The sequence below is a fragment of the Bos indicus x Bos taurus genome, chromosome 8 (genome assembly GCF_003369695.1).
Source record: "Bos indicus x Bos taurus breed Angus x Brahman F1 hybrid chromosome 8, Bos_hybrid_MaternalHap_v2.0, whole genome shotgun sequence".
Taxonomy (NCBI): Eukaryota; Metazoa; Chordata; class Mammalia; order Artiodactyla; family Bovidae; genus Bos; species Bos indicus x Bos taurus.
Window position 1 is genome coordinate 76,908,677 of NC_040083.1, and position 126,171 is coordinate 77,034,847.

Consider the following 126,171-nt stretch of genomic DNA (forward strand, 5'->3'; position numbering starts at 1 on the left):
AATCCAATCATGAGGAAATATGTAAACCCAAATTGAGAGATATTTTATTAAATAACCGGTCTGTAATACTCAAAGAGGGTCAAAGTTATCAAAATCAAGCAGAGCTATGGAACTGTTCCACACTGGAGACGAGGAAGAAGACAGGCCAACGAAATGCAACCTATGGTTCTGAGCTGAGTGCTTTTGCTCTAGAGGATATTGTTTGGTCAGTTTCAGAAACTTAAACGGGGGCTAAGAATTGAATGGTAGTAATATAGCAGTGTTGATTTCGTTATTTTGATGGTTGTATTGTGGTTATATAAGAGACTGTTCTTGTTTTTACAAAACAGACAAAGTATTCTGGACTATCTCAAATGATCATGGGCAAAGAAATTTTTTTGTATGTATAGATTATGTATTAGGTTGTAACTTTTCCCTCCAAATTTTTTTAACCATTAAAATTAGACAAAATTAAATAGTGTGCAGGTGGCTCAGTGGTAAAGAATCCACCTGCAATGCAGGAGACACAGGAGACATAGGTTTGATCCCTGGGTTGGGAAGATCCCCTGGAGTAGGGGACGGCAACCCACTCCAGTATTCTTGCCTGGAGAATCCCATGGACTGAGAGCCTGGCGGGCTACATAGGGTCACAAAGAGTTGGACATGACTAAAACAACGGAGCATGCGTGCACTAGAAGGCAAAATGAGTTTTGTGAGAAGATTGTGCCACAGTAACTTTATTGATAGGTTTTGATAGCATTACTGGGATGATAATCAGGCATAATAACCCTAACTTCAGCAAGATATTTTGACAAAAACCTTAAACAACATCTCTGTAAATAAAATGGGGAAATGTGTGCTGGAAAATAGAAAAGTTAAGTGGGTTCAAAGCTTGTCTAATATTTATACCCCAAAAATGCCTTAAAAAAATGTCCACCTGAAAGAAAGTTTCCAGCAGCTTGCCACAGGACTGTGGCTCATATTCTCAGTCATGTCTGACTCTTTGCACTTCCATGGACTGTAGTCCACAGGCTCCTCTGTCCGTGGAATTTTGCAGGCAAGAATATTGGAGTGAGTTGCCATTTTCTACTCCGGGGGATCTTCCCGACCCAGGGATTGAACCTGTGTCTCTTTTGTCTACTGCATTGGAGGTGGATTCTTTACCACTGAGCCACCTGGGAGTCCACAGGACTCTGTACTTGGTCCTATTCTGTTCAACATTTTTGTCATCATGGGAGACAAGAGTCATCTTTAGCGAATGTACAGAAGATAGTACTTAGGAGACTAGCAAAACAATGAATGACAGAATCATTAAAAATATCTGCAATGACAGGTGAGGAGAGTTTAAAAATATATAATAGGTACATGTATAAAAACCTTGAAAACCCTGGAAAAGTTCTACCTGGGTGAGAAAAAAGTTTCAGTGTGAGCATGATAGCTGTTTTCAAATAGATGTTAAGCAGTCATGTGGTCCATGCACAAAATTAAGACCAGTAAGGAGAAATGAAAAGGAGGTGGATTCAGTACATCCTAAAGGAAGAGTCTTTAATAATTAGAGGAGAAAAAAGTTTCAGTGTGAGCATGATAGCTGTTTCAAATAAATGTTAAGCAGTCATGTGGTCTGTGCATAAAATTAAGACCAGTAAGGAGAAATGAAAAGGAGGCAGATTCAGTACATCCTAAAGGAAGAGTCTTTAATAAGTAGAGGTGCTTAGAGTTCACCACTGGAGAAGGCAATGGCACCCCACTCCAGTACTCTTGCCTGGCAAATCCCATGGATGGAGGAGCCTGGTAGGCTGTAGTCCATGGGTCTCTAAGAGTCGGACACGACTGAGCGACTTCCCTTTCACTTTTCACTTTCATGCATTGGAGAAGGAAATGGCAACCCACTCCAGTCTTCTTGCCTGGAGAATCCCAAGGACAGGGGAGCCTGGTGGGCTTCCGACTATGGGGTCGCACAGAGTCGGACACGACTGAAGCGACGCAGCAGCAGCAGCAGCAGCAGAGTTGACCAAAATTGACTTGTGAATGTTCGTGTAGAGGGCAAGAGAAAACCTGGTATCACAGATGTTACAGAAGGAGTCCTGCTTTGGCTGGGCTAGGTAACCAGCCAAAGTAATATACTTTTCACTTTAAAATTCAGTGGAGGAAAAAACAGCTAAGAATTTTCAGTACAAATACTGATTTTCAACTTCCAAAGAGGCTGAGTTGTGCCCTAGTGTCTGCGTAGTATCTATTCCTAGTATCTGGAAGTTTTTGTGAATTAAAAAAAAGAAAGACAGTGTAAAAATATATCTAAAGAAACAACGTAATTAGATTTTTATTGTACATACAAGCTGAATTTGATAATTAAATTTTACAGGATAGGTAGATTGAATCTAGACCTATTTTTGTAGGAGTTTAGAGTCTATAAAATATGTAATACCTGGCTGCTTTTGAGGATGCTATGTTTATTTTAAAATTTTATTTTATTGAAGTATAGCTGATTTACAATGTTGTGTTAATTTCTGCTATACACCAAAGTGGTTCAGTTATACATATATAATACATTCTTTTTCACATTCTTTTCCATTGTGGCTTATCGCAGGACACTGAATCCAGTTCCCTGTGCTATGCAGGAGGATCTTGCTGTTTGTCCATCATATAAATAACAGTTTGCCTCTGTTCATCCCAAACTCCCAGTCCTTCTCTCCCACCCTTCCACTGGTAACCACAAGTCTGTTCTATTTCTGTTTTGTACCTAAGCTCATTTGTGTTATATTTTAGATTCCACATATATGTGATTCATGTGATATTTGTCTTTCTCTTTTGGACTTACTTCACTTGATATGATAATTTCTAGGTTCATCTATGTTGCTGCAAATGGCATTATTTCATCCTATTGTGTGTGTATATATATCACATTATATACAATGTATTCATATACAACTGTATACAATTAGACAATTCATATACAGTTGTATACAATGTACAGTGTATATGTATTCCATTGTATATATATACCACATCTTTTTTATCCATTCATTTATTGATGGACAGTTAGTTTTTTTCCATGTCTTGGCTGTTGTGAATAGTGCTACTGTGAATATAATTGTACATGTATCTTTTCAAATTATAGTTTTGTCCAGGTATATGCCCAGGAATGGGATTGCTGGATCATATGGCAACTCTTATTTTTATTTTTTTGAGGAGCCTCCATACTGTTTTCCATAGTGGCTGCACCAATTAACTTTCCCACCAACAATGTAGGAGGGTTCCCTTTTCTCCACACACTGTCCAGCATTTGTTATCTGAAGATTTTTTTAAATGATGGCCTAGAATGCTATAACTTTAAAATCACCTATACAAACTAGTACAAGGAGGGAGGAAGCATTAGAGAGAGGGAGGGGAAAGGGAAGGAGAGGTAAAGGGAGAGAGGGAGAAAGGGAGGGAAGGAGGGACTGGAGGGAGAGAGGGTATGGAAGGAGAGAGAGAGATGGAGGAGGGGAAGCGTGCTTTGTAGGCTGCTGTGCTGTGCTGTGTGCTTAGTTGCTCAGTCGTGTCCCACTCTTTGCGATCCATGAACTGTAGCCCACCTGCCAGGCTCTTCTGTCCATGGGGATTCTCCAGGCAGGAATACTGTAGTGGGTTGCCATGCCCTCCTCCAGGGAATCTTCCCAACCCAGGGGTCGAACCCAGGTCTCCTGCATTGCAGGTGGATTCCTTACCATCTGAGCCACCAGGGGAGCCCTTGTAGGCTGCTGACTATGGGGGAAAAAACTAGTATTTCAAAAGGAGTAGCTTCTCTTCAAAGTAGAAACTGAATCTATTGGATCTAGTGTACTAACTGCACAAGAAAAGAAATGGGTTATAATTGCAGTAAAAAGGAAGAGAATATAGGCTTTGCTGAAAACTAAAAGGTATTCTTTTTGTTTACAGTTGGACTATTACATCTGTTTTACCACTTTATTTTTCAACATTGTCTTTATTCCAGAATACTCCAAAGGATAAATTCCAACCCTTATGAATTATATGACCAATATTTAAAATCTAAGACTTAGAAAGGAGAGACTAAGGCAATGAACAACTAAACAATTATCATCAGGTAAACGGTCAACGCAGACAAAGTGCACAGTCTGGTTTTCTTGGTTCTCATCACAGGTGCCTTCTTATTAAACACTTGCTTACTGAAGGGTGCTGCATCTCACCAGTATCTACATCTCACCTTAGAAAAGTTACTGTTTTCCATCTAGTAGAAAGGCTGAATAAATGATGCTTCTCACTCTCTGCTTAATATAAGAGCAATAAACTTTTAGGGGGCTTTATTAAACAGTTTGAGGGTACCAAGACAAAGCGAAATGTCCAAATGTCAAAGCTTTGCAAGATAATGCTAAAATGTTGTCCAAAATGGTTGTAACACTTTATACTCCATCAATTCTATAAGAGAATTTTGATTAACTCAAAATTTTACCAACTTTTGGTCTCATTGCTGCTGCTGCTGCTGCTAAGTCGCTAAATTTTTGCTATTTTGGTTACAGGGATATTTTCTCATTGTGGTTTGAATTTAAATGAGACAACCCATTTTCATATTTTTATTGGCCATTTTGGATTTCTCTTTTTGTAAAGAGCCTGATATGGGAGTTTCTGTATGATTTTAACAGTCTGCTGGGTGTGTAATGGTATTTTGTTTTGGTCTCAATGTTTATTTCCTTTATTAATAAAGCTGATCACCTTTATTTATGTTTACCAGCCATTTGGATTTCCTCCTTTGTAAAATGTCTGTTCAAGTTTTTTGCCCTTTTTTCAGCTTTGTTCTTTTGTCAGCTATATATTCAAAAAGATTTCCCCCCTCTGTTGCTTGCCTTTTTATTCTTTCATAGAATATGTTCATGAAAAGAGGTTCTTTTAGTTTTAAGATAGTTAATCTTTTCCTTTATAGTTAGTGCTTTTTCAGGAAGATATTCTCTTATGTTATTAGTTCCTAGAGCTGCCACAACAAGTTACCACAGACCTCATGGCTTAAAACAACAGAAATGTATTCCGCTACCATTCTTGGGGCCAGCAGTCTGAAATTGAGGTATCAGGAGTGTCACTTCCTTCTGGAGGCTCTGCCTCTCCTGCTAAGGGTTCTGCTGGCTGCCAGCAACTCTGGGCCTTCCTGGGCTGTAGTTGCATGACCCCAGTCTCCGTCTCTAGTCACATGGCCTTCTCTCTTTGTTTCTCCTGTATGTCTTGTTTGTTTGTTTTCTGTTATGAAGATACTCATCATTGGATTTCAGACCCACCTAATCCAGGATAATCTCATCTCAAGAGCTTTATTTTAAAAACATCTACAAAGACTTTTTCAAAGTAAATTTACATTGTGGGGTTTCAGATGAATATATCCTTTGGAGGGCCACTATGCAACTCATGACTGTTATTTCCTAAAAGCTTTAGGGTTTGCTGTTCACAAGTAGCTCTTCAGTCTGTCTGTAATTAATTTTTTGCATGGTATGAGGTAAACATTTTTTGTACAATTGTACCAGGACAACATACTGAAAAGATAGTCCTTTCCCAACTGAGCCATAGTGCCACTCTTCCCCTAAACCAAGTATTGATACAAGTGTCCTCTAAATAAACTTTTCATTCTATCAGTTTACCTGTCTGTCTACTTCTGAGGCAGTGTCATTGTTATAGTTATGTAATGTTGTAAGAGTTCTTGGTAGCTGCAAGAACAAATCTTCCAAAATAACTTTTCATCTTCAAGAGTGTCTTGGCTTTTCTTGGCCCTTTCCTTCAGCTGGTCAAGTACCACAGAACAAAGTAAATATTCTGTTGAGGATAACTGAGGTTGCTTTAAATCTATAAGTCCATTTGGAGAGAATTAAAATATTTAAAACATTAGACCTCCTACTCCAGGAACATTGCTTATCTATTTAGATCATTACTGTCTCTCAGTAAACTTTTATACTTTTCTCGTTAACAATAGTATTGCACACCTGTTTTGGGATTAGTGCTATATTATCTTAAATTATATTTTTAAAGTTTTTATGTTATCTTATGCACTATCTTTTAAATTTTAATTATTTAATGGGATGTATAAGAATAAAATACAAATTGTTTTATGTTTGACTAAAGATGACTTTTAGTTTCTTTGCTTGACTCGATCTTTTTATAACATGGAATATGTATGGAAGGGCAATGCCAAAGAATGTTCAAACTACCATACAATTGCACTTATTTCACATGCTAGCAGGATTATACTCAAAATCCTAGGCTTCAGCAGTACATGAACCAGATGCACAATCTGTGTTTAGAAAAGGCAGAGAAACCAGAGATCAAATTGCCAACATTGATTAGATGATGGAGAAAGAGAGTTCCAGAAAAACATCTACTTCTACTTCATCGACTACACTAAAGCCTTTGACTGTGTGGATCGCGACAAACTGGAAAATTCTTAAAGAGAAAGAATACCAGACCACCCTACCTGTCTCCTGAGAAACTTGTATGTGGGTCAAGAAGCAACAATTAGAACTGGTCATGGAACAACTGATTGGTTCTAAATTGGGAAAGGAGTATGGCAAGGCTGTGATTGTCACCCTGCTTATTTTTCTTTGCAGAATAAGTACATCATGCAAAATGCTGGGCTGGATGAATCACAAGCTGGAATCAAGATTTCCAAGAGAAATATCAACAACCTCAGATATGCAGCTGATACCACTCTAATGGCAGAAAATGAAGGGAACTAAAGAATCTCCTGATGAGGGTCAAAAAGGAGAGTAAAAAAGATGTCTTGAAATTCAACATGAAAAAAAACCCTAAGATCATGGCATCCAGCCCATCACTTCATGGCAAATAAAAGGAGAAAAAGTGGAAGCAGTAACAGATTGTATTTTCTTGGGCTCCAAAATCACTGTGGATGGTGATTGTCGCCATGAAATTGAAAGATGCTTGTTCCTTGGAAGGAAAGCTATGACAAACCTAGACAGCATGTCAAAAAAGCAGAGACATCAGTTTGCTCACAAAGGTCCATGTAGTCAAAGCTATCTATGGTTTTCCCAGTAGTCATGTACAGATGTGAGAGTTGGACCATAAAGAAGGCTGGGTGCTAAAGAACTGATACTTTCAAATTGTGATGCTGGAGAAGACTCTTGAGAGTCACTTGGAATCAACGAGGTCAAACCAGTCAATCCTAAAGGAAATCAACAATGAGTATTCATTGGAAGGATTGATGCTGAAGCTGAAGCTCCAGTAATTTGGCCACCTGATGCGAAGAGCCAACTCAATGGAAAAGACCCTGATGCTGGGAAAGATTGAAGGCAAAAGAAGGGGGCAGCAGAGGATGAGATAGTTAGATGGCGTCATTGACTCAATGGACATGAATTTAAGCAAACTCCAGTAACGGAGGACGGAGAGCCTGGCATGCTGCAGTCTACGGCATCGCAAAGAGTTGGACATGACTTAGTGACTAAACAAAATGTGTGGCAAGAATTTTTTAAATCCATTTTTTGGAGATATAATTACACATTTATAAAGCACGCTCTATTTTAAGTGCACAATTCCATGAACCGTAATAATGTATTCATCTATGTTACCACTATCACAATCAAGATACAAAGCATTCTAGCGGTCTGAAAATTCCCTTTTATCATTTTCCAGTCAATCCATACCTCCAACCATGGCCCCAGGAAAATACTGATGTCTTGATTGTCATTATAAGATTAATCTTTTCTAGAATTTCGTATAAATTGAATCAGTGTGTATTCTTTTGTGTCTGGTTTGTTTTATTCAGGAAAATTATTTTATAGTTCTTCTGTATTGTACATATTAGTGGTTTCTTTCAGTATTCCATCGTATGGATATACTCCAATTTGTGTTTCCATTCAACTCTTGATAGACTTTTATGTATTGTAGCTTCCGGCCTGTGGCTATTCTGAATAAAGCTGCTATGAACTTATGTACATATCTTTGTGTTGGCAAGTTTTTCTACCTAGGAGTAGATAGAATGGATATGACTGCATCATATATGTTACTATTAGGTGTTTAAGCTTTATTAGGATGATTGTTTACATATTATATCTTACTCTGTTCTTTTAGTTTATCTGTGTCTTTAAAGTGAGAGTTCTTGTAGCTAGAGTGTTTTTTTAAACATGCTATTGCTATTGCTTTTTTCAATCTAGTCTGACAATCTCTGCCTGTCATTTGGAGTATTTAATATTTGCATTTAATGCACTTATCAATGTTTAGAGTTTAGTTTTTTTTTTGGTTGGTTGGTTTAGGTTTTAAATCTTCCATTTTATATTGTTTTCTGTTTGTTTCATCTGTTCTTTGTTGCTTTTATCCTCTTTTCCTGCCTTCTTTTGGAGTATTTTTTAGTATCTATTTGATCTCCACCTTGGCTTCATATATGTATAATTTTCCCCTCTTTTTGTGGTTGCTATAAGGCATTGTTTTTTCAACCTCAGGGGTGATTTTTGCCCCTCAGGGGACATTTGGGCAATGTCCAAAGATGTTTTTGGTTATTACAATTGGGGTGTGGATGGGGGTAGGGCTGCTATTAGCAGCTAATAATTAGAGGCCAAGGATGCTGCTGAAACTCCTACCATGCATGGGATAGTGCTCCTCTCCCCCAAGAAGAAATGATTATCCAGTCTCCAAAGTAAGTAGTGTCAAGATTAAGAAACCCTGAATTTTAATTTATCATGGTCTAACTTCAAATATATGCCACTTCATACAGGATGTAGGAACCTTGGGAGTGTTTACTGCATTCTCCTCTCTTGTCCTTTGTGCCAGGCAATGCTGTTCTATGTTATATGTATAATAAGCCCTACAATGCTTTATCAGATTTATACTTAGTGAATTATCTTTTTTAAAAAACCAGAACATGAAGAAAAATATTTTTTTATTTACCCAATATTTCCATTTTGGTGCTGCTCATCATTCCTTTGTGTACCAGGTTTCTATCTGGTGGTATTTTCTTTCTGCAGAGGGGATTTTGTTCACATTACTTTGTAGTGCACACCTGTTGGTGATGAATTACCTGAGCTTTTGTTCCTGTATCTCAACTATCTTTGAATGATATTTCATTGGTTGTAGAATTCTGGATTGACAGTTTCTTTTCTCCTTTCACATTTCAAAGATATCATGCTATTGTCTTCTGGCTTGTATATTTCTGACAAGAAGTCTGTGTAAATTCTTAACTTTACTCAGCTGTTAAGTAATTTCTTTTACCCTGCAACTACTATTAAGATGTTTCTCTTTTATCTTATTTATCATAGCTTTTTTTAACATCCTTGTTGCCATTAACTCTGCAATTCTGAATCTGCTTCTGTTGACTGATTTTCCACTTAATTATGGGTAACATTTTGCTGCTTCCTAAGCATGACTAGTGATTTTTTATTGGATGTTGGATGTTGTTAATGCTGATTAGTTCACATGAGTTTTGAATTACAACTGTTACTTAGAAGTGAGAAGAAAAAATTTTCATGATCTAATATATATTTATCATTAAATAAACTGACAGGTTTGTAGGACATTTAAAAGAACTGACAGATTATATCCAGCTTTGTTCTCCTTGCTGTAGGAGGTTAAATTTGCTTGAAAATTAGTACAAATACTCCTGCACTTGAATTTCATTTTGCTCTTTTGATCTAGATCAACCACACTTTTCTGTTTTGAGTTGCTGTGACTGCTGGAAATTCAGTACCCGATGTTCTCTCAGATAATCTTGGTGACATTAGTAAAGTGCTTTATTTTTATGTGATAAATATCACTTTTAAAAAGTCAGACTAGAGCTACTTGACAGTTTTTCCCACAAGGTACAATAGGTCAATTTCTGAAAGCAAAAAAAAAAAAAAAAAAAAGGCAGTTATTACAAGACAGTATTTGTGATAACTTATTTTTGAAATATTTCCTTTATATAATTTTAAATCTTTCTTCTCCTTTGTATATTAGGAATGTCGTTCTTCAGTTGGAGTTCATCTTATTCACAGTGCCCCATCCCATTGACAGCAATTCTAGCTCAAATGAGAGTCCTTTGAAATAGGTTCTACATGAAGTTCATTACTCCAGAGGTGTTACAACAAATGGTGCTATTTGTGACAGTAGTTTACTTCATCCAAGGAAGTGTTATGTGAAGCTGATACATCTGCAGACAGCTGACAGTTTTGTAAATAGTTTATTCTTTAAACTTTGACATGACTTTCAATCATGTGATGATGGTAATTCCAATCATTTAATATAAGTAAATCTCGATAGTCATTGTTTGAATACTAAATGTGCATTCTGTAGTTTCCAGAGTTCTGGGAAGAACAACATTTAACCTTAGAACTTAAAACATGATCTAATAAAACTTTTAATTTAAAGATAAAGAAATCAAGGTGAATTTTACAGGGGAAATTGAAGTTTTGTGAACTTAATGATACTTGAGAAGTACTTTGAAAACTGCCAATGGAAGTGATTATTTTAATGTAGATATCATAAAAAACAGTAGTAGTGTAGTGATTATCACATTTTAACATGCATAAACATTTCTCAAGGAAGTTTTTAAAATGTTTAGATATCCAGACCCGAAAGTGTTGGTTCATCATGGTTGGAGTAAAGATCAAAATGACACATTTTACAAGTACCACCGATTAAGTCTAATGCAGCTGATCTGCAAACCAGTTTGAGAAAGATATAATGGAATGGAACTGCATTCAGAATTCTAGTACCTAGCTCCATTATTTGGTCACTGAAAGATCTTCTGTAAGTCACAGTTTATTCTAATTAAAAACTAATAATATTGTTGTTCCACAGATGATAGCAGATCCTTTTCATTCTTCTGGTGAGTCATTTCATAGAGAATATAAACTTATCCATAAGCAACAAACTTGTATTCTGTCTTCTCAGTGGGGAGTCAAGATGAAGGTCCCTAGCCCAGGGTAAAGGGAAGGAAAGCTCTCACCACTCTAGGCAGATATAGTACACTCTGATGGTGGGATATGCTGGAGGAAAGGTAATATTCCATCAACTTAGGGGTAAGGAAGGAGTATCTGAGGAAGTCAAGGAGGGACAGTTTAATCACTGAGTTAGAGCATATTTAATATGTACCAAACTATGTGACTTTATTCAAGTCGCCCAGAAGAGGGCCATAGACTCCTCTATTTCAGGCTAACTGGATGTACTGTATTAAGAACTCATAGTGAGAGCCACTGTATTTATGGGCTTGACCGTGTCTGTGTAGTTGGCCACTCAAACTTTTATGCACCTAAGACAGCATGTTTCCTGAATTCAAACCACTTTTAATTTAAGCATTTTCTTGCTTATTAAATTATTAAAGCATACAGCATTTTGGGGGCTAACATAGTGAGCAAAGCAACAAATTGTTGTTTTTTGGTCGCTAAGTCATGTCCAACTCTTCTGCAACCCCATAGACTGTAGCCTACCATGTTCCTCTGTCCATGGGATTCTTCCAGGCAAGCATACTGGAGTGGGTTGCCATTTCCTTCTCCAAGGGATCTTCCTGACCCAGGGATGGAACCCACATCTCCTGCATTGGCAGGCAGGTTCTTTGTCACTGAGTTACCAGGTAAGCCCAGAGGGAAAGACAGTCTTTGTTAAAAGTGGCATTTGTTTGCACAGAAAGAGGTCCTCCAAAGGGGGAATATTCCAGATATTTATATCAATACACATGATATAACTTTGGGTCTCAATTTCCTCAGCTGTAAATTGAGTAGATTGCATATATTCTTAAGATTTATTCACCCTTTAATATTCTCTGGTTCCACTGGATGCTAGACTATGAACACTTGGCTATGACGGTTTCTTTTTTAAATGACAAAGATTTTAAATTAGCCTCAAAGTTCACTCATTTCTCACTGTGAAAATCTAGAACGTTTCATGGCCTAAAGATTTGCTGGATTCATTCATCATTTATTAAGGTATTTCCATCAAGAATCCACAACATGCCACATGCAAAGTACTGTGCATACAGTATTACCAAAAGACATGATCTTAGCTCTCATAGAACTTACATTCTAGTAACACAATTAAGAACCTATAAATAATTTTAAATAAGTGCCAAAATTTCTTTAGTGAAGATGTAGTAGAGAGTAACTAATAAGTAACTTAGAACAGAATAGTGAAGAAAAGCCCCCTCGAAGGAGATGACATTTGAACTGAGACCTGAAGTATGAGAAGGAGTTATCTATTAAGAATTGAGGAAAGAGTATTGTAAGGAGAGAGAGCGTCAAGTGTGTCTTAGTCTATTTGGGCTGTTACGAGAAAAATATCATAGATTGGGTGACTTAACAATAGAAATTTATTTCTTATAGTACTAGAGACTAAGAAGTCCAAGATTAATGTGCTGGTAGATTCAGCATCTGGTGAAGACTTTCTGGGTCAAAGACAGCCTTCTCACTGTGTCCTACATGGCAGCACAGAGGGGAAGCAAACTCTCTTGTGACTCTTTAAAGGGCACTAATCCTATTCATGAGGGCTCCAACCTTATGACCTAATCACTACCCAAAGGTCCCACCCCCAAATACCATCACACTGGGGATTAGGTTTCAAAATATAAATCTGGCAGGATGGGAGAGACACAAACTTTCGGTCCACGGTAAAGTGCAAAGGCCTGCCTGAAGTACCGAAGAGCTTAGTGTGTTCAGGCATCAAAAAAAAAAAAGAAAAAGAAGCCAGTGTAGCTGGAGCATTATAGTCCAAGAAGATGGGAGTAGATGGAGGGCAGCCCATGCATACAGGATCTTACATGCCACAGAGGTAGGTTTGAATTTTATTTTCCAGGCAATGCACAGTCAATGAATGACTTTATGCAGAGTGACATGGCCTGATTTATATTTTTTTAAAAATTTGCCCTGGTTGTATGTAAATGAATAGTGTGGGTAATGAGCAAAAGCAAGAAGACCAATTAGAAGGATAACCCTAGCCCAACATAGAGATAACAATGACTTGGAACAGGATGTTGGCAATGGAGCTGGAGATATACGAGCAAACCCGAGATACATTTGGAGGGAAACTTGAGAGGACTTCCTAAGGGATGGAATGACAGAGAGGGAAAGATCCAGTGATGATAGATTTTTGACTTAAGCAGCTGCATGGGGATATTAGTATCATTTATTAAGAGAGGAAAAGTTGGGAGGGGAGGGAATAAGATGAGTTTTGAGATGTCTCTTAAATATCCAAGTGAGGATAAAGCAGTTGGATATGTAATCTATATCAACCTGGGGGAAATCAGGTTTGGAAATATAAATTTGAGAGATTATCAACATATTGCTAGTATTTTAAGCATGGTAATGGGAGGCCTGGCGTGCTGCAACTCATGGGGTTGCAAAGAGTCAGACACGACTGAGCGACTGAACTGAAGTGAATGGATTAACTTGGGGCTTCCCAGGTGACTCAGTGGTAAAGAATCCACCTGCCAATGCAGGATACACAGGTTCAATCCCTGGGTCAGGAAGATCCCCTGGAGAAGGAAATGGCAACCCACTCCAGCATTCTTGCCTGGAATATCCCATGGACAGAGGAGCTTGGGGGGCTACAATCCATGGGCTCACAAAAGAGTTGGACACAATTTAATGACTAAACAACAGTGGATGAACTCACCTAGGGTGATAATGTAGAGTGAGAGAGGCAGACAGCCAGAACTAAGTCATGGAGCACTACAATATTTACAGGTCAGAAAGGAAGATCCTACAAAGGAGACCATAGGAGTAGCAAATAAAGTAGGAAGAAAATTAGGAGTTTGATGATGTAGAAGCTGATGTATTAATTTCCTAAGGCTGTCATAACAAGTTGCTACAAATTGGTGGCTTAAAGTAACATACATGTATTCTCTCACAGTTCTGGATGCTAGAAGTCTGAAATCAAAGTGTTGGTGGAGTCATGCTTCCATGGAGGCTCTTGGGAAGAATCTTTCTTTGCCTCTTCCAGCTTCTGGTGTTTTCCTGGCAATCCTTGGTGTTCCCTGGCTTATACCTGGCATCATCCCAATCTCTTGTCTCTATTGCCATGTGGCCTTCTTCCCTATATGTTCATTTCCCTCTGTTTTCTCTCATAAACGTATCAGTCATTGGATTTAGGGCCCACTCTAATCTAGTATGAGTCATCTTAATTTGATCACATCTGCAAAGATCCTTACTCCAAATAAGGCCACATTCACAAGTATTGGGGGTTACGACTTGAAAATATCTTTAGGAAGGACACAAGTCAACCTGCTACAGCATATTGTCAGTTTGTGATCAGCATCTATTCTCAAGCCCCTCTATGCTCAAATATGTTACTCAGAAGATGGAAACTAGAGATCATGTATTCAAGAGGCCCTTTCTACAAGGGTTCTGGGTATAATTTAGGTTCCTCCATTGTGAGACTCAGGCTTGCATGGAGGCTTGAAAAGCACAGACTATGTTTCCTACAATTGTGTTTGTTAGTGTATGATTCACATTTGGGCTATGAAACAGATGTAACTTTGGTAGGGATTTCCTGTAGCTTTGTGAGACCTGGGGTAGTAGCTTTCAGAACTGAAGGTATACCACTAGCTCCCTGAAGTCCACTCTTTAATCATTTCAATGATTTTCTAAGTACCCAATTCCTGTATTTCTTTCCATTTGAAATCCTAGAATGGTTTCTGTTTTCTCTGTTGATCTCTGATAAGTAGAAAGTGTTTCAATAAGAAAGGTTATCGGTACTAAAAACCCACTAAGCGGGTAATAAAAGGTAGTTAAAATGCCCATGGAGTTTGTATTCTTTAATTTCAATTTCCATTTGTTCACTGCTAGTACAAAGTACTAGCACTAGTACAAAATACTTTGTACTACAAAGTAGTACCATTTCTCTTTGTATCTTTTTAAGTACGTTTCTTATAGGAAGCATATAGCTGGATTTTGCCTTTTGAAAGAATTAAATATGATCCGTCTTTTCATTGTGGTATTTAGGTCATTTGCATGTGATTGCCTATATTGTTAGGTTTAAGTCTGCCATCTTTTTCTATTTTTTAAAAAAAACTTTGTCCCATCTGTCCTTTGTTTCCTTTTTTTGCTTTATTTTGGATAAACTGAATATTTTTAGGATTTTATCTCTTGTGTTGATTGTATTAGCCACATCTTTTTTTGTTATTTTATTAGTTGCTTTGGGGATATAGTATTTATCACAGTTTATCTTCAAATGGTTTCATATGTTAATATAAAGTATAAGAAACTTATAAAAGTGTATTTCCATTTATCCATTGCTAACTTTTGTTGTCATACTTTTTAATAAGTTCCACAAATTACTTACTAATGTGATTTATAGAGATTTATATAAAAAAGAAAAAAATCAGATATATTTACCCATGGAGTTTATTACTCTATGCTTTTAATTCCTTTATATATATCCATATTTCTATTGGCTATCATTTTCTTTCTGCATAAAAGAACTTCCTTCAGCATTTCTTGTAGTATGTCTTCTAGTGATGAATTGTTTCACCCTTTTTCTCTCTGAAATGTCGTTTTTTCTTCAGTTTTAAAAGTAATTTTTGCTAAGTATAGAATTCTAGATTGACAATTCATTTTGTTCTTTCAGTTAAGATGTAGCTCTACTGTCTTCTTACGTCTTTTGTTTATAATGAGACATCTGCTTTCAACCTCATCTTATTTTCTCTGTAAGCAATGAGTCAGTTTTTTTTTCTGGCTGCTTATAAAATTTTCTGGCACTAGATTAGACTAACTTGAGTATGATGTGCTTTGGTGTAATTTCCTTCATTTTCTTAGGCTTGAGCTTTGTTGAGCTCTTAGATAAGTGAGTTTTAATTTTTTTAATTTTTGGAAAAATTATACTTATGGTATAAGCTTCAAAAGAGCTTTGGCTTACAAAGGTTAGGAAAAAATTGCTTGGGCAGCAAAGAATAAGAAAGTCACCTCCAAATTCTGAGATCCATGGGATGTGTAAGACGAAATATCTGCTATTCAACAAGATGTCAAGGGTTACCTGTGTTCTTGGGATATCCAAGCTTCAAGTAAGATGAGATTTGTGGTAGAGTGCGGCTTATGTATACTAAACTTATATCACAGTAAGTACTACAGCAGAAAAACGGGCTTGTACCAGCATTTGAAAGATAAAAATCATATTATGCCATAAATCTTCTTGCCCTATGTAGAAGTAGCCCTCTTTTTCAATGTTTCATTTATAAAACTGTCATGAATGTCATTCATGTAGAAATAAAGTGAAAGGTCAGCTAGTCCAAAGAATCAACAATTCAAAAAATCCTAAACAACAAAAACCCAGATATTAACTATCTGAATTTAAGAACCTTGCAATTTAACATCATCCTAAATTAGGGAAATGTTTTTTCCATATAGCACAGGTCAAGAAAGTGGTTTAAAAAGTACTATAGCCATAGTGTTACTGCAATTTCAAGACATTCATTGATTATTTATAAGTCAGCAGTTGATGACAAAATGGAAATTAAGGCTAAAGCAGTTTTAAGTATTGGAATATTGTTTCTTTTTGAACTGTGATACTGGAGAAGACTCAGGAGAGTCCCTTGGATAGCAAGATCAAACCAGTCAATCCTAAAGGAAATCAATGTTCATTGGAAGGACTGATGCTGAAGCTGAAACTCCAATATTTTGGCCACCTGATGCAAAGGGCTGATCCACTGGAAAAGACCCTGATGCTGGGAAAGATTGAGGGCAGGAGGAGAAGAGGGCAAGAGAGGATGAGATGGTTGGATAGCATCATTGACTCTTAAGAATTTGAGTAAACTCCAGGAGATAGTGAAGGACAGGGAAGCCTGATGTACTGTAGTCTACAGGGCCACAAAGAGTAAGACTTGACTGAGAGACTGAACAATAACAGGTCCATCCATGTTGCTATAAATAGCATTACTTCATTTTTTATGGAAGAATAATAGTTCATACTGTATATATGTGTGTGTGTGTGTGTACACATCTTTATCCATTCATGTGAATGACACTTAAAAGTTGCTTCCATGTCTTGACTATTATGAATATCAGGGTGCATGTTCCTTTTCACATTAGAGTTTTCACCTTTTCGGAGTATGTCTCTAAGATTGAGATTGTTGGTCTATATAATAGCTCTATTTTTAGTTTTCTTGAGAAATCTCCATATTGTTCTCCATAATGGCCACACCAATTTACATTCCCACCAACAGTATAAGAGGGTTCCCTTTTCTCCATACCTTCTCCAGTATTTATTATTTGTTGACTTTTTTATGGTGGCCCTTTGTCACTGGTGTGAGGTGATACCTCATTGCAGTTTTGATTTTCAATTCTCTAATAATTAGTGATGTTGAACATCTGTTCATGTGCCTGGTGGCCATCTGTATGTCTTCTTTGGGAAAATGTATTTAGGTCTTCTGACCATTTTTGTTTGAGGTAGATGTCCTTTTCATTATAGGGGACTGGAATGCAAAAAAAAAAAAAAAGAAGTCAAGAGATACCTGGAGTTACAGGCAAATTTCACCTTGTAATACAAAACAAAGTAGGTCAAAGGCTAAGAGTTTTGCCCAAGAAATGCACTGGTCATAGCAAACACCCTCTTCCATCAACACAAGAGAAGACTCTACATATGGACATCACCAGATGGTCAATACCAAAATCAGAGTGATTATATTCTTTGCAGCCAAAGATGGAGAAGCTCTATACAGTCAGCAAAAACAAGACTGGGAGCTGACTGTGGCTCAGATCATGAACTCCTTATTGCCAAATTCAGACTTAAATTGAAGAAAGTAGGGAAAACCACTAGACCATTCAGATGTGACCTAAATCAAATCCCTTACGATTATACAGCAGAAGTGACAAATAGATTCAAAGGATTAGATCTGATAGTGTGCCTGAAGAACTATGGATGCAAGTGTGTGACACTGTACAGGAGACCATCCATCAAGACCATCCCCAAGAAAAATGCAAAAAGGCAAAATGGCTGTTTGAGGAGGCCTTACAAATACCTGAGAAAAGAAAATGCAAAAGGCAAAGGAGAAAAGGAAAGATATACCCATTTGAACGGACACTTCCAAAGAACAGCAAAGGGAGATAAGAAAGCCTTTCTCAGTGATCAGTGCAAAGAAATAGAGGAAAACAACAGAATGGGAAAGACTAGAGATCTCTTTGAGAAAATCAGAGATACCAAGGGAACATTTCCTGCAAAGATGGGCACAATAAAAAACAGAAATGGTATGGACCTAACAGACACAGGAGATATTAAGACGACATGGCAAGAATACACAGAAGAACTATACAAAAAAGATCTTCATGACCCAGATGATCACGATGGTGTGATCACTCACCTAGAGCCAGACATCCTGGAATGTGAAGTCAAGTGGGCCTTACGAAGCATCACTACCAACAAAGCTAGTGGAGGTGATAGATTCCAGTTGAGCTATTTCAAATCCTAAGAGATGATGTTGTGAATGTGCTGCACTCAATATGCCAGCAAATTTGGAAAACTCAGCAGTGGCCACGCGACTGGAAAAGGTCAGTGTTCATTCCAATCTCAAAGAAAGGCAATGCCAAAGAATGTTCAAACTACCACACAATTGCACTCATCTCACACGCTAGTAAAGTAATGCTCAAATTCTCCAAGCCAGGCTTCAGAAGTACATGAACCGTGAGCTTCCAGATGTTCAAGCTGGATTTAGAAAAAGCAGAGGAGCCAGTAATCAAACTGCCAACATCCGTTGGATCATCAAAAGAGCAAGAGAGTTTCAGAAAAACATCTACTTCACTTTAGTGACTATGCCAAAGCCTTTGACTGTGTGGATCACAATAAACTGTGGAAAATTCTTAAAGAGAAGGGAATACCAGACCATCTGACCTGCCTCCTGAGAAATCTGTACACAGGTCAAAAAGCAACAGTTAGAACTGGACATGGAACAACAGACTGGTTCCAAATCGGGAAAGGAGGATGTCAAGGCTGTATATTGTCACCCTCCTTATTTAACATATGCAGAGTACATTATGAGAAACGCTGGAATGGATGAAGCACAAGCTGGAATCAAGATTGCTGGGAGAAATATCAGTAACGTCAGATATGCAGATTACACCACCCTTAGGGCAGAAAGCGAAGAACTAAAGAGACTCTTAATGAAAATAAAGAGGAGAGTGAAAAAGTTGGCTTAAAGCTCAACATTCAGAAAACTAAGATCATGGCATCTGGTCCCATCACTTCATGGCAAATAGATGGGGAAACAATGGAAACAGTGACAAACTTTATTTTGGGGGGCTCCAAAATCACTGCAGATGGTGATTGAAGTCATGAAATTAAAAGACGCTTGCTCCTTGGAAGAAAAGTTACGACCAACCTAGACAGCATATTAAAAAGCAGAGACATTACTTTGCCAACAAAAGTCCATCTAGTCAAAGCTATGGTTTTTCCAGTAGTCATGTATAGATGTGAGAGTTGGACTATAAAGAAAGCTTGAGCACAGAGGAATTGATGCTTTTGAACTGTGTGTTGGAGAAGACTCTTGAGAGTCCCTTGGACTGCAAGGAGATCCAACCAGTCCATTCTAAAGGAAATCAGTCCTGAATATTCATTGGAAGGACTGATGCTAAAGCTGAAACCCAATACTTTGGCCACCTGATGCAAAGAACTGACTCATTGGAAAAGACCCTGATGCTGGGAAAGATTGAAAGCGGGAGAAAGGGACGATAAAGGATGAGTTGGTTGGATGGCATCACTGACTCAGTGGACATGAGTTTGAGTAAGCTTCAGGAGTTGGTGATGGACAGGTAAGCCTGGAGTGCTGCAGTCCATGGGGTCACAAAAAGTCGGATACGACTGAGCAACTGAACTGATATGAGCTGTCCATATGTTTTTGAAATTAATCCTTTGTTGGCTGCATCATTCACAAATATTTTCTCCCAGTTCATAGGTTATCTTTTCATTTCCCTACTTTATTTTTTTTGCTGTACAAAAGCTTATGTTTGATTAGGTCTCATTTTTAATTTTTACTTCTATTTCTTTTGACTTGGGAGACTGTAGATACAACTTCTTGATAAAAGATAGAGCACAGACTTCATGGGCAAATTAGAGGAAGGGGCTGCTAAGAATATTTGTGTGTGATGATTACACACACACACACACACACACACACACACACACACACACACACACTCTTCCCCTAAGTCTGTTTTTGTTCTGCTTTTTAGCCGAATAGTGAACATGACTGGCTGCAGTTCTCAAGTCATTGGAGAACTGACTCACCATAATATCCCATGGTAATATTGTTTGTTATCATATAGGCATAAAAGGCTGATACTATAACATTTAGAAATAAGCAGGAAAAAAACCTATTCTGACCAAACAATATTAACAAAAATCCCTTTTCTCTTACATAAGTCTAGATGTTAAATAGTATAAGTAGCACAATTCTTCATAGAAACCAAAGATGTCTCAATATCAGGCAACTAGACAACATTATGTTTGGTAACATTATAATCACCGGCTCAAAACGAACCACACTGTTAAAGAAGACTAACCTCAACTATATTTGTTGGCTATTTTTTTCTCCAGCAATACCTGCTTTAATGACAGGCCCTTAAATGAGTTATTTAAAAATGTCAACTTACATACAGGTGGTCAATAAACACATGAGGAGATGCTTCAGTTCAGTTGCTCAGTCGTGTCCGACTCTTTGCAACCTGATGAATCGCAGCTTAACATTGCTCATTATTCAGTTCAGTTCAGTCACTCAGTCGACTCTTTACGACCCCTTGCATCACAGCACGCTAGGCCTCCCTGTCCATCACCAACTCTCGGAGTTTACTCAAACTCATGTCTATCGAGCTGGTGATGCCATCCAGCCATCTCATCCTCTGTCGTCCCCTTCTCCTCCTGCCCCCAATCCCTTCCAGCATCAGAGTCTCTTCCAATGAGTCAACTCTTTGCATGAGGTGGCCAAAGTGTTGGAGTTTAAGCTTTAGTATCAGTCCTTAGAGAAATGCAAATCAAACCTACAGTGAGGCATGACCTCACACCAATCAGAATGGCCATCATCAAAAAATATACAAATAATAAATGCTGGAGAGGATGCAGAGAGAAGGGAAACCTCCTGCACTGTTAGTGGGAATGTAAACTGATATAGCCATTATGGAAAACAGTATGGAGATTCCTTTAAAAACTAGGAATAAATCTACCATATGACCCAGCAATCCCACTACTCAGCACATACACTGAGAAAAACCACAATTCTGAAAGACACATGTACCCCAAAGTTCACTGCAGCAGTATTTACAATAGCCAGGACATGGAAGCAACCTAGATGCCATCAACAGATGAATGGATAAAGAAGTTGTGGTACATTTATACAATGGAATATTACTCAGCCATAAAAAGGAACGAATTTGAGTCAGTGGTAGTGAGGTAGATGAACCTAGAGCCTCTTCAACAGTGAAGTAAGTCAGAAAGAGAAAACAAGTATCGTGTATTAAGCCATATATATGCAGTCAAGAAAAATGTTACTGATGAACTAGTAGAGAAGGGACTTGTGAACACAGTAGGGAAGCTGAGGATGGGACAGATTGAGAAAGTAGCAATGACATATATACACTATCATGCGTAAAATAGCTACTGAGAAGTTGCTAAATAACACAGGGAGCCCAGCCTGGTGCTCTGTGATGACCTAGAGGGATGGGATGGGGGGAGTGGAGGCGGCTCAGGAGGGAAGGGATACATATAATCATGAGTGATTAGTGTTGTAGAGCAGCGTGCATGCTCAGCCCTGTCCGATTCCTTGCAGCCACATGGACTATAGGCCACCAGGCTCATCTGTCCATGGGATATTCCAGGAAAGAAGACTGGAGTGGGTTGCCATTTCCTTCTCCAGGGGATCTTCCTGACCCAGGGATTGAACCCACACTTCCCTAATATCTCACCTGGTAAGGAATCCACCCGCAATGCAAGAGACCCCGGTTTGATTCCTGGGTAGGAAAGATCCCCTGGAGGAGGGATAGGCTACGCACTCCAGTATTCTTGTACTTCCCTTGTGGCTCAGCTGGTAAAGAATCCGCCTGCAATGGGGGAGTTCAGTTCAGTTCAGTCGCTCAGTTGTGTCCAGCTCTTTGCAACCCCAAGAATCGCAGCACGCCAGGCCTCCCTGTCCATCACCAACTGCCAGAGTCTACCCAAACCCAAGTCCATTGAGTCGGTGATGCCATCCAACCATCTCATCCTCTGTCATCTCCTTCTCCTCCTGCCCTCAATCTTTCCTAGCATCAGGGTCTTTTCCAATGAGTCAGCTCTTCACATCAGGTGGCCAAAGTACTGGAGTTTCAGCTTCAACATCAGTCCTTCCAATGAACACCCAGGACTGATCTGCTTTAGGATGGACTGGCTGGATCTCCTTGCAGTCCAAGGGACTCTCAAGAGTCTTCTCTAACACCACAGTTCAAAAGCACTGGGGGAGACCTGGGTTCAATCCCTGGGTTGGGAAGATCCCCTGGAGAAGGGAAAGGCTATCGACTCCAGTATTCTGGCCTGGAGTATTCCATGGAGTCCATGGGGTGGGCAAAGAGTCAGACACAACTGAGCAACTTTCACACTTCACACTCCTGCATTAGCAGGCAGATACTGAGCAATTGGGGAAGCCCCACTGTACAGCAGAAACCAACACAAAATTGGAAAGAAATTTTTCACCAATTAAAAACAAATTTTTTTAAAGAACAAATTTTACTAACAAATTGGAAAAAGAAATTTTAAAAAATAGCAACTCTGTATCTGAAATCAACTTTTTGTACTATAAACAGTAATTATAAGTCCATTAAGGAAATAGAAAAAATAGAATTTTTATTTTTCCTTTTCCAGGGATATGATAAACCAGCTTATTTAGACAAACTTTTCTGTTTGAAAAGCTAAAAGGTTGACGGACTTCTTAAAAGCACTGAAGGCCAAACAAAGGAAGAGGTCAGGAAGTCAGTCACTGAAAGAAAATGAGAAAAATCATCCGAAATAAAGTTTGTCAGACTGGGATTTTTAAAAACAGCGTACTATGCTGTTTAGAAAACATCTATTTAAAAACTAATGTGGATATAATACTGGATGAAATACTTTTAAGGCAAAAAAACATATTAGTGACAGTCACTTTGTAAAAATAAAATCACCAAGAATAGAAAGCAATTTTAAATTTGTATGTACCTCAAAAGTAGAACTGACAAACATTTTTAAAAAGTAGACAAATCCACAATCACTGTTAGATTTCAGCATATGTGTCTCAATAACTGATAGAAAAAAGCACAGAGAATAATTAAGGATATAGAAGATTTGAAGAAAGTCAATCTAATTGTACATTGTAGAATACTGCACCCAACAACTGCATAATACATATCCTTTTTGAGCCCACAAATAACATATACTAGTTAGATGATATATTGGTGCGTGAAGCATATCTTAACAAATTTCAAAGTACTAAAATCAGATTATGTTTACTTATTCCATATATCATGTGCAGTTGTATGCTAATTGTACCTCAATAAAGTTATAAAAATTAATTTTATATAAAATTGTATAATCACTACGTATTACGTACAGTGAGGTATCAAGGAGAAAATTATGTCTTCCTTAACCAGTTCAGAGTAGGGAGCATACCATAATTTATACAATAAAATAATTCACATTTTAGTTTTTAATACGCATATCAAAAAACTAATTTTTGAATAGATGTCACTAATAAACTTCTAAAGTTCTGAAATTTTTTGAATGAGAAGTATAACAAGGGAAACATCAAGCTAGGAAAATCATCAAAAGGAAAGGAAATCATCAAGCAAGGAAAAATCATCAAAATTGATTACAATTTTACAAGTTTTGTTGCAGCCTCACAGTCATTTTGATTCACAAAGCCGCCTTCCCTGGTTCAGTTCTATTATAGTGAAGAGTCCTAGATTAAAAAACAAAACCTCCATGTCCAGGAGATGTTGTATATTAACACAATTCAGTTGAACATGTCAAAAAAATAAATGTTATTATAACCTACTTCCATAACAGGAAATTATTTAACACAAATCCAAGCAGTAGTATTTTTTCCTTTTTTTAATTATAAAAAAATGGTATGTTAGATAAAATTTAGGGGGAAAACCCATCCATACTTCTCCATATTCCCCCATCCCAACACAAGCAGTTTTATTTGGGAATTACTACTTTCTAATTTATCCATATACATATATATATTTTCACATTAGCTATAATGAGTGTACAAATTTTTATTTTGTCTTTGTACTTAAACTTTGTTCAAGATATTCAATGTTTTTACAGTTATTCAAATTATACCTTTTTAAAAGGCTACATAGTAATCCCATTGATGTGTTATCATTAATTTATATTAGGCACTGAAACTATGCATCTGGGTTACTCCATGGTTCCCTGTTATACTTACTGTTCTACCTGTATAGATCTTTTAAAGTTTATTCTTCTCTCAAACTGTTTTCTTAGGATCAATTATCCAATATTGGGAAGCAGTGGGTATAAACATTTTTCTGGCTCCTGAAACATATTACTATAGTGCTTTTCCAAAAGGCAGAAATCTAAGTACAAGGTTGCTAGTAGTACATATGGGCATCTACTTCATAAAAACCATACTCGAAGTGTTAACTTTAAGTAAATAACATTTTAAATTCAATTAAAAATTTACCCCAGGACAATCCCTCAGTAATTTACAGACTTTGGAGGATCGTTCACTTTCTGTCTGTTGCTTCAGGAATTATTTCTTCATTGAAGTTTACTAATGTCTGATCACAAAATCATTTTATATTTCTTTTTTAAGCCCTTGAGTTCTGCTTAACCATTCTTAAACTGTTATATGGAAAAGGCAATAACTCCATTAATAGAAACCAGCTTAATTTAGAATTAAACTATGAATCAAACAGTGTTGATAAGGAAACCAAATTACACAATGGCAAATAAATACCTAGAGCTTCCCAAGTGGCTTAGTGGTAAAGAATCTGCCTGCAATGCAAATTTATCTTATAAAATGTAATTATTGAATGTTTTTATCTTTTATTAAAAGTTACAAAAATAATGTTTATTGTAAAATAGTACAGAAGTATACACTATCACTTGTGATAAATTTAATGATGGAAACACTCCATAACTGATAGCAATCCTGCAAAAATTTTGCCAGAATGTTGTCTTAAAGACAAATTGCCGTGTACTTTATAAAATGTCCCACTCAAAACAACCAAAATGCATTTGTTTGACGTATGTATTGAGTTTCTCTGCTCAAGTGGTAGTTGGTATCCCAGTTGGATGCTACACAATTAGCATCACCTTGGGAGTTTAAGAAATATTTATTTCTGGACCCCACTTTTCACCGATTCTGATGAATTAGTATTGGATGAGGCACAGGTGTTGGTACTTTTTCTTTTATAAATCTCCCAGGTGATTTTAGGGCTTCTCTGGTGGCTCAGTGGTAAAGAATCCACCTGCAATGCAGGAGATGTGGGTTGTATCCTTGGGTTGGGAAGATCCCCTGGAGAAGGAGATGGCAACCCACTCCAGAATTCTTTCCTGGGAAAGCTCATGGACGGAGGAGCCTGGCAGGCTACAGGGTATGGGGATGCAAAAGAGTCAGACACAACTTAGCGACTAAACAACAACAACAACAAAGTAAATACTTAATTGATGAGCTCTGAAGCAAGCCCACTATTCCCCTGCTGCTGCTGCTGCTAAGTCGTGTCTGACTCTGTGCGACCCCACAGACGGCAGCCCACCAGGCTCCCCCGTCCCTGGGATTCTCCAGGCAAGAACACTGGAGTAGGTTGCCATTTCCTTCTCCAATGCATGAAAGTGAAAAGTGAAAGTGAAGTCGCTTAGTCGTGTCCAACTTGTAGCGACCCCATGGACTGCAGCTCACCAGGCTCCTCCGCCCATGGGATTTTCCAGGCAAGAGTACTGGACTGGGTTGCCATTGCCTTCTCTGACCATTCCCCTAGTCTCATTCTTTTCTTAACTGGCTCCTTTTGTTTCATGAACATATTGTCGTAAAAGTCTACTCAGTCTTAAATTTAAACTGACCAACCCTCACTCAATTCTGTAGTCCCTTCAAAGCACCTTGGAGCCCCTGTCTTGTAACTGCCAAAAAGTGTTACAGTTTTTTCCCTCAATGCCTTGCTCTGTGCCACTGAAAAAGCTATTCTGAAGGTCATATTCTTTAGTTGTTAAATTGAATAGTTATCCTCAGTCATAACTTGAGACCTCTATGCAACATTCATTACCACATGTCCCACCCTTCTCACCTGTTTCCTTCCAGTCTGCTCTCAGCAGTATTTCTCTTCAAAACCTTCTTCCTTTGGGCGTATCAACTATTTATACAACTTAATTGTAGATGGATCCCAAATCTGTAACTCCAGCCTTCCTTCAAAGGACCAGATCTGTATTTCCAACTTCTTGGACTCTCTACTTTCAGATACTCTGTAGGCAAAGCCAGCCAACAGTGTACCCTATTAATGGCACTCGCACTCTTACTCTCATTTAGGCTTGAGGTCTTGTTTTCACCTCTGATGCCCTTGTTCTTTTCCTCTACCCCAGTTTGTTAGATTCCACCCTGAGAATGTTTTTTATCTCATTTTCTGAATCCCACCGCCACCTCCCTAGATCAGATCCTCTTTACCTCCTGTTTCTACTATTATAAAAGCTTCCTTGATATTTCCAAATTTATTCTTCAATAATTCCTATTACATCATTGCCTTTTCAATCTTCTTAAAGGACAACTTTGATTACATCACTTCGCTGTATATAAACTTTTAATGGTTTCCACATGCCTACCAAATTATGCATAGATTTCTTAATCTAAAATTTCAGATGAAGGGTAGCTATCCCCAAACAACCTTTCTGGCTATCTCATTACTTTCCTATGCTCCAGGGAAAATGAAGACACTCAATTTTCTCAACCCATGCCTTGCTATCTTTCTATTCCCTCAACACATACATTGCTTTTCCTTTACCCCACTTTTAAATTTTTCCTTTCTCATCAAACAACCTCTGCCCTTTAAAACTCTTTGGGAAAGCTACCTATTAACCAGTTAAAACATTATTGTTTTAATAAGAATATAAAATACACTGAACAAAGATACTCTCTTACTTCCATATAATTGTTATGCAATCTACTGTATTCTATCTTGAATTTTAGTTATTTATGTGCTATGCTTTTATTCATATTAGACAGAAAATAATTTGAAGGTAAAAATGACATCTTACACAGTTTTTACCCAATACTTTCACTAGCTGTTCTCAATTGATACCAAATTTCATGCTGCAATTTCATGCATATTTAGTATGAGCCAAGGCCATACAGCTATACAGGAACTTGAACACAGCTGTAGTTCATGAGTGTTGGCTATTACTAACACACTATAGAAAATGTAAAAGATCCCATAGAAGGTATCTAAAATATTTAAAATAATAACATGTATTTTCTTCTGTACCCCAATAACAATTTGAATATATCATTATTTACTGGAGTATTTTATGAATATTTCTTCATATTTCTATTTTCTTCCAATTCATTGTGGACATATTTATATCTCTAGTACTTAGCACAGTGCCTAGCACATAATAAGCTATCAATAATTTCACTGAACATTCAGAAAATAGAAAAGAATCTGAGGAATGGTATTTAATTACACAGAATGCCTGATAAATCAAACAGAATAATTCATTAACCGATCACTGACTGTCTTTTCTATCTCTTACTAGATAAAGCTTTTTCTGTTGATACACTGGCCTGGAAGTAATAGATTATCCATAGGAGTGGATACATAAATCAAGGAAAAAAAATTCAGGGGGGAAAACAAAGTCATGAATGCAGTTCTCCTGAGAATAAATGAAATTTTCTACGTGCCCAGGTGATTTTAAACTATATACACACTAGTTGTCGTCTTTTAGTCGCCAAGTCATGTCCGACTCTTTGCAAATCCATGGATGGTAGCCAGGCTCCTCTGACCATGGAATCCAGGTAAGAATACTGGAGTGGGTTGCCATTTCTTTCTCCAGGGCATCTTCCCAACCCAGAGACTGAACCCACATCTCACGTTGCAGGCAGATTCTTTACTGTTGAGCCACCAGTGAAGTCTGATATTCACACTAGTAGAAAACGGCATATTTATTGAAATATGTGCCAGGCACTGTGCTAGATGTTAGATAATGTGCCAAATGGATAGTGTACAGGTAGATAATCAAAAGCAGACGAGAATATGATGGGCACTGGTAATTCAATTATAATGGAAACTATTCAAGTTCTATTGAATAGCTTGTTTATATAAGTCAACATGAGAAATTTGATTTTATTCATCACTGGGTAGAAAAATATGGTATCATGGATTACCAAATATAATTAATTAATTAGGTTGTGATGGTACCTATTCTTAATCAAAGGTAAATTAGAGGGAAATTATCTTCGAAATCTTTACTACTTTACCAATTAATTAAATAAATAATTATTTAACATCTACTCTGTGCCACATTGAGAACAGTAAGTCACAGTTCTTTGCAAGGTTCATGTAACCTGATGGAAGAAGCCAGACATGTAAGTAATGATGACATAAAGTATTTTTCCTGAAGACTGTCATGAAGTGGAGTCTTTCTTATAATGCTGGTTTTGGAGGCCAGTACCAATATTTACATGTTTATCTTTGTTATAAAACAAAAAAACTCTCTATATTTTAATGAATCATATTTGTATTTCACTGACTACACTAAAAAAAAGTTCAATCCCATAAACTACTAATTGATTATACTAATGAAAAGTCTATCTTCACTCCCCCCCAATCAACACCCTTCCTATTCTCAGTGTGTCACATTTTGGTCCTCAAGTCAGACTATTCTTTACATAAATATTTCTGCCCAGATTTTGCTTCTTCTGCCTGGGATGCTTCTCAAAAAATTTACAGAAAAGGTATCCACCCTCCAAAAACCATCTCATGCAAGTTTTCTCAATTTCCAAACAATGTGAAATCACACTCTAATATGTATGGTAATTATTTTTGGTAATCATTCCTACCCCCATCTTCTGTTTTGCCTGAACATAGGCCATTTGGCAATATATTGTATGTCCTATTGGAGAAGGCAATGGCACCCCACTCCAGTACTCTTGCCTGGAAAATCCCATGGACAGAGGAGCCTGGTAGGCTGCAGTCCATGGGGTCGCTACGAGTTGGACATAACTGAGCGACTTCACTTTCACTTTTCACTTTCATGCATTGGAGAAGGAAATGGCAACCCACTCCAGTGTTCTTGCCTGGAGAATCCCAGGGACGGGAGAGCCTGGTGGGCTGCTGTCTATGGGGTCGCACAGAGTCGGACATGACTGAAGTGACTTAGCTTAGCTTAGCTTATAAGGTTCAGGATGGACAAAGTGCCAAGCAAATATTCAGTGAAATCCAAGTAACTGATTGTGCTATGAACAAAAACCACACTTTCACATTGTTTCTGAAATTTAAAAAACCAAACATATTAATGGAAGAGTAAATTTTATTGACTGATGAAAAACTAAAGTGATAAGAAGTATGAATAGTATACAATAATCAGTTTTTGCTGGAATTCTATTTTTATTATTTTCACTTTAAGCCAAAAGGACATAAAATTATAGACTGTTAGTGAGCTAATCATTTTAAATTTCAACAAAAACTGCATAGTTCAGCAGTTGCACAGCATTAAATATATACATTTTTGCAAAACCCTGAAAGTTTTCCTTTTGTGTTGACCTCAAAGGCTAATGGAATCACCTACACTGGTCGGATTCAGAGTTTCTTTTCCCTTTTCTGCCACCCTGCAAAGAGAAATAGGGTAAATTATTTAGAAAGTAACATTTTGGAGGGAATTTTCCTTTTAAGAATAAATGAGATCAAAGGCATTTTTGACTATGAAAAGAAAGGAACTTCTTTTTGAGTTTGTTGCAAATTTGAATTATCAGATATCAATGGTTAAAGTAGGTGGTAGAAAACAGCTATCTATTTGAATTAGTCTGGATTTACTATGATTACCAGTATCTTGTCTTTTAGAGTTCATCTGTACTGTCCAAGATCTTTTTAAAAAATAAAAATTTTGATCAATGCTAAAATAAACAACTTGCTCCACATGGTCAGCAAATTTGGGGAATTGCTTCTGGTAATTCAATTTCCAATCCAAGTGTTGTATAGTTCTGTTCATGTAAGACAGCATTAGAAATCTGATTTTGTTCATCAATGGCTTGAAAAGATATTACACTTTTCATATTGTTCAGTGACATATAAAAATCTATTTAATTTGCCCCAAATGAAACTCTATCAATGGTACTTAACTTGAGCCAAAGAAAGAGAAAGGTAGCTTAAAAGACAGAAAGTAATTTTTCATTAATTACTTTTAATGTAACATTTTCTGCCTTACTCTGATTCAAAAAGCAAATATTTATTTTAAAAATATGAAAAGCACAAAGGTACAAAAAAGAGAATTTAATCATCCATAACTATTCTACCCTCCATTTTAACCATAAATAATGCTTTGATGGGGGCTTCCCTGGTGGCTCAGTTGGTAAAGAATCTGCCTGAAGTGGGAGATCTGGGTTTGATCCCTGTGTTGGGAAGAACCCCTGGAGAAGGGAATGGCTACCCACTCTAGTATTCTTGCCTGGAGAATTCCATGGACAGAGGAGCCTGGCAGGCTACAGTCCATGGGCTCACAAAGAATCAGACATGACTGAGTGACTAACACTAATAGTAAAGGTATTTATAATAATTTAATAATTTTTCATTTTTATAAACTATGGCAAAGATACCTAAACTTAATCACTAGAATCACCTAAGTAGTAATATTTTAAAAATTCTGATGCCCAGACTTTGTCCCAACCTATTTATTTATGATAATTAGGAGTGGGCTGAACAATCTGTAATTCAAAAAGTTCCCAAGAGATTCTGATGATCAGCCAAATTTGGGAATGATTTGCCTGTGAAAGTACATTTCTCAGAGTGGTGGTTATATGAGGGGCACAAGGAACCCAGACCCATTTAATAATGTTGGCAGCTTCTCTTGTTCCATCCTTTTTCTGCCTATAACTTCCCTCCCAGAGTTCAAAAACATATCTATACCAACCTTCTTTTAAAAAAAAAAATCAAATAAACAATTCTATTATTCACTCCTAAACAAATAAAAGTTTTGAAAAGATTTATCCACAGGAAAAAATCTGAAGAGATTATGTAAAACTTGAGATGTATAATGACAGGTATTAAGAACAAGATTTATTTCCTGACAGCAGGGAAATAAAAAATAAAGTTACTAAAAAACTTTCTACAAGGTAGATATTCACTATATATATTTACCAATGTTATACAGCTTAAAACTCTAACTTCACTTCTAAACAAGAGTTTTTTAAAAATAATAATAATTCAACAATCCTTTTCAGAGCTTCCCAGACAAAGGGAATCTTCCTTCCTGGACTGATGAGATGTCAAAAGCTGGAGCTAAACAACTTTTATGTTCTCTAGTCCACCAGTAGTGGCTTTCAAACTTTTTTGACTATGACTCCACACTAATTAACTCATTTTATATCATGACATAGACACACATACATATGTATACACAAATATATATATGTTTGTATATATTCACACATGTACACATATACTGAAAGAAAGCCATGACATTATTTATGGCTTCATCCAGAAAAAAAATACTCAATGCCAGCTTGTAAATGCAGAAGAAACGATAGAATTAGAAAAATCACTCTTTTGCAACTACCAAAATAATAACTGTTATAAATATCATCAATGGATGCTAAAACCATTGAGTAAAAAGAAAAGAATATTCACACAATCTCAAACTATAATATCACATTTTATTGATTACAAAGGGGGAAGATATCTTTATCATAAGATATCTAAAAGATATTGCTGTACCCAAGTGGTCAAACTTACAATGTAACGGGATAAACATCATTATGTACCTTCCCTCAATAGGATGCACTGGCACATACACCACATCATCTATGTAGCACCAAAGACCATGTTGAACTACTTTAGATATTACTGTATATACCAATATCTAGAATTAACATTTTCTAATATGTAAACTAGATAACCAGTAATAACAAATTTGGTGAATAAATTATGGCCTAAGAATAAAATAGTACATTTATCCTCATATGTATATACCTATTCTAAATGTATTATTTGTGATGAAAACACTTATAAAAGCATACCTGATATTTGGCTAATTCTGCTTGTAACACTTTCACTTTAGATCTTTCTTGTTCTAATGCAGCATGAAGTGAAGTTACCTATAACCAAATATTCAATTAAAAGAGACTTTTTTGATCAATACTCTTTATTTCTTAACACTTACTCGCAATGATGATTTTTGATTACTAGATTAATGAGTATCAGAAGAGAACCTCTCTCCCCACATACAACTTCAATTAGGCATTTTGCTCAGCTGTATATTATAAAGACAGGCAGGACCAGTTCACTGTTCTAAGACAAGACCACAGGATAAGGATGGGAAGGGGAGAAAATCAAGTATATGAACACGGTAAATTCTACCTGCCCTTTCTATGTCTATATTCATAGTCCACATCAACTAAAATACAACCTTATCTTCCCCTATTCTTTAGGACACATACACCTCTCTTAGCACAGTAAACAGAATCTTCATTCATTTGTTACAGCATGGCACAGTGATAATGAAGTATGGTTTAAAACATTTTTTTGCAGTGCTGAAGGGCTGTATTTTTGTTTAGTCAAGTTTCCTAATTCAGGACAAAAGAATAAATAGTTTTCCTTACCTGTATTGTTAGCTCATTCTTGATACTTTGTGATTCATCAACTTGCAGAAGTATTTCTGCTTTATCTTTCACTGACAAAAAAGGAAAAACAGCAGTATAATCTTTCCAATCACTCAGATACTTTAATAATACTTTCGGTGAACCAAGATAGCAGCGCAGTCAGGCAAAGATTAAATTGTCCTCATACTTAATGACTGTATTCCTGAACCTATATATACCTCTTTATTTCCACTGGTAAATTCTGATCATTATTATCACCACAGCAGTTTTCATTGGAAAATTTACATTTTCTGTGGTGGTAAAATATTAATTGTGCAGATATGATAAAAGATTGATTTTTTCCATCTATACTAAAAGGATAAGGACGGAGTAAATAAAACATTTCACGTAGAGAAAAAAACTTTTAAATACCTAGACTAGTCAAACTTAAAAACAACATACTGTGTTTTTTGTTGTTGTTGTTAAAATTGTCAATTGTGCATACTCTAAGGCCCACAAAAATTATTTCCATCTGACTTTTCATACCATTAAAGTGAAGTGAGTAAAGTTGCTCAGTCGTGTCCAACTCTTTGTGACCCCGTGGACTGTAGGCTACCAGGCTCCTCTGTCCATGGGATTCTCCAGGCAAGAATACTGGAGTGGATTGCCATTTCCTTCTCCAGGGGGATCTTCCTAACCCAAAGACTGAACCCGGGCCTCCCGCATTGCAGGCACTTTAACCTCTGAGCCACCACCCAATTCATACCATTAAAGCACTATCAAATAAATGTAGCTCATATGAGCACAGTCAATCATGTAATATCTATAGTTTCAGAACTATTCACTTGTCTAAAGGTTTTTCCCTCTTTAGGAAAGCAAGAAATCTCTATCACCACAGCTCTTCCAATGTAACACTGTCATTCAAATTTTTCCCAGTTTGATATGCACTAAGGTGAGATGCTGTGTTAAGAAACAAATCACAGTCTCTCAAAACTCAAACTGGGAACTTTTACAAATTACACTTTCTACTCCTTCATCCTCAGAATTAAGCATACTCATTGAGAAATAAGTGATTTTTAACAATCATGTCATATATTAACTACCGTTTTTCTGTAATGCTGTTTTGTGTTTCAAAGAGACTGATACATCAGAGAACAACATGAACTGTATACTTGTTTTAAGCACAATTCCATGAACACAGAAAACTGCAGCCATGCACACACCTGAAATTAACTACCAGCTATTTCAGTTCACTATGTCAAGAACCACACCTACTTTCCATCATTCCATCACTTAATAGTAACAAACACAAGCTGCAACCCTTCTGAAACCAACTTCTACAGCAAACTTTAGGGTGTCTTCAAAGTAAAGTGCCATATTTATTATAGTATTTATGTGTTTAACCATTTTAACATGAATAAAACTGTTACCTTTTTAATTAAGTTCGCAATTTTTTTCATGTGTCACCAACGAAACCTTTAAATGTTGTATGCTAATTCCATTTTCTCTATAAATTTTGTGGTCTTTAACTATGATTTCGTAAAGGTTACTGATTTTTAGGAACACATATTGTATTATAATAGAACTGACTATATTTACATTTATATTTATATTATAAATGCTAATGTCTGTATACTCTAATATACTGTATTTTTCGTGTAGTAGTTCTATATAAAATTATTCTACTTGGATGACTTACAGTATGGAGTATGGACACCAGTATTACTATGGTAGCCATTTTAGTCTATTTTTGAGAATAAGTTTTTATCAGTTAACCTTCTCATTTTTCACAACTTTTTCCCTAAGGAATATTACTTTATTTTTACATATTTAAAAATCATACATCCAGTATTCAATGATATCCTTAATTTCTTCAATTAGAAATGTATCTTGTAAACATTATTTTATATTCATAACGTTATTCATTAAATGATCCACATGGAGCTCAGTGACATGCATAAATTTAAATTCATCTCAGGATGTTGATAACTGTTCAAATAATGTCATTTCCCATTATTATTTAACTTCTATTTTATCACAGTTAAGCTGTGTAACAGTTAAGTTACATTATAAAAATAGTAAAATTATAAAAAATGTTTGACTCTACTTTAAGACTATTCTATTCAATTCATGGGAAATAGATGGGGAAACAGTGTCAGACTTTATTTTTTGGGGCTCCAAAATCACTGCAGATGGTGACCGCAGCAATGAAATTAAAAGACGCTTACTCCTTGGAAGAAAAGTTATGACCAACCTAGATAGCATATTGAAAAGCAGAGATATTACTTTGCCAACAAAGGTCTGTCTAGTAAAGGCTATGGTTTTTCCAGTGGTCATGTATGGATGTGAGAGTTGGACTGTGAAGAAGGCTGAGCGCCGAAGAATTGATGCTTTTGAACTGTGGTGTTGGAGAAGACTCTTGAGAGTCCCTTGGACTGCAAGGAGATCCAACCAGTCCATCCTCAAGGAGATCAGTCCTGGGTGTTCTTTGGAAGGAATAATGCTAAAGCTGAAACTCCAATACTTTGGCCACCTCATGTGAAGGGCTGACTCAATGGAAAAGACTCTGATACTGGGAGGGATTGGGGGCAGGAGGAGAAGGGGACGACAGAGGATGAGATGGCTGGATGGCATCACCGACGCGATGGACGTGAGTTTGAGTGAACTCCAGGAGTTGGTGATGGACAGGGAGGCCTGGTGTGCTGCGATTCATGGGGTCGCAAAGAGTTGGACATGACTGAGTGACTGAACTGAACTGCACTGATTCTATTCAATTGGACAGGATTTCTGGTTTTTACTCATATTGTTTTAATAACTGCTATTTAATATAGTTTAAATTTTGGTTGGACAATTCCACTCCCAGTATCTTCATATCTGAAACAATTTTAGGTACCTTGTTTACCTATCTTTTAAGGTGTGCTTCATAAATTCTTAATTTCTTAAGTGCTATACAGTACTCACAGGAGCTACATTTGGGATTTCATTAACATTTGTAAACAAGGGAAACTGTTATACTTAATTTCATCTATATAAAAGATTTTCTCATCTATTCATGTCTTTATGTCTTATATGGTTCATCATTTTCTTTTACAAATTTAATACACACTTGTTCTTAATGTAAATTTTTCACAGAGCTTTCAAGATCAATGCCATCTGGTATACATATTCAGAAATGCAGCTGATGTGGGGAGTTTCATATAACATCAACTTTACTAATGTTATTATCTCTAGTCATTTTTGATTGAGTTCCTTGGCTTCCTACTGGTGATCTATAGCCAAAAGTTTAGAGTGGCCACAAAAGGATGAAGAGTGGGGGCAGAGAGACAGGGGAGAAGGAAAAGCTGAAATGATGATAGGCCTTCTCTATTAATAAATAGAATCTTAAGAAAATGTTATTCCTGTTTTCCCTCTAAATGTAGTCCAATAATTTATAAGAATTGAAATTTCAAGAGTTTCTTACCTCAATAGTTGTAAACTTGTGTAATACTAAGGTGCTGTAAGAGAGACTTGTAATCATAAAATTATCAAAAACAATCCAGTTTATACCATTTTGGGAACCCTTTTTATTTTGTTGAGTTAATAAATCATACATCTTGGAAAGTTATCTTCAAATATTTTTAAGATTAATTCTAAAAACAGAAATCACTTACTTTCACCTTCCTGAAGCATTTTCAATAACTGTGCATTTCTTGCCTTTACTTCTTTATACTTTGCCTAATAATCAAATAAAAAGATTTAATTTTTTAAAAAGTATATGATGTGATAAATGCCTTACTACCAATTCATGGAGCTATGAATCCTAGACTTGCTCAAAGACATAAATTACTTCTGAAAGAAACAAGATGAAGGAAAATGTACTCAGAAATATTATTTAAATCCCTGGTATAATAATATATATATCAACATTATAGGTGACTGAATAAATAGAGTAGGATAAAAGTGGAGAAAAGAGAATAAAACTAAATTTTTCTGAAGAGTCACTTTTCCTCCTTGAATAAAATCCTTATACAATTCAAATAATTACATGAAAACAAAAATAAAAACGATGCACAGTTCTATACAGTACTATACTAGAACTCTCTGTATCTTTTCTATAACTGCTACTGTTCAATATGTGACTACTAACTACTAGAAACGTAGCCAGTGTTACTGAGAAAATGACTTTTACTTGTTTTTAGTTTTATTAAATTAAAATTTCAATTTATTTAACCTTTACTTATACAAATTAAAATTTTTATTTTGTTTAAAATTCATGTAGCATATTAATTTTATACCATGTGCAGTGGTTACTGTACAGTACAGTTCTGTATTTGATCAGTTAAGGCTTTACTAATCTTTTGTTATTTCATTAAATACTGTTAAAATAATTTTTGGCTGAAATGAGTAATCTACTGAAATATTTTTCAGTTATTTTCAACTTTTAAAAAATGGCTTAATTTCTTTTCAAACTACACAAATGACACAATTATACATTATAAACAATTTAGGAATTGTATTCCCACATTAACATCAGATTCCAGAGAATTTTCCCCCTATAGTACCTTTATTCAACATAAAGCACACACTGAACTATTTATATTTAATAAATTAATACATTAGAGAAAATAATATATTTAATAATTATAGAAATAGAGGAGGTAAAAGAAAATAGATTAATATAAGAAACTTGTCATTTCTTCTCTCAACAGGTACACAGATATATACAGAAGTTACCAGATTCAAAAATCTTCCTTATAAAACAAACTTGATGTATTTTAAATTAAGTCCAGCAGATGACTTTTACTAAATACTATGTCCAGTAAATTGGTGAGGATAAAGCAATAATGTTATTCAGTGATACTGCAGACAATACACTGAATGGAAGAAGCAAGCATAGTGAACATAAAAGGTAGTAGGACTTTTGGACTTTTGAGAAGCTAGGAAATGAAGGAGGGAGGTAAGTCCACTGGAAACACCAAAATATGAAGGGGAAAACATATACAATCAATTACAACTATACTCATTATGAATATAGAAATATATCTACTGGGAATATAGAACTGTATCCATTATGAAATTCTCACTCTCAGGGCTTCAATCAACATTAATATCTTATCAAACTGTTTCTTGAGCTCAAGCCTTTGTCCAAGGTTCAGATCAGTGTATATAGGGAGGCATATCTTTAGTTACTCGTCAAGGTCTAAAGCCAGTTCATAAAGGAAAGATTGTAAATGATCAAAATTACCCGTGAAAATTCTTTATACTGCTCATAAAAATAACATAGTTTTGCATATATAATCCTGAACAGGAAATGTATTAATGTCCATGAAAACCTTAAAGTATAAAATCCTGGTACTATGCAATTTATAACAAAGAACACATGGAATATAGTGTCCTCATTAGTACTTTTAACTTCATGAAAAAGAGAACACAAATACATATATGTTGTGACTCCACAGTGTCCAACACAGATGTTCAACATCCTGAACATCTACACCCACATCCACAGCCATTTCAAATTCAACATGTCTAAATACCATCTGTTAGTTCCCATTTCCCAAACCAGTTAAAAACGTGTTCTTCCTCTTAACATTCAATACCTGTTAATTATGTTACCAGATTTGTCTTCATTCTAGGCCTCAGCTATGTGCATTACCTTCCACTAAACAACTCTCAGGTCACTTTCTTTCTAAAACCTTTACTGCCCTCTCCTTGTCTAAAATGCAAATACCTTCATATTCTCACCTCAACTAACATCTCTAATCTCTCCTACAGCTTCCCATTTCTCTAAATGTCAGCAACAATGCATTTCCTCCCATTCTCTTCCCTTTGTATGCACTGTTCAATGTGGGAAAACTATCTCTTTTTTTTGGATGAAAATCCTTAGCAATTTTCAATAGCAACAGATTTATTCCTGTTTCTAGAACCCTCTGTCAAATCTGTCACAAATTCTACATTGTACCGCAATTATTTACATGATTTATCTTCTCCATTAGAGTATGACCTTCTTACTAATTCACCTTTGCATTCACTGTGTCTAACTCATGGTAAGTGTTCAACAAAAGCAAAATAAAATATAAATGACAAGAAAAGGGAGAAGTGGTTGAAGTTCAGGAGGGTTTTTAACAGGGATGATTCTTAAAGGCACAAGTACAAGAGGAAGGGAAATGTAAGAACCTTCAGAGCTGGAACCTGACATATTTTTCTTCATACAGGACCCAGAAAAGCAGTTGGCATATTACAGGCATTCAACAAATAATCGTTGAGTGAATCAATATTAGTTCAAAAAAAGAATGCTACTTGAGATGAATAAATTTTTTTTAAAGCCTGAGAAAGGAGAAGAGTAATAGTTCTGTGGTTAAAATAAACTGTATAAATAACATGTGTTGGTGAGGATATGAAGAAACTGGTAACCTTATGCATTGCTGGGGGAAAAGCAACATGGTGCAACTGCTATGCAAAGTCTGATGGTTCCTTAAAAAGTTAAACAGAATTACCACATGAGTTGAGACAGTAGCACTGACATTATATACACTATCTTGTGTAAAACAGATAGCTAGTGGGAAGCTGTTACTTAGCATAGGGAGCACAGCTTGGTGCTCTGTGATGACCAAGAAGGGTGGAATGGGGGCATGCTCAAGAGGGAGGGTATGTATGTACACATATAGCTGATTCACGTTGTTGTACAGTAGAAACTAACGCAACATTGTAAAGCAATTATAATCCAATTAAAAACATTAAAATTTTTTTTAAAAGTTAAACACAGAATTACCATATGATCCAACAATTCCACTCTTATGTATATACCAAAAGAAAGGAAAGCAAGGACTCAGATACTTGACATCAATGTTCATGGCTACATTATTCACAATAGCCAAAAGGTAGAAACAATATGAGTGTCCATCAACAGATGAATGAAAAAGAGTGGTATAAACACACAGTGAAGTATTACTCAGCCATAAAAAGGAATGAAGTTCTGATATATGCTATAACATGGATATACATGTTGAAAACATGGCAAGTGAAGTAAGTCAGACCACAAAAGGACAAATATCATATGACTCCACTTATATGAAGTACCTAGAACAGGCAAAGTCACAGAGATTAGAGGTCAAGGACTGCAGTACAAGGAAAAATAGGGAGTTCAATGGGTACAGAGTTTCTGTTTGGGATGATGAAAACGTTCTGGAAACAGATAGTGGTGATGGTTATACAACACTTAATGCCACTGAATTATATGCTTAAAAATGGTCAAAATGGCAAACTTAATGTTATACCTATTTTACTATGATAAAAATACATTATCATTCAGATTATATATAATCAATGAGCTAGAAACCTAAATAGCAGATATTGTTTCTATCAAACATTAAATATATTTGCATATAATAAAAACAGAAAATGTACAAATTTATAGAATTTTTTAGTTTACAATGCTAAATATATACAAACCTCCCACTGAGCAATCACATTTTTCAGCTTCTGGATTTCAGCATCTTTTCGTTCAAGTTCCAACTTTAATCTTTCAATTCTTCCATCTTTTAGAACTACTTCCTAAACAGGGAAAACACCATTTTAGAAATAAGACAGTTTTGTCATGTCTGATTTACAATATCCTTTACTAAAGGTTTAAGAGGAAAAAATCCCAATTTTAATTCATTTTCTAAAGCAACCTAAACTGTTAACTACATTTCAACTTGAACTCAATTTTACAACTGTAACTGTGGACAGTACAAGCAAATAAGATATTTATGCCTAATCTCAAACTACAAATGTAACCTAGAACAATATGAGAGCTTTGAGATATTTCCATCCTGGAATAAACATACTAAAAGTGGTTTGTGACAAGTTGTTATTAGTTTATCTTAAAAACCTAAAAGAACTGAAAACTTATGAGAAAAGTAAAAAACAAATAACAATACAAAACCCCAAATTAGTTTTTTTACTATATCATCAATTAACACATATAAGAAAAAAACATTTTATCCTGACAGCAATAAAAAAAAATCCCAAAGAATAAAATTTAGTAATTTTCAGGATCAATGAATGATAAAATATTGAAAAGGATAGAACAAAGCATGTTTGTAGATGGCAATACTAAATATTAGTTTGTACATTCAACACAATTTCAATAGAGTTTTCTTCTTTGGAACTTAGCAAGATAGTCAAAATTTTATCTGAGAGAACACAGGATAGAAACAAAAGTTAATGCAGTAGAATCTGCCTATCAAGTAATTATATATTATATAGCAAAAATGATTAAAATAGCATGTCATGGTACCTAGGTTGACAAAGCAATGTACCCGAAAAACAAGTCCAGAAAGAGGTTTAAGAATTTATTATAACTAACTATATTTTAAAGTGAGAAAAGACTGAATTACAGAATAATGGTAGGATATGGGACAAATGGCTAACTAGGAAAAATCAAATTAAATCCCTGCCATCTTAAATGCAAAAAAAAAAAAACAAACCAAAAGTCATACTTCATAAGAATATATATTGGTTCTCTTTATCTAATGAGTAACATGGCAACATAATTTTATTCCAAAAATACTCACTGATTCTGTAAAAAATAAATAAATTAAAACAAAATGCTCATTGAGCACCTAGCTGCTAGGTGCTGGGTATACAACAGTGAACAGAACTGAAAAGATTCTTGCCCTCATGGGATTTGTCTGGTGGAGAAGGCAGATATTACATTTTGAAACGTTGCAATTAGAAATGGGGTTTAAGCAATGAAGAAAAGAAACAGTAGGAAATAATGTGGGTTATTCCCTAGTGGATCAGAGAAGCTTTCTCTGAGGTCCTGACACTTGTAAGATGAACCTAGAGTGACTGGGTTGGAACTGCCTAAGTAAAAAGTGGAGGGAGGTAAGAGCCTTCCGGGTAGAAAGAAGAGCATGTATTAATACAAAGGCCCTGAGGCAGAAAAGAGCTAGAGCGTTTGAAGGCTAGTAGAGAGGCAAGCATAGCTGAAGCCTAGAGATAAAGATGACAGTATATGATTTTAGAAAAAAAATTTGGATCAAAATTAGCAATATACATACTATTATAATGGCCCAGGAAACTCATTTCTAGGAATTTATCTAAATAGATAAGCGAGGCCCAGGAATCTTACTTCTAGGAATTCATCTAAATAGGTAAGTGAGGGGGGAGTATCTATGAAAGTGTTCACGGAAGATTACAACAAAAAAATGGAAATAAATTTAAATGCCCAACAATAAGGGTGGAAATCACCAAAAATTATGTTTTGTTATTTAGTTGTGAAGTAGTGTCCTACTCTTCTGTGCACCCATGAACTGTACACACCAGGCACCTCTGTCCATGGGATTTCCCAGGTAAGAATACTGGTGTGCATTGTCACTTTCCTCTCCAAGGAATCTTCCTGACTCAGGGATCAAACCCATGTTTTCTGCATTGCAGGTGGATTCTTTACCACTGAGCCACCAGTTTAGTCCAGTCACTCAGTCGTGTCTGACTCTTAGAGATCCCATGAACCACAGCACGCTAGGCCTCCCTGTCCATCACCAACTCCCAGAGTTCACCCAAACCCATGTCCATTGAGTCGGTGATGCCATCCAACCACCTTCTTCTTTGTTGTCCCCTTCTCCTTCTGCCCTCAATCTTTCCCAGCATCAGGGTCTTCTTAAACGAGTCAGCTCTTCACATCAGGTGGCCAAAGTATGGGAGTTTCAGCTTCAACATCAGTCCTTCCAATGAACATCCAGGACTGATCTCCTTTAGGATGGACTGATCTCCTTTAGGATGGACAGGATGGATCTCCTTGCAGTCCAAGGGACTCTCAAGAGTCTTCTCCAACACCACAGTTCAGAAGCACCAATTCTTCGGCGCTCAGCTTTCTTTATAGTCCAACTCTCACATCCATACATGACCACTGGAAAAACCATAGCCTTGACTAGATAGACCTTCGTTGACAAAGTAATGTCTCTGCTTTTCAATATGCTGCCTAGGTTGGTCATAACTTTCCTTCCAAGAAGTAAGTGTCTTTTAATTTCATGGCTGCAATCACCATCTGCAGTGATTTTGGAGCCCCCCAAAAATAAAGTCAGCCGCTGTTTCCCTATCTGTTTGACATGAAGCGATGGGACCGGATGCCATGATCTTCGTTTTCTGAATGTTGAGCTTTAAGCCAACTCTTTCATTCTCCTCTTTCACTTTCATCAAGAGGCTTTTTAGTTCTTCACTTTCTGCCATAAGGGTGGTACCATCTGCATATCTGAGGTTATTGATATTTCTCCCAGCAATCTTGATTCCAGCTTGTGCTTCATCCAGCCCAGTGTTTCTCATATGTACTCCGCATCTAAGTTAAATAAGCAGAGTATGGTGCCTTGACGTACTCCTTTTGTTATTTAGAATCAGTCTGTTGTTCCATGTCCAGTTCTAACTGTTGCTTCCTGACCTGCATACAGATTTCTCAAGAGGCAGGTCAGGTGGTCTGGTATTCCCATCTCTTTCAGAATTTTCCAAAGTTTATTGTGATCCACACAATCAAAGGCTTTGGCATAGTCAACAAAGCAGAAATACATGTTTTTCTGGAACTCTCTTGCTTTTTCGATGATCCACCAGCGGATGTTGCCAATTTGATCTCTGGTTCCTCTGCCTTTTCTAAAACCAGCTTGAACATCTGGAAGTTCAACAGTTCACATACTGCTGAAGCCTGGCTTGGAGAATTTTGAGCATTACTTTGCTAGTGTGTGAGGTGAGTGCAATTGTGCAGTAGTTTGAGCATTCTTTGGCATTGCCTTTCTTTGGGATTGGAATGAAAACTGACCTTTTCCAGTCCTGTGGCCTCTGCTGAGTTTTCCAAATTTGCTGGCATATCGAGTGCAGCACTTTCACAGCATCATCTTTTAGGATTGGAAATAGCTCAACTGGAATTCCGTCACCTCCACTAGCTTTGTTCGTAGTGATGTTTTCTAAGGCCCACTTGACTTCACATTCCAGGATGTCTGGCTCTAGGTCAGTGATCACACCATCGTGATTATCTGGGTCGTGAAGATCTTTTTTATACAGTTCTTCTGTGTATTCTTGCTACCTCTTCTTAATATCTTCTGCTTCTGTTAGGTCCATACCATTTCTGTCCTTTATTGAGCCCATCTTTGCATGAAATGTTCCCTTGGTATCTCTAATTTTCTTGAAGAGATCTCTAATCTTTCCCATTCTGTTGTTTTCCTCTATTTCTTTGCACTGATCGCTGAGGAAGGCTTTCTTTTCTTGTTATTCTTTGGAACTCTGCATTCAGATGCTTATATCTTTCCTTTTTTCCTTTGCTTTTTGCTTCTCTTTCTCCCCAGACAGCCATTTTGCTTTTTTGCATTTCTTTTCCATGGGGATGGTCTTGATCCCTGTCTCCTGTACAATGTCACAAGCCTCGGTCCATAGTTTATCAGGCACTCTATCTATCAGATCTAGTCCCTTAAATCTATTTCTCACTTCCACTGTATAATCATAAGGGATTTGATTTAGGTCATACCTGAATGCAAGAGGACATCTGATGCAAGGCAGACACACTGAAACCATAATCACAGAAAACTAGTCAATCTAATCACACGGACCATGCCTGGTCTAACTCAGTAAAACTAAGCCATGCCCTGTGGGGCCACCCAAGATGGACAGGTGCGGGGAGCTGCCCGTGAGAACGGGGTCCTTTGTCCGAAGGACACAGCTCTGGGAGCTGCCTCAGTCCTTGAGGGTTTGCTTGCAAACATAGCTCTCTGTCCCGCCACCCCAGAGATTAGGCGCTTATTTACTGCAGGCACCTGGAGTTCTGTGCAAACTTCTCACGCACAGAGAAATGTTATCTGGTGTAAGAAGTAATAACAGGGAGCCATTCCCATGCTCTCAAGATTTCTTGTGACTGTTTGTAAGATGTATAGGCCAACGAAGAAAAAATGTCAACTGTCTTGTCTTTCTTACGCTTTTCTGTATAAATATGAGATGTTGAATAAAGTTGGTGTCAGACTGCGTCCCTTCGTGGTGACGTGTCTGAACCTCTCGACCCCATCTTTGTAGTCTCTTGCTTTAGTTTCTTTCTTAGCCCCGCCGTGCACGTTCTCGGGACCTGATCGACTTTGCCGGCTGGCTCCGGCAGACAGGTCATGGTGGAGAGGTCTAACAGAATGTGGTCCACTGAAGAAGGGAATGGCAAACCACTTCAGTGTTCTTGCCTTGAGAACCCCATGAACAGTATGAAAAGGCAAAATGACAAGATACTGAAAGAGGAATTCCCAGGTTAGCAGGTGCCCAATATGCTACTGGAGATCAGTGGAGAAATAACTCCAGAAAGAATGAAGGGATGGAGCCAAAGCAAAAACAATACCCAGTTGTGGATGTGACTGGTGATAGAAGCAAGGTCTGATGCTGTAAAGAACAATATTGCATAGGAACCTTGAATGTTAGGTCCATGAATCAAGGCAAATTGGAAGTGGTCAAACAGGAGATGGAGAGTGAATGTTGACATTCTAGGAATCAGCATACTAAAATGGACTGGAATGGGTGAATTTAACTCAGATGACCATTATATCTACTACTGTGGGCAGGAATCCCTTAGAAGAAACGGAGTAGCCATCATGGTCAACAAAAGAGTCCGAAATGCAGTACTTGGATGCAATCTCAAAAACGACAGAATAATCTCTGTTTCCAAGGCAAACCATTCAATATCACAGTAATCCAAGTCTATTCCCCAACCAGTAATGCTGAAGAAGCTGAAGTTGAATGGTTCTATGAAGACCTACAAGACCTTTTAGAACTAACACCCAAAAAAGATGTCCTTTTCATTATAGGGGACTGGAATGCAAAAGTAGGAAGTCAAGAAATACCTGGGGTAACAGGCAAATTTGGCCTTGGAATACAGAATGAAGCAGGGCAAAGGCTAATAGAGTTTTGCCGAAAGAATGCACTGGTCATAGCAAACACCCTCTTTCAATAACACAAGAGAAGACTCTACACATGGACATCACCAGATGGTCAACACCAAAATCAGATTGATTATATTCTTTGCAGCCAAAGATGGAGAAGCTCTATACAGTCAGCAAAAACAAGACCGGGAGCTAACTGTGGCTCAGATCATGAACTCCTTATTGCCAAATTCAGACTTAAATTGAATGAGATTAGGGTCAGTTTTTCTCCTACTGTATCTGCAAACTGGCGATCATAAAGATACCTGTTATCTTCACAGTTAATTGTGAGAATTAGATGAAATAATAAATTTAAGTACTTAATATAATATCTAGCAAACATATATTAAGCCCTCAAATATTTATTTTTGCATTATAAGTTCTTAGCAGTTATTTCTAGAATTTTTACAATAATTGGCAGTTTTTAAAACAGAAAATCTTACTGTTATAAGGTACACTCATTTTTTATGAAATGTTATATTTCATTAAAATTTAAAATTATCTTCTAAGTAGATTATACTAAAATGAAAATAAAAAGGTGTATAAATCTATGTCCACAAGGGATCTGTAGTCTACAAACAACAAATAAAAATGTGCTGTGTGAAATGTGCCATAAGAAAACCAAAATGCTATAGGGTATAGAGAAAAAAGGAAAGATCATATCCAGGTTTTCTGTGTTTGGGGCTGGAACAGGGAAATGTGAGAAAGCATCAGGGTAGATGACATGTGAAATGAACTTTGAGCAAAGCTGGGAAAGATTTAACATTGTGACAGGAGTGCTCTGGTCTGGCTAGAAGAAAAAACTGGAAAGAGTATGACTAAAGTTATTTAGGCTGAAGCTACACTGTAGAACAATGCTTTCAAACTTGTTTGACACTGATCCACGTTAAGGAATGTTTTACATCATGACTCAATACATAAACATGTCAGTGTATGTATACATATTTGTATTTATGTATATAAACATATGTACACTGGAACAAATTTCATAAAATATGAAAAGATGTCATATATGCTGATGACTTTTTTTTGAGAGTGCTGGTAGCAACCTACTAAATTTATTTTAGGACTGGTTAAATGGATTGGGACTCTTCATTTGAAAAGCTTGAGGGCTTTAGTAAATGATTCAACAGACACTGAAGCTTAAGGACATGGTGTGGCAGGATGGAAGTCTTACTCTTTAAAAAGTCATCTATTAACAGTGTATAAGATAAATTACCTAGAATTAGAAGGCAGGAGGCAGGAAGTCTTATTAGGTTACTGAAATAATACCAGTAAGAGATAATGAGATTCTAAATTAGAGAAATGTTAAAGTGGAAGAGAAGATATATCTGAGAACTATTTCAGAGATTAAAAATTCCCAAACTTTGAGAAACAGAAAAGTGAAAAGGGAGATTCACAGTCAGAATATCTGGATAAAATGACAAAACCCCAAACAGAAATGATGAGGTCAAGTTGAATGCTTGGTTTGGAAAGTAAATGATGACCTCAAGTTTCAGCATAGTGAGGCTAAGGTATTCATAGAACAACAGAGTGAAATACGCTACAAAGGCAGTTAATAAAACAGAGCCCTAAAGACCATTGACAGGGAAGGCCAGTGAAGCTGTGGGCTTCCCCGGTGGCTCAGATGGTAAAGAGCCCACCTGCAATGCAGGAGACCTGGGTTCGATCCCTGGGTCGGGGAGATCCCCTGGAGAAGGGATTGGCTACCCACTTGAGTATTCTTGCCTGGAGAATCCCATGGACAGAGGAGCCTGATGGGCTACAGTCCATGGCGTCGCAAAGTTGGACATGACTGAAGTCACTCAGCACGCATGCCATGTGTGCACACATACACGCGCGCACACAAACACACACAGTGAAGCTGTGGAGAAGTTAGTAACTTCACATCCTGCTGCCAGAAGACAATGTTGATACATATCAAGAGCAATACAGGTGTTTACACGCTTTGATGCAACTATTTTTAAGAATGTATTTACTCCGAGGACAAATTCATCAAAAAAGTAAATAGATGAATACCAGGTGACCAGTTCTAAACAACCTAGATGTTCAATAATACAGTAACAGGGCTTCCCTGGTGGTCCAGTGATTAAGAATCTGCCTGCCAATGCAGGGCACATGCGTTTGATCCCTGGTCTGGGAAGATCTCATATGCCTTGGAACAACTAAACCAGTGTACCATAACTATTGAGCCTGTGCCCTAGGTCCTTGGTACAACTACCAAGCCCAAGTACCTAGAGCCTGTGCCCTGCAGAAGAAAAGCCACCACAATGAGAAGCCTGCACACCATAGGGGTTACAAAGAGTAACCCCTGCTCATTCCAACTAGAGAAAGCCCATGTGCGCAGTAACAAAGACCCAGCAGAGCCAAAATAAATAAAACAATAAACCTTAAAAAAAACTTACAGAAAATAGTTTAAAAAAATACTGAGTAATGAACAATTACAGAATGTTGACTTGACAGAATATAACTACAGTTTAGAAAAGGGGCTACAAAAACTATATTCCTTATTGTTAGTGATTTTTAAAATACCTAAGCATGTAGTGTTTCCCTGGAAAAGTACTATACAAAAATGAAACCAAATGTTAAAGACTGATTGAATTATCATGGATGTATTTTTCACCTTTAAAAATTTCTGGTACACTAATACACAGTTTAAAATGATTTTAACATTTGCAAAAAGGTTTTCCCTGAAAAAGGAGTGTGAGGAGGAGAGGATGGAGGTAGATAAAAAGAGAGTATTTTTTAATGGCCTCAATATTCCTTTTCCCCCCACTACACTGAATGAGATGACAAAATACTCAACTTTTTTACTTATGAAAAAATTTACATGTGCAAAAGAATATATAAATTGACATGGCAAGTAAAAAGAAAAATAAACCAATATGCAGATTATGTGAACATTACCAATATTTTGGCATCCCCCACATTTCTCTCCCCAGTCGTATCCTTTTCCCCCACTGCTGAGAATATCCACTATTATGAATTTGTGTTTGTCACTCTCTTCATTATTAATAGTCTTTTACAACATACAGATGTATCCCTGAGCAATCAGTTAAACTTTCTATTTTTTGAAATTTATATAAACTGCATCAAACTATTACTATTTGGTGACTTATTTCATTAAAGATTATGTTTTTAGTATTCATCCATGTTGTTATGTATTGCTACAATTCATTCATTTCTTCTACTGACTTTGTTGTCACAAACAACTGAGCTTGAATCATTCTTCTTGAAGATGTCTCCAGGGTTTAATCTAAGGCAGAATTTCTAGAACACACAGTCCACCCATCATCTTCAACTGTAAAAGTTAATGCCACATTGTTCTCCAAAATGGCTACACCAAGTGACATTACTACTAGTAATCTCTTCTTGTTCTTCTACATCCTCACCACACTGCCTATTGTCTGATTTCCATCACTAGTCTTCACCTTCCTTCAGTTATTCCTAGGCACTGCAGTGAAATTAATATTACCATGTAGAACTTTGTCTTCTGATCAAAAACTTTAAAAAATTCTTTTCTATCTCCTGACTTAATCTTAAATCAGGCTTTTAAGTCCTCCACAATCCTTCCAAACCCACTGTGTCAAACTTATACTACACTCCTCAATGAATCTTGTCTTAAACTGGTTTATACTTGACTGCCTCCATCCTTTTACTCATGGCATTCCAGCTTCTCCTCCCTCACCTCCACATGTTCAAATTCTACTGTCCTTTAAATTCCAATTCAAAAATTATTTTCTCCTAAGAAAGCCATCTCTCATCTCTATTCCTATGAATTACCTTTTTTTGGACTTTCCACTTTTCCTACCTTGTACAAAAACAATGATCTATTAAACACATGTTGTGTACAAATGCTCTAATATTTTACACCATGATTGCCAACTTTCATAATAACAGTGCACGAAAGGCAGGTAATTTCATTCCAACGTAACAGAGCTGACAAGCTGCAGTGCTACATTTTGTGTTATTAGACTTGTTTGATTTCAGAGACTATTCTCTTTCTACTACACTGTCACTTTGACTTTAAAATATCATTAACATTAATAATTTAACTTATGTGTACCCAATTTTGCTCTATAAAGATCTGAAACACCTAATTACTTGCTCGAGTATATTAATATCATTCTTACAATGATCTGAGATGGCTTAAAGAATAAGATATAAACCACAAAGGGGAAAATCAAAATCAACATAAAAAGAGGAAACAAACGCACTACCTGTAAATGTTAACATGGTTGCTTGCATTGTACACAAAATTTGACAGTCAAGACAACTCAGGAAAACACCAAATTTAATTCAGTGCTAGAAAGGAAGAAGCTCACAAGTACCTGAGGGCAGGCAAGGATGTCCCATACTAAGCTGAAAATAAATTTTCATGTGATACAGTGTTTTTATAAAGTGATATTATTTTTATGAAGTCATATTATTGTTGCATTGGAATAAAAAATTCTTAACAGTCTGGTTCCATTTGTGTGTCCTATATAACAACACAGTGTAGGTGTTTAATTTATTCAATGACTGAATCTATCAGAAGAAACAAAAAACTAACATCCACTGAAGACAGTAAAAGGATGGAAAATGGGCTTTTCAATTTGAAATAGCCACTGGAAGGAATTTATTAAAGTCAGAAAAAAATGAATCAAACCACCATTAAGTAGAAATGAGGATATGGCAAGTTACACAACACTGATTTTCAGAAGAGAATATAAACGGGAAAGAGTATTGTCCAGCAATACCTGGTTAGACAGAAATTAAATTGTAATAGAGAAGGCAGACAGTACTGTGAAAGCAAATGCTGCATACTGACATGAAGGGAATGCCAGAAAATCAAGGAAGTAAGGGAAAGCGTTCATGGGGACATGACTCAAATTATTTATTACAAGCTCCAGGCTGAGAAGACAGTTATTGATAGACTAGAGGTCAACAGAAGGTAAAAAACAGATTCATAGTTTAAGAGGAAGTAAAACAGAAGACTGGTGGTTTATGGTGGGAAAAATAAATGCAAACTCAGAGGTCTCTATATGATAGTATCTTTTGGGTTTTTTTCTGTATTTTTCCAAACAGTATTTTAAAATTTGAGTACCATTCTTAGCTTGTGAGCCTTACAAAAATAGACTGCAGACCAACTATAGTTTGTAGCCCCTGGTCTGCAGGACAAAATTCTAACTTCTTATTTTCACATTAAAAGACATTTATAACCTAATTCCAATCTATTTCTCTAATCATGTTATCCCACACTCACTTAAGTCTTTACTTCTTAGATGCATAGTTTTTCAGTTTCCTGAATATTCAGTCTAAATGCTTTTCATTGCTCTGGGCCATTGCTCTTGCAGTTCCCTTAGGTTTTTCTCTGTTTCTCAGTTTATACAGTTATTCGCATTCAAAATCCATTGCAAATGTCACTTCTTTATATACCTTTCCCAATTACCCAAGGAGTGGTCTATTACCTTTTCTATTTAAAAACTTTTTTTTTTTAAATTGTTCCTCTCTCTCTTAAATTCTTCATCATGCTGAGTGATATTCTCTTTACAGTCTACTTAATATCCCCAACTCCCCTGAGTGTCCAAGTCAAGGATGGTCTTAACCATCTTGATATTCCCACACCCCGATACAGATGCCTAACAATACTGAGCACTATAGCACATGCTCAATAAATATTAACCATTAATGAAGTACCTCACACTTTTTAATATAAATATCTATGTGTAATAATGACTAATACACTAAAACTATAGTTTTATACAATCATAATTGAATTCCACTGTTTACATTTTTAAAAAATGAAAAATAATTTCACTTTGATTATAACAGAATTTTCTATTTTACATGCCTGGTTGTGTTCATGAACTGTGTAATTATCTGTTCCATTATATTCTGTAAGCTGTTCTCTTCTTTTTTCTCTAGTAAGAATTTTATGAACATCATCCTCCAGTCTATTGAAGAATCCTCCATCGTGTGACAAAATCTGAGAACTCAATTCCTGTCAAAAATGAATTAAGATTCATTATCAATTAATACAAAAGTGCACACATTTAATAAACCTAGTTGGCCACTAGAAGCATGGAAGATGAAAGAAAAATTATAATAAAGAGACAATCAACCATCTGATTCTTCTCTATCTTCAGGTGATAATCAGCAGAAACACATATGCAAATGTCCTTTTCTTTTTATTTTTTGAGTTGGGTATTTCTTTATTTTTAAATTATTTTTATACATGTACCATACAATTTATCCATTTAATTAACTTGCACAATTATTTTTTTTGTTTTGTTTTGTTTTTCACATTTTATTTTTTTTTAATTTTATTTTATTTTTACACTTTACATAATTGTATTAGTTTTGCCAAATATCAAAATGAATCCACCACAGGCATACACGTGTTCCCCATCCTGAACCCTCCTCCCTCCTCCCTCCCCATACCATCCCTCTGGGTCGTCCCAGTGCACTAGCCCCAAGCATCCAGTATCGTGCATCGAACCTGGACTGGCGACTCGTTTCATACATGATATTTTACATGTTTCAATGCCATTCTCCCAAATCTTCCCACCCTCTCCCTCTCCCACAGAGTCCATAAGACTGTTCTATATATCAGTGTCTCTTTTGCTGTCTCGTACACAGGGTTATTGTTACCATCTTTCTAAATTCCATATATATGCGTTAGTATAGTGTATTGTTGTTTTTCTTTCTGGCTTACTTCACTCTGTATAATAGGCTCCAGTTTCATCCACCTCATTAGAACTGATTCAAATGTTTTCTTTTTAATGGCTGAGTAATACTCCATTGTGTATATGTACCACAGCTTTCTTATCCATTCATCTGCTGATGGACATCTAGGTTGCTTCCATGTCCTGACTGTTATAAACAGTGCTGCGATGAACATTGGGGTACATGTGTCTCTTTCCCTTCTGGTTTCCTCAGTGTGTATGCCCAGCAGTGGGATTGCTGGATCATAAGGCAGTTCTATTTCCAGTTTTTTAAGGAATCTCCACACTGTTCTCCATAGTGGCTGTACTAGTTTGCATTCCCACCAACAGTGTAAGAGGGTTCCCTTTTCGCCACACCCTCTCCAGCATTTATTGCTTGTAAACTTTTGGATCGCAGCCATTCTGACTGGCGTGAAATGGTACCTCATTGTGGTTTTGATTTGCATTTCTCTGATAACGAGTGATGTTGAGCATCTTTTCATGTGTTTGTTAGCCATCTGTATGTCTTCTTTGGAGAAATGTCTATTTAGTTCTTTGGCCCATTTTTTGATTGGGTCATTTATTTTTCTGGAGTTGAGCTGTAGAAGTTGCTTGTATATTTTTGAGATTAGTTGTTTGTCGGTTGCTTCATTTGCTATTATTTTCTCCCATTCTGAAGGCTGTCTTTTCACCTTGCTAATAGTTTCCTTTGATGTGCAGAAGCTTTTAAGGTTAGTTAGGTCCCATTTGTTTATTTTTGCTTTTATTTCCAATATTCTGGGAGGTGGGTCATAAGAGGATCCTGCTGTGATTTATGTCAGAGAGTGTTTTGCCTATGTTCTCCTCTAGGAGTTTTATAGTTTCTGGTCTTACGTTTAGATCTTTAATCCATTTTGAGTTTATTTTTGTGTATGGTGTTAGAAAGTGGTCTAGTTTCATTCTTTTACAAGTGGTTGACCAGATTTCCCAGCACCACTTGTTAAAGAGATTGTCTTTAAACCATTGTATATTCTTGCCTCCTTTGTCAAAGATAAGGTGTCCATATGTGCGTGGATTTATCTCTGGGCTTTCTATTTTGTTCCATTGATCTATATTTCTGTCTTTGTGCCAGTACCATACTGTCTTGATGACTGTGGCTTTGTAGTAGAGCCTGAAGTCAGGTAGGTTGATTCCTTCAGTTCCATTCTTCTTTCTCAAGATCGCTTTGGCTATTTGAGGTTTTTTTGTATTTCCATACAAATTGTGAAATTATTTGTTCTAGTTCTGTGAAGGATACTGTTGGTAGCTTGATAGGGATTGCATTGAATCTATAAATTGCTTTGGGTAGTATACTCATTTTCACTGTATTGAGTCTTCCAATCCATGAACATGGTATATTTCTCCATCTATTAGTGTCCTCTTTGATTTCTTTCACCAGTGTTTTATAGTTTTCTATATATAGGTCTTTAGTTTCTTTAGGTAGATATAGTCCTAAGTATTTTATTCTTTCTGTTGCAATGGTGAATGGAATTGTTTCCTTAATTTCTCTGTTTTCTCATTATTAGTGTATAGGAATGCAAGGGATTTCTGTGTGTTGATTTTATATCCTGCAACTTTACTATAGTCATTGATTAGTTCTAGTAATTTTCTGGTGGAGTCTTTAGGGTTTTCTATGTAGAGGATCATGTCATCTGCAAATAGTGAGAGTTTTACTTCTTCTTTTTCAATTTTGATTCCTTTTATTTCTTTTTCTGCTCTGATTGCTGTGGCCAAAACTTCCAAAACTATGTTGAATAGTAATGGTGAAAGTGGGCACCCTTGTCTTGTTCCTGACTTTAGAGGAAATGCTTTCAATTTTTCACCATTGAGGATAATGTTTGCCGTGGGTTTGTCATATATAGCATTTATTATGTTGAGGTATGTTCCTTCTATTCCTGCTTTCTGGAGAGTTTTTATCATAAATGGATGTTGAATTTTGTCAAAGGCTTTCTCTGCATCTATTGAGATAATCATATGGTTTTTATTTTTCAGTTTGTTAATGTGGTGTATTACATTGATTGATTTGTGGATATTGAAGAATCCTTGCATCCCTGGGATAAAGCCCACTTGGTCATGGTGTATGATCTTTTTAATGTGTTGTTGGATTCTGATTGCTAGAATTTTGTTAAGGATTTTTGCATCTATGTTCATCAGTGATATTGGCCTATAGTTTTCTTTTTTTGTGGGATCTTTGTCAGGTTTTGGTATTAGGGTGATGGTGGCTTCATAGAATGAGTTTGGAAGTTTACCTTCCTCTGCAATTTTCTGGAAGAGTTTGAGCAGGATAGGTGTTAGCACTTCTCTAAATTTTTGGTAGAATTCAGCTGTGAAGCTGTCTGGACCTGGGCTTTTGTTTGCTGGAAGATTTTTGATTACAGTTTCAATTTCCATGCTTGTGATGGGTCTGTTAAGATTTTCTATTTCTTCCTGGTCGAGTTTTGGAAAGTTGTACTTGCACAATTATTTTTTAATATATTCATAGAGTTGTACAGCCATAACCCATTCAAAAAAGTTTCATCAGCCCAAAAAGAAACCCACAATTTACTAGCATCATCTCCCATTCTCTCCTAATCCCTGCCTCCCTCAATTGTTCTCTAGGCAACACTGGTCTACTTTCTGTCTGTATAGATTTGGCTATTCTGGATATCTGATATAAATGGAATCATACAGTATAAGGTCTTTTGTGACTGACTTCTTTCACTTAGCAAAATGTTTTCAAGGTTCATCCATACTATAGCATCTATCAGCACTTCATTCCTTACTGCCAAATAATATCCCATTAATGGATACACCATATTTTATTTCTCTATTCATCAGTTGATGGACGTTTGAATTGTTCCTTCTTTTGGCTACTGTGAATATTGCTGCTATAAACATTCATGCAACAAGTTTTTGTGTGGACATGTTTTCAGATCTCTTACATATCCAGGTATGTATCTCGAAGTAGATTTTCTGGGACATATGGTAACTCTGTGTAACCATTTGAAAAACTGCCAAATAGTTTTCCAAAGTGACTGTACTATTTTACAGCCTATCAGTGTACTAGTGTATGAGGGTTCTAATTTCACCACATTCTCACCAACACTTGTTATTATGCATCTCTTTAAATTATAAATACTCCAGTGAGTGTGAAGTATGTGTGAATGAGATTCATTGTGGTTCTGAATTATATTTCTCTGATGGCTAATCGTGCTAAGTATCTTTTCATGTGCTTACTGGACATTTGTATATCTTTTTGGAAAAATGTTTATTCAGATATTTTGCCCAAGTTTTAATTGGGTTACTTTTTATTTCTGAGTTGCAGGAGTTCTTTATATATTCTAAAAACAACATGACTTGAGCATATTTTCTCCCATTCTGTGGCTTGTCTTTTCACATTCTTGATGCGAAAAGTATCCTTGGTATCACAAAAGTTTTACTTTTGACAAAGTCTAATTTATCCAAGAAATCACTGCCTAACTCACCAAGATTTACTTCTACACTTTGTTCTAAGAGCTTTATAATTTTAGCTCTTACATTTAAGTTTCTGAGTTATTTTTTGTGTATGATATGAAGAAGGGGTCCAAATTCATTCTTTTGCATGTGGCTACCTAGCATTATTTGTTAAGAAGATTATTTTCCCATTGAACTTGTCCTGACATTCTTGTTCAAAATTAATTCAACATAAATATTAAAGCTTCTTTCTAGACTCAACTTTATTCTGTCAACCTACATGTCTACCCTTATGCCATACCACACTGCCTTAACTACTCTAGCCTTGTATTACTCAAAGTTTTACAGTATATTTGAAAACAATTTTTACATATATTTTACACACGAATGATAGAGATGATTTTATCACAATCTACTCAACTATGTAAAATTACAGATTTTGTATATTCTCCAAGAAAAGTATCATTTCCTTTCCTGTCATAAGACAGACTACAGAAAATGCTCCTTTCTCTTTTACAGGTTTTCCCTATGTCCCACATTCTTGAGCTTTAATACTCTCTATTTTACCCATTTCAATTATATTTGTGAGCAAATAACCCAACAGTTCTATGACTGTCCATCCTCTTCCTTTCACAATATCTTAGAAAGAGTCTGAAAGAAAAAAAAACTTATGTATCAGTGCTTAATATATACAAATGATATTTAAAATGCTTGTAGAGCACTTTATATTTCAAAACACTTACAGAAACATCCCTTTATTTGAATCTCATTAACATCATTAAGAAACTGATATAGGAAGAATCATTTCCCCAGAAAATAATCACAGTCACAAGAAGTTTAACTTACCCATTAGTGATTCTCCTGCTAAGTGGTATAGATAGAACTCTAAATCTGCTTCATAAAATACTTCCAGTATATTCTGATAACATTTCACTTTAAAGCAATGAATACAACAATGCTTAAAACACGTTGAGCTTCTATGCAGGCTTCCCTAGTGGCTCAGATGGTAAAGCATCTGTCTGCAATGCAGGAGACCCGGGTTTGATCCCTGGGTTGGGAAGATCCCCTGGAGAAGGAAATGGCAGCCCACTCCAGTATTCTGGCCTTTGTTGTTGTTGCTAAGTGGTGTCTAACTTTTTTGTGACCCCAAGGACTTTAGCATGCCAGGCTCCTCTGACCATGGGATTTTTAGGCAAGAATACTGGAGTGAGTTGCCATTTCCTACTCCAGAGGATCTTCCTGACCCAGGGATCGAACTGCCTCTCCCACACTGCAAGCAGTTTCTTTACTGCTGAGCCACTGGGAAAGTCAGGTATAGCATAATGATGGTAACTAATCAGCTTCTGGATTTCACTACTTTAAAGACTGCAGCTCCAGTCTTTTTGTCTTCTATTTTTTGATGGCTACTGATTAAGAAGAGGTGGCAAGAATACACAGAAGAACTGTACAAAAAAAATCTTCACGACCCAGATAATCACAATGGTGTGATCACTCACCTAGAGCCAGACATCCTGGAATGTGAAGTCAAGTGGGCCTTAGAAAGGATCACTACGAACAAAGCTAGCAGAGGTGATGCAATTCCAGTTGAGCTATTTCAAATCCTAAAAGATGATGCTGTGAAAGTGCTGCACTCAATATGCCAGCAAATTTGGAAAACTCAGCAGTGGCCACAGGACTGGAAAAGGTCAGTTTTCATTCCAATCCCAAAGAAAGGCAATGCCAAAGAATGCTCAAACTACCACACAATTGCACTCATCTCACACACTAGTAAAGTAATGCTCAAAATTCTCCAAGCCAGGCTTCAGCAATACGCGAACCGTGAACTTCCAGATGTTCAAGCTGGTTTTAGAAAAGGCAGAGGAACCAGAGATCAAATCGCCAACATCCGCTGGATCATCAAAAAAGCAAGAGAGTTCCAGAAAAACGTATTTATTGACTATTCCAAAGACTTTGACTGTGTGGATCACAATAAACTGTGGAAAATTCTGAAAGAGATAGGAATACCAGACCACCTGACCTGCCTCTCGAGAAACCTATATGCAGGTCAGGAAGCAACAGTTAGAACTGGACATGGAACAACAGACTGGTTCCAAATAGGAAAAGGAGTATGTCAAGGCTGTATACTGTCACCCTGCTTATTTAACTTAGATGCAGAGTACATATGAGAAACACTGGGCTGGATGAAGCACAAGCTGGAATCAAGATTGCTGGGAGAAATATCAATAAGCTCAGATATGCAGATGACACCACCCTTATGGCAGAAAGTGAAGAGGAACTAAAAAGCCTCTTGATGAAAGTGAAAGAGGAGAGTGAAAGAGTTGGCTTAAAGCTCAACATTGAGAAAACGAAGATCATGGCATCTAGTCCCATCACTTCATGGCAAATAGATGGAGAAACAGTGGAAACAGTGTCAGACTTTATTTTTCTGGGCTCCAAAATCACTGCAGATGCTGACTGCAGCCGTGAAATTAAAAGACGCTTACTCCTTGGAAGGAAAGTTATGACCAACCTAGATAGCATATTAAAAAGCAGAGATATTACTTTGCCAACAAAGGTCCATCTAGTCAAGGCTATGGTTTTTCCAGTGGTCATGTATGGATGTGAAAGTTGGACTGTGAAGAAGGCTGAGTGCCGAAGAATTGATGCTTTTGAACTGTGGTGTTGGAGAAGACTCTTGAGAATCCCTTGGACTGCAAGGAGATCCAACCAGTCCATTGTAAAGGAGATCAGTCCTGGGTGTTCTTTGGAAGGAATGATGCTAAAGCTGAAACTCCAATACTTTGGCCACCTCATGTAAACAGTTGACTCATTTGAAAAGACCCTGATGCTGGAAGGGTTTGGGGGCAGGAGGAGAAGGGGACGACAGAGGATGAGATGGCTGGATGGCATCTCCGACTCGATGCACATGATTACACTTGATTCACGTGGGTGAACTCCGGGAGCTGGGGATGGACAGTGAGGCCTGGTGTGCTGCGATTCATGGGGTCGCAAGGAGTCGGACACGACTGAGTGACTGAACTGAACTGAACCATTACCAGCATGCCTATCCCAAATTTTGTCCTCGATGTTTTTTCTTTAGTGAGGCATAAACTTTCTTTTCAGCCTAAGGACAGAAGTTCTCAAAAGACACCTTGATAGGAAACTATAGAAATGAAACAAAAATAAATAAACCACATACCACCCCACCTCCCACAACATGCACACCTCAAAAGAAAAAAGACAAAAATGCAGCAAGTGTAAGAACACACATTCTTTAATAAGTCTAGCCAATTCAATGTCAATTTTCTGTCCAAATAATCAAAATTAGAAGTTTTCATTTAATTTTATAAGCCCCCAATTATTAAACACTAACAGTAAGTCAGAAGAGAAAAAGACTGGCAAACACAAAATATGAAAACATCTATTCAAGCCACTAAAGATAACTGAGTTATGTTTGTATGAGAAACATAAAAAATAAGAGAATAACCGGCTTTAAGTTCAAAACCTCTGGAAAAGTTATTTTTGATTAGAAACTGCATGATTTACCTCAGAATATGCAAATTTAAAAGTCGTATTGTCAAAGTTACTCCTCCCCAACAAAGACTTATATACAGGCTGGAATCCAGAAATGAAGGTTAAAAGCATAAACACTGGTAATTTCCACTAAATGTTTAGAATAGTTTCAGAGTGATATAATACAAGGATTTAGAAGAAAATGAGAGTGTTATATTTTGGTTTGTTTGTGATATATATAAGGTAAAGTAATTTCCTCCCTTTGGGGTCCTTCTCTTTCTCTTGAGGAATCAGCTAAAACTTAATTCTTTTGGTTAAAAGTTTTAGATGGAATCAAAAATACAAGGGGACATCAGAACCTTTAATATATATATACACATATAACACATCCCTGTATCTATATGCCTATGTATATATACATATGTCTTCTGTCATCCACACTTACGATTGCCGTACAGCCCACAAGGAACCTCAGGCAGCTGCCCTCAGTGCTACCAGATAACTCCAGTGATTCACCCACTGCAGCAGAGTAAGTGTTCTCTTCCCCGCAACATTTTCTTGGCAGAGTCAATATCAATTTAACTAAAATTTTGAGCACCTATTATGTGTCAAGAATATAATTAAAAAGACAGTATGTTATTTGTGCAAGTATAGCTATATAGATCATTGGAACAAAATTGAGAGACAGGACAGAAACCTTCACATTTATGGTTAATTAATTTTTTATGAAAACGTTAAGGCACTTCATTAAAGAAATAAAATTTTCTTAAACAAATGGTTCTGGGAAAACTGGATACAGACTTGCAAAAACTGAATGTGAACTGTTCACATTACACATAAAAATTAACTCAAAATTAGATAATGGAGAAGATTCTGTGAAGATGGCAGAGTAGGAAGCACCAGAAACCTGAGTCCTCACATAGACAATAATTGCACTGGCAGAATCTGTCTGATTTTGAAACAACTATTTTGGAACTCTGAAGTCTGCTGAAGGCTTGCAAATTTCAGGGGAACACTTGGGTGGTATACTGCAGTAAAGTTTAGTCAATTTTATATCTCAGGACAGTAGCAACTACCCATCCACCACCCTTAAGTGATGTGGGAGAGCTGTGTGCATATTCCTGGAGTAGCTTGGACACAACTTATGGGAGCCAGCGTGGGCAGAAAGGAACTTCTCCAAATAATGGGGATCTATGCTCTGGTCACTGGTTATTGTTTCTCATCACAGAGATGCAGACCAAGAGACAGACAGACAGGCAGCCACTGGTGCTGTACTTCCCCCTCATTGTTGTAAGACCCTCCCCCTCCAGCTGAAGTGACTTCCAGTGGATTTAAAAGGCTAGTCCTCTCCCCACACCCACTTCATTTTTTGCTTTTCCATTTTTGAGAACCAGACATTAAAAAACAGGCCACTAAAAAACAACTGCCTATAAGGGGAAAATTAGAAAGTGACTACAAATGCCTAAGGAAAGGCTCACTAAATACCTAAGACACTAAGTTTACATGTTATGTTGTTCTGTGAAACAGACAGCTGATAACAATCAAAAAAACACCAAAATAGTAATAAGAAAACACCAATCCCCGGAAGGGGGAAAATCTGATTTCCAGAGTTACCACATTACTACACTCAAATGTTAGACTCAGTACTAGATTCATATTCCACAAAAAAATCACAAGGCATAAAAGAAACAGGAATGTATAAACCACTGAAAGGGAAAAAAAATCAATAGAAACTGTTCCTGGAAAAGACTTATTTATGGCAGTTATGTTTGACAAAGACTTTAAAACAATGTGTGAACAAAATGGAAATATAAATAGAGATTAAAAAACCTAAAAGATACCAAAAAGAAATTCTGGAGCTAAGAAAGTACAATAACTGAAACAACAAATTCTTTAAGACTGAAAGGCAGAGATGTGCATGCAGAAGAAAGAATCAATAAACTTAAAGATAGGAAAACAGAAATTATCTAGGCTGAGAAACAGAAGGAAAAACATTAAAGAAATGCAAACAGAGCCTAAGGAACCTGTGGGACACCATCAAGCAGGACAACAGACACATTGCAGGAGTCTTAGGAGGAGAAAAGAAAGAGGAAGTGACAGACTATATGAGGAAATAGTAACTAAAAACTTCCCAAATCTGATGAAAGATATGACTATAAACGTCCAAGAGGCTTAAAGAATTCCAGGTAAGATGGATTCAAGAAAGACTTACAGCAAGCCACATTATAACAAATTTTCAAAAGACAATGACAAAGAGAAAATCATAAAAGCAGCAAGAGGAAGCAAGTCATCATATACAAGGATCCTCAATAAAATCATGAGCAGAAACTTGAAGGCCAGAAGATGGTGGGCTGAAATATTAAAAATACTAAAGAATAAAAAAAACTTTCAACCAAGAATCTTTTAAGTGGCAAAACTCTCCTTTAAAAGTGAGTGAAAAATCAAGACATTCCCAGAAAAACAAAATCCAAAGGAGTTAGTGACCACCAGAACTGCCATTAGTGCTCAAGATAGTGCTGGGAAGGTATAAAGAACATTAGACAGTAACTCAAAGCCACATGGGGAAACAAACATTACAATAAATGGGTAATTATAAAAGCCAGTATTACTGTAACAATGGTATGTGACTATACTTTTTGTTTTCTACATGATTTAAGAGACTAACATGTTTAAAAAAACAAAACCAACCAAACAAACAAAAAAAACTATGAAGAAAACTAGAACCTATCAGAAAAGATTTTCTACAACTAAAGACAAAAAAGAAAAAAACAATGAGATGAGTGGAAGGGGTGGACTTATGATATAGTCAAATCCCAAACTCCCCAGGTGCGTGACCCACAAATTGGAGAGTAATTATATTTCAGAGGTTCTCCCAAAGGAATGAAAGTTCTGAGCCCCAAGTCAGACCCCTTAACCCACAGGTGCAGATGAGCCCCCAGAGCATTTGGCTTTGAAGGTTAGTGGCGCTTACCTAATTGAAGGAGCCCCACAGGACTGGGGGAAATAGAGATCTCACTCTTAAAGAATGAACACAAAACCCTACACACACCAAGGCCAAGGGAAAAAGCAGTAATTTGATAGAAACCTGAACTGTATCTATCTGCTCATCTCAGAGTTTCCTGCAAAGGTGAGGGGTGGTTGCGGTTCACCCTGGGAACACACACTGGTGACAGACATACTGGGAAAAATTCAGTGATGTGAATATTGCTGATGTGGTAGCTGACATCTGTGCTCACTAGCTCCAAGACCTGGCCTGTAGGCTACAGTGCTGCGAAGCTTCATGCCAAACAACTGAGTGGGGACACAGTCTCCTGTGCCCAGGCCCTCAGGAAAAAAAAAAAAGAAAGTGGGGAGTGGGGAAAAAGCCTTTTGAACTCAAGTGGAAAAAAACTTAGATTTTTGGTGCCATCTTTGTGTAAAAGTTAACTTGTAAATAAATTATTTTAGTTGACTTGAAAGTAAGAGCTTACAAATTAAATCTAAATATACAAAAAACCGGCCAAGATAAATTTTAGGATCCATGATCTGGGAAATATTCAGTACTGAATTGATATCTGTTACTGAAGGTGGCTTAAGCTTGTTGGTTTGATTAATATAGATATGTCTAGGCTTATCAATGTTAATATTCCTGTTGTACCTAGGTTTGTGTGTGTGATAGCTGTTCAGTCACGTCAGACTCTCTGTGACTCCATGGACTGTAGCCCACCAGGCTCCTCTGTGCATGGAATTCTCCAGGCAAGAATAATGGAGTGGCTTGCTGTTCCCTTCTCCAGGGGATCTTCCCAACCCAGGGGTCAAACCCGGGTCTCCTGCATTGCAGGCAGGTTCTTTACCATCTGAGCCACCAGGAAAGCCCTGTACCTAGGTTTACTAGAGGTCAAATAAGATCTTGTTCTGTTACAAATTTGCTGATAAGAAAACTAACTCAATGTGGAAAAAGTTTTAAGGAAACAAAATACAAATGAGATAAAGAGCTTTAGGTGAACTTTCAGAAATGATTATATTTTAGGATCTCTCCAGATATTCAACAACTTGAAAGTTAAAACTGTGCTAAAATAAATTAGGTGGTAAATTTAGTTGAGTAAATGAACTTTAAAAGTAAGCTGGTATAAAACTTAAATTTGGCTTTTCTGTTAAAAAAGAGACAAGTTTTCTCCTTTGAGCTCCAAACTTGTGTATCCACCTGCTTTCTTACATCTAATTCATTTCCAGCTAACATACCCCATTATTATTATTATTGCCTATTTCTGTATTTGCAGAAACTAGTCTGCAAGTTTCATAAAAGCAGATTTTTTTTTATTATAGTCAAGGTTGTTTACACAGCTCCTGGAACAGTGCCTAGTGCATAGCAATTACATCTTAAATATTTGTTGAATGAATGAATGAATAAATGTCTTAAGTATTCAAAAAAAATAAAAAGAGACAAGTTTTCTGAAGATGTTAAATTGCCTTTGATAACTGATTTTCAAGTTTCTTTACCTCTTAAATGATCTGTTCTACATTTGTCCTTGAAGTATTTAATTGTTACTTTGGCTAAGTAACTACTGTTTCACAGTGACTTATGGTCCTATCTGAGTATCCTAAATCCCTTTGATATTTATTGACAAAACTTCTTAAATCAAATTCTAATGAAGCACTTTTGACCACTAGCTAACTTTGGGATGCTTTAGGAGGCTTCTCAAACATCCTAGAGAGAGATACTGAACTAATAAGGTTCATTTGGTATGCTGAATTGCGTGGGAGGTATTGTTGAATAAGTAATAAACCTCCTTAGGTTATACAGTATGATAAATGTTACTAATATAGATATCCCAGAAATTAAATGGAGTGCCTAAAATTCTGATAAATGTTATCAGTTCTCTTAAAGTGTTGTCACAGCCATAACCAAGTTCCTCTGTTAACTGCACTGTAATCAGATTTTAAAAGTGCCTTTTTAAGTCTTTTACCATTATAGACAGTTATGGTTTTATTCTGATGCTTTTGCAAAAATGCTTCCTCTTCAAGAAGATTTATAGAAAGGACTTTTGGATAAATACAAGTTTCTTATTTTCAGACCATAATGCTGAACTAGGTAAGAAATGAAAGGATTCTAATGAGAAGCCTGATGGCTTTACCAAGATTAACAAAAGGACTGAAAGAACTGGTGAATATGCTTATAACTTACATGGTTTCTATCTGAAAAACTACTGGTTTGAGCCTGTGATTTCCAGGTGTAAGGAAAACCTTTCCCCTCAGACTAATGACTAATTATTTACAGTAATTTGATAAATTATACTTTTGTAAGCAAAGCTGAAACATTTACTTTTTCTATCTGATCCCTCCAAAGATTGGAAACTCTCAGGTTTCCAGTAGCTTTATCAGACAATTTAGGAAGGCTATCTCACTAACAGATAACAGAAATCTCAAGAAATTTTGGAGACCTTAACAAGGGAGGAATTCATGTAGATCTGTTAGGTGAAATCTGTGATAAGCTTTTGGCATGACTCTCCTAGCCCTGAGAGGTTTTTTTAAAAGTTCAGTCCAAAACTCTTCATAAAAGTTTCAGCAAAGCTAAAAAGTCTAAGATCAATAATGGTTATATAGATTGTCAGGCCAAGTTTATTGTAACCAGAGTTATTCTGCAAAGAAACTAGTCTTAATTTGGTTATATTTGGTAAAAATGAGGGTAATTTTGGGAAGAAAAGATGTTTCAATGAATATTAAATGCTGGTTTGTTAATAGAAAAGTGAAAGTCGCTCAGTCGTGTCCAACTCTTTGCAGCCCATGGACTATACAGCCCATGGAATTCTCCAGGCCAAAACACTGGAGTGGGTAGCCTTTCCCTCCTCCAGGGGATCTTCCCAACCCAGGGATTGATCCCAGGTCTCCCACACTGCAGACAGATTCTTTACCAGCTGAGCCATAAGGGAAGCCCAAGAGTACTGGAGTGTGTAGCCTATCCCTTCTTCAGCGCATCTTCCTGACCCAGGAATCGAACCGGAGTCTCCTGCATTGCAGGCAGATGATTCTTTACCAAATGAGCTATCAGGGAAGACCTTGTTAATGGAGGTCTATATCTACAAAACTCATTTCCTGAATAGTTCTTTGCTGTTATGTTGCTACTGCTAAGTCACTTCAGTCGTGTCCGACTCTGTGCGACCCCATAGACGGCAGCCCACCACGCTCCCCCGTCCCTGGGATTCTCCAGGCAAGAACACTGGAGTGGGTTGACATTTCCTTCTCCAATGCGTGAAAGTGAAAAGTGAAAGTGAAGTCGCTCAGTCGTGTCCGACCCTCAGTGACCCCATGGACTGCAGCCTTCCAGGCTCATCCATCCATGGGATTTTCCAGGCAAGAGTACTGGAGTGGGGTGCCATTGCCTTCTCCGCTGTTATGTTATGTTAATGTAAAATTTAACTGAATTTTAAGGACACTAAGTTTCTTGAGGCTTCCCTCACAGCTCCCAATATGGTCAAATTTATAACTATGATGGGGCCCTGTCAACTACAAATTGGCACTTGTCAAAGGCATTTGCCATCTGCCTCTGCAGAGTTTGAACCCTGTGCTGCTGTAGCTGTTGACCTCTGACATGCCCTGAGAAGAATTCAGGGTGGAACTCTGTGCTCCAGGGAAACTGGTGGAGCAGGGTTTTAGACAGATATTTTCAGGAACTGATTTCATGATCCTAATCCTTGCATCTCCTCATATCTAGAAAAGCACTAAATTCCTTCAAGATGACATCTGCTCCTTGTGACTAGCAGAAAATCTTTTGTAAAATAAGTACCTGATTGCACTGAACTCCCTCTTCACCACAATCTTATATGTTGACCTTCCTCCACTTCCTCTTTGAAGCAATTTCTCAGAGCTATCTGAGGTGCTGTCTCCCAGACTACAGTCCTCATTTTCCCTGGAAGAAAACTTAACTCACAACTCTCATATTGTGCATCTTTTTTCGTCAACAGAAGGAAACGAAGATTAGCACAAAGTAGAGAAAAGAAAAATAGAGGGAAAAAAATAAATGAAAGCAAGAGTTGGTTCTTCAAAAAATTTTTTAAATTGACATATCTTCAGTTAGATGGGTTTAGAAAGGAGAGAGAGAAGACTCAAATTATTAAAATCAGAAATAAAAATGGGGACATTACTACTCATTACACAGAAATGATTATGAGAGAGCATTATGAACACATATATGTGAAATAGACTGGATAACCTAGATGAAGTGGAAAAATTCCTAGACACACAAAACCTTTAAAGACTAAATCACCAATAATAGAAAACTGTAACAGACCTATAACTATTACAGTAAAGAGCCTGAATCAGTAATCAAAAATCTTCCAGCAAAGAAAAGCCCTGGACAAGATGGTGTCACTGGTGAATTCCACCATTTAAAGAACTAAATCACGGGTGGGATGGGGGGAGAGGAGGGAGGATCAAGAGAAAGGGGATATATATACATATATAAAATGATGACTGATTCACACTGTTGTATAGCAGAAACCAACACAACATTGTAAGGCAATTTTCTACCAATTAAAAAAGAAAAATAAAAACAAGAACTAAATCAATCCTTCTCAAAACTTTTCCAAAACTCTGAAGAGAAGATAACACTTCCTAAATCATTTCATGAGGCCAGCATAACCTTGATATTGAAATTAGATAAAGACACTACATGAAAAGAAAATTACAGACTAATATCCCTTATGAAACATCAAACAAAAATCCTCAACAAAATACCAAGAAACAGGATTCAGCACTATCCTGTATACTGCTTGAATACAAGAATACAAGTCAACCCACAGAATGCAGGAAAATGTCTTCAAATCATGTATCTGATAAGTGATTAATATCCAGAATATATAGAGAACTTCTAAAACTCAGTAACAACAACCAAACAACTAAATTTTAAAAATGGACACTGTTGGTGGGAATACAAACAAGTACAGCCACTATGGAGAACAGTGTGGCGATTCCTTAAAAAACTGGAAATAGAACTGCCATACGACCCAGCAATCCCACTGCTGGGTATACACACCAAGGAAACCAGAACTGAAAGAGACACGTGTACCCCAATGTTCATCACAGCACTGTTTATAATAGCCAGGACATGGAAACAACCTAGATGTCCATCAGCAGATGAATGGATAAGAAAGCTGTGGTACATATACACAATGGAATATTACTCAGCCATTAAAAAGAATACATTTGAATCAGTCCTAATGAGGTGGATGAAACTGGAGCCGATTATACAGAGTGAAGCCAGAAAGAAAAATACCAATACAGTATACTAACGCATATATATGGAATTTAGAAAGATGGTAATGATAACCCTGTGTGCGAGACAGCAAAAGAGACACAGATGTATAGAAGTCTTTTAGACTCTGTGGGAAAGGGAGCAGGGATGATTTGGGAGAATGGCATTGAAACACGTATAATATTATATAAGAAACAAATTGCCAGTCCAGGTTCGATGCAGGATACAGGAAGCTTGGGGCTGGTGCACTGGGATGACCCAGAGGGAAGGTATGGGGAGGGAGATGGGTGGGGGGTTCAGGATTGGGAACACATGTACACCCATGGTGGATTCATGTTGATGTATGGCAAAACCAATACAATATTTTAAAGTAATTAGCCTCTAATTAAAATAAATAAATTTAATTAAAAAATAAAATAAAAATGGATAAACAACTACAACAGACAGTTCCCCAAAGAAGATAAATGAATGGCCAATAAGCACATGAAAAGATCCTCAACATCACTTCATTAGGGAAGTGCAAATCAAAATTACAATGAGATACTACCTCAGACCCATTAGGATGGGTACTGCCAGAAAAAATAAAACAAGGGTTTGCAATGAAGTGGAGAAACTGGAACCCTTGCACACTGTTGGTGGTATCGCTGCTGTATAAAAGCAGTAAGTATCTCAAAAAATTAAAAAGATAATTACCATATGATCCAGAAATTCTACTTCAGGGCATATTCCCAAAGGAACCGAAGGCAGAGTATCAAAGAGTTATTTGTACACCCATGTTCACAGCAGCATTATTCCCAACAGCTAAAACATGGAAGCAACCCAAGTGACCAGCACCAAATGAATAAACAAAATGTGGTATATTCATCAACTGGACTATTAACCTTAAAAACAAAGGAAATTCTGCAATATGCTATAACGCAGATGAAAACTTGAGGATATTACAATAAGTAAAATAAGTCAGTCACAATAAGACAAATATTTATGTATGATTCCACTTCTATTGGCTACATACAGTAGTCAAAGTCAGAAAGTAGAATGGTAGCTGCCAGTGCTAGCGAGGGAAAATGAGGAGTTATTGTTTAATAGGTACAGATTTTAAGTTTTATAAGATGAATAGAGCTATGGGGACGAATGGTGGTGACGGGCACACAACAACATGAACATAATACCACTAAACTGTATACTTTAAAATGGCTAAAACAGTAAATTTTATGTGTATTTTACTAGAATGGAAAAAATGGATCATAGACTTTCAATGAGAATTAAAACCATAAAATAATTCATTGTGGCCTTGGGTTAGGTAAAGAGTTATTAAATGAACACCAAAAGCATGACTTATAAAAGAAAAATCAATAAACTAGACTGCAATATTCTTTGTTTTTCAAAAGAGCGTTAAGAACCTAAGAAGGCAAGTCATGGTCTAGGAGAGAACATTTGCAAGTCATATATTTAATAAAGGTTCTGTAACAAGAATATCTAAAGGAACTTTAGAAAACAATAATAAGACAACACACTTTAAAATGGGCAGAAGATATGAATAAATATTTCCTCAAATAAGATGCAAGAATAGCCGATAAGTAAATAAAAAGATGTTCAAAATCACTAGTCATTAGGGAAATGCAAGTTAAAATGAGACAGCCACTCATATAGCCACTGGCTATAATCAAAACAAGAGACAATATCAAGTGTTGGCAGGGATGTGGAGAAACTGGGACCCTCATACATTGCTGGTGGGAATGATAAACAGTACAGTTACTTTGGAAAACAGCTTGACAAGACACTTATATAAAAGTCAAACATAAATTTCCATACAACCCAGAAATTTCACTCCTAAGTATACACCTAAGAGAAATGAAAACACCTCCACACAAAGACATGCATCAGATGTTCACAGCAAATGTCCATCAACTAGGGAATAAACAACATGTATGCAATGGAAAGTGATGAAAGTGCAAGTGGAGAGTGAAAAAGTTGGCTTAAAGCTCAACATTCAGAAAATGAAGATCATGGCATCCGGTCCCATCACTTCATGGGAAATAGATGGGGAAACAGTGGAAACAGTGTCAGACTTTATTTTTGGGGGCTCCAAAATCACTGCAGATGGTGACTGCAGCCATGAAATTAAGACACTTACTCCTTGGAAGCAAAGTTATGTCCAACATAGATAGCACATTCAAAAGCAGAGACATTACTTTGCCAACAAAGGTTTGTCTAGTCAGGGCTATGGTTTTTCCTGTGGTCATGTATGGATGTGAGAGTTGGACTGTGAAGAAAGCTGAGCACTGAAGAATTGGTGTTTTTGAACTGTGGTGTTGGAGAAGAGTCTTGAGAGTCCCTTGGACTGCAAGGAGATCCAACCAGTCCATTCTGAAGGAGATCAGCCTTGGGATTTCTTTGGAGGTAATGATGCTAAAGCTGAAACTCCAGTACTTTGGCCACCTCATGCGAAGAGTTGACTCACTGGAAAAGACTCTGATGCTGGGAGGGATTGGGGGCAGGAGGAGAAGGGGATGACAGAAATTGAGATAGCTGGATGGCATCACTGACTCGATGGACGTGAGTCTGAGTGAACTCTGGGAGTTGGTGATGGACAGGGAGGCCTGGCGTGCTGCGATTCATGGGGTCGCAAAGAGTCGGACACGACTGAGCGACTGAACTGAATTGATGCAATGGAATGCTACTCAACAATAAAGTAAGATGAATTATTGACACATGCTGTAACATAGAAAAACCTCAAAAACATTATGCTAGGGACTTCCCTGGCAGTTCAATGTTTTAAGACTTTAGGTTTCCAATACAGAGGATGTGAGATGAATCCCTAATTGGGGAATTAAGATCCCACATGCCATGTGGCACAGCCAAGCAAACAAACAAAATAAACATGCTAAGTGAAAAAAGTCAGATATAAAAGAATACATGAGTCCATTCACAATGTGTGTGTGTGTGTGTGTGTAGCATGCAAACGCATGCACACACTCAGGTGTGTCTGACTCTTTTTGCAACCCCATGGACTGTAGCAGGCTCCTCTGTCCATGGGATTTCCCAGGCAAGAATACTGAAGCAGGCTGCCATTTCCTTCTCCAGGGGATCTTTCCAACTCAGGCATCGAACCCACATCTCTTGTGTCTCCTGCACTAGCTGGCAGATTATTTACCACTAGTGCCACCTAGGAAGCCATTTACATTAGATTACCAGAAAATGCAAATCTATAGGAACACAAAGCAGATCAGAACTTGCCAGGGGCTGAAGATGGACTTGAGACTGACTACAAATGGATATAAGGGAACTTTGGGGGATGACAGAAATGTCTTAAACTATGGTTGTGGTTGCACAGTTCTTTAAATTTATTATAAATTATTGGATTATATCCTTACAATAGGTGAATGTTACACTATGTAAATTATAACTGAATAAAAAAGCTTTTTTTAAAAAAGGACATCCATGATTCCACTATTTTACTTAAAAACTAGACTACTACCTATACTATGGTGCCCTCTACAAGAGAAACAAATTTAGTGTTGATCATTTTCATCTTTTACTATTATTTTATAGATGCATCAGAAAACAATATATTTTCATTTTGCTTGTTTTACTTTTTATTATGAAAAATTTCACCTGTATACTCTACAACTACTTTAACAATCATTATAATTTCGTAACAATTTATCCCATCCCCTTTTTCACTTAGCTATTTTATAGTATTAACATGACATTTCATCTCAAACTTCACATGGAGTTAGCTACAAAAAAATAAATTTTATAATTTAACTATAACATCATCACACCTAACAAAAACACTATAATACCTACTCATATTTAAATTTCCTCAATTGTACAAAACTGTCTTTTACTGATCATTTCTCACATCTCCTTTAATCCAGAACATCCCCTCCCCACACTCCACCTTTCCTTCTCCATAACACTTTGCTGAAGAGACCAGGCCAACTGTCCTACAAAGTGTCCATCTTCTAGATTTGCCTCATTGATTCCATTAGGTATGATTTAACTTGTGCTTCTAATCCCTATTTATCCTGTAAAATGGAAGTCAGACCTTAGTGAAAGTTGCTCAGTTGTGTCCGACTCTTTGCGACCCCATAAACTATACAGTCCATGGATTGTCCTTCCATGAAAGTCCTTCTCCAGCGGATCTTCCCAACGCAGGAATAGAATCAGGGTCTCCAGCATTGCAGGCGGATTCTTTACCAACTGAGCTATCAGGGAAGCCCAAAAGACCTTAAGACTTGATCTACATGTAGCTTAAACATTTTTGGCAAGAGTATTCAGTTTTGCTTGATTTTGTTTTAAAAAATTGGTATCACTTTGATATGCTTCTAAGATTTTTTCACTTAACATTCTCTTTTGTAGTCATCCATTTTGTTGCCTAACATTCCCTTTTGGATTCATCTATTCTGTTGCCTGGATTTATACACTAATTTTCACTACTGCATAAACCATTGTGTGATTATAATTAAAATTTATCCATTCCACTGAAGATTTACATTTAGATTTTTCTTTTTTAGCTCGGCTGTTACACATTTATAAACATTCAAGCACACAGTTTACAGGATACATGGGGAAGTTTCTCTAGGCACATACATCTACATGAGAACTGACAGGTCTCATATAGATAGGCCCCAAAAGGGGCCTATTACAGTTTTCTGTAAATAAAATTTTATTGGAACACATCCATGCTCATTTAATGTATTGCCTATGGCTGCTTTTATATTACCGTGGCACAGTTCAGTACTTGTGAAAGAGATTTTGATATGTCCCAAAGCCTAAAATATTTGCTGCCTATTCCTTTACAGAAGCTTACTGACTCCTGGGTTATAATGTATTTCCAAGAACACCAAACTTATGCAAAATATTTGTACTAATTTACATTTCCACCAATGTAAACCAATCCATAACTCCTTTGACTTATAACCTCTGAATTTCCAAACTTCATAATTTTTGCCTATGTATTGAGTGGGGAAAAAAAGTTCTCAGTGTGGTCATCATTTGCATTTCTCCCAATAGTAGCAAAGTTGGACATTTTTTCATGTTTTTTGCTATTAATATTCCCGTTTTGTAAAATGTTTGATGTTTCATCTATTTTAAAAATTTTTTATCCTATGAGCCAGTAAAAAAATAAGACAACAATCTCTTTTTAACCATGTGATAGTTCTTTACATATGTGGACACTAATTGACTATCAGTTCTATGTATTGAAAATAGCTTCTCTCAATTTGTACCTTGTCTTTTAAAATTCTGTTTAGTATTTCTGTGGAAAACAGGTTACTTGTTTTGAACAGCATCCAATTTATCAACCTTTCATTTTATAGTGTTTTTGATAAGTTTTTCCCTATCCCCCGGTGAGAAATATATTCTCCTGTATTTTATAGTCCTAAGGGTGGTATAATTTCTTTCATATATAACTATTTAATCTATGTGGAACAGATTTTAATGTATGATGGAAGGTAGAGATCCAATTTGATTTTCTTAATATGACTAACTGCCCCTCACTCTTTCATATACAAGATATTATGATGTGATGACCACATTGCAGTATTAGCACAGGAATAAATGGACCAGTGGATGAGAATACAGGTATACCCTGTTTTATTATGCTCTGCTTTACTGTGCTTCACAGTTACTGAGTTTTTTACAAACTGAGGGTTTACAGCAATCCTATGTTGTCATATGATTAGCATTTTCTATCAATAAAGTATTTTAACTACTATATGAACATTTTAAAGGACATAAAGCTATTGTACAATTAACAGACTACAGTATATTGTAAACATAACATATGCACTGGGAAACTAAAAATTTGTGTGACGCACTCTACTGCTGTATTTGCTTTATTGCGGTGGTCTAGAACTGAATTTAGGGTATCTGAAATATCTCCTAGGATATTCCTGTAGTTTTCACTGTGCACCAGTTTTCAGTGTTCACCTCCTTGGTTAAATTTATTTCTAGGTATTTTATTTTTCTGATACAATTGCAAATGGGATTGTTTTCCTAATTGTTCTGATAGTTCACTGTTAGTACACAGAAATGAGAGAGATTTCTGTATACTGGTTTTGTACCCTGCAAAGTTCACTTATTAGTTATAATAATAGTTTTTTGGTAAGTCTTTATAGTTTTCTATGTTAGAACTGACCTTTGAACAATAAAGAATCTGAACCACATGGGTCCACGTATATACAGATTTTTTCAATAGTAGATACTATAGTACTGCACTAGCTATGGTTGGCTGAATCCGTGAATGCAAAACTTCAAACACAGAGGAACCTCTAATACAGAGGAAGTGGCTATACAGATAGCCAACTATAAATTACACATGGATTTTTGACTACATGGAAGGTTGGCACCCCTGACCCCTGCACTAGTCAAGAGTCAACTGCAAATAGAGTCATCTGTAAACAGTGACAGTTTTACTAATTCCTTTCCGATTTGGATGCCTTGTATTTCTTCTTGACTAATTAAATGCCCTGATCAGGATTTCCAATACTATGTTGACAAACTGTTTGTAACAGATTACCTCTTCATAAGGAGTGTACTATTCCTTATTCTTGGGGGCTTCCTAGGTGGCACCAGTGGTAAAGAACCTGCCTGCCAAGAGACACAGGTTCGATTCCTAGGTCAGGAAGATCCCCTGGAGGAGGGCATGGCAACCCACTCCAGTATTCTTGCTTAGAGAATCCCATGGAGAGAAGAGCCTAGGGGGTTACAGTCCATATGGTCGCAGAGTCAGACATGATTGAAGTGAATTAGCACACACATTCATATTCTACATCCTCAGGAACACTTCAAATCATCAGATTCTGATTTCTGCCAACACAGAAGGTAAATACTATTCTCACTGTGGTTTTCATTTGCATGTCCCTGATTAGGAAAGAAGCTGGACATCTTTTTGTATGTTTTAAGCACATGTAAATATGCTCTTTCATGAGTACTTGCTTTTCCATCCATTCTTCAATTGAGTTCTTTGGAAAAAATCTTCTCCTACTGTGAAGACCCATTATTTCATTCTTCTAATATACTTCAATGGGAAAAAGTCCTTGATTCAATGTATACGTTTAAAGTTAGTGCATTGTGTCAAAGAAAGAAATATAGATCAATGGAACAAAATAGAAAGCCCAGAGATAAATCCACGCACATATGGACACCTTATCTTTGACAAAGGAGGCAAGAATATACAATGGATTAAAGACAATCTCTTTAACAAGTGGTGCTGGGAAAACCGGTCAACCAATTGTAAAAGAATGAAACTAGACCACTTTCTAACACCATACACAAAAATAAACTCAAAATGGATTAAAGATCTAAACGTAAGACCAGAAACTATAAAACTCCTAGAGGAGAACATAGGCAAAACACTCTCCGACATACATCACAGCAGGATCCTCTACGACCCACCTCCCAGAACATTGGAAATAAAAGCAAAAATAAACAAATGGGACCTAATTAAACTTAAAAGCTTCTGCACAACAAAGGAAACTATAAGCAAGGTGAAAAGACAGCCTTCAGAATGGGAGAAAATAATAGCAAATGCAGCAACTGACAACACTAATCTCAAAAATATACAAGCAACTCCTACAGCTCAATTCCAGAAAAATAAATGACCCAATCAAAAAATGGGCCAAAGAACTAAAGAGACATTTCTCCAAAGAAGACATACAGATGGCTAACAAACACATGAAAAGATGCTCAACATCACTCATTATCAGAGAAATGCAAATCAAAACCACTATGAGGTACCATTTCACGCCAGTCAGAATGGCTGCGATCCAAAAGTCTACAAGCAATAGATGCTGGAGAGGGTGTGGAGAAAAGGGAACCCTCTTACACTGTTGGTGGGAATGCAAACTAGTACAGCCACTATGGAGAACAGTGTGGAGATTCCTTAAAAAACTGGAAATGGAACTGCCTTATGATCCAGCAATCCCACTGCTGGGCATACACACCGAAGAAACCAGAATTGAAAGAGACACATGTACCCCAATGTTCATCGCAGCACTGTTTATAACAGCCAGGACACGGAAGCAACCTAGATGTCCATTAGCAGATGAATGGATAAGAAAGCTGTGGTACATATACACAATGGAGTATTACTCAGCCATTAAAAAGAATACATTTGAATCAGTTCTAATGAGGTGGATGAAACTGGAGCCTATTATACAGAGTGAAGTAAGCCAGAAAGAAAAACACCAATACAGTATGCTAATGCATATATGGAATTTAGAAAGATGGTAACAATAACCCTGTATATGAGACAGCAAAAGAGACACTGATGTATAGAACAGTCTTTTGGACTCTGTGGGAGAGGGAGAGGGTGAGATGATTTGGGAGAATGGCACTGAAATATGTATAATATCATATATGAAATGAATCGCCAGTCCAGGTTCGATGCACGATACTGGATGCTTGGGGCTGGTGCACTGGGACAACCCAGAGGGATGGTATGGGGGGGAGGGGGGAGGGGGGAGGGAGGAGGGTTCAGGATGGGGAACACGTGTATGCCTGTGGCGGATTCATTTCGATATATGGCAGAACCAATACAATATTGTATAGTTTAAAAATAAAATAAAATAAAGTTAGTGCATTGTGTGTTTTTCTTACCCTAAAATAATGAACATATTATTCCTGCATTTGCACCTGAATTATTTGGAACATTGCCTTTGACTTTTAGGCCTCTGATCCACTGTGGATGAATTTTTGTGTATGATGTGAAGTAATGTTGCGTTTCAAGCCAAAAGAACTATGGTTTTTCCATTAGTCATGTATGTATGTGAGGGTTGGACTGTAAAGAAAGGTGGGTGCCAAAGAATAGTTGCTTTTGAATTGTGGTGTTGGAGAAGACTCTTGAGAGTCCCTTGGACTGTAAGGAGATCCAACCAGTCCATCCTAAAGGAAATCAGTCCTGAATATTCATTGGAAGGACTGACTCTGAAGCTGAAACTCCAATACCTTGGCCACCTGATGCAAAGAACTGACTGATTTGAAAAGAGCCTGATGCTGGGAAAGACTGAAGGCAGGAGGAGAAGGGGACGACAGAGGATGAGATAGTTGGATGGCATCACCAACTCAGTGGACATGAGTTTGAGTATACTCTGGGCATTGGTGATGGACAGGGAAGCCTGGCATTCTGCAGGCCACGGGGTTGCAAAAAGTCCAACAGGACTGAGCGACTTAACTGAACTGATGTGAAGTAATAATTCCATCTTTTTTACCCATATATTTAGTTGGTCTCCAAATCCCCACTTATTCTAAAAAGTAAATCCTTTTTCCAGTAATATTCACATCACTTTGCTACAATCAAGGGACATACATGGCTGTTCTGTTTATGGGCCATTTTGTTCTAAAGGTCTATTTGTCCATCACTACCACTAAGTCGCTTCAGTCGTGTCTGACTCTGTGCGATCCCATAGACTGCAGCCACCAGGCTCCCCCATCCCTGGGATTCTCCAGGCAAGAACACTGGAGTGGGTTACCATTTCCTTCTCCAATGCATGAAAGTGAAAAGTGAAAGTGAAGTCGCTCAGTAGTGTCCGACACTCAGTGACCCCATGGACTGCAGCCTTCCAGGCTCCTCCGTCCATGGGATTTTCCAGGCAAGAGTACTTGAGTGGACTGCCATTGCCTTCTCCGTGTCTATCACTAGGAAATGGCAACCCATTCCAGTGTTCTTGCCTGGAAAATCCCAGGGATGGGGGAGCCTGGTGGGCTACCGTCTGTGGGGTCGCACAGAGTCGGACATGACTGAAGCGACTTAGCAACAGCAGCATGCCAAATCCAGGCTTCCCTGGTGATCAGATGGTAAAGCATCTGCCTGCAGTGCGGGAGACCTAGGTTCGATCCCTGGGTTCGAAGATCCCCTAGAGAAGGAAATGGCAACCCACTCCAGTACTCTTGCCTGGAAAATTCCATGGACTGAGAAGCTCCTCAGAGTCTGGTAGGCCACAGTCCATGGGGTCGCAAAGAGTTGGACATGACTGAGCGACTTTACTTACTTACTTTACTATGCCAAATCCTTACTGTATTAGTTAAAAAAAAAATCTTGGATATCTGATTTTTAAAATCTGCCTATCTTTGTCTTCCTCAAGAGCATTTTGGCTGTTTTTGGTTCTTTGCACTTGCACATTAATTTTAAAGTGATTTCATTTTTAGTTTAACAACTAACCTGTGATTTTGATTAAGATTACATTGATTTTACAAATTTGAGGAAAAGTGACCCCTTTATAGTAAGTCAGCCAATCCATGAACACGGGTGTCTCCATTTAAGTCTTTACTATCTTTCAATAAAGTTATATAATTTTCCCAATATAGGTTTTATACATAATTTATTAGATTTATAAGAACTATTACAACTTATTATTTTAAAAAAACATTTTGCTTTTAATTACACTTCCTGATGTTGTTGGCATAGAGGAATACAAATAAAAATTGAAAATGCTTCTTCATTTAAAGTTTAGTTCAAAAGTGCATTGTACTAAAGGCAGTGATCAAGAGGCAGTAATACAAGAGGCACTGAGCAAGACCATCCCTAAGAAAATGAAATGCAAAAGGCAAAATGTTGTCTGAGGCGGCCTTTCAAATAGCTGAGAAAAGAAGAGAAGCTAAACGCAAGGAGAAAAGGAAAGATATTCCCATTTGAAAGTACAGTTCAAAGAAGAGCAAGGAGAGATAAGAAAGCCTTCCTCAGTGATCAATGCAAAGAAATAGAGGACAACAATAGAATGGGAAAGACTACAGATCTCTTCAAGAAAATTAGAGATACCAAGGGAACATTTCATGCAACAATGTGTACAATAAAGGACAGAAATGGCATGGATCTAACAGAAACAGAAGATATTAAGAAGAGGTAGCAAGAATACACAGAAGAACTATATAAAAAAGATCTTCATGACCCAGATAACCACGATGGTGTAATCACTCACCTAGAGCCAGACATTCTGGAATGCAAAGTCAAGTGAGCCTTAGGAAGAAGCATTACAACGAACAAAGCTAGTGGAGGTGATGGCATTTCACCTGAGTTTTTTCAAATCCTAGAAGATGATGCTGTCAAAGTGCTGCATTCAATATGCCAGCAAATTTGGAAAACTCAGCAGTGGCCACAGGACCACAGGAAAAGGTCAGTGTTCATTCCAATCCCAAAGAAAGGCAATGCCAAACAATGTTCAAACTACTGCACAATTGCACTCATCTCACACACTAGCAAAGTAATGCTCAAAATTCTCCAAGCCAGGCTTCAACAGTATGTGAACCAAGAACTTCCAGATGTTCAAGCTGGATTTAGAAAAGGCAGAGGAACCAGAGATCAAATTGCCAACATCTGATGGATCATCAAAAAAGCAAGACAGTTCCATAAAAACATCTACTTCTGCTTTATTGATTACACCAAAGCCTTTGACTGTGTGGATCATAATAAACTGTGGAAAATTCTGAAAGAGATGGGAACACGAGACCACCTGACCTTCCACCTGAGAAATCTGTATGCAGGTCAAGAAGCAACAGTTAGAACTGCACATGGAACAACAGACTGGTTCCAAATAGGAAAGGAGTATGTCAAGGCTGTATATTGTCACCCTCTTTATTTAACTTATATGCAGAGTACATCATGTGAAATGCCAGGCTGGATGAAGCACAAGCTGGAATCAAGACTGCCGGGAGGAATATCAATAACCTCAGATATGCAGATGACACCACCCTTATGGCAGAAAGCAAAGAAGAACTAAAGAGCCTCTTGATGAAAGTCAAAGAGGAGAGTGAAAAAGTTGGCTTAAAACTCCACATTCAGAAAATTAAGATCATGGCATCCAGTCCCATCACTTCACAGCAAACAGATGGGGAAACAATGGAAACAGTGACAGACTTTATTTTTTTGGACTCCAAAATCACTGCAAATGGTTATGCAGCCAGGAAATTAAAAGATGCCTGCTCCTTGGAAGAAAGGCCATGACCAACCTAGACAGTATATTAAAAAGCAGAGACATTACTTTGCCAACAAGGCCCGTCTAGTTAAGGCTATGGTTTTTCCTGTGGTCATGTATGGATGTGAGAGTTGGACTGTGAAGAAGGCTGAGCGCCGAAGAATTGATGCTTTTGAACTGTGGTGTTGGAGAAGACTCTTGAGAGTCCCTTGGACTGCAAGGAGATCCAACCAGTCCATTCAGAAGGAGATCAGCCCTGGGATTTCTTTGGAGGGAATGATGCTAAAGCTGAAACTCCAGTACTTTGGCCACCTCATGCAAAGAGTTGACTCACTGGGAAAGATGCTGATGCTGGGAGGGATTCGGGGCAGGAGGAGAAGGGGATGACAGAGGATGAGATGGCTGGATAGTATCACTGACTCGATGGACCTGAGTCTGAGTGAACTCCGGGAGTTGGTGATGGACAGGGAAGCCTGGCGTGCTGCTATTCATGGGGTCGCAAAGAGTCGGACACGACTGAGTGACTGAACTGAACTGAATGTTTATAGTGCCTGTAAATAATACCTTGATAAAGCTATTCTTTAAAATATCATAGCAGCCTCATTCGTAACTGTCAAAAAATGGAAACAAACCAAATGTTCACCAACAGGGGAATGAATAAACTCATTGTGACATGTTTACACCACAGAACATAATTCAACAATGGAAAGGAAAAGAACCAGTGATACACAACAACATGGATGAATCCTCAAACATGTTGAGACCACAGAAAAACATACTGCATGCTTTATTGTAAATAAAGAGGCAAGACTCATCTATGACAGTAGAAACCACAAAATTGGTTGCCTGTAGGAAGCAGGGTAGGGCACGAGGAATGACAGGGATGGTACAGAAAGGAATTTTTTGATGTAATGAAAATGTTCTTTATCTTGATAGAAATGTAGGTCATATAACTTTACATATGTGTCAAAGCTGCATACTTAAGACTGGTGCATTCTACTGTGTGAAAATTATACTTCAATTAAAAACAAATCTAGTTTCCCACTGAGTACCTGTTTTCTATCTGAAGAACGTATCATTTATAAACTGACAAATACAAATGCACTTGTTGACAATTCGTTTCATATTTCTAAGGGCTCCAAGCCACATTTTAGAAGAACAGCCTCCTGGCTGTCAAGTTTTAAGATACCTTACTATACAGTAATATGGAAACCTCAAAATGCTCCATCTGTATGTTATTTCTCTTTTCCACATTTGAGTGCTCTGAATTTATTCCAAGAAGAAATCTAAATAATGGTGTTCTTTCTGTAAGCATAATATTAAAAATTACATTATATATGGGATAAGCCTATCTTTTCTCTCCTAGAATAGACCCTGACAGACTCAAGTTTTGAATCTGACTTGAAATAATTATTTGTTAAACCTTTACTATGCAATTAGCACTATGCTACATATTAGCTACTCTTTTGGAACTCACAATTTACTGAGAAAGATAAAAACTATCACACAATATAATAATAAATGAAATAATTAAGCACTGTTCTGAACATGTCAGAGATGAAAAATACCTGTAAAGCATGACGCCACTTTTTCCTCTTTTATTAATGGCGAACATAATTAACTGATAGTGGTACTTTTCTTGCTGAGCAAGGATGCAGTCTCAGAATTCTTCTTAATATTGAGCTCCATGAAGACCCTAACAATGTGCTTGAACTGGCAGAGCAATTACAACAGGTTTCTCTGCTACAGTGTGATAAAAATACACAGAAGAAGCAGTCCAAAAAGGCTAGAGAAAGTTTTAGTAAGAAGGCAGAACATTCATTCATCAATCAACATTCATGTGTCCATGGGGTCACAAAGAGTCAAGACAAGACTGAGCATATGCATGTGCAGGCAAGCACACACACATACACACAGTATGAAAGGAGTTAGTGCACGCACATGTGCACACACACACACACACACACACACACTATGAAAGGAGTTAGGACTACCAGAGAAATTAAAGCAGTAAGATATGGTCCCAGATTTCCAAAAAATCAAATTTTAGTCAAGAAGCAAAACAGTGATAAAACAGGATGTTGAGTGCTATCAAGTATACACAGGATGTTTGGGCATCTAAATAAGACCACGATGAGGTAACTTTTCCAGGGAAAAAAGTGACTCTTTGGCCAAGTTTCTAAAGCATAGTTAGCCAAATAAAGATGGAGGCGTGTGACATCACCAAGATGGTGACATATGTTGTTCCTGATTTCACACTCTTATAAGAACTAACAACTATTCATAGACAAGACACCACTGAGAAAGATGGAAGAAAAGAATACATGGGAGGCAAGGTAGTATGAGAAAGTATAGCACGTTCCAAAAAACTCTAAATACACTTGCACAGCTTGACACAGTCAATCTTGAAACATGAGGAGGATTTTAATATGTAGTAAGGGAGTGACAATAGTTGAGATACCACTGATTTTATAAATTCTACCATTTAATTATTATTATATGCATGTATTCCTTTAGTAAAAAGTTAAATAACAGCTCTAAATAAATAATGAATCAAGGAAATAATTATTAATAGCTACTAGCCTTAACCCTCAGAGAAGGCAATGGCACCCCACTCCAGTACTCTTGCCTGGAAAATCCCATGGACAGAGGAGCCTGGTAGGCTGCAGTCCACGGGGTCGCTAAGAGTCAGACACGACTGAGCGACTTCACGTTCACTTTCCACTCTCATGCATTGGAGAAGGAAATGGCAACCCGCTCCAGTGTTCTTGCCTGGAGAATCCCAGGGATGGGGGAGCCTGGTGGGCTGCCGTCTATGGGGTCACACAGAGTCGGACACGACTGAAGCGACTTAGCAGCGGCAGCAGCAGCAGCTGCAGCCTTAACCCTAACTTTATATTGGCTCACAACACTTGAACTCACTCATCAATTTTTAAAATTATCTTTTAAATGTGGAGAAGTCTTAGATTTACAGTAAAGTTTCAGATAATAGAGAATTTCCATACATATCTCTCACCCAGTGTCCCTTGTTGATAACTTCTTACATTATTGTGGTACACTTGTTACAACTACGGAACCATTATTGGCATATTACTATAATTAGACTTCACACTTTATCTGGATTTCCCTAGAACTAGTTTTCTCTAATGTTCTTTTTCTGTTTCAAGATCCCATCCAGGATATATTACATTTAGTTATCCTGTCTCCTTAGCCTTCTCTGAGCATGACATTTTCTCACACTTTGTTTTTGATGACCTTTATGTTTTCAAGTCATATAGGTACAATGGTCAGTTATTATGTTGCATGGTCCTGGATATTCATTTGTTTGATTTTTCTCAAAACTAGACATGTGTTTTAGGGGAAAAAACCACAGAGGATTAGGCCATTCTCATCACATCAAGGATACATACTACCAACATGATTTAACACTAATATTAACATTTATCACCTGGCAAGGCTGTGTTTGCCAGGTTTCTCCAGTGTAGTTACTTTCCCTCCCTTTCTATAGTCTACCTTTGGAAGCAAGTTATTAAATACATCCCACACTCAAGGGAAGTGGAGAGAGTTAAGCAAAAGCAGATGTTTTCCTGCAATACTCTTGCATTTTCTATGATCCAATGGATGTTGGCAATTTGGTCTCTGGTTCCTCTGCATTTTCTAAAACCAACTTGAAGATCTGGAAGTTCTCGGTTCACGTACTGTTGAAGCCTGGCTTGGAGAATTTTGAGCATTACTTTGCTAGTGTGTGAGATGAGTGCAATTGTGCAGTAGTTTGAACATTCTTTGACATTGCCTTTCTTTGGGACTGGAATGAACACTGACCTTTTCCTGTGGTCCTGTGGCCACTGCTGGGTTTTCCGAATTTGCTGGCATATTGAATGCAGCACTTTGACAGCATCATCTTTTAGGATTTGAGATAGTTCAGCTGGAATTCCATCACCTCCATTAGCTTTGTTCGTTGTGATGCTTCCTAAGGCCCACTTGACTTTACATTCCAGAATGTCTGGCTCTAGCTGAGTGATCACACCATCGTGGTTATCTGGGTCATGAAGATCTTTTTTGTATCGTTCTTCTGTGTATTCTTGCTACCTCTTCTTAATATCTTCTGTTTCTGTTAGATCCATGCCATTTCTGTCCTTTATTGTGCCCATCGTTGCACGAAATGTTCCCTTGGTATCTCCAATTTTTTTGAATAGATCTCTTAGTCTTTCCCATTCTACTGCTGTCCTCTTATTTCTTTGCACTGATCACTGAGGAAGGCTTTCTTATCTCTCCTTGCTCTTCTTTGGAACTGTACATTCAAATGGGAATATCTTTCCTTTTCTCCTTGCGTTTAGCTTCTCTTCTTTTCTCAGCTATTTGAAAGGCCTCCTCAGACAACGATTTTGCCTTTTTGCATTTCTTTTTCTCAGGGATGGTCTTGATCACTGCCTTCTGTTCAATGTCACGAACTTCCATCCATAGTTCTTCAGGCACTCTATGAAATATAATCCCTTTAATCTATTTGTCACTTTCACTTTATATTCATAATGGATTTGATTTGGGTCATACCTGAATGGTCTAGTGGTTTTCTCTACTTTTTCTTCAATTTAAGAATTTCCCTAATTTCTTCAATTTCCCTATTTTCTTCAATTTCTTCCGTTTAAGTATCCAAGTCCCCATAAAATTAGTAATACATTCAATAGTAGCAGAATGTAACTTTGGTATATTTTTAATACATATCATAGAATAATGTGATACATATTTTTGTGACCAATTTCTTAAAATATTTATGTAGGAAATAAATTATAATTAGACTGCATTTACAAATGTTTACAACATTTTAATCAAGATTACTCACAGTGAATTTTATTACATATCAAATTATTTTAAAATAGATAAATACAGCCCTAAAACTATAATGAAACACAAAACATATGTTATGTCACATGTTTGTTTAAATACAACTTGGGTTAAATATATTAAATAAATCATGTCAGTCTTTTTTTTTTTCCTTTCATGTCAGTGAAGAAAAAAAAAGTAAGCATAAATAGCTCTTAAAAATTATCTTTCCCTCCACTAACAGTTGCCAGTACTATCTGAAGAATATGTGTATCTGCTTTATCATTTGCATAAAACTACCCTCCCAATAAATCAATGGATTAAAAAAAAAAATGAAATCAGTCCAAAAGTACACATCTTCCACTTTCAAACACATAATTAATGTGTGTGTTAGTCACTCAGTCATGTTGACCCTTTCTGATCCCATGGACTGTAGCCCACTGTTCATGGAATTCTCCAAGCAGGAATTCTGGAGCAGGTAGCCATTCCGTTCTTCAGGGGATCTTCTAATATATAATATTCAGTCTATATTTGCAGGCATTTAAATTTTAATCTAAAAACTGTGATAGTGGCTTGTGCTGCTACTGCTGCTGCTAAGTCGCTTCAGTCGTGTCCGACTCTGTGTGACCCCATAGATGGCAGCCTACCAGGCTCCCCCGTCCCTGGGATTCTCCAGGCGTGGGTTGCCATTTCCTTCTCCAATGCATGAAAGTGAAAAGTGAAAGTGAAGTCGCGCAGTCATGTCCAACTCTTCGAGACCCCATGGACTGCAGCCTACCAGGCTCCTCTGTCCATGGGATTCTCCAGGAAGAGTACTGGAGTGGGGTGCCATTGCTTTGTCCGATAGTGGCTTGTAAATAACTTTAAAAGAATTTCAATCATCTGTTTTAACAATAAATGAGTTTTGTGTTTGTGTGCACAGCTGAGGACTATATTACTAATATAGTTACAGAGTTATATAGATGTCGTTTTCTTAGAAAGGATTTCATTTCCCTGACCTGTCAAGAAAACATCTGCAACAACAAAAATAGTCAAAACTATGCATGTATTCTACAGTGAAATCAAGGAACACCTGACTATTAAAAAAATCAATTAATGGAATTACTAACAAGAAAATATACATGACACAAAATAATGAAACCTTAGATTATTACCTAAAGAAGCCAAAGAACTCTTAACATTTTATTAGTACCTTCCTCAATATTACAAGTATTTTATAAAAGTATCTGCCAATGCTAAAAGGTTTATAGAGACTGTATTAGTCTTAACAGAAAAAAGTAACCAATAACACTAGAAAAGTATGTGTAGGTTGCACTACCCTCTAATGGCAAATGATAAGAGAAATATATGACCAGGTTAATCTTATCCACAGGTATAAACAGTAAAATCACAGCTTACCTCACAATCTCTATAATTCCAAAATATCCTGAGTCATGGTTTCACCATTTTTTTTTAATAAAGGTTGAAGTATTATACTACTTTTCCCTAAAATTTTAAGCTTACATGTGGTAACATTCAAACACACAGTAATTAGGTTGCTAAAGTCAAATGATACTGTATTTCATGCAAATAGTATTTTTATTCTACTGTACTGTACTTTATATCATTTAAATTGCAAGCAAAGGATTGAGTTTAGTTATTCATGACAAACGTGAGCTATCCTTTAAATGGCTATATCTCAAAACACTAAAGTACTACTCTTAAAACCAACAAATGTCTTCTAGAATAAAGATGGTTACAACAACACTTACCTCAGTCTTTTTACTAATGTGATCTGTAAACAAACAAAAAAAAATGGTGAGACTTCGTTGAAGGACATTAACATGTAAAATATTTCAATATGTACAAAATATTTAAACTAAGTTATTGAAAAGAATTTCAAAATTCTAAGAGTTACACCAGGCTTCTCTGGTGGCTCAGCAGTAAAGAATCTGCCTACATCCCTGAATCAAGAAGATCCCCTTGAGAAGGAGATGGCAACTCACTCCAATATTCTTGCCTAGGAAATTCCATGGACAGAGAAGCCTGGTGGGCTACAAAAGAGTTGGCTATAACTTAGCGACTGAACAACAACAATAAGAGTTACAGAAGTCATTTGGGGGTTGTCTGGGACTCACATCAGATTTATTTTTCTAGGGATAAGATGTTAAAATTTACCATATAATTACTAATTTGCTCAGCTTAAGGACTCATATCCCACTAAATGCCACCCATACCAAGGGGTATTATTAAATTCTAAACATTTGAATGTCATATATTTTAGATTTGTTGTTTCACATAATTTTTTTGGAGGGAGGAGCACTTGAAGGGAGGTAAACATGTCTAAAATCAAATCACAGGGTTCTGTTAGTGTAAAGATTGTACGGACCACTGCCTTTGTGGGATAAAAGGTAGAATAGTAATTTGTGTCCTGTAAAACTATTAGCTGGGTTTCTTAAAATTTAAAACTACATATTATAGTGGTATGATAATATTGTGAAAAAAATTCTAAAAATTAATGTACATTTATGTTGACATAGCTATATCGAAATTAAACAATTAAACCACTGACTTAGTAACAACACAGTATTTCTGGGAAATGATTACAAGGAAGACACTGGGAATCCACATAGACAAAAGGTTGAAACTAATAGGTAGCAAGTGTTTTTATTTAAACTGGAGATGATCAAGGTATCTAATATTTAACAATGCTTCCCAGGCACAGTAGAAACTTTCCATTCTCAAGGACTAAAAATAATTTAACAGCATAGTTTCTTATGAGAAATCTATTTGCAAACCTAAAAGCTGGGTCCAATTCTCTAAAGTATCCACTGATCAGAATAGAGTCCATAAACCCAGTAAATGTCAAAATCGTGTTTGAGGTCAAACTACCAAATCCTGATAGGCTACTCAGTCATTCTTCTTGCATGTTCTACTTGGTATTCAACGTGAAGCCAGAAACCCAGGCAAGAACCATGATTGTGTTTATCATGTTTTGAAATAGCTGTGCAGCCTGCCTTTAACAATAGCATACTAATGTCATTCTCAACTCGTCTAATAAATTTACATAATATTTCAACATATGATAAATAAATTAAAGTTTTAAAAAACATTCTTTTCATATCTTTGCCTAGTTTATAATGATATAACTCTTATATAAAATCATTCTTACTAAAACTGGAAATTTAACATGTATCTGTTGTTTTAACCCCAAAACAAAGTGACTTAATCAGAAAAGTCAGCTATAGGAAAAACTTTCCTCATCCTTAAATGTATACAATGCAATCCTCTAAATTTATTCCTAACTTCACAGACTAGAAGGATATCCAACCTAAAGGAGATCAGTCCTGGGTATTCACTGGAGGGACTGATGTTGAAGCTGAAACTCCAATACTTTGGCCACCTGATGCAAAGAGCTGACTCATTTGGAAAGACCCTGATGCTGGCAAAGATTGAGGGCAGAAGGAGAAGGGGATGACAAGAGGATCAGATGGTTGGATGGCATCATTGACTCGATGGACATGGGTTTGGGTGTATTCCGGGAGTTGGTGATGCACAGGGAGGCCTGGTGTGCTGCGGTTCATGGGGTTGCAAAGAGTTGGACACGACTGAGTGACTGAACTGAACTCACAGACAGGCTTGTTTCTAAAAACAGTGAAGTTTCTTTTTTAAATATATTACTGTTATGGTCTTACTAATCCTCATTGACGGTTTCCCTGGTGGCTTAGATGGTAAAGAATCTGCCTCTAATGCAGGAGATCTGGGTTCGATCCCCAGGTTGGGAAGATCCCTTGGAGAAGGGAATAGCAACCCACTCCAGTATTCTCTGCCTGCAGAATTCCATGGACAGAGGAGCCTGGTGGGCTACAGTCCACGGGGTGACCAATGCATTAAGTTTAAATTCATACGAGTCAAACTGACTTCAAGATCAATGAACAAACAGCTGTTCATTTGGTCAGCAACTACTCTTATTTTCCTTTGAATATAATTCCCTGCAGTACAGTTGGACCTTGCTGTTTATCTGTTCAGCAACTGTTTTGACTGGTATAAGCATGGCTTGTTGTTATTTAGTTGTTAAGTCGTGTCTAACTCTTTTGCAACCCCATGGACTGTAGCTTACCAGGCTCTTCTGTCCATGGGATTCTCTAGGCAAGATTACAGGAGTGGGTTACCATTTCCTTCTCCAGGGGATCTTTCCAACCCAGGGATCAAACCCATGTTTCCTATGTCTCCTGCACTGGCAGGCAGATTCTCTTCCACTGCGCCACCTGGGAAGCCCCCTATTTCTGGTCTAGTGTAAGTCAAATTACTTTATGTGTAAGGACAATAACATGTTTCAAGATGACTCAAAACTACAAATATCAATTTTTATTTTCAGTGAATTTTAGAAAAGGGGCAAATTCAGAAATACAGAAAGATAAATTCTTACTGAAATTTTATGAGATTTTAATGACTGTGTTTAAATCACTTTAACCCCCAAATAGTTTATTTCCAAGCAGGTTTACATGTTTTACATTCTAAGTAACATATTAATGAAACAATCTTATTTTAAAAATTAGAAAGGTACTTAAACTTAAGTATACAAAGACTCAGAATAGTTTCTCTGGCTTAATAGATTTTGTACATATATTACCTTCAGATTGAAACTCTTTTAGTGATATTGTGAGAGGTTTGTCTTTTCCCTGATGAGTCTTTCTTTTGTCTTTTTTATTCATAACCTTTGACTGAGTCGATGCATTTTCAGCATTTTCATATTCCTAAAAAAAATTACCAACAATAATTAAGCTTGGTTTACACTAGTAAAATCAATTCACCAATGTGGAATATGTTTCTTAAAGTTATATTTTTAAAGATAAGAGGCAAATAAAAAAATCAAAACAGAGGCTAGCCAAACTGTATAAAAAGTTACCTGTTTACAGATATACTTAATCTTTTGACTATTAAACACTAAAATAAAAATTAAAAGCTATACCTTGATCTATTGAGTTGCTCATCCTCTTCATTTCAGGACCAAAGTTAACACAATAATCTAGGGTCAATTTCCTTTTGCAAGCAAACTGAAATCTGGCTTCTGCTAGTCTCTGACACTAAAATTAAAGTCAGCCTCCTGGTGGCTCAGATGGTAAAGAATCTGCCTGCAATGCGGGAGACTCAGGTTTGATCTCTGGATTGGGAAGATTCCCTGGAGAAGGGAATGGCAATCCACTCCAGTATTCTTGCCTGGAGAATTCTATGGACAGAGGCTACAGTCCACCGGGTGGCAGAGTCAGACACAACTGACCAACTCACACTTTCAGTTTTCTTTTTCAAAGCCAAAAACTTTTTTTTTTTAAGCATCTCTTGGTTTTTTCAATACACTTCTGACTATGCTTATTTCTCCTTCACTGGTTTCTCTTTTCCCAACTATGTTCTTTAAAATGCAGGTGCTGCAACAAAGGAAACTATTAGCAAGGTGAAAAGACAGCCTTCAGAATGGGAGAAAATAATAGCAAATGAAGCAACTGACAACTAATCTCAAAAATATACAAGCAACTCCTACAGCTCAATTCCAGAAAAATAAATGACCCAATCAAAAAATGGGCCAAAGAACTAAAGAGACATTTCTCCAAAGAAGACATACAGATGGCTAACAAATACATGAAAAGATGCTCAACATCACTCATTATCAGAGAAATGCAAATCAAAACCACTATGAGGTACCATTTCACGCCAGTCAGAATGGCTGCGATCCAAAAGTCTATAAGCAATAAATGCTGGAGAGGGTGTGGAGAAAAGGGAACCCTCTTACACTGTTGGTGGGAATGCAAACTAGTACAGCCACTATGGAGAACAGTGTGGAGATTCCTTAAAAAACTGGAAATGGAACTGCCTTATGATCCAGCAATCCCACTGCTGGGCATACACACTGAGGAAACCAGAAGGGAAAGAGACACGTGTCCCCCAGTGTTCATCGCAGCACTGTTTATAATAGCCAGGACATGGAAGCAACCTAGATGTCCATCAGCAGATTAATGGATAAGAAAGCTGTGGTACATATACACAATGGAGTATTACTCAGCCATTAAAAAGAAAACATTTGAATCAGTTCTAATGAGGTGGATGAAACTGGAGCCTATTATACAGAGTGAAGTAAGCCAGAAAGAAAAACACCAATACACTATACTAACGCATATATATGGAATTTAGAAAGATGGTAATGATAACCCTGTATGTGAGACAGCAAAAGAGACACTGATGTATAGAACAGTCTTATGGACTTTGTGGGAGACGGAGAGGGTGGGAACATTTGGGAGAATGGCATTGAAACATGTAAAATATCATGTATGAAACGAGTCGCCAGTCCAGGTTCGATGCACAATACTGGATGCTTGGGGCTGGTGCACTGGGACGACCCAGAGGGATGGTATGAGGAGGGAGGAGGGAGGAGGGTTCAGGATGGGGAACACATGTATACCTGTGGTGGATTCATTTTGATATTTGGCAAAACCAATACAATATTGTAAAGTTTAAAAATAAAATAAAATTTTGAAAAATAAAATAAAATGCAGGTGCTGTTCACCACTATTCCATCCTTAACCTATCTTCATATCCTTTATACCTGTTGTTCCTCAAAATTTAAAGTTCTACCTGATGACTTGTGTACGTACAGACAACTCACATGGAATGTTCAATAAACATCTGCAAACTAAGCGTGTTGAACTCCTAGTGAGTACCTTATTTAGTATCACCATCATTACACTGTCTAGGCTAGAAACCTCAGTGATCTTTGCCTATTCTTCCTTTATATTTTATATGCAAATTAGTTACTAGGTCTTGTTGAGTTTATCTCCTAAAGAGCTCTTAAATCTATTCTCATTTATTCATCCCCAGCAGGGAAGTTCAGTTCAGTTCAGTTGCTCAGTCATGTCTGACTCATACAACTCCATGGACTTCATACTTTGTCATTTCCCTTGCCTTCTTTAACTTGACATTACAATACTCTCTAGTTTTAGCCCCACCACTCATCTTCTACACTGTTATAGCATGAGTTTCTAAAATGAAAACCTGAAATCTAAAAGTTACAAATATTCAACAGCTCTCTCCCAACAAGTGTATGAAAGTCAATCTCCTAAGTCTGCACACAATATTTACAGTCTATTCTGGAGGCAGTATCTCCAGCAACTCTAGGTACTAAATTACAGTTTTTCAAAATGCTACTCTTTCACATGTATACATACAAGACATAAACTCACCTCTCCTTTCTTGAGAATGCCTTTCTCTTGCCTACGGATGAACTTTTAATACATCAAGTAAGACTCCTCTTTAAGAACCTTTTCCTAAGATATCCTGCCATCCTAAGATATCCTGTCACAACATGGATATACCTTGATAACATTATGCTCAGTGAAATAAGTTAGAGAAAGAGAAGTACTGAATGATATCACTTATATAAGGAATCTTTTTTAAAAGAAAAAAGTCAAACCTATTAAAAAAGAGTAAAAGTAGTTACCAGGGGATGGTAAGATGAGACCAACGCTGTTTAAGTATACAAACTTATAATGAGTAATAAATAAACCACAGAGATCCAATGCACAGTATAATGAATAAAAATCAATAATACTAAATACTATAACACTATCATATGATAAATATCACTTCACTGGCAATCATACTACAATATACAAATATATCAAACTAACACACTATACATCTTATATTTACATACTGTTAACACTTCAGATTTATCAAACAAAAAAAGAATCCCTTCCTGAAATCCACCTCCATCAAAAGCACAGAAAATTCTATCTTACTGAATGCCCACTGCAATGAAAACATAAAATCTCTCAATACTATACACTACAATTACATGTGTGTCTCTCACTTCACTCCTTCTACTAAATTCAATAGCTTGGACCATGTCTCTATCTTTGTACTGCATGCCTAGCAATTTTTGACTATTCAAAAAAATATTTGGTGAGTGAGTGACAGGATAGAAAATGCCATCCCACACTTTAGCTATTATGAAAACCTTTAGGCTAAAACAATCATATTTATTTTTTCGGAATATTGACTGAATATCTACATCAGTGTAATTACATCAAACTAGCTATTGCATGGGGCTTCCCTCGTGGCTCAGCAGTAAAGAATGTGCCAGCAATGCAGGAGACCCGGGTTTGATCCCTGGGTCAGGAAGATCCCCTGGAGGAAGGTATGGCAACCCACTCCAGTATTCTTTCCTAGAGAATCTCATGGACAGAGAAGCCTGTCCACAGGCTGTAGTCCATAGGGCAGCACAGAGTTGGACACAACTGAAGTAACTAAGCAGCAGCAGCAGCAGTCATCACCTAGAAAAGGAGTTTGACCATCTCTGAGAATCATTATAGTCTGATAAAACCTGCGCTTTTAGGTACCAGGCCTATTGCTAAGTCGCTTCAGTCGTGTCCAACTCTGTGTGACCCCATAGACGGCAGCCCACCAGGTTCCCCTGTCCCTGGGATTCTCCAGGCAAGAACACTGGAGTGGGTTGCCATTTGCTTCTCCAATGCATGAAAGTGAAAGGTGAAAGTGAAGTCGCTCAGTCATGTCTGAACCTCAGCGACCCCATGGACTGCAGACTTCCAGGCTCCTCCGTCAATGGGATTTTCCAGGCAAGAGTAGTGGAGTGAGGTGCCATTGCTTCTCCGACCAGGCCTATGACTGCATCAAAAACCTGGCTGGGAGCATATTTTACCAATATCATCGACTCTACTCCTCCTCTATAGGTATGGCTATTGCTTTTAGCTTTAGAATGTAGATATATATTTAACAACAAATCGTCACTGTATGGTAATACTCTATTTGATAAATTTTATCTTCGAACCGAGCAAGTCAGGAGGATTTTTCCAGTGTAATCTGAAAGGTCATTTAAATGATTAAATCATAGTAAAGCTAGCTGAATCCACTTTTGTAATTGCCAGCTTTGTGTCTAAATGAACAAATAACAGTAAGGATTACAGTTATCCTTGATTATTCCAGATAATACAAATAGGGACATGAAAAATGAAACTAACACATACAGTGTACCAAGTCCAGTCTAATAGCAACTTTCATCCTCTTCCCTTGAGCTACAAATAAATGGCAAAATCATCTACTGTAAATGTTCACTTCTCTACACCCTTCATGTTGAGTGAAGGAGTTAGTGTACAGTGATATAGTCTAAAGGCCCGTAAGCCCAAAGGCCATTTGTGATCAACCACTAAGTAACCACAAGTTGAGTAAATTTTACAGACCAAAAAAAAATTACCAATGTATGCATAAGACTAAAATGTTAAACAATATGGAGATAATATAAATGCTCAATTTAAATATATAAAATAGAAACAAATGCTACTTTTTTATAGTTATAAGCTATATAATGCATTTCAACACATAGCCCTATATCAAAGCTTAGTGATAAATGCTAAATTCACAAGGTCAAATTATCAGAAACGTCCTCTCATTTACTTTAACTACAGTGTATCTTCAGTAGAGGGTGTTTTAATGGATGCCCCTGTACACAGAGTTACTCAAATTTTTAAATCTTAACTATTTTCTATGTTCATTTAAAATAAGATAAAATAAATCATCTGCTATTCATTTCCTCTCTCCCTTTCATCGTGGGTGGAGAAATTTCTTAACTAAACATTCCAAATCACCAGACAAAGCTTAGTCCACATGTTTGTGGTATCTCTCAAAACTTGAGGAGAATCTCATAAAAACTTTATGTTAATACTTTGATACAAGGATGGATTTTTACGACAGAGTTTAAAGGAGAACTTTTATACAAAATTTAGGAAGGCTGGTTCAAACTTTCGATGACTTAAAATATCTACATCAATAAATGTGTAAATACCTTTTTGTGTTCTTCATATTCTAATTTACTCAGCAACAATGCCTTCTCAAGATCTGCTTCAAACATTTCAGATGTCAGCTAAAAGTAAAAAGTTTCACAATAAACAGATATAGCATTATATGACACCAGCGAAATAACCATGATAATATATACAGAATAAGAAAAAAAATACTTTAAAAAACAGTTGGGTTCTCCAAAGTTATCTATCCATACCGAAGTAGAGAACTCCATGTTTTATAGATGATACCAAAGCAAAAACTTACAATTTTGATATTTTTACTTCCTCGTTGTCAATTATCTGTTGTGTAACACAATCTTTTTACTCTAATAAAAAAAATCTTACAAAGAAATTGACACTATAACAGATGTCAAAGATGGTATCTAGTTTTGGAGGCACAAAATATAATGTTACTAAAAACAAATAAGAATACTAAAAACTCAATAAGCATTATAAAACATACCATGTCCTTAATATAGCCTAATTTGCAGGTACAGAACCTTTAAATAAGGTGACCAATTGTTTTGGCATATGCCTTATGTTACAGTAAAATTACAGTGCATCTTTTTATTGTTTTCTTTTTATTCCTTTTGTATGACTGGTCTACCTTTAAAGTCATCTAATACTACTGTAGTAAAATGATTCTTTGTGATCTGTATCTTTTGGTTCCTCTCCCTCACCACTCAGTCTCACCTTAACCTCTGACAATTCAGCTCCTGCCACCTCCAATCAAATTAGTCTTTAAGACTTACTTTTCCTATTTCCTAACTGCCCAACAGAATTGGTACCGTATCTGAATGAGACTTTGGGTTGTCTACCTTTGGAGGTAAGGTATGTCTGCAGCTAAATATAGGATAGTTGCAATAGGACAACAGTAAACTATCCTGGATTTGTTTACATGTATGTGTCAACTTATTCATACCATATAAAAACATACCTTCAATGGGCATTGCTTTTAATCTGTCCACAATACCTTCCTTTATTCCTCTGAATAACAACACTTCAATCCAGTGTCCTAGGATTCTGGCAAGACAGTCACCACCTGATTCTTTACACCACTCGCTAGCATATCCACAAACACCCCAGCTGCCATTGCAACCACCAACAGGAAGGGAGCAAAGGACCCAGCTATTTTTTGTTCTCTTGGGAATTAAATTTTGAGAACAAACACAAAGTAAGTAGGGTTCAATCAGCTGATTATAGCCTCTAAAAGTGAGTATACTAGCTCTACTAGTTCATGCCTAAGAGCACCCCAGAATTTCTTAGTTTTCCTCATTCCCAAGGTCTCATTGTTTAGTTTTTAATTCAAATCTGTTAATTAGTATCATTTACCAAATTATTTTTTGCCCAAGTTACTCAGAATTGTTTCTGCTGCTTAACAATTTTAAAAAACTGAACTAAAACAGAAATAAGTTCCTAAAAGCAGTAATCTGTTTCAAAGGGATACCTTGAAAATTAGAAAAATGTTAACACTGGACATCAGGACCTGGTAAATCATTTATTTCTAATCAATGTTATCCCTTTGAAAGTATCTCATCCAACCCTATACTGAGATAACAAAAAGAGGGGAAAAACTAGGCTTATCACAAAAAAATTAATCTAACTCAGAGAAAAATACAATTAGAACTGAAATTGTAAATAAGGGCATACAGAAATTCTCGTTAATTCCCAAGTGAATTGTACATACTTTTTCTAAGGAATAATTGAAAGAACTGAAGAATTACTTCAATCCAAATGAATAATGATCAGGAAAAAGTAATCTTTCTTAAAGGCTAACTTTTTATACTTTATTATATAAATGTGTATTTAAAGTTAAAAGGTAAAAACAAATTGGATTCATGTTGTTGTTGTAGTTGTCCAGTCACTAAGCCATGTCCAACTCATTGTGACCCCATGAATTGCAGGATGCCAGGCTTCCTTGTTCTTCACCATCTCCCAGAGTTTGTTCAAACTCATATTCATTGAGTTGGTGATGCCATCCAACTATCTAATTCTGTTGCCCTCTTCTGCCTTCAGTCTTTCCCAGCATCAGAGTCTTTTCCAATGCAGCTGGCTCTTCACATCAGCGGCCAAATTATTGGAGTTTCATCAGCTTCAGTATCAGTCCTTCAGTGACTATTCAGGGTTGATTACCTTTAAGATTGACTGGTTTGATCTCTGTGCTGTCCTAGGGATTCTTAAAAGCGTCTTCTACAGAACTACAGTTCGAAAGCATCAAATCTTAGGCACTCGGCCTTCTTTATGATCCAACTCTCACACCCTTACGTGACTACTAGAAAACCATAGCTTTGATTATGCAGACCTTTGTTGGCAAAGTGATGTCTCTGCTTTTTAATACGCTGTCTAGGTTTGTCATAGCTTTTCTTCCAAGGAGCAAGTATAGTTTCATTTCATGGCTGCAGTCACCATCGGCAGTGATTTTGGACCTCAAGAAAATAAAACCTGTCACTGTTTCCATTTTTCCCCCTTCTATTTGTCATGAAGTGATGGGACTGTATGCTATGATCTTAGTTTTTTGAATGTTGAGTTTCAAGCCAGATTTTTCACTCTCCTCTTTCACCTTCATCAAGAGGCTCTTTAGTTCCTCTTCACTTTCTGCCATTAGAGCGGTATCATCTGCATTATCTGAAGTTGCTTATTTTTCTCCCAGCAATCTTACTTCCATGTTAATGACATGGATTCATGTTAGTATCACACAAAAAAAGGAAATTTATATCAATCTTTCCACCAAAACACAAAGCAAACAGAGTACAAAATATTTCAATATAATTAGAGCATAGCAAAAGTAACACCATAGAAAAAGTAACAAAACTACTTAAATTTATTCTGAGCAAAGTTGTTTCAATTTACCACCATGCTATTAACCCATATTAATGACATTTAAAATTTACAGAAAAGGCATTTAAGATTATTTCCAATATGTCACATATTCTGACTAATATTCCAAAAACAAATCCCTGGGCAAGAGAAGAGGTGATGAAGGTGGGAGTCTTGCAAGATGTCATTATTCTTTTTCATATTATCTCATATAACTTAAGTATATAGGTAGCTGATTCTAAGAGCATGATAAAAATGAATGAAGTGGACCTTTTAAAAGTAAAAAATATGGCTCTCCCCAACATTTGATTCTAAACATAGCAGTTTAGAGCTTACATTTACCTTTTAATTATTAACAAAAACTAGTATACAAGGAAATACAATTAGGATAAAATGATTTAAATTTCAGTTTAGCTTTATTAAAACTACAAACAACTTATAAAATGTCACTATATGATCAATCAGTTTATAAGGATTCATAGAGAACCTTCTATGTGCTTTGCCTGTAGGCCTTAAAGAAGAAGCATAAATTTGGCTTTTGCCCTCAAAGCATTTCTACCCCAGTTGGGAAAAGAAAACTTATGCACATGACACACAGAGAACAGAATGAGATATTAAAAGTGCTACAAAAGTTGAGGGGAAAAAGGTAAACAAGAACAAAGAAGCATACACAAAAGAAACTATTAAGTTGGTCCTTAAAGGATAGATATCATTTGGATAGGTAGAAAAGGAATGAAAGTATTTTAGGAGAAAGAGTCATATGAACAAAAGTATGATATTAAGAACAGACACATCATGGGATACATGATAAAAGATGAGTTCTATGAAATACAAGAGGAATGTGAAAAAACACAGGCTTTGAGAGATCACACAGGTGGATGATTTAAATTTCTCTTCTACCCATGCTAGCTGTGAAATGGGGCAAGTTACGTTCTTCTGTGAATTTCAAGTTTGCTGCTGCTGCTAAGTCGCTTCAGTAGTGTCCAACTCTGTACAACCCCATAGACGGCAGCCCACCAGGCTCCCCCGTCCCTGGGATTCTCCAGGCAAGAACACTGGAGTGGGTTGCCATTTCCTTCTCCAACGCATGAAAGTGAAAAGTGAAAGTGAAGTCATTTAGTCAAGTCCGACTCCTAGCGACCCCATGGACTGCAGCCTACCAGGCTCCTCCGTCCATGGGATTTTCCAGGCAAGAGTACTGGAGTGGGCTGCCATTGTCTTCTCCAGAATCTCAAGTATATTTATACATAAAAAGAGAACTTAAATACCTACCTTGCAGGGTACTTTTAAAAATTTAAAGCTATAATATATGTAAAGTACCTAGTACAGTGCCTACCTTGCACAAGAGTTGCACACAGTAAATAAGAATTCCTCTTCTCTATGCTGGAGAACAGGAGAAAATAAGACTGTTTAGGTAGGTAAAATTGGGTTCCAGACACTCCCTAAAAACTAGGGATTCAGGACAGATCAAAGAGGAACACTGATAAAAGTGATTTTAAAGAAATAAACTGGCATATTAGGAGAATGAGAACTTAGAATCAATGGGTCTGGCTAAACTACTGCAGTCCCAGCATACAGAAACCTGGACCTGACCATAGCAATGCAGGAAACAAAGAACACCATTTCTCAGCAAAGAATGACCAAGTTTTAGAACACTGATTAAATATGAAGAATGAAAGAAGGATGAATCAAAAATAAGATTTTTGATTCCATATAACAGGGAGAAAGGCAGCACAAAGCTACAATATCAAGAAAAACAAAACATGATTCCAAATTCCCTAAAGTTGTCTAAATTAGAGAATTAATCATAAGACTGCTATAAATGTAGTTTTCAATATAATTAATTATCAGTACATGTAAAGGTAGAACTGAGAGGGGAAAAAAGTTTGGGCCTGAAAGATAGATACTGGATAAGAAAATGCAAATAAAACCATGTTTCTTAAAAAGTACCTTATATGTAAGTTTGCAAGTTGAGAGCTGCTCATCATTTTCTTTGTACCCATGGGAAGAGGATGAAAGGAAGAAAAAGAGGAAATGACCCTAAAATGCCTACAGGATTGGAGAAGATACTTACATGTGTCCAAGATGGAGTACTTCAGACTCCCTTCCTCTAGGCTTCCTTCATGCCTCCTATCCCTGCTGCTGCTAAGTCACTTCAGTCGTGTCCAACTCTGTGTGACCCCATAGACGGCAGCCACCAGGCTCCCCCATCCCTGGGATTCTCCAGGCAAGAACACTGGAGTGGGCTGCCATTTCCTTCTCCAATGCAGGAAAGTGAAAAGTGAAAGTGAAGTCACTCAGTCGTGTCCAACTCTTAGCGACCTCATGGACTGCAGCCTACCAGGCTCCTCCATGCATGGGATTTTCCAGGCAAGAGTACTGGAGTGGGATGCCATTGCCTTCTCCGGCCTCCTATCCCTATCCAGTAGTAAAACATTTTTTTTGTATTTAAATAAACCTATAGGCTCAAGGGTTTATGATCAGTTAAGGAGTATGAAAAACTGATGAAAAATGAGGACAGTAAATATTTTAGGACATTTTAAAAAATTTGCAAATCAAAGTACCATAAATATTTTACCCACTTTAAATCCAAGCAAAACAAATCCCAAATGAAGAGTTAATAGTTAATTTCCAATTCTCATAGGCATCATGGGAACAGGGTTATTGCAGAACACGGGACATAATTCTGAGAACATTTAACACTTGCAACCAAGTGTTTAGCTACAGTAGCAGTAGTGCCCTCTGCTCCTCTAACTCAATGATTTTCAAAGTGTAGAAAGCAGAATTATTTCCCAGAAAACTTCAAATAATCTTATTGAACATTATGATTTTTAAAGTTGGCAAAACCAATACAATATTGTAATTAACCTCCAATTAAAATAAATTTATATTAAAAAAAAGTTGTCAATATTCTGCAAAAACTATGTGTTCATATTAACGATCATGTTCCATTCAAGTCAGCTAACACACTTTCATATCTTCTGAGTGCTGTTTACATTTACTAAGTTGAATGCTTTAATTATATATCAAAGTAGTAAAAATAGTTCACTGATTCATGGAAGGATTAAAAGTAGCAATGAAAGTAGTAAATAATACAACTTATAAAAAAATAGCATTAATTTTAAAAATGGACAGGACTCTAATACAGTGAATACAGAATATAAATCTGTGTGTCAGGACAAAAGTGGTATCATATAAGCAGCTAAAAAGGAGAATAACAGAAAATTAAAATACCAAAATTAAGAGCCTCTTGATGAAGGTGAAAGAGGAGAATGAAAAAGCTGGCTTTAAACTTAACGTTCAAAAAACTAAGACCGTGGCATCCAGTCCCATCACTTCAAGGCAAACAGATAGGGAAAACACAGAAACAGTGACAGATTTTATTTTCTTGAGCTCCAAAATCACTGCGGATGGTGACTGCAGCCACGAAATGAAAAGACATTTGCTCCTTGGAAGAAATGCTATGACAAACCTAGACAGCATATTAAAAAGGAGAGACATCACTTTGCCGACAAAGGTCCATAAAGTCAAAGCTATGGTTTTTCTAGTAGTCACGTATGGATGTGAGAGTTGAATCATAAAGAAGGCTGAGCACCAAAGAATTGATGCTTTTGAACTGTGGTGCTGGAGAAGACTCTTGAGAGTCCCTTGGACAGCACAGAGATCAAACCAGTCAATCCTAAAGGAAATCAACCCTGAATATTCACTGGAAGGACAGATGCTGAAGCTGAAGCTCCAATACTTTGGCCACTGATGTGAAAGGCCAACTCACTGGAAAAGACCCTGATGCTGAGAAAGGCTGATGGCAGAAGGAGAAGAGGGCAACAGAGGGTGAGATGGTTGGATGAACATGAGTTTGTGCAAACTCTGGGAGATAGTGAAGGACAAGGAAGCCTGGCATGTTGAAGTCCACAGGGTTGCAAAGAGTCAGACACAACTTAGCGACTGAACAACAAGACACCAAATACTTGACATTTCAATTTACTGAACCATCAGTCTATTTGTTCCTAGTTTTCTGCTATGAAATATGGTCAGACCAGTGACCTGAAGACATAGTTTTTGTTTCACTTTCAAAGTGCAATAACCTGTGTGAGTTTTTCCAAAACAAGTACCAAGTAATGCTTTGGAGAACAAAAGTGATGAATTTTGTTGCTAAAGTAAAAAAAAAAAAAACAAAAACAAACAAACAAACACAAAGAGCACTCTTTATAGTGAAATCAAGTGCAAGTCAAACTATCACCAAGAGACTTATTATACCAGCCACAAGGTTAATGAGAAATATCACTCTCACAAACAAAAAACAGAACAAGCTATTGGCAAAACACCTTTATCAGGTGGACTAGAGGATAGAATGTGAGAAAACAATTAACTATGCACATGCCAGCAGACATTTCACTTCAGAGTTGGACAAAACCAGTGATATGTGGGGTCTGAGTCAATACAACAGGAGAAAGAAATACACAGAATCTGATCTATTTTTCATTCAACATCCATTAGAAGAGATTTTTCTATTATTTTTGAGCCATGATGTAAAATTTTAAAAGGGTAACACTGGAATCAGTACTGTGTACGCTAAGTCACTTCAGTCGTGTCAGACTGCGGGGCTCTATGGACTATAGTCCATAACGTTAACTGCCACCTCGACTTTCATAAAATGTTCTAGCTCCTTGATTTTTATTAAAACAAAAAATAGGTGCTGTCTAAAATAAATTTCTGTTCCCTGTAACAAATCTTTTTCAAAGTGCACTTTCACTTTGGACATTAAGTACAATGTTCTCCTTTTATGTGGCAGAAACTTTTCTTCTGTTGACATGAGATTAACTAAGATTCAGTGCTTGCTCCTAAGTAGATGTAATGGATGCTTCTTTACTGTCTATCTTGTTGCTGTTTAATGCAGCTCTCAGATTTTATGCTGAGGCTTAGTTGATGTAAATTTATGTTATTACTTTGACGATTTAGGAGTAGGAAACTGTCTTGGTATTACTCTTCTATATTTAAAATAAATGGTCATATAACAGACAAGATTTCTATATCCAGCTTTTCAATCGGCTCAGTTTGAATGTCATTCTTTTGGCAGTGGATATCCAGTTTCTCCAAAACCATTTGTTGTAAAGACATACATGGAGTTTCTCACAGTGCTGTTGCCCTGTGTGAGGAAGAATACCCACCACAACTGCACGCCTTCTGCCTACTACAGTCAGTCTGGTCCCTATTTTTAAAATCTATTATTCCACACAGTAAAATAGATTGCAAGTGGTATACTATCTATCAGTTTCAGAGCTTGCCTTATCTCTTCTTTACTTATCAGTATAATTATCCCAGGAACTACACTACTTCCCAGGACTTTGATTATTTTCCTACAAGTCAGACTTCCAAATAAGGTACCAGGTTTTCCTAAGTGACCCATCAATAGTATATCTAGTAGAAATTCCTCAAAGTTCCTCAGCCTTGGATGACATTTTTAGATAGGGTTAGGGCCAAGTTAACTATTTCTTTCTCCTAATTACCTGGTCATTTTGGCAGTAATCAATAGGGTCAGGAAGAAAGGCAATAAATATCTGTTCTTAAGTTCCCATATTACATGGAATTTATTTTGATGCAGAACTGAGCAGTTTTCCTTTATTAATTTTCCAGTGCCCCTTGGGCCACTGAGAGAAATTCTCTCCGGTGAAGACACTGGGAAATTCTATTACTGTCTAAACAAGTGTATCATTAATAATACTTCTAAACCAGAATAAAATGTCATAATGAATGCTGCAAAAGGAAAACAAGAATCAAATAATCCCCCTAAAATAAGATGATTTATCCAGTTAACCAGTACCCTGAAATATCATTTTTGCACAGCTCCAGTGTAATAACAAATGCTTGTAATGATGAGCCTGAGGCACTACAAATTTCTATAGAAAATGTTATAATTAACATAGCTTATGTTAAGAGCATGGTTTAGTATAATTCTTTTAAAACTGAAACTCAAGCACAACAGGTATAGCCACTCCATTAAGCCAAACATCTGCTAAAATAATATTTATTTCCAACAGATCAAATGACAGTTTAACAGATAAGAAAATAACTATTCATTTTTCATACATACAGCATCTCCTAGAGTACATTCCAAATTTAGTATGTCATTTTCCTGAATACCACAAACACAAAAAGAAGCTGATTGGTTTTACTAAATTATCTCTTTGATTTAGTTATAATGACATTTCTTTAATAGAGGCATAAAAGAAGAAAACATTGCATAAATAGGTTTAAAAAAAGAAATGTCACAAACTTTTACAACAAGACTGAAAAGGAAAAGTTTCCCCTCAAAGTCTTTCTTCTTTAAACAAACTGTCACTGACTATTTCTAGTTAGTATTGGTCTTACAAATATGATTTTCTTTACTTTAAATAATTTAATCCTGTTTTTCTACCTTCCCTATCTCTACCTCATTTGTAAAAAGGCAGATGAAGTAAAAACTCAGAAAATAACTGTTTGAAACTAACAAACTAACAAAAATAATAAATGTGTCTATCTGCTTTCCTAGTTAGAAAAAACCAGAACCTCTTATTAAAAGTAGCATACACGTGTGAGTTAATCCAATATAAAATGCTCCTCAAAACAGTAGTGTCATGGTTGGATGCAGTGCTATATAAAAAATGCAAAAATTCACTGAAATCTAAAGCAAAACAACTTAATTTACTTAGCTGACCTGCTCATCTCTTTGTCTCCACTCTTGCCAATTTTCTTCTCGTGAATCCTTCTGTACTGGGTTTGGTAATGAAAGCTCATGTTGAGCATTACAAATAGCATGGGAGGATTTCTGTGGAATTTTCTTAAAAGCAAGATTCCTGAGCTATGGAAAAAAACAAAAAAAAATATTAAATTCAGTTTACCAATACTGGGATACTAATGATTTTTTTGGAAGTTAAGAAATCAGTATTTTTATACTTCTAAATACTCATTATGCTAACTCACAAAGTCACTATGTGAACTTTTGTAATCTTTGTAGAATTTCACCAGCTTGAGAAAATTTTGGTGGATTTCTAGATGAAATGATTAGTAAGTAAAAATGGATTATACTCTATTATACCACCATTTGAACCAATTTAATGATCCTGGTTTACTAAAGGGTTTATAGGAATAGAGAACAGGATAACAAGTATGCTTTTAAAATACAAAACAATAAGGTTCAATAAGATTAAACTTTAATGGCTTATAAATTTAAAAGTTTAAATAGTGAGAGAAGATAGCTTGAGGAACTCTAGCAACTACTTTGCTAGTCATGAAAAATACAGAGCCTACAACTAGCAATATATGGTTAGGAAAATACTTTAATTGGTTACAACAGTACAGTGGGGAAAGAGGACAAATCTTAGAGGTCTGTCTTAGGTGATACAGATTGCTCTACATTAGTAAGTTTGAGGAACTTTAAAATATGATGACAAGAGACAGAGCAGTTCAAACATTCATGCCCCATGATTATCTCATTATAGATGTCTGCCGTTTACATTTAATGTAGAATAATGAGCTTCTAATGCAGCAGACATTAGTGTCTACCCTAACAATGTTTGCAAGGTAAAAAGTTCGAGTGAGAACAGATGCTAATTTTGTTCCTCTTATATTGTAAAGACTGTAGCAGTTTCCCCTGTATCTCTAAAAGGGGGGAAAAAAAAGTGATCTAATAGCTTTAAAGATTTCTTCAATAAAAGCAATGGATAAGTTTTTCAAAAAATACAGGGCCTAGCCCACAAAGTAACATAATGAATTAAAACTGTACTGGTCAAGCCACTCCCAACAGTAAGAATAATCTGAGACACAGAGGTTGAAACAGGGAGAAAAGTACTGAGAGGCTATTATGGATTAAATTGTATTGCCTCAAAAAATATGTTGTAGGCCTAACTCTTGCTGTCTGTGAATATGACCTCATTTAGAAAAAGGATCTTTGCAAATATAATCAAGTTAAGGTTAAACTGAATTAGGCTGGGCCCTAGTGAATGAAAGGTATAGACAAAGATATACGAAGCCAAGAACACTGAGGACTGACAGCTACCATAAGAAGCTAGGAAGAGGAGAGAGCAAAGGAAGGATTCTACTCAGAAAGAGCCTGGTCCTGTTAACACCAGGGTTAGAACTTTCAGCCTCTACAACTGTTAAGTGAATACATTTCTGTTGGTTTAAGTCACCCAGCTTGTGGTATTTTGTTACAGAAGTCCTAAGAAACCAATAAAGAGGCTTTAAATCAAGGATCAACAATTTAACACAGACTATTCTGCAGGAGGGAATGATGAGATGCAAATACTGCTTTAAGTAGGTGGTTTCTGCTGTGGGAAAGCAGAGTAGAGGAGATGCTGTTAAGAGATGAAGCCATGGCAGGTTCAGTGCTGATTACAGAAAATCGACTGATAGAACTATCGCTACGCAAGTGGGAAGGGAGGATCCTCAGGCTCATTCTCAGTAATGCAATGTAAACCCCACTATTATCTTATTTTCTGTTGGCCCAAATCATCTTTAATTCCAAAAAGAAAATGGTAGGCAATCAAAAGTTCTCTAACTGGACTTCTGAAAGGTTTTATAGTGAGAAAAATGTCTTTTAAAAAAGTGACCCTGTGTGGCAAAATTTTAAAGAGGTACTCAGAAAGCAATGGTGATGGAAATTAACAAATTGAAAAGGCTTTTTCACAGTCTTGGGATATTATAAAATGAATATAGAGAGGAAAAAAACACTTTTACTACTTCTCTTATTCAGTGATAGAGAAAGGTCCTTATATACCTTCGGCTCTATTAAAAGACAAACACAGGCTAGAGTTGTTTTTCAGTATTTTTTTTTTTCTTTTTCTTTTTAATATATATTTATTTTAATTGGAGGTTAATTACTTTACAATATTGTACTGGTTTTGCCATACATCAACATGAATCTGCCACAGGTACACATGTATTCCCCATCCTGAACCCTCCTCCCTCCCAGTATTTCTTTTAAAAATAAATGGGCATATTACATGTTGGTCATATAACTCATGCTAGGAGTATTTAGGGGAGAAGGATCTGTCTTGTACTTACTACCCTGAAGAAACAGATGACAAATGCATAAAAATGTATGCATTTCAAGGCTAGTCATAGGATTATTATCTATAATAATAAAAAAAAATGGGAAACCTAAATGTTTATCACAATAGTCTGATTAAGTAAACTATGACAAAGCCACATACTTTTAAATAATGTGGACACATTTAAAATAATGTTGATTTTTATTTTCCATGTGAGATTTACTCACATGGAAAACTGCTCATGCTAATTTTTAAATAGCCAGTTATAAAAGTCTATTATATAATCTAATTTCATTTAAGTTAAATATGAATGTAGATATATATGTGTGCATGTCTATATATTCAAAAAACATATGTATGTGTACAGAAAACACATACCAAAATATTAATTTGTTATATCTCTAGTTAAAGTCACTAGAGAATAAATATTTTTATTTTATATTCACAGTTGATGTTTTTTAAAAATATTTTTTATTTTATATTCAGAAATGATCTTTGTTTCGTTTTAAGACTTCCTGTGTTTTTCAGGAACTTTTTGGAATGAGCACATAAGCTTCCATAGACCAGGAAAAGAAAGGCATTCAATATGTTCATTACATTAGACTTCAAATACACACAAATTCATATATTTATATATATATTATAGTCATCATTACCAAGTACATATGGACCAGGAACTGTGGATACATGGATCAACAAGATAGTAACTGTCCTCATGCTTACAATCTACTGGGAAAGCAGATGTGAAATAATTATAATTGCTACCTCATTTGCTTCACTCTGCTGCTGTTCCTTCTTTTTTCTTCTTTTCTCTCTTTTTTTCTCATTTGTAGTTGATTTATTTGTTTGAGACTTTCCAGTATTTCGACCTTTGCCTTTTCCAGGCTCAGAATCAGAACCACTGCCACTATCCACTTGCAACAAGGCAAAACGAGAGGCAGTAGTGGGGACGGAACTAAGTACAGCTGAGGCCATTGTAAAGATTTTTCTTTCAAAATATTTCTGTCAAGAATAATTCCTGTGGGAAGGGAGAAAGGAGGCAGATGAGTAAACACAGTAAAATCTGTTTTAGATATCAGAACAAACAGAAATACACACACACTTCTCCTGACACTGGATTTAGTAACATTTGCATTCATACCCACAGTCCTACGGGCAATAACATACTTTTTAAACTTAAGTAAACAACATAAAATGTATAATATAAAACAAAAAATCATATACTGAGATTTCACAATTATTACAAGGCTGCTGTTGCTGCTGCTAAGTCACTTCAGTCGTGTCCGACTATCCATAGAGTTTCCAAAATTAGTGACTTTCCTCCTTCTTTTAAATACACCACCATATATCTATGAAGTACATCCTAAGTCTGCCATAATTCGTACATATATTTATGGAGAACATCCTAAATCAATACAGTTTATTAATACAATGAAAAAGTACATATATCATTTTTCACTGCGCTAGAGACCACTGGTCCTGCTGCTGCTGCTGCTGCTGCTAAGTCGCTTCAGTCGTGTCCGACTCTGTGCAACCCCATAGACGGCAGCCCACCAGGCTCCTCCATCCCTGGGATTCTCCAGGCAAGAACACTGGAGTGGGTTGCCATTTCCTTCTCCAATACATGAAGGTGAGAAGTGAAAGTGAAGTTGCTCAGTCGTGTCCAACCCTGAGCGACCCCATGGACTGCAGCCCACCAGGCTCCTCCGTCCATGGGATTCTCCAGGCAAGAGTACTGGAGTGGGCTGCCACTGCCTTCTCCCACCACTGGTCCTACTACATGCTTACCCTCAACTTTGAAGACAGGGAAAAAGGAGTAGGAAAGGAAGAACATTCTTATCATATACAAATTCTGCCTTAAGTTTGATTCTAGAGTGACAGCAAAATAGAGAACTTACCTTCGAGAAGGAAATGGCAACCCACTCCAGTATCTTGCATGGGAAATCCCATGGACAGAGGAGCCTGGCAGGCTATAGTCCACGGGGTCACAAGAGTCGGTCAGACACAACTAAGCAATTAAACCAACACCACCACCACACACGCAAAACCTGAAAATATTCATAACCAACAGAACCACACATCAAGAATTACTGAAGGAGGTTCTTTAAGTTACAGGGAAAATCATCCCAGACAGAAATGTGGCTCTTCGCAATAGACAGAATAATACTGGAAATAGTAACTACATTGGTTAAGTTCATAAAATTTTCTTCTATATAAATGTCCCTAAAGCATGACTACAGAGAAGGCGATGGCACCCCACTCCAGTACTCTTGCCTGGAAAATCCCATAGATGGAGGAACCTGGTAGGCTGCAGTCCATGGGGTCGAGAAGAGTTGGACACGACTGAGCAACTTCACTTTCACTTTTCACTTTCATGCATTGGAGAAGGAAATGGCAACCCACTCCAGTGTTCTTGCCTGGAGAATCCCAGGGACGGCGGAGCCTGATGGGCTGCCGTCTATGGGGTTGCACAGAGTTGGACACGACTGAAGCAACTTAGCAGCAGCAGCAGCAGCAGCAGCAAAGTATGACTATTATAACAAAAATTATTATATATATATAAATTATATATGTAAAATTTATACTATGTAATATATAAATTATATATAATATAAAAACATATTATAACAAAAATACCATATATTGTGTTTTTATAATTATACATGTAAAAATAAAATGTGTTATCTCAATAGTATAAAAAAGAGAACTTAAATTCTCTCAACCAAAGGAAACTGTTCAAAATCACCTTCTACCATCTTTTTAGTTAACTAATCTCAGTGCACCCTCTTTCAGTTTTTTTTTCCTTTGATTGTAGCTAATTCACGGAGAAGGCAATGGCAATCTACTCCAGTACTCTTGCCTGGAAAATCCCATGGATGGAGGGGCCTGGTGGGATGCAGTCCATGGGGTCGCTAGGAGTCGGATATGAATGAGTGACTTCACTTTCACTTCTCACTTTCATGCACTGGAGAAGGAAATGGCAACCCACTCCAGTGTTATTGCCTGGAGAATCCCAGGGACAGGGAGCCTGGTGGGCTGCCGTCTATGGGGTCACACAGAGTTGGACATGATTAAAGTGACTTAGCAGCAGCAGCAGCTAATTCACAATGCTGTGCTAGTTTCAAGTGTACAGGGAAATGATTCAGTTATTTATATACATGTATATATTTTTACTCAATTATTTATGCTTCTGAACTGTGGTGTTGGAGAAGACTCTTGAGAGTCCCTTGGACTGCAAGGAGATCCAACCAGTCCATTCTGAAGGCGATCAGCCCTGGGATTTCTTTGGAAGGAATGATGCTAAAGCTGAAACTCCAGTACTTTGGCCACCTCATGCGAAGGGTTGACTCATTGGAAAAGACTCTGATGCTGGGAGGGATTGGGGGGTAGGAGGAGAAGGGGATGACAGAGGATGAGATGGCTGGGTGGCATCACTGACTCAATGGACGTGAATCTGAGTGAACTCCGGGATCTGGTGATGGACAGGGAGGCCTGGCATGCTGTGATTCATGGGGTCGCAAAGAGTTGGACACGACTGAGAGACTGAACTGAACTGATATATATATATATTATTTATGGGGCTTCCTGGTGGCTCAGTGCTAAAGAATCCACCTGCCAACGCAGGAGATGCTGGTCCAATCCCCATGTCAGGAAGATCCCCTGGAGAAGGAAATGGCAACCCACTCCAGTTTTCTTGCCTGAGAAATATTGTAAACAGTGCTCAATGTTCACAGAAGCACTATTAACAATAGCCAAGACATGGAAACAACCTAAATGTCCATCAACAGATGAATGGATAAAGAAGATGTATGTGTATGTATAGACTTATGTAATCCAAGTCATCTGTTTGTGATATACAAACACAATGGAATAATACTCGTCCATAAAAGAGAATGAAATAATGCCATTTGTAACAACATGGACCTACATATGAACACATTAAGTGAAATAAATATGACAAAGACAAGTATCATATAATATCACTTATATGTGAAACTAAAAATATAAAATACAAATGAATTTATTTACAAAACAGAAATAGACTCATAGACATAGAAAATGAACCCATACTTAACACAGGTGATAGAAGGGGTGAGAGGAAGATTAAATTAGTTTGGGATTAACATATTCACACTATGATATATAAAACAGGTAAATACCAAGCACCTACTGTATAGCAGAGGGAACTATATTCAATCTGTAAACAATGCTGCTATGAAGACTGGGTGCCTTCATGGATTACAGCTTTGTCACAGCGTAGTGGCTTGCATAACTCAATGAAGCTATGAGCCATGCTGTGCAGGGTACCCAAGATGGAAGGGTCATAGTGAAAAGTTCTGACAACATGTGGTCCACTAGAGGAGGATATGGCAAATCATTACTGATTCAAGAAGCCCATGAACAGTATGAAAAGGCAAAAATACATGACACCAGAAGATGAGCCCCCCAGGCCAGAAGGTGTCCAATACATTACTGGGGAAGAGTGGAGGGCAACTACTAACAGCTCCAGAAAGAATGAAGCGGCTGGGTCAAAAAGGAAACAATGCTCAGTTGTGGATGTATCTGGTGATGAAAGTAAAGTCTGACATGGTAAAGAACAACACTGCATAGGAACCTGGAATGTTAGGTCCATGAATCAAGGTAAATTGGACATGGTCAAGCAGGAGATGGCAAGAGTGAACATCGACATCTTAGGAAATCAGTGAACTAAAATGGATGGGAATGGGCAAATTTAATTCAGATAACCACTACATCTACTACTGTGGGCAAGAATCCCTTGGAAGAAGGGATCGTCAACAAAAGAATCTGAAATGCAGTACTTGGGTGTAACCTTATAAACGACAGAGTGATCTCAAATCATTTCCAAGGCAAACCACACATATTCACACTCTGATATATAAAACAGGTAAACAACAAGCACCTACTGTATAGCAGAGGGAACTATATTCAACCTGTAAACAATGCTGCTATGAAAACAGCAAATGGCAACCCACTCCAGTGTTCTTGCCTGGAGAATCCCAGGGACGGGGGAGCCTGGTGGGCTGCCATCTCTGGGGTCACAGAGAGTCAGACACGACTGAAGTGATTTAGCAGGATAGCTTCATTGAGTTATGCAAGCCACTACGCCATGACAAAGCTGTAATCCATGAAGGCACCCAGTCTTCACAGCAGCATTGTTTACAGATTGACTATAGTTCCCTCTGCTATACAGCAGGTGCTTGTTGTTTACCTGTTGTATATATCATAGTGTGAATATGTTCATCCCAAACTAATTTAATCTTCCCCTCACCCGTTCTATCAACATCACAGTAATCCAAGTCTATGCCCCAACCACTGATGCCAAAGAAGTTGAAGCTGACCAGTTCTATGAACACCTATAAGATCTTCTAGAATTAACACCAAGAAAGATAAAATATGTCCTTTTCATCATTGGGATCAGAAGGCAAAAGTAGGAAGTCAACAGATACCAGGAATAACAGTCAACTTTAGTCTTGGAGTACAAAATGAAGCAGGGCAAAGGCTAACAGGGTTTTGTTAAGAGAAGACGCTGGTCACAGCAACCCCCCTTTTCCAACCCAAAGGATGTCTCTTCACATGGACACCATCAGATAGTTAATAATGAAAACAGACTGATTACGTTTTCTTTGCAGCCAAAGATGGAGAAGCTCTATACAGTCGGTGAAAACAAGACTTGGAGCTGGCTGTGGCTCAGATCAAATTTCAGGCTTAAAATGAAGCAAGGAGGGAAAACCACCAGGCCATTCAGGTATGACCTAAATCAAATCCCTTATAACAATATAATGGAGGTGATGAATAGATTTAAGGGATTAGATCTGGTAGAGACAGTGACTGAAGAACAATGGACAGAGGTTCAGTAGGCAGTGATCAAAATAATCCCAAACAAAAAGAAATGCAAGAAGGCAGGGTGGTTGTCTCAGGAGGCCTTACAAATCACTGAGGAAAGAAGAGAAGCAAAAAGCAAGGGAGGAAGGGGAAGATATCCAAATGAAGGCAGAGTTACAGAGAACAGCAAGGAAAGGTAAGAAGGCCTTCCTAAGTGAACAATGCAAAGAAACAGAGGAAAACAATACAAGGGAAAGACTAGAGATATCAAGAAAATTCCTTCTTTCTCTTCAAGAAAGCTGAATATATCAAGGGAATATTTCATGCCAAGATGGCCACAATAAAGGACAGAAATGGTATGGACTTAACAGAAGCAGAAGATATTACGAAGAAGTGGCAAGAATACACAGAAGAACTATACAAAAAAGATCGTCACGAGCCAGATAACCACAACGGTGTGACCCACTCACCCAGAGCCAGACATTTTGGAGTGTGAAGTCAAGTGGGCCCTAGAAAGCATCACTACGAACAAAGCTAGCGGAGGTGATGGAATTTCACCTGAGCTTTTTCAAATCCTAAAAGATGATGCTGTCAAAGTGCTGTACTCAATATGCCAGCAAATTTGGAAAATTCAGCAGTGGCCACAGGACTGGAAAAGGTCAGTTTTCATTCCAATCCCAAAGAAAGGCAATGCCAAAGAATGTTCAAACTACCACACAATTGCACTCATTTCACATGCTAGCAAAGTAATGCTCAAAATTCTCCAAGCCAGACTTCAACGGTACATGAACTGAGAACTTCCAGATGTTCAAGCTGGTTTTAGAGAAGGCAGAGGAACCAGATATCAAATTGCCAACATCCTACAGATCATAGAAAATACAAGAGAATTCCAGGAAAACATCTGCTTTTGCTTCACTGACTACACTAAAACCTTTAACTGTGTGGATCACAACAAACTGTGGAAAATTCTTTAAGAGATGAGAATACAAGACTACCTTACCTGACTCCTGAGAAACCTATATACACATCAAGAAGAAATAGTTAGAACCAGTCATGGAAAAAGTGACTGGTCCAAATTGGGAAAGGAGTACGACAAGGCTGTATGTTGTCATTCTGCTTATTTAATTTATATGTGAAGTACATCATCCAACATGACAGACTGGATGAATCAGAAGCTGGAATCAAGACTGCGGGGAGAAATATCAACAAACTCAGATACGCAGATGATACCACTCTAATGGCAGATGATACCACTCTAATGGAAGAAAACGAAGAGGAATTAAAGAGCCTCCTTATGAGGGTGAAAGAGGAGAGTGAAAAAGGTGACTTGAAGCTCTACATTCAAAAAACTAAGATCATGGAATCCAGTTCCATCACTTCATAGCAAACAGAAGCAGAAAAACTGGAAGTAGTGACAGATTTTATTTTCTTGGGCTCCCAATCACTGTGGACAGTGACTGAGGCCATGAAATTAAAAGATGCTTGCTCCTTGGAAGGAAAGCTATGACAAATCTACACAATGTATTAAAAAAACAGACAACACTTTGCTAACAAAGGACTATCTAGTCAAAGATATGGTTTTTCCAGTAGTCACGTATGGATGTGAGAGTTGGACCATAAAGAAGGTTGAGCACCAAAGAACTGATACGTTTGAATTGTGGTGCTGGAGAAGACTCTTGAGAGTCACTTGGACAGCAAGGAGATCAAACCAGTCAATCCTAAAGGATGCCAACCCTGAATATTCCTTTGAAGGACTCCTGCTGAAGCTGAAACTCCAATACTTTGGCCACCTGATGTGAAGAGCTGACTCACTGGATAGACCCTGATGCTGGGAAAGACTGAAGGCAAAAGGGGAAGGGGGTAGCAGAGGATGATATGGTTAGATAGCACCAATGGACATGAGTTAGCATCAATGGACTGACCCAATGGACACGAGTTTGAGCAAACTCTGCGAGACAGTGGAAGACAAAGGAGCCTGGCTTGCTGCAGTCCATGGGGTTGCAAACAATCAGACATGACTCAGCAACTGAACACAACAACAAATTAACACTGGGGTACACATAGCTTTTTGAATTAAAGTTTTCTCTGGATAAATGCCCAGGAGTGGGATTGCTGGATCATATAGTAGTAACTCTGTTTTTAGTTTTTTAAGGAGCCTCCGTACTATTCTCCACAGTGGCTGCACCAATTCATATTCCCACCAACAGCATAAAAGTGTTCTTTTCTCCACACCTTCTCCAGTATTTATTATTTGTAGATTTTTTTTAGATGACAGTCATTCTGACTGGTGTGAGATGATACCTCATTGCAGTTTTGATCTGCATTTCCCTAATAACTGCTGCTGCTGCTGCTAAGTCACTTCAGTCGTGTCCGCCTCTGTGTGACCCCATAGACGGCAGCCTATGTTCTTCACTGGAGTGGGTTGCCATTTCCTTCTCCAATGCATGAAAGTGAAAAGTGAAAGTGAAGTCGCTCAGTCGTGTCCGACCCTGAACGACCCCATGGACTGCAGCCTACCAGGCTCCTCTGCCCATGGGATTTTCCAGGCAAGAGTACTGGAGTGGGGTGCCATTGCCTTCTCCGCCCTAATAACTAGGCATATTGAACATCTTTTCATGTGCCTGTAGGCCATCTGTATGTTGTCTTTGAAGAAATGTCCATTTAGGTCTTCTGCCTATTTTCTGATTGGGTTGCCTTTTTGATATCAAGCTGTATGAGCTCTTTATATATTTTAGAAATTAATCCCTTATTGGTATCTTTCAGCTTTTAAAGAAATTTTTAAACTTATGATATCAAAGGTCCTCTAATAAAAGAATATATATATAAAATTGAATCATTTTATTTACACTAGAAACTAACACAACACTGTAAATCAACTATACAATAAAAATTTTTTTAAAAAGGTCCTCTAGTAATATCTAACCCAAATCCTTTGGCTTTACAGATGAGACAACTGGTACTTAGACTGGTTAAGCCACCCTGCAAGTTACTGTCGAAGTCAGGACCAGAAATTAGATTTGCTTACACTCTGAAGTTTCTAAGAAGCCTTGTAACTACTAGAAGACTTAAGTACTCTCAGTTCAACAGAGACAGATTTTCTTAATTGTGAAATTCATAAATGTTTTACTTTGAAATGTATTGAATATATAACTGAATAAAATATTAAGTTTAAAAAACTAAAGGAACACTCTAAGTAACCAGCACAGAGATTAATGAAATGTTAACCCACCCTATGGGTCTCCCCAATAGCATCCCCCTAACACCCAACCTGTTCAAAGATAAGTTATTATCCTGATTTGTGTGTTACTTATTCCTTTTTCTTTATAGTTTTATCACGTCTGCCTTGAGCCACAGTGCTCACACCTAAACGAGCTACTGTTATTTCCACAATATCCTACTGCTTACCCGGGACACCCTACTTATTCATTGCAGAAGGAGACTGTTTAAAAGTGTGAATACCAGGAGGTAAGGATCATTAAGGTACATTTTGAAAGCTAACCACACACTATGGTTATCATGTTTTCACCCCCCAGGAGGAAACAAAAATGAGAAGCATATATTCAATGTTCTATCTTAACCTAACAATCCAGAAAATTATTTAGAAATTTTTCAGTTTTTTGTTAAACAATGAGGGAAAATCAAAAGAAGAGCTGATATTTGAAGATGCCATCTAATAGTTACGAAATCAAAGTATTTGTATTATAAGATCATGTTAATACCTATTGTTCCTATGCCCAGAAATAAATGAATTAAGATAAAATACCACAGCATACAGAGATGACATTACACCAATAAAATTAAGACATATTTTTAGGCTTAACTCTTTCCCACAAACTTGAGAATTAAGGCTTTGTAAGTTATTAAAAGGGAGAAAATACTAAAAAATGCAAAGAAATTTTCAGACTCAAAAATATTATAGAAAACATTAATTCTGCTTCCACTTCAACATGCCATGTTAAAATCCTGCTAAGTTTTAGTAATTCTGACCACTTTAGGTACACTAATCCTACACAGTTGTTCTATAACTACTGTATTTAATTTTAACTCTTGCAACTATAAACTGCATATGATAGCTGTTCAAAAATATTCACTGCCCCTCCCTGAAAAAGAATTATGTATCACTCTCATGTTGAATGCAGACATGGCCAATGTGACTTACCAGTGAAATGTAAGCTTTAAAAGCCGAGCGTGGTGAGCCATATTTTTTCTCTGCTTCTGTTACTGCAGAAGCATATGCTTAGATGAAGTCTCCATCAGTCAAGTCTGATGGAGTCTGAAACTACAATGAAAAAAATCTCCTTACTAACCTGTAATGGATATGTAGCTTGAGTAGGAAAGCAACTTTGCTTCTTTAAGCTGGTGAGGTTTTCAGGTTGTCACTGCAATATTATCTAACTTTATCATCACTAATAGCTTACACAAATACACTTCCTCTCCAATTTAAGACTGATACCAAAACTGAATTTCATTATCTGGACTGTCCTGCATGAGTGAAATGTTCACAGACATTCTAAACATCTCTTACAAGCTCACAGAAATTGTTTTTCTTTGAAATGAAAAGAAAACAATTTTGGCCTTCAGAATTTGCAGTTGAGCCACTGAAAAGAGTCAAAGACCTAAAGATTTTATCTAACATACTACATGAGGAGAACACCAATCTACCTGAAACCCAAGAATCACAGTAGTGACCATGTCTTAAATAGTGGACATATGTGACAAGCAACAAATGTTTCCTGAATGAATGAGAAGAAATAATAAAAGTGAAAAGAAAGCATTAGAATACATTGTGTTAACTGAAAAAAGAATCAGTGATAAACACTCAAAATAACTTTTTCTGATGCGGCAGCTACCTATGCTACACCTTAGCAACCCAAGTGCTTAACTAATGAAAGGTAGATGGAAAGGGGGAAATGTTCACCTGCAATGATCCCTTGTTTGGTCAGGGGCTACAGATGGGAGAAGAGAAGAGTGGTGGCCACCTGTATCACTTTAGTAAAACTAAAGGCAAAAAATAGCTCTACTTAGCAGCTGAGGGAGTAAAGAGATGGGACAACTGGAAGGCTGATCAACTGTATCATAAGTTCTACTTTAAAAAAAAGTGATAAACAGACAACACATCAACTCCCTCATTAGTCATGAGAGGAATCTATGTATCAAAAATGCATATACCATACGCTAACCAATACTTCACAAGTGGGAAGAGGGGTGAAATGTAAACTTTAAATGAACGAAGGGAATAAAAATAATCCCCAGTTTGTAAACATGTTAGTTGTTTACATACCAAAAAGAATGAGATGCATGGGGCTACCCATGATGCCTATCTTCCTTTCTATAGTTTTCATTATTTTCCCAAATAGTCTATAATAATTTTCTATAAGAAAAAAAAAATCTCATCTTGAAAAGGAAAAATGGCTATCTATACCCAAATTCAAAAAGGAAAACATAATATAATCAATGCAATATTGATTTTTCTGCCCTGTGTCAAAACTTAGAAAGGGCAACTACAGGTCAGAATTAACAATGACATGCCTCAGGTCCCTTATGTTAGTGACTGAGAAGACAAATGACAGAAAGCAATTGTTAAAGACTGTGTTGCATGTCTTTAAGAGAACACTGCCTTCATTAACAAATTTTTCCGAATTTACAAAAAAAAAAAAATCATGTCATATAATTCAGGAATTCATTTGAAACTACTTTTTAAAAATCTTAAAGAGAAAAAGAGACAAATAAGCAGACCACAAAAACATCAGACTTTTAAAGATACTATTTCAGGGAAAGGGCTTCTTGTGAGCATAGGGTTAGAGGTCTTGTGTCCCACACGTCTGCATCTCCATCTATAGTCATATCAAAGAGATACTTAGGTAAACAGATGCAAACGGAGCTCTTCGCCCTCCCCCATTTTCCCGTTCTTTCTCTATTACACAGTCTTTAAAATCCAGGTATTCAAATGCTCATTTATATACATACACTTAAATAACATGGAGATAATTAAGATACACAAAACAAAAATATAGTAGACATCCACTAAGTTACCTACATTGGTCAGTCTATGAATGTAATGGCTAGTGTTCTATGTTAAACAGTTACACATTACTAAAATACTACACAAATCAGTTTTTTTGGTCCAGAAATGTAATATCATTTTCTGTTTATCCCTCTTCCTGTTGAGTTTTCTTTTAAAAATAATGTAAAGGCTAATTTAAGTAGTTGAAGGAAGACAAAAGTTCACAAGATAACTTAAAAACAAATGCACAATAAATTTACAAATATAAATATGCAGGCAACTCATCACATGAAGTGCAATATTTTATACTTTCTTAATGAACACCATTAGTAAAAACTATTTATTCCTCTATACTTGAAATTGCAGTAATATCAAATTACAGGAAAGTCTCCACTTTATACTCAGTACTAAAAAAAAAATTACTTATTATTAATATTAGAACATATGTTAGATTTTCAAAAGCAACTGTCCTTCCTCAGACATTGTACCCCACCAAAACAATTATTTAGGACTTCTTTGGTGTCAGAGTAGATAAGAATCTGTCTGCCAACGCAGGACACACGGGTTCAATCCCTGGTCTGGGAAGATTCCGCGTGCCACACAGCAGCTAAGCCTGCGCACCACAGCTGCTGAGCTGGAGCACCTGGAGCCCGTGCTCCCTGACACAAGAAGCCACCACAATGAGAAGCCTGTGCATTGCAACTAGGGAGTAGCCCTGGCTCACCACAACCAGAGAAAGCCTATGCACAACAGTGAAGACCCAGCAGAGCCAAAAATAAACAAACAACAACAAAAAAACTACTTAAAACTTCCTGACCACACATTTAATTTTACTTGTTTATAGCTTTTGCTATGCCTTTTGCCTAAAATGCTCTATATCTCTTTCACTTACAACCTGTATTGGGTTGGCCACAAAGTTTTTTTTTGTGTGTGGTTTTTCCATAAGATCTTACAGAAAAACCTAAAGGATTTGGTCCACCCAGTATTTGTTCCCCAAAATCTTGCTCAGGTGCTAGCATCTCTAAAATGCTTCTTCTAACCTGCCTGTTTAATCGTTTCCTCCTCTGCAATATTTCTGTACTCTATATTTACTTTTATTACTGGACAGATTTAATTAAAATTATGTTTATTGTGCCCAGCTCTTTATAATCCTGATTTCAATATCCTGAAAGGCAAGGGCCTCTTTTTTCCATCCCCAACAAAAATCACAGGACCTGGCACACAAAAGATACGTTTATTGAATTTGTTTTTTTTAAAAATATTTACATTCCCCATGTACACAGCTATCTACACATTCAAAGACCTGCTCTAAAATAGAATGCAGCAAAATGCAAAGTGCACTAGAGATAATCCTCAATTCCCAAAATGCAAATGTGAGTTAATAGTGGTTATTAGCAGTTCAAAGTTGCTTCATTGTTAAGTGGCATTCTACTAACTCATCATCACCACAACTAATTTCGTTTAAAAGGTATATTTATTTAGGAAACAGAACTGGTTTTAAAGCGTTAATTTAAAAGAACTAGAATACACCAGGAGCTTAAGTAAATACGTTTTTTAAATGAATAGCCTAAACTGCAAGAAGCAGGTTTTATAAATGGTTTTATAAATGGCTGAGCCTCTTGGGTTCCCCTACCAAAGTTCTGAGAAAAAGTGCCACTATGGTATCATTCTCGACTATGATCATTCTAGGGTCAAGAAAGATGGTAGCAGTAGCCATCCTTCAGTCCAGGGAACCATAATTAGGGCACTTCAAAACATATATGTTTAAGCTCCTCTATCAAGAAAGATATCCCTTTTTACAAAAACGATAGTGATCTTCCACTAACATAACCAACCAGTAAGCCTGGTGAAAAACGAAATGCATACAGTGTGGTCTCACTGAAAAGTAGCTTAGATTTTAAAAAACAAAAGCCATAAAATGAAATGGCACTGAGTATGAGTGACTTAATATCTGGTGAAAATTTTGTATTGTATTTTTTCCATGTTCTGTTCCTCAAATAACGCCAACTACACAATATCTTTCACTTTGGCGTCTTATAAACTAAGGTTCACAACCAGTAAGTGCCAGGAACATACCCAAACTTTGTTCTCAACGAACTTAATACAAACATTTTTTTTCCTTCATAGTTCAATACTGTCTCCCGTCTCTAACCTGCAGCATCTAATTTCTGTGGATTGAAAAAGCTAAGCAAAAAGTACAAGCAGGTACCGACTGAGGAACTAAAGAATTCTCCCATGAATAAAGCACACGTATTTTCATTAGTCCCAATGATCTCTTCCTGCTCAACTTCTGAATTCTTCACTCTTTATAGAGTGAAGCCACCTGATTGATGTCTTATAGCTAAGTTTGTTGTTACCAATTATGACATCATCTTCCGTTAATCAGGATCTGACTAATGTGAGCTTATGTGTTATAAACTTGTTGAGAAAAAAAAAATCTGTATTATTTTTAATTGCCACGAAGTTTAATATTCTTATAGCTGGCAAGTCAAATTTATTAAACCGACGATTCAGGTTACACTTACAAGCACGTTTACTATGTAAAGAAGCAGACAATAATGAAAAGTGTAGAGAACATTTCAGTGGCTGTCCAGTAGAGGAAAGACTATTTTTCTCATTAGTGCTTCTAATGAAAGCCATAGCACTTACTCAATTGGAGACTCCAGGTAAAGTTAAAAATGAAAAATCTAAAAGAAGTTGGAGAGAAAACACAATTTAATAAGCCATTTACTGTTCAATATCGACCAAGATCCCTAAGTGTTAGAAATGACAAAATTTCTGGAAGACTGCTTATTACAAACAATAACTGCAAAAAAAAAAAAAATTCAAAACCCTTCTCTTTTTTCAATAGCTAGCGGGAGAAGGAGGAGCGCTTTATTCAATAAGTAATTTACTATACCTCATGCATGAACGAAAGCCAAATTTCACCCATAGGCTGTTAACCGATGCTCCCAAAGTTACTCGCGCAAAGTACAAACGAGAAAGAAACAGGGCTGGGAGAGACCGAACTCTGGCAAAGAAGCGGTTTCAAAACCTGCAACGGAGAAAAACAGCGAGTCGGGTCGTTGCTCCAGAAATTTCCGAGCGCCTGGCTTCCCGGGAGGGAGAGCGATGCCCGCGGCGGGGAGGGGGCGGCGGCACCTGTCACTCGGCGGCCCCGCGACCGCGGTCGCCCCCTGGCCGGGCCCCCGCGGGGTCTCGGGAGGCGCAGGCACCGCCGGTGCGCCCGGGCCTGGGGTCGGCGCGGGTCTCTCTCCGCCGCCCCCGAGCTGGGCGCCGAGGGCCTTCCTGAGGAGCGGCCCTCCCGCGCACTCTGCCCAGTGGCTCCGGCCAGCGGGGCCCGTCGCCTCAGGCCGAGTCCCCAACGGCCGAGCCGGGGCGCCCGGAGCGGCGCGGCCGGGCCGCCACCACTGCCTCAGGGGCGCCGAAGCTGACCCCCCACGAGGCGGCCCGCCCTCCGCGTACTCACCGGGCCTCTCCGGCCGCCGGCTCGGTCCTCCTCTCCCTCCTCCCCCCGCCGCCGCCGCTCCGCGGCTCCCGGGGCGGCCGCACTGGGCGTTGGGACTGCGCTGGGTCAAGTGTCGGGGGCAGGGGCGGGCTCGCACGGGGCAGGGGTCGCGCGGCGGCCCCGCGAGCGGGCGCCGAGCACTAACGGGCCCCGGGGAGTCGCGCCGGGCGGACGGCAGCGGGGAGCGCGGCTGCGGGCCGCGGAGAGGGGCGGAGAGAGCGCGGCCGTGAGCCGAGGGCGGGAGGGAAGTCCCGGCTGAGGGGGCGGCGTGAGAGCCGCGGGGCGGAGCGGGGGAGGGGCCTGGCGCGCCCGCCGCCGCGCGCTGGGGTTTGTTTATTTTCTCGGTTGGTTGCGGCGCTAGCGCGTGGGTAGAGGTTCGCCGGTGACGTGAGCGCCCAGAGTTGGGGGAAAGGACCAGAACCACCTGCTGGAGAAGGGGAGCTACGGGGGCCGGGCAGGGTCCAAACGTCTCACGTAGGCGGCGGCGCAGCGGTCTTCTGGGTTACCGGGAAGGGGAGAGCTTTCCCGGAGTGAGTGGGAGGGGGGAGGTCTCCCGAGAGAATAGGACTCCAGGCCATACCCCCGCAGGTCGGCGGCTTCACCTGCATCGCGGAGAACAGAGAGCCCTGCCGTGGAAGGAGGCCTGGGGAACATGGGGGCCCGAATTCCCAGCCGTTCTGGGGCCCGACCTCCGGTCGGTTAAGTAGGAATGGTCCTGCAAACAGGATTTGAATGAAAGGCTGCATCAGCTCTCTGCAAGGAAAATAACGAACATGGATTAGTTCGTTCTCTGTAGAGTTATCTCCCTTTGTGTTCCATCAAGTAGTAGGATTCCCGTTGTCCAAGCCAAGTTAAGCGACTTAGCCAAAGCCTCACGTCTAATAAATGGCAGAGCAGGAACCCAACTGTCCTGACTTCGTATTCTCTGCTGCTTACCGTTGCACACGTTATCTTCCTAAATCACTTTGATTTCAACTAATAGCAGACGCCCCCTTAGGTAAGACGCTGCGGGGTTACAGAGGGAAGTTGAAGATGTTATCCTTGCCTTTAGAATAAGGGATAAAATCGTTATAATAAAAGATAAATCATGATAGGTGCCACGAGAAAAATACAGAGTACTGCAGAATATCAGGGAACTGCTCAGACCTGTCTGGGAACGAGGAAAGAAAGGCAGTAAGGAGGAAAAGGCATTTGGGATTGACCTTGAAGGAGATAGGGATGGTTTTACAACAAGAAGAGATAACATGAGAACATATGTGAAGGTGAATCAGTGAAAGTCGTGTTAGGGAAAAGCAAATGGTAACATTCTAGGGCATGTTGAGAAGTGGCAGACAGCGAGGAGAATGGGGCCTGGAATGCTAAGTGGAAGAATTTGTATTTAAACATAACTTAGTTTTCGTGGTTTAAAAGATTGGAGGTTTACAACAGGGACCTAGTGTGTAGCACATGAAACTCTACTTAATGTTATGTGACAGCCTGGAGGGGAGCGGGGTTTGGGAAAAAGTGGATACACGTATATATATGGCTGAATCCCTTCCTCGTTCACCTGAAAGTATCACAACATTGTTAATCGGCTATACCCCAATACAAAAGAAGTTAAAAATAAATAAAAGATTGGAGGTTTAAAAGCTTTGATTTGCTTTGCTTTCACCTCTCTGTAACTGGATACAGAAATTAGAGGTGGGACAATGGTCAGATAAACTTGGAATAGGCCAGGTAAAAGGTATTGATAAATCTGGACTAAAAGGTAAAGGCAGGAGAAATTTTTAAAAGAGCTTGGCTAAAAGGTAATGTGGAAGCAGAATCTACAGAATTTGGTAATTGATTCATTGGTTTTCCAGTAAGAGGGGATAGCATAACATGCATGAACGAGAAAGAGAAAAATAAAATATTGGAGGGTTTGAGTTTGGAGATAATTATAGAAGATAGAAAAAAAGAAAAAAGACAATTATCAGTAGGAACAGGAACTACTTTTTGAGAGATCAGTTTAGACTTGGACATTTAAAGGTCTGAAAAGTTGAGTCAGTCAAATAGAGGTAGACAACTAAGAAGTTAGATGTAATTTTTTGAAGTAAGGGAAAGAGGGTTGAACTAGAAGATAGTTTGGGAAGTTCAGCCTAGCAGTGATAACACTGTGAGAGAAGAGAACAAAGGACAGAATCTTGGAGAACATCATCTTTAGAACCTTGTGGTCAATGGCCCAGCAGCACTGGCATCACCAGGAGGTTTGTTGGAAAGGTGGAATCTCAGACCTGCTGAATCGGGTCTTTGATTTAACAAGAACCCCGAGTGATTATATCACCTTGAAGTTTAAGAAGCTCAAACCTGGACGAGAAAAGCCAACAAATAAAGAAGGGATTTCATCTAGATAGAGAAGTCAACAAAGAAAGAGAGGAGGAAGTGGGAGGAGAACCAGAGTAACAGAATCACCAAAGCAAGATACATTGGAGTTTCACAAAGACAGGGGCAGGAAGAAGTGTTGATCACAACATCCAAAACCACAGAGGTGAAAAGAAGCACCAGGAAAGAAGGTATGTTTGAATTTGTGATTAGGTGATGTAGTCATTATGACCATGTTGTTCTGAAAGCTTGGACACCGCCCCTTTGGGAACAGCCTGGAAATATAATCCCTCCAGTCTCCATATGTATGGGACATCCTGAAGTAGGCTTGTGGATTTGATAGCGAGACAAAGCAGACATTCTTTTCTAGTTGCTTCTATTTTCTCAGTGAAATAAGAAACAACATCATTTTAGGAGACTGCTATTTGTCCATCACAGTGTATGCTCTCATTCTTCCTGGGCACAGAGACTTTTTTTCTCAGGCTTTCTTTCAGTTGGGTATGGTCAAATGTGAAGTTATTGCTACTGGAATGTGAGCAAAGATGATGTGGGCTACTTCCAGGCCACTATGCCTCCTTCATTCGTTTTTTCCTTCCTGCCAGCTAGATTATGCAGATGACTACAAGACCCTGGGATTGGCAGTAAGAAAGAAGGTGTAGAGATGAAGAAGAGTTGCCCATTGACCTGGAATACCCACTCTGGATTATTATTTGAGCAAGATACAAATTTCTATTGAGTGGGAGCTATAACATTTTTGTTTGTTACAGCAGTTTAGCATATTCTGGTTCGTATAGTTATTAACTGAAAGTAGGGAGAGGGGTTAGTGGGGAGAGGGAGAGGAAGAGAGGTGAAATACTAGTCTGTAAGTGTGGGAGAGGGAATTGAGAGAAGCACGGTAAGGTTTCCAGGCACTACTAAGGGCCCACATGAATCTGTAATGAGATCAGTCAGTATAGTGAGGGCTTCCCTGGTGACTTAGACAGTAAAGAATCTGCCTATAGTGCAGGAGACCCAGGGTTGATCCCTGGGTCAGGAAGATACCCTGGAGAAGGGAATGGCTACCAATCCAGTATTCTTGCTTGGAGAATTCCATGGACAAAGGAGCCTGGTAGGCTACAGTCATGAAATAAGCAGTATGATTGCACATTTTTCTCCAGCCAGATTTGGTTGCTCATGTGTAGGCACTGACTAGGCAGTCCGATTGCCCAGGCCTGAGATTTGGTCAGACAAGTATGATGGGGAGAAATGGGCAAAGGGTAGTTGAAGGTAGATGCAAAAGAGGCATTCCAATTTCAGACATGGTAAGAAGGAAGGATTTGGGAGGGAAAGGTGGAGAACTGAGAGCGATGGGGAACTGTGAAAAGGTGGGAGAGTGAGTGGAATGTATTTCTCATCAGGTTGAAGAATTGCTGGAGTTTAGGTACCATAGAGAATGACCTGAAAAAAGAAGAGATGGGTTGGAGAGTAGTTAGCTTGAAATTAAAATTAGAAGTAATGACAAGGTATAGGGAATGACCGTAAAAGTGGGTACCTGAGATAGCAGAGGGCAAAGATCATTCCAAGAGATGTCAAGGAATTGAGAGGCAGTAAGGATTTCAAAGATATATCTATATATTGCAAACAATTATCTGCAGAAGTGACAATGGAGTTGGAGTATGAGTAGCCTTGGAGAGAGTGCTAGTGAACCTTGTTCAAAAATCTACAAGGAATGAAGAGCTGAATTCTCTGAGTTAGGGTGTTCAAGGCCATCAGTGCTTTAAGATATTAAACTCTGGCAGTTATGTTTCGTTTACCCAAGCGTTTTAGTGTTGTGTTACTAATGTGGGATTTGTAATTGCTTCTCTTTGACCCCTCAGATTACAGACGGTAACTGCTTTCTTTAAGAGGAAAGGCCCATCTGTCTGTATTATAAAATAAACACATGCCAGGATTCCCAGTTTAAATGACTCTGCTTTAGAATTTGTCATAAATTACTCTCTTCTACCTCCAACATGTATCTTCAAATAGACACTTCAAAAGTGATGCTAGCCTTGCCACAACAAATAATGTGCTGTCTATGAGAAAAACCTCAGCTATAGCTTAAGTTACTAATAAGTATGGATTGACCAGAGACCTGACAAGTTGAAAATAAGATTTCCTGTAGTTTAGAAATGATGTACCACATTATATAGCATAGGTGCTCTGGAGTCAGACTGCTAGGCGTTGAATCACAGAATCCATCTCAGGGTTATTGTGAAGATAAAATATTAATATATATATATATATAATACAAATAAGCATTTAAAAGACGGTTTAGGGATTTCCCTGGTGGTCTAGTGGTTAAGACTTCATGCTTCCAATGCAGGGGGCACAGATGTGACCCCTGATTAGGGAACTAGGATCCTGCATGCTGTACACACAGCCAAAAAAAATTTTTTTAAAGGACCATTTAGCACATATTAAGCATTCAATAAAATTTAGGTGTTTTATTATACTTATATCTAAGTCTTATAGAACTGCCTATAGTCATACTTGGACTTTTCTTACTTAGAAAAGATGTTCATTACATCTATGATGTTAATGGTAAGGAGACTTCTGGTTAAACGTGGTTCATTATCACACATTTTTCTTTTCTCACTACAGATACCTCATTATAATGAAAGAGAAGGGATTTTATTTT

General features: G+C 37.4%; 1 protein-coding gene across 4 annotated transcripts; it reads right to left on the reverse strand.

Moving 5' to 3' along the window:
• Positions 1-29,370: 29,370 nt before the first annotated feature.
• GKAP1 (G kinase anchoring protein 1) lies at positions 29,371-121,438 on the reverse strand. Of its 4 annotated transcripts, XM_027550099.1 has the most exons (13): positions 121,134-121,438; positions 120,564-120,698; positions 106,582-106,834; positions 103,482-103,625; positions 93,973-94,050; positions 88,756-88,879; positions 85,895-85,917; positions 51,380-51,529; positions 40,082-40,183; positions 36,301-36,364; positions 32,672-32,742; positions 32,090-32,167; positions 29,371-29,686 (listed from the first exon to the last, which is right to left on the reverse strand). In XM_027550099.1, exons 3-13 carry the CDS (start codon positions 106,789-106,791, stop codon positions 29,639-29,641), a joined length of 1,092 nt encoding a protein of 363 aa, XP_027405900.1. In that variant the 5' UTR covers positions 106,792-106,834; positions 120,564-120,698; positions 121,134-121,438; the 3' UTR covers positions 29,371-29,638. The 4 variants fall into 4 exon arrangements, with proteins under 4 accessions (XP_027405900.1, XP_027405901.1, XP_027405903.1 ...); XM_027550100.1 differs by lacking the exon at positions 93,973-94,050 and having other exon boundaries at positions 121,134-121,368; XM_027550102.1 differs by lacking the exon at positions 51,380-51,529 and having other exon boundaries at positions 121,134-121,368.
• Positions 121,439-126,171: the final 4,733 nt, after the last annotated feature.

Coding starts and splice junctions, on each gene's coding strand:
- GKAP1 (XM_027550099.1), bottom strand. CDS start 106,791: ATGGCCTCAGCTGTACTTAGTTCCGTCCCCACTACTGCCTCTCGTTTT. Junction 94,051..103,481: donor GGAGACAAAGAGATGAGCAG/GTCAGCTAAGTA, acceptor TTTTACTTTTAG/CTGACATCTGAAATGTTTGA. Junction 85,918..88,755: donor AAAAGAGTTTCAATCTGAAG/GTAATATATGTA, acceptor GTTTGTTTACAG/ATCACATTAGTAAAAAGACT.